Source organism: Melanotaenia boesemani, chromosome 22, assembly GCF_017639745.1.
Source record: "Melanotaenia boesemani isolate fMelBoe1 chromosome 22, fMelBoe1.pri, whole genome shotgun sequence".
Taxonomy (NCBI): Eukaryota; Metazoa; Chordata; class Actinopteri; order Atheriniformes; family Melanotaeniidae; genus Melanotaenia; species Melanotaenia boesemani.
In genome coordinates this window covers 4606792-4745116 of record NC_055703.1, presented here as the reverse complement: position 1 = coordinate 4745116, position 138325 = coordinate 4606792, and the positions used below count along the sequence as shown (strand labels likewise).

Sequence of the window (138325 nt, the reverse complement as noted above, 5' to 3'; positions counted from 1 at the left end):
TAATCTGCAGCCTCGGTGCTGAATTTAAGTAAATCCTTCACAGGAAATACTGTCTGGCCACATTCTTAGCTCCACAGATCTAAACAGACCAAGTAAAATGCATGCCCTTATGCTGAAAAAGAACTTTTTAAAATAGTCAGAGCTCTGCACTATTTTGGAGTCATTAACTCTTCTGCCCTCCTCAGGCATTTCTGTCCATTTTTCTCAACTTTTTCTGTTATTCAATGATTATTTCAGCTTTTTGAAATATCTTTTCTTGTTAGTTATCTATCCGTTTTCTGTACCACTTAGTCCATTTCAGGGTTATGGGGAAGCTGGAGCCTATCCCAGTGATTATCAGGTGAGAGGCAGGTCACCCGTCCATTACAGGTACAACATAGAGAGACAAAAAAACACTTACGCTCACTCCCAGGGATAATTTCAAATGACCAGTTAACCTAACATGCATGTCTTTTGACGGTGGGAGGAAAGAACCCTGTAAACACAGGGAGAACATCCAAACTCCGCACAGAAAGACCGCTGTTCGAACCCTCCCAGCATTGGGCTGCGGTGCTAACCACCACTCCGCCGTGCAGTCCCTCCGTTTTAGTCATATTTCTAAAATCAGGTTTCCTCTTCTCCCACATGTTTTTTATAATCTGTTGATGCGTTTTAGTGACCTTCATATCCAAAAACATCAATGCACATAAAACTGCTATAAATCATCAATTTTCTACTTTTTTTTCTCATGAACCAATGACTGACCTGGATTTTAATCCTTAAAATACCAGTTTGATAATTTGAATTATTAATTATTTATCAAACTGGGATCTGGTTCCAGAGAGAGGTGTTCGATAACTGGTGGTTCTGCTTCCAGAAGCCAAACTGGGAGCCGCTGTAGGTACCAGATGTGCTCGGGGTAGTCAGATCTGCTGGGGGCCCTGCAGCTGCCAAAAACATCACACTATATGGTTGGCTGAATGTCGGCGTCCCAGTATGTAATCGGCTGAATGTTGGCATGATTATGTAGAAGATTGCGGTTGGTCAAATTACAAAAGTAGTTATTGTGGGTTTTGTAGTTCTTCTGCGTAGCAAACGTGGACAACTTTTACAAAGAAATCCATCGTTACCTATTGAAAGGGACTTAACACAGCCTGACCTCACCTCTATGAGTTCAGGGAGCGGAAAGGTCTCCATTCTGAAGGCATAAAAAAATTACGCAATTAAAGGTCAGTAACAGTGTGACTCAACATCAATGTAAGCAGTTCCAATTCATTTTTGCAACATATGGATGCTGTTGTGTTTCTGGAACTCATTTATTCACAACATAACCAGTTATTATACACGCACTTTAAACAAATGTTGTTTTTCCTTCTGCATTAGATGAGCCGCTGTATTTCTGATACCAGGGCAAGCTTCACTTGGTGGTGTTTCAAGCACAGGTTTGCGATGTATTAAGGAGCTGCCCGACCCTCCCTGCTGAGAGGAGCAGACACTGCCATCCTCTGGGCTTTGACATTTGTACCAGCTCTATTGCTTCAGTGTTTCAGTGTTTTGATGTAAATAAAATTTGAACTGAGAAGAAGATGTGCACTTTATTTTATTTATTTTTTTATCATTGATTCATTAATTTGTTAATGCTTTCAACATTTTAAAAGAAAAATGTGAAATTTGCAACTATAGCTGAAATAGTTAACTTGTAATGAGGTAATTTATTGTATATATTGTGGGGTTTAATGTTAAATGTTTTGACTTTTGGGTGGGAGCTCACTGGGATTCATATGTGTATGAGTAGGAAGATGCATTTTTTAGTTCTTTAGTCAAATCTAATCAAAATATTAACATGCAATCTAATTTCTTGCCTGGTTTTTAATTATTTTTGGGTACTCGAGTCACACTTAAGTCGCATTTCCAGTGATTTTAGACTGGACTTGGACTTGCACTCAAAAGACTTGATACTCGACTAGAACTCGGGATTTGAGACTCATGAACAATCATTTTTTTTCATGATCTTCTTCTCTGTCCTAACACCTGACTGATGTCATTTCCTCCAACGTAACACTGACATCACGTCTCACTGACACGCCCACAGCGCACATGCAATCAACCAAAACACTGACAGCACCAGTGGACACTCCACTCAACTCAACTCGACTCAACTCAACTTGACTCGACTCAACTTTATTGACCGAGCACTTTAACACATCAGTTGAAACAAAATGCTGAACACAGCAAAAATCTGAGCAAAAAAATTTAAAGGTAAAATGAAAATGCAAAATAAAAACAGAAACAGTAGCAGTAAAACAATGAAACACTAAAACACACACACACACACACACAAAATAAAACAAGAAAAACAAGAAAAGAAGAAGGAACAAAAAAAAAAAAAAAACAATCTTATGCTAGATCGAAGGCCAGATCATAAAAATGGGTCTTCAGGAGGGTTTTAAAAATGAACAGTGATGGGGCGTCTCTAACCTGTAGCGACAAAGAGTTCCACAGTTTAGGACCAGCGACCGCAAAGGCTTTATACCCTCTGAGCTTCCTCCTAGACCTTGGTACCTCCAAAAGGAGCTGATCAGCTGATCTGAGGTGCCAGGCTGGTGAATATGGGAAAAGCAGCTCAGGGAGGTACAGAGGGGCCAGACCATTTAAAGCTTTCAAAACAAATAAAAGAATCTTAAAATGAACTCTGAAATACAGGCAGCCAATGAAGCGATGCTAAAATAGGCGTAATGTGGTCTCTCTTACGCACTCTAACCAGAAGATGAAGATTTTGGACAAGATGGAGACATGAGAGAGATGACGGCTGACTCCAAGATAAAGTGTGTTACAGCAATCCAGCCGAGAGGTGATAAAGGCAGGAATTACTGTCCTCAGTATTAAGATTTTCTTGATGCATTAGTGCAGGGGTCATTGTTGAGCCACTGTCCAGCAGATTTGACATTGGGAGATCATTTGTGGATTTTGCTACATCTTTACTGATCTGATGACTGATGATTGATCAAGACTAGATGATCTGAAACTGTAGTATCTCCGAGGAGAAAACTGAGCAGTTTCATCACTTGGTGAGGCTCATGGAGGAGGGAGGACAGCCTGCTCCAAACCTCAGCCCAGGATTACAGTTTGTGATGATTATAGTTTTCTCTGGAGTTACAGCTGGGCCACCTCGCCACACTGTGGCTGCAGGAGCATTGTTTAAAGTCCTTCATCACCTTCGGAGGGTGAAAACATGTGTGCAGTTTACACTGAGACACGTCGACACCTAAAAGAGATGGAAATCTGTTGACTTTTTCCTTTTGGTTCCACTCAGTCAACTGCTGCCTCTAAAAAGTCGGCTGAATTTGGAGCTGCCACAACATTTCCTGGCCTACAGAACGTTATTAAAAGGGTAGTTTTGAAAAAAATTAGTACAAAGACAGAAAAAAAGAACTTCATGCTTGCTTTGCCTTTTTATACCAGAGAAAAAAGCCATCGGACCACATCAGACAGGAGAACAATGCCCACAGCTTGTAATTATGTTTGAAATGTGGTAACAAGAATATTGAGATTTCCAATTACTTTCAAAGAAGACAAGAAAGAAAAGCCTTGAGGAAATATGAGTCTCTGCTTCACATGGTTCCACTTTACAGGCTTAAAGAGAAACAAACAAATTGCACCTCTTTTGGTTGGGCTGAGTATTTTTAACTGCTTTTGGCTGGCGAAGCCGCAGCACAATCAATTGCATGTTCGAGAACAGCACTGACTCGGCAGAAAAACGCCACGCCATATGTACAACAGACACACCCAACACACACACACAAACACACACAGCCATATCCAGTGGTTTTACATGAGAAAACCGAAGTTTGTGGCCTCACTTGACTTTTTCTGATAGTCAGAGAGCTGCTGACTGTTTACAGGCGGTCATACCGACTGACTGCTGCATGTATGACGCCGATCTCAGGACCAGACATGGTAACACAGACCAGCATCCATTAAGCTTTCTGTCCTCTGCACCCCCCAAGACTCTTTTGTTCCTCTTTTGTCTTCTCTGGGATATTTCTGTCCTTCTTTGTCCTTCCTGCAAATCTTTTTGTCCCCCTCTGTCCTCTCTGGGACTCTATTTGTCCTCCTCTCTCTTCTCTGGGACTCTTTTTGTCCTCCTCTGTCCTCCCTCAGAATCTTTTTGTCCTCCTCTGTCCTCCCTCAGAATCTTTTTGTCCTCCTCTGTACTCTCTTGGACTCTTTTTGTCTTCCTCTGTCCTCTCTGGGGTTATGTTTGTCTTCCTCTGTCCTCTCTGGAACTCTTTTTGTCCTCCTCTGTCCTCTCTGGGACTTTTTTTGTCCTCCTCTGTCCTCTCTGGGCTTATTTTTGTCCTCTGTCCTCTCTGGGACTCTTTTAGTTCTCCTTTGTTCTCTCTGGGACTCTTTTGTCCTCCTCTGTCTTCTCTAAGAATTTTTTGTCCTTCTCTGTCTTCTCTAGGACTCTTTTTATCCTCTTCTGTCCTCTCTGAGAATCTTTTAGTGTTCCTCTGTCCTCTCTGGGACTCTTTTTGTCCTCCTCTGTCCTCTTTGGAAGTCTGTTTGTCCTCTATCCTCTCTGAGAATCTTTTATTCCTCTTCTGTGTTCTCTGGAAGTCTTTTTGTCTTCCTCTGTCTTCTCTGGGACTCCTGTTCTGTCCCCTCTTGGACCCTTTTGAAGCTGAAACATTCAGTTGGTGTGAACTATCTGAACCGCTCCCACCTCTTCTGGGGGTGACGGGGTTCTCATGAAGAATATTTTGCTCTGTGAACTGGTAACATTCAGACTTTTTGAAGGTTGAGAACAAACCGCTGGTTGTTCTTCATTGTCCTTGTAAGTAAGGAAAAAGTACACGTGTGATTTCTGAGCTCTGTTACTGCTGTTTGACAGGAAACAGGAAACATTATTACAACCTGGAGGAAAAGACATTTAAACTTTCTCTGGATTCAACGTCTTGAAGTTTGATGGTATCATTGCCATAAATCATCAGTCCATATTTAATTTCATCCTCATGCTTTTCTTGGTAAAACTTGTGTGTTTGGTTCTGATGTGGCACAGCTGATGAAAAGTCTGCAGCAGCGCAGTGAAAGAGATCTGTATAAAAACAGCAGAAGGATGTGGGACTCCAGCAGTGTCTGTCCACTGCTAACATCCTTACATGCTCCATTTAGCCTTTTGACCTTGTTTCCTGCTTCTGAAAGAAGTTTCCTGTGTGTCATTGGTGGTACAGAGGTACCAACACAGAGATGCCCTGGCCATCGCCGTGCCTTATCTCCGTCCTCTGAGTCCAGCAGCCTTCAGTCTACTCTGAAGGTTCTTCATCCATTATAGTCTTTTCCTTTTCACAACATTTCCCCAAATTCCACATTGTTCATGTTAGCAGGAAGGACATATCAGGAAGTTAAAAACCAGGAGGTCATACAGGAGGACTAAACTCAGAAGACACACATGCTGCTGTGTTTGGGATCAACGGGCCTCATTTGTATGCCATGTTTTTCCAGCTTGTCTGTCTAGGTGCTCCCGATGATTGTCAGCTTTGTTTTGTTGCAGATGTTGCAGGTGGTGTTCTGTTTCCTTACAGGTGTAGCAGCTGGTTTCTTGTTTTTTCTGATATTTTCTTTCTGGTGTACCCTCATCTGATTTTTCTTTTATTCACTCTCTTATTTCATCTGTTTACTCTCCCCTTTTTTCCCTTCACACCTCTTGTCAGGTTCGGCATTAATATGTAAATTCAGCAATAGACAAATCTAATAATAAAGAATATTACTCACTCATCCAGGAGGGGCCTTATATACATTTAGCTCTTCTTGGCAAAGGAAATTTGTTTGGCACAACATTTTGTTGGACAGCACAAGGAAAAAAAAGAGAAGATAGATAGACAAGAAAAATGATTGATCAGCGTTCTAGTTGGAAAAACTGGAAGATTTAAGGATTATTAAGCATCTCAATGTTCAAAAGGCTTGAAACAACTGGTTAGAAATGCAGATATTTGATCTGATTTAATTGTTGTCTTCTTCTTCGTTAGTGCACAATGTTCGTGTCAAAGCGTTCTGATCATGTTCAATCTTTTCATCATGTAAACACAGCTGATCCCATCAGCCAGATACATCACGCAGATAGAAGGAATATCTGTTCGTGTAAACGGACCCAATGAGACCACCACCAGAAGAGAAAAATGATTTTACAAGAAATGATGATCAGAGTTAAACAAAAACAGGATATCTACTGATTACTTGGAATATTAAATGATTAAATTAAATTTCCATGTGAGAAACACCAAATAATTAACATAGAAAATTAATACGAGTCATTTTTACCTATGTTTTTCATTAGAAGGGTAGTGATACAGAAAGGAGTTTTATTTAAAATAAAGATGAGAAAAAATAAAATATTGATTATCAAAAACAAGTTAATTCAAGAATAACTGGAATATATATTGCAATATAGAACATAGAAACTCAGTCAGATCTTTAAGGGTTAAACCCTCTACCTCCCTAAATAACCTCCCTCTGTCAGGGGGATCCACTGTGCTTGTGGAAGAAGGCAATAAACATGAAGGAGACGTAAACTCTGAGCACCACAGACCGAGGGATGAAGCTGTGCTCTGTGGCAGAGGCGTGTCAGAGGAATGAGTTTGTAATCAGAGGAGGCATTTTGACTCAAGCTGTCAGCAGAGTGTTGGAGGATATCAAAGCCATGCAACACTAACATGTAGACATGAATTCTTCCTGGACTTAACGGCTGCAGGGTGTGGACGTGTAATCAGGGGTAATCTGCTGCTGGCTGAACCTGTGTCATTGACTTTCCTCTAGAAGATATTAGGTTGGTCAATAAGCCTTCAAGTCTGCTGATTTAAGACCAAACACACCCTCTGGTATGTTTAATAAAGTCCTTTCATCACATGTCTCTGTTTGAGCTGCAGGAAGTCCCTCAAGGAGCAATGAGCATGCTGGGATGGCAATGGAGATTTAAAGAGGGAGGGGGGTGCACCCCTGAAATGTCATTGGTCCCCCCAATTCTGAATGGTGAGGTCTATTAACGTGGGAACCAAGGTAATACTCATCTGTATTATTACTTATTGTAATTTCCAACTTGTTCTATAATCATGTTTTTTATTTTTATTGTTTTAAATACTTTTACTTCAGTTGTTTAAGTTGTCTTTTTTATGTTCTTTTTAAATAATAAAGTGCAGTTTAAATAAAATTGAGCTGAATATTGTATATAATATAAATCTGTGCTTTCTGAATTGAAGTCAGAAGGTAACAATAAATGTTCCAGACGTGTGTTTAACAGAGCTGACGTGATAAATGTGGATAAACCAGCGTGTGAAATCTGGGCGGACGCAGGAAGGTGGGGTTTGAGGGTTTGGTGGGTAACCCTCTGTTAACCTTAAAAACACATCCATGTTTGAGCCAGTGGAACAAAACCAGCAGCTACCAGCTGAACTTGTGTTTATTGGTTGTTTTTCTGTGTTTATTCTAAAAAAATCAGTCATTGTTAAAGTCTTTCTTTCCTCTGTGAAATAAAAGACTACAACTTTTTATTACCAATTACTTCTTTTTCAAGGTTTCAGGTTTATTCCTTGTATAATATTCCCTAAAATCTCTAAAGTGTTGTTGTTTTGACATTAGAAAGAGCTTGAAACTTTTATTTAAGGGTTTCCAGACACCGAAGAAATCCCTGAATTTTATACACGGATTCCCCTGAGGGGTGGACATGTCAATACTCTGGAGTCAATATTCAATATCAGCCAGTAAAATAATGAGATTCAATACTTTTTTAAAAATATCAGATGCCACTGCGCTGACACAAAACATGTCATTTGTTGTTTTTTTTTTTATAGAGTTTAATGCAATAAAATTACAAGTGAAAACCAGCCACGTGACATATGATCATAATAACCTGTCACAATGATGATGATGATGATGATGATGATGTTTTTAAATATTTTACTGTTTGTTGCAAGATCTTTAACATTATGTTAGATTTTTTTTTTATTATTATATTTTATATCCATCCATCCATTTTCTTTACCATTCAGTGTCGGGGGAGAATAATATAAAATAATTCTATCCCGCTCAACATAATTAAGGGTCACGAGGAAGCTGTAGCCTAACCCCACATTTAGCAGGCACACCTGGACAGGTCACCAGTACAGCGTCGGGCAGCACAGAGACAAACAAAGACAACCACACCGAGGGAGAATTTAAAGTGACCAAGTAACCTAACATGCATGTCTTTGGATGGTGGGAGAATGCGGGAGAACCCACGCTTTCATGGGGAGAATATGCTAACTCCACACATAATACACTGTTCCGACCTCCCCCCAGCCGAGACTCGAACCAGTGACCTTCTTGCTATGAGGCCGCAGTGCTAAATTGTATTCATGTTTTATATTGCCGTTGTAATAAAGATATTAATGTTCACTGTAAAAAGATGTGATTGTACGGTGCACAGCAACAGAATTTCTTCACAATTTTACCAAACCAATGTGAATTCAGTAAAGAATAAGGGGAAAAATAACTGCAGGTCTTTTTCTAGTTCTTCCTCCACTCTTCTGCAGCTCTTCCTTCAGCTCATCCTCCATCCATTCCTCCAGTTTTTTCCTCCATCTTTTCCTCTCTTTCTCCAGTTCTTCTTCCAGCTCTTCTCCATCTCCTCCTCCATCACTCCTTCCAGTCTTTTCTCCATCTCTTTCTCCAGCTCTTCATCCACTTCTTTGTGCAGCTCTTCCTCTACTTTTTCTTCCAGTTCTTCTTTTCCACAAGACTTGATTCAGAACATCTCCTCTTAATCTGAAATCTGTATAAGTTTCACACAGATTTCAGACACAGACAGAGTCATCCCAAGAGATGGAGGTCTCCGTGTCAACAGGAAACAGGAAGCAGTCAAATGATAAGTGTTTCACATCAGTAACACAAACAAACAGCTGTAAAATGGAGGGCAGGGGTGGTCAAACTCATCTCAGTCCAGTTTCCACATTTACCTCAATCTGGTCTCCAGTGGGTCAAACCAGTAAAATAAATAATAAAAACTTCACGTTTCCCTTTGTTTTATTACAAACTAGAACAAGTGCGTTATTGAGATGTTTACATTTAATTAACTATCCTTTTAGAAAATTTTATGAGCAACCTGAAATTGAAAAAGAAATATGAGAGACATTTAAACTATATAGTTCAATTAAACATTATCATTTAGTTATTTACATATTCTATTTTATCAATTTTATTATTTTATAGTAAAATCTATATACATGAATGAGATAGACAGACAGATAGATAGATAGATAGATAGATAGATAGATAGATAGATAGATAGATAGATAGATAGATAGATAGATAGATAGATAGATAGATAGATAGATAGATAGATAGATAAACACAATTAATTGTATCAAATAAATGTTATCTTTTAATACTTCAAATCTGAAAATTAAGTAATTTTATTATATAGATTTTATATTATTTTATTTTGCGCTCCAAAAAAGGTGGAATGTTTCTATCCCAGAGCGAGCACATTCTGTTAAAGTGATTTTGCTCAGTTTCTTTAGGTGTTTATACTCTGCATCTGTCCCTCTCAGCATCAAGTCAACTTAACATACCTGCATACCTGACAATGACTTTATGTCCACGTTAACAGAGGAAGTGTGTTGTTGTAACGTAATGCTTAAAAAATTAATTGAGAGCGGACAAAAAAGATTTGCTGTTATCAGAAACAGTATCAAGCATCTTGCTGCTTTACTGTTTTTGCTGCTTGTGTTTAGACTGTAAAGTGAGATTGATATGATTTATTGATTATTAAATAAACTCCAATTTTCATTCATTTTCATGACAGAAATATTAACTGCTACTGCTTATTATTAAGAGGAAGTTAGGTTAAGTGTGTAAAAAATACATGATGCTGGCTTCTCTTGAGGCTCTTATGGCTCAAAAAGGATAATTTAATCTTCTTTCTTTAGACTATTTTGTCTGTACTCTGCCTCAAAAGCATCATCTGACCACGTAATGTGTCATTCATCAACCCCAATGTACAGGCACCAAGTCGGGGGACAATGAGTATCACACCTGCTCGGCACCTCTCACCGGGAGCAACTACAAAATGGAAGAGGGTCCAGCCCCTCTCGAGGACGGTGGTTCCAGAGCTCACGCCATGCATTGAAGTGAGTCCAACTATATCTACCCCATGTGCAAAGGCCCGGCCACCAAGCTCTCGTCACCACCTCCAGGCCTGGCTCCCCAGGGGGGCCCCGGTGACCCACATTCGGGCAAGGGAAACCCTGGTCCTTGCTTTGTCATCATTATAGGGGCACTTCGTCTGGTCCCTCCCCTAGACATCTCTTTGCCGTGGGTGATCCTACCAGGGGCATAAGCCCCTGACAACATAGTCGCTAGGATCGTCAGGACCCACAAACTTCTCCACCACGATAAGGTGGCGACTCAGGAAGGAGAAAATGACGAAGTGATCTTGTTTTTCCGAACAGCAAACTCACAAGTTTCAGAGGACTCTGAGATTTCAGATTTAAAGATGTCTGCGCCCAGTACCACGTGTAGTTCATTATCATCCTTATTAAAATTCTTTAAAAAATATTTTGTGGCAGCTGATTTCATGGTGCACATTTGTACAATAATGGTTTGTGATTTTCTAGCTTTTATATGGCATGTGAAGATGCCAATAAATTGGCTGCTTTGGAGGTGCCCATTTTTTCCAAGTTGGTGCAACTTGGTTGTTTTATTGCTCTTAAAACATTTACAAAGACAATAAATACAGTTGTCTGTACAATAAAATAAAGGTTCAGAATACAGCAAATGAGCAACCTAAATGTTTAAATAGTAAAGGAAACTTATTGTACTTAAATGTATAACCACTTAGCGTAATATGAGAAAAGAAAGAAGTGAGCATGAAAAAGCAAAGGTAAAAAAAGACATACTAGGAAGGTTAAAGTCTATGTCAACATATTAAACATATTACACACAAACGCATTTTTAATTGCTTTTTGCTTTTGAGAATAATGTTTAGAGATGATGCAATGTTTGAATTTGCCAAAGAAAGCAATGAAGCCTGGTTTCACATATTTACTGGTTTACTGGTTGCTGGCTGGTGGTAGACAGCGTTTATACTTATTCTATGCAGGGATGGGTCTAGAAAAGTTCTTATGGGGGATCAGGCAGGAGCACTGACTAGAAAAAGGGGGTCACAAAGGAGACCTTTTTTTTTAGGTCTAGATTTTATGGAATATTGAACTGATATTGAACTGATTATTACAACAGAAAAAGTGAAGAAGAACTACTAATAAAAACAGCCAATGATCAGCTTTGTCAACAGGTGTTCACTTTGGATGATGCTGCTGTAGGACTTTTATCACTGCTGCACAAACATTCACACATCAATGATAAAAGGAAAAAGCTGTTTTTTATCCAGATTATCTGTTTTATTTGAGTTTCTTCATCAATGTTGGCTGTTTAACTTCAGTCATCTCATCTGGTGGTTTTATGACTGTTACGGCCGCCTGCTTGCCAGCTCAGCGACCAGCAGGACTGCAGCCTGGTGGCAGCTGACTGACAGGGAGTGCATCATGCCCCCCCTCCACCTGGATTGGCCGGCTTGTTACTGGAAGGTGGGCTGTTCGTCCATTGGAGCCCTATTTAACCTCATCGGCAGCATTATTCGGGGCAGCTGTGGACAGTGGTACACATGCCTGCCAGCCTGAGAGAATTACGGACTACTGTGTGGAATTAGCGAAGAATAATATTAAGGACTTTGAGTTGTGTGTGGTGTTCCCTACCCTGAGTGAGGTGAAGTTAATCTTGGTTTGTTTTGTATACTTAATTCCGCCTTTGTGCGTGTTTCCCGTTTTTGTGGACATTTTCTTTTGGTTATTATTATAGTGATTGAGATACCCTCTAACGGGACACTTTAAGTTGGTTATCCCGTTTTTGTGGACATTTTCTTTTGGTTATTATTGTAGTAATTGTGATACCCTTTAACGGGACACTTTAAGTTGGTTAATCATTTTGCTTTGTACTTATTTAGTGTGGCCGATGCCAGAGCGGTATCTGGAACCCATTTTGTTAAAATAAATTATATTTCCTTTAACTCTGGTATTCGGCTCTCTTTGTGTTCCATCCTCCTTACCCCTAGAGCACGAGGACGTAAGAATGACAATAGAGTAAAAACAAGCAAATTTCAGGCATAGTTGCAAATGGTCATTAATCATGATTAATTTGTAAGCTGTGATTAATCTGATTAAAAATTTTAATGTGCCGGGAGTATGGCGTGCTGGACCCCCTTGTGCAAGCTGTCCAGTCCTTGTACGGCCTGTGCCAGAGCTTGGTCTGCATTGTTTGCAGTAAACTAGATTTGGATCCAGGTTTCCCTTGCTTGGATGTGGGTCACCAGGGCCCCCCTCTGGAGCCAGAGACCTGGTTGGGCTTAGGGTGACATGGGCCCCTCCTGCAGGTGGGGTTGGGTGCAGTGTGAGCTGGGCGGCTGCCAGAGGCAGGGACCCTGGCGGTCTGTTTCTCAGCTGCAAAAGTTAGCTCTAGGGACGTGGAATGTCACCTCTCTGGCAGGGAAGGAGCCTGAGCTGGTGCGCAAGGTTGAGCAGTTCCAGCTAGATATAGTTAGACTCACCTCGATGCACGGCTTGGGCTCTGGAACCACTGTCCTTGAGAGGGGCTGGACCCTCTTCCATTCTGAAGTTGTACCCAGTGAGAGGCACCAAGTAGGTGTGACCATGATTATTGCCCCCTGACTTGGTGCCTGTATGTTGAGGTTTACCCTGGTGGACGAAAGGGTAGCCTCCCTCCGCCTTCAAGTGGGGGGATGGGTCCTGACTGTTGTTTGTGTTTATGCACCAAACAGCAGTTCAGAGTACCCACCCTTTTTTTGGTCCTCGGAGGGGGGTGTTGGAGAGCACTCCTTCCTGGGACTCCCTCCTTCTGCTGGGGAACTTCTATACTCACATAGGCAATGACAGCAGACCTGGAGGGGCGTGACTGGGAGGAACAGCCCCCCTGATCTGAATCCGAGTGGTCTTTTGTTGCTGGACTTCTGTGCTCGTCATGGACTGTCCATAACGAACACCTTGTTCAGACATAATCCACATGTGCACTTGGCACCAGGACACTCTAGGCCACATTTCGATGATCGACTTTGTAGTCGTATAGTCGGACTTGCGGCTGCATGTCTTGGACACTCTGGTAAAGAGAGGGGCAGAGCTGTCAACTGATCAGCACCTGGTGGTGAGTTGGCTCAGATGGTGGGGAAGGATGCCGGTCAGTCCTGGCAGACCCAAGCGTGTTGTGAGGATCTGCTGGGAATGTCTGGGAGAGTCCCCTGTCAGAAAGAGTTTCAACTCCCATCTCTGGCAGAGTTTCAACCATGTCCCAGGTGAGGCGGGGGACATTAAGTCCAAGTGGGCTGTGTTCCATGCCTGTATTGTCGAGGCAGCCAGCCGCAACTGTGGCCATAAGGTTGTGGTGGTAACCACGAACTCGTTGGTGGACACCAGCAGTAAGGGATGCAGTCAAGCTGAAGAACGAGTCCTATCAGGGATTTTTGGCCTGTTGGACTCCAGAGGCAGCTGATGGGTATCAGCAGGCTAAGTGGAGCGTAGCTTCAGTGGTTGATAAGGCAAAAACTCGGGCATGGGAGGAGTTTGGAGAGGCCATGGAGAATGACTTCCGGATGGCTTCGAGGAGATTCTGGTCTGTTACGGCCCCTGCTTGTCGTAGACAGCTGTGGCCATTTGTGTTTTGATTAGGGGCTGCAGAGCACTGCCCGGAGTGGTTAAGGCCAGCGTCTTTGTCCCTGCCCCTTTTTGACTGGCATTCCTCTGGACCAGTCAGGCTGCAGCTTACGGGGAAGCTCAGGCTGAAAAGGCTGCAGCCGAGGCAGGTCTGTAGGGGGAGAAGCCAGAATGGCTCCGGCCGCTCTCCCCCTCATGTTGTGCACCGGGTGTGTGTGTGTGTCGCGACTACCTCCCTTTCCACAATGGATGCTTTAAGTGTTTAGTTGTGTGATTAAGTTTACTTTGTGGTGATTGTTTTAGTGCTGGGCTAGGTTAGTGTTTTATTGTGTTGTGACGACGGTCACTTTAGTTTATGGGCCTGCTGCTTTTGTTTGGTTATAGTTTCCTCACCGAGTTGTGGTTGTGTCTTTGTGTGCACTCGGTGAGTGTTTGGTATAGGTTTTGGTTTATTTCTTTCTGCAGGTCCGCTAACCCCAGCTCATCTTCATATTGTTTCACAGGTTGTCCATCACTTTGCACGGGAAATGTAAATAAATGCGCTTTCATTTTAAAGTAACATCTGTCCATGTTGTGTGTTTTGTTACGCCCTTCCCTACCCCTTAAGTCGGGTCGTAACAAGTGGGGGACAACCTGTAAAACAATATGAACCATCCAACGCCTCAGGAGTGGAAAGCAGGGCTCCGTCAACACTGTGTACAGTGGGGATGGGGGGCTGCTGACCCCGACTCGGGACGTTGTGAGGCGGTGGATGGAATAATTCGAAGACCTTCTCAATCCCACCAACATGTCTTCCGATGAGAAAGCAGAGTCTGGGGTAGCTGGTGCTGGCTCTCCCATCTCTGGGGCTGAGGTGGTTAAAAAGCTCCTCTGTGGCAAGGCCCCGGGGGTGGATGAGGTCCGCCCAGAGTTCCTTAAGGCTCTAGATGCTGTAGGGCTGTCTTGGCTGACAGGCCTCTGCAGCTTCGTGTGGACATCAGGGACAGTTCCCCTGGACTGGCAGACCCCCCTCTTCAAAAAGGGGGACCGGAGGGTGTGGTCCAACAACAGGGGGATCACACTCCTCAGCCTCCCCGGTAAGGTCTATTCAGGGGTGCTGGAGAGGAGGGTCCGTCGGATAGTCGAACTTCGGATTGAGGAGGAGCAGTGGTTTTTGTCCTGGTCATGGAACAGTGGACCAGCTCTACACCCTCTTCAGGGTCTTTGAGGGGGCATTGGAGTTTGCCCAACTAATTTACATGTGATTTGTGGACTTGGAAAAGGTATTCGACCATGTCCCCCAGGGACTCCTGTGGGGGGTATTCCGGGAGTATGGAGTGCCGGACCCGCTTGTACAAGCTGTCTGGTCCCTGTACAACCAGTGTCAGAGCTTGGTCCGCATTGCTGGCAGTAAATCAGAATCATTTCCAGTGCAGGTTGGACTCCGCCAAGGCAGCCCTTTGTCACCGATTCTGTTCATAACTTTTATGGATAGAATTTCTAGGTGCAGCCGAGGTGTTGAGGGGATCCGGTTCGGTGGCCCCAGGATAGGGTCTCTGCTCTTTGCGGATGATGTGGTTCTGTTGGCTTCATCGCGTCGTGATCTTCAGCTCTCACTGGAGCGATTTGCAGCCGAGTGGGAAACGGCTGGGATGAGAATCAGCACTTCCAAGTCCGAGACCATGGTCCTCAGCTTGAAAAGGGTGGAGTGCTCTCTCCGGGTCTGCAGTAGGGTCCTGCCCCAAGTGGAGGAGTGCACATATCTCTGGGCCTTGTTCACTAGTGAGGGAAGGATGGAGCGGGAGATCGACGGGCGGATTGGTGCAGCATCTGCAGTGATGTGGACTCTGCTTCAGTCTGTCGTGGTGAAGAAGGAGGTGAGCCAAAAGGCAAAGCTCTCGATTTACCGGTCAATCTACGTTCCCACCCTCACCTATGGTCACAAGCTGTGGGTAGTGACCAAAAGAACAAGATCGCGAATACAAGCGGCCGAAATGAGTTTTCTCCGCAGGGTGACTGGGCTCTCCCTTAAAGGCTACAGAGTGTCCTCCGTAGTCTACACACTTCGAAGTCTGCTTAACGTTTGTGAAATGGGAAAGCCTACTTAGCCAACAAGAATTTCTTATAGCAACAACACAGGACGTTGAATCACTTAAACCTCTGAAATTACTCATAGGACACTTCAGTGGACACTGAACACGTAGCGGCAACACCGACAGTAAAAAAAAACAAAAAAAAAAACGGTTTGAGGCTCTATTGTTTTTCAGCCGGTACACACTTCATTAACCCCTTAAAAGTCCTTGAATATAAAATATTACCAAATTTTAATGTCACCGTTTAACAAACATGCTTTAAATGTACTTGGTTTTGTAACATATACTAAAGTGTAGTTTTAAAAAAGCGTACTTCTTTTTAAATAAAACTTTATTTAAACTTAATACGACTCTTCTGAGGTTGCTCATTTGCCACCATCTTGTGCGTAATGAATTCTGGGAGAAAAGAGGCCTCGAAGGATGCATCACCAGCAGCCTTGGTTTGAGGCTAAACGAAGTGCAGATTTGAAGGGTGGATTCGGAGGGTCCTTCAAATTCTGTGAATTGGGACAGTACTTCGTGCACTGCCATGATGTATGTGGCCGACGAATCCACACTTCGAAGTGTGCAGACCCTGAATTGGAACACACCTCAAATGTTATGGTTGTGTTTACCCACAATGCCCTGCGTTGTAGTCATCTTTTTGTATTTGGTCCACTTGAAGTGAACTGAGACCTACTTTTGCCGGACCAGAGTTCACTCCTTTGATCAACATCAGTGTTTGTTCATTCTCACTCCCCAAACGAAGCAGAAAGGACTGCTGTGTATGCACCCTTAGTGAACATGACAGCTACATGTAACATGTCACCAAGTCTGTTACAATGGGAACTATGTAACAGGTAAAAACAATACTAAACTAACTTATTGATTATGAGTAACATATGATTAGACCTTGTCTGTTCTGCTTGTTTATGGCTTAAACTCAAGTTTGACAAACCAACTTGTTTAGACATTAAACTGTTTTTATTATTATTATTATTATTTTTATTTTTATTATGTATTTGTATTCAAACAGACCGGTTCTGTTCTGGTTCTGTCACGTATTCCACTAGACAGAACTTCTGTTGTTTTTTTAAATTAACTTTATTGAGTTTGACGAACAGTTCAGTAGAAGCCGTGATGTAAAGTGTGAGATTACGTGACGCTGATGTTTGGCTGATGTAACAGACATGTTCTGTTAGGATCATTCACAGTGTGTGTTTTCATGCACACTGATCAGAATAACACACCCGTCTGGATCGGAATGAAACTTTGATCTCAGTGAGTGAGATCAGATCAGAGTCTCCCAATTGGAATGTTTACATTGGGATTTTAATACAAATACTGGTGTCCATGGATAATGTGGAACTTCCAGCAAGAACGTCACAGGTTCGAACCTCGGCTGCGGGGTTTGAACGACGGCCTTTCTGTGAAGTTTGCATGTTCTTCTCATGTACGCGTGGGTTCTCTTCGGGTTCTCTGGCTTCCTTCCACCATCCAAAGACATGCATGTTAGGTTAATTGGTCACTCTAAATTCTCCCTAGGAGTGAGTGTGTGTTTGTGGATGGTTGTTTGTCTCTCTGTGTTGGCCCTGCGATGGACTGGTGATCTGTCCAGGTGTACCTGCCTCTCACCTCCTAAATGCTGGGATAGACTCCAGCTTACCCGCGACCCTTAAAGGACGAAGCGGTACAGAGAATGGATGGATGTTTTTTGTCATTGTTAGTTTTTGTTGAGATAGCACATGGAGGACCAGGAGCACACACACATGTTCATCCATGTTAGTGTTCAGATGAGCCCAGGCATCTTTCTCATCTATCTTTACTCTCCAGTCAGCACTGAGACTGTGTAATCAGCACTGTACTGTATCATCTTCCAGCCTGAGAGCAGTAATTACCTTCTTACGTGGATCTCATCACAAACATGAAGCCCTCTTTTACTGCCTGCTGAGATCACACAGTAATTATCACATCGCCTCTTCTTCAGCTCCAAATGCCACTTAACTCATTCAGATAATTACTATCATCTTCTGCAGGCTTTGCACTGTGTTTACAGTGGCGTCTACTGAAACTGTCCTGAGCTTCTGTTCTTTATGGCTGGCCTGAGCTGATCTGGAGCAGCTGATATGAGAGATTCTGGACGTTCAGTTACCATCTCTGCTTCTAATCATTATATTTAGAGTCATGCAGCCTGGTATTTGTTTAGGTTTAATGTTAGCTACCTGCTCCAAGTCAAACATCCAACTGGTCATAGATAATATTCATTCAGAGAGCAGACTCAGGAGTGGTTCTCTGGCCAGGAGTCTAAATTCAATTACAGATGTTTCTGATGAAGAGATCCTTATTATGAAAAATACTTTAAGATGTTTATGATAATATGTTTTTGTCCCACAGATATAATGTGAGATTCATCCTCCCAGATGCCACACATCTGTCCATACAGGCCTAAATGAGCTATCATCAGGTTGGAACCTGAAGGGGTCAGGACAGTTTCTCTGCAAGTATGGTCTTTTACGTTGGCAGTAAGGCCCTACTCAACTTTATTTGTATAACTAAAGTCACAACAAAGTCACCTAAAAGGCAAGTCAAAAACTAAACCTCTTCATCACAAGGTCTATTTTTCTCCCTCCTGTCTGAAATGACACACCCAAAATAAATGAATTATATCTTCACAACTATAAGGACTGTATGAATAATCTTTGTCTCTACAGAAAGAATCAAAATCAACAAACATACTTTGTCAGAGTAAATGTACCTGAAACACAGAAGGAAATGTAAATGGTTATCTCCTCCTAAAAGAAAACCACATTACTTTCAATGAAAATCAGAGGATAGCAGCCCAGTTCATCTAGGAATGAGTAAAGTAAAATCTGACGAGGAACTGTGCTACAGTAGAAGGTAAAAAGTGGACCTGAGCAGGTTTCCAGGTGTTTTATCAAAGTGTTACGCCGGTAAAAATCTCAGGAAGCCTTCAGCCGATGATGATGATGGACACCTCTATCAATGGTCAGAGTCAGGTGGATCCAGGGATAGCCCCACATTCACCTTAGAAACACCACGAGGATCCAGAATCCTTCACTGTAAACCTCCTTCATCTCCATGGAAACCAGCAGAGTCTCTGCTGTCATGTGACTCCTTGTTTGTGTGGAAAAATTAGCAGAAGCTCTAAAGTGGACAGAGCTGTTCTCCTGGTTTTCTACATTCACATATAACTGCTTGGGGTTTGAACTGTGTTTGGTTTGGATGCTGATGCTTGGTAGAGTCTTTTAGCTGAGTTTCTCCCATCATGTTGCTATGCTACATGTTAGCATTGCTGCTTCCTCGTGTCTAAAGCATCTTCTGGAATGTAGGATCTAATGCTGGTCAAGGAGAGCTTCATCAGCTGAAGGCACCTCATTGAGATGCATTTGTATGGAACATGTTTGATGGTTTCATGCTGATGACTGAAAGTGAGGAGTGTGAGGAGTCCACCTCCTGCCTCCTTATGAGGATGTCTCCTCTGACGTGGAAATATTCATGAGTCATATTTCCATCCTGCTGCGGGTACTTTACAAGAGGTTTTTATGCTTCATATTTAAAGGTATGAACAAATACCAGTATGGTCATTTTGATTTAAGGACTTGTTGCATGAACCACACATATTTGTCTGGAGTAGCATCTTCTTGTTGGTTTCTTAGATAGGTTTAATTAACAGGAAAACCACAGTGAGGCCAAATGTTTCCAACCACCCCTGCTTCTCAGTCTGAACTCAGTGAGGTGTCTTTCTGCCTGAGAGGCTGACGCACTCAGGAAATCCATAAAATCCTCAGCCCAACAATAAAAGCTTTAATAATAATAAAGCAACATGTCGAAGGTTTATGACAAATTTAGCTGAAGCTGAAACTTGTCAGCAGTTTTTATTAATCATGTTTCTCTTTGTTTTTCTTTCTTTCCTTTGGTATTTTAACAGATTTAGTCATTTAAAGGAAGAATCCCCAGCAAACAGCAATCTGACAGAGAGAAGATGCTGTAAGGTTTATTTTATTTTATTTGCCTCACAAAAAAAATGGTAAAAACATAAAAAGAAAAAAAGATCGAAAAGCAGAGTCTTACAGTTCTTCTTAAAATCCCTTTTTATCCGTATTTGGGACAAATGTTCCATTACGTTCGATGTTGAAGAATACTGTTCACAAAAACCATCCAAAAAACTGGACTCAGAAACACAGAAAAAATGTTGGACCAGAAAAAAATCTTTTAACAGAAAGAACTGGCTGGGTCAGTTACCACCATCATCCAGGATGAGCCAATGGAGATTGCAGAGGAACACAAACACCTGGAAACTATCTTCAACAACCTACTGACCTACCTACCACTCTGAATACCTACTGTTTTCCTTTAACAGAGGAAATTTTTGAGAAGTGCCATCAGGGACAGTAGGAAACTGAAATCCTTTAGGGTGAACAAGGACAATTTCACCACATTCTATTGAGTTTTTATTTAAGTTTTTATTGTAATATGCTCGTCTTTCACCTGCTGGTACTTTTCTATCATACAGAACGGGAACCTTCTGCTCAATGTGGTGAAGGTCTGCTGGTAAGAACACTTCCAGGTTTCTGTGACCAGCACACAGTAAACCTGGCATGCAGGTTTACAGTCTGGTTTAAAGACCCCTCCCATGTCCTGTTTCCAAAGTTTCAGTGGCTCCCCTCAGGACGCAGACTCTGCTGTCCAGGCTGTAGGACACAGAGGGGGACGTCTACTTTTGACTCTCATGTCATTTAAATGCAACACTGTGAATGCTGTCTGCTGTCTGTGTTTGTTATCTGAATTATTTTTAATTTATTTATTAAGCTACTGTTCTGTCTGTTTGAATTGAATAGGACAAAAATATTCATCTCTTCCTGAATGGTGGCTACTGATGGAGGAAATGACCCTGACTTGGATGAAAAAAACCTCCATTTTCTGTGTGAGTTCAGTAAAATCTGTTTGGACTGATGAAAGAAGCTGAAACAGAAGCAGACAGATCATTTGGCTTTGTGACAGACTTTTTTTTTCTCCTTTTTTCTGAATGCTTACATGATGGAAAAGAACACATTTCTATTTGAACACATTAAATCAGGATATAGGGAAACCTTCCTCCTATTTAGAGTCTTAAACTAAATATTACTATTTTTACTACTTCGTTATATTTTGCAGGTTAGGACAGTCTGACTATCAAACTTACACACCTTTGGGTATTCATGTTTTCCTTGTCAAATTCCGATAAGACTGTTTTGAAGATGAAAACAGTTCACGTGCTCTTTTTGAAGATGATCACTGGATCTATGATTGATCCTGATTTGCAGGATGCTGTTGGATCATGAATCCAGTGCAATTTTCTGTTCCATACCGCTGATGTTGGAGAGATGTTGGAGTCTCAAATATGAGCAGATTAAAACTGCTTCTTATGGAATAAACTTTTCCTTGTTGTTCCTACTGCCTGGATTTATTTAATATATTTTCTGAGACACAGTTTAGGTTCAACATGAACAATAACCCAGGTTAAAGTTAGTCAGGATTTTCCAGCTGTTGAAGTCGCTCCTTCAGACAACACTGAAAGAAGAGATAAACCAGGACAGAAATCCAAGTTACAAATAAAATGATAAATATTGTTGTCTCATCTTCTCATGGACACATTTAGTTGCTTAAATTTTGTTGAATTTAAAATACACAGACAATCTGGGAATAACTGTAAAGAAGTGAAGCTTGTTATGTCGCTGGTTTTCCAGGAACGTTGGACTCTGGCTTCCTTCCACAGCAAGACGGAGCTGCTCCTCTGACCTCCTGTGTAACATTCCTGAAGGACATCCTGAGGATGAACAATGGCAGAGAACAAAGTTAATCAGCAGTTCCCAAGCTCCCCTCCATCCTCATGCTCCGCCCCGACAATAATACAAGGATGGACATGACACTGAGCTAACACTGCACTGTTTGAGACCCACCCCACAGGATCTGTTCAAACATGTTCAACAGATCTACAAATACCCTAAAGAAGGAAAAAGTCCACTGATACCTCTCTGTGGAAGATTACAGAGTACAGATGTTACAGATTAACATCAATATGAGCCGCAGTCTTTATAGAACTGGATTTGCTGTCAAAGACTAAACTCATTTTAAGCTTACTTATTTTATTTAAATGCAACATCATCAATAAAGAGCAAAGAACATCAGGAAAGATGAAAATGTGGAATAAGTTGTTTTAAAACTGTAAAAAAAGTCTTGGGGGGGGGGGGGGTACATGCAACATTTAACACTGATCTTTTGACATTTTGTCTACATAAAACATTTTTTGGCCAATAATTAAATAATGTGTAGGGCAGTGTTTATCCCTTCATAAAGCAATAACTGAATAAATATGTCTAAAAACACACAAACACGAATGTGGTGGAAAAGACTGGTTGGAGGTGGGCTTGACTGGTCGTGCCTGGACTAAGTGCCTGACTGGGCTTGTGCTAAGTTGTCTGGACTACAACCTGTTTTTATGGACTTGCACGGTTTGGATTAGTTTGTTGTGTCGGACTTATGATTTTGTTAGCATGTGCTGTGTTTCTTTAATAGGTTGTTTGGTTTTTAAGCCATGCAGGACCCCCGGCCTATGGTGACTGTAGGGGATTGATAGCAGCTCTTGTTGTGTCATGATTTTAAGTTTGTTAAATAAACATTTGAGTTTTTAGGCAATCTAAATCTGTTGTCCTGGTTCATTAGAACCCACGGTTCCTTTTCATATATTTACTGGGGTGAAATTCCCCAGTTGGCTTTGTCACCTAACCCACTTGCTTGCCACACAAAGAAAAGGACAAACCTGGCTTTGGGCAAAACCAATGTGCGCTTCCAGCTCCCTGCTTTGCACGTCATGCACTGAGCTTCCCATGCATCACCACCAAGATAAAAATTGGAATTGTTTTTTTTTTTTTTTTGAGTAGTTAGGCATTTTTAAAGAACGATTAATTGATTCATGTTCTAATAATCTATCTCCAAATGGAAATTGTAAAACATGAGACATAATTTTTATAAATTTATTTTCATAAACAGGTGTTTTTTTCTACATTATGTTAACATTGTGTTGGCCCTAAAGTCCTTTATGGTTCAGCAGGTAGATGAGAAAGTGGGTCAGGGAGACAGGATTGCTTTAAGGGCTGCCTGTTATGCTGTGTGAGCCAAACACCGCACCCACAGCAGCGTTCAGCAACAGCGAAACCAGTTATTTTCCTCATCTCTCCTTCTAGTCTTTTTGTTCCTGAAGCAACATTTCTGAGGGTTAAGTAACAGTTCTGGCCTGGTCTTTTGCCTCCACTATTGGTAAATACTCCACAAACAGCTTCTAAACTTTCCACTTCCACAGGAGGCAGAGGAGAGGTGATTACTTCCAAGTCAAACAGCAGCTAGCTTCAGGGTGTTTTACCCAGCAGTGGTGAAGCAGACACAGGACTCTGCTGGAACTAGCAGAGCTGTGTGGTGTTTATTGCTAAAGCTCGTAGCAAAAAATTCACAGCTAAACAGGAAGTTTCTCCCGCCCATGCACCGTGTGTTCCTGTCCTCTCCAGCTCTATAAGGGGCCACACTGTATCCGTGAACACCGTCTGCAAACTGAGTCATAAATCCTCCAAACATCGACTTTTAAAAATGCCGTCGACTTTGCGCTTTGACCAGTTGATTAGTCATGCATGTCCGTAGTTTCTTTCCCAAGTTGTCAAAGCCATCAGTCAAAAGCATGAACCTCGTCTTCATCTCTTCTTATCAAAGGCTGTTACATTGTCAAGAAGGAAGAAACTTTTTCTTGTTCTCGTAGATGAGAAGGGTGACAGTTTTCAGCTTGTTCTCAACACATCAGCTGAGCAGAACTTTTTTCTCATGAGGTTCCGAGAAGTATTGTGTGATTGGTCAGACATTTGAGATGGGCGTAGTTAACGTGGAAAGGTATGAAGCCAAAAGTTGTGGCTTCCACATTTTCCACCAGCTGATCGAGGTGATGAGACAGTACGTAAATGTAAACATGTGGGAAAGTGGATAAAATAAGCGAGAGTGGGGAGTGAAATGCAATTCAAATCCAATTTAAACATATTTGAGACTGAGATAGAACAATATCCCTGACAATTTTCTGGCTGGACGTATTTATTAGCTCTCAGAGAGAGGATGTGTTCAGGTAAAAGGATGTTTGGTCATCCTATGTTAGCATGTCTGTTAGTGTGGCCGTTAGCCTGGCTGTTAGCCTGACTATTAGCGTGTCAGCCTATTGTTCCAGGATTCATTTAATTGAGCAGCTTCAGTAGTTTGATATTAAAGCAGTTTAATAACAGCAAGATTAGCTCAGAGAAATTATTCGTGTCTCAGATGTTAACACTATGCAAACACTTCAAAAACATATTTTTGTTGCTCTCACAGAGAAAATCTGGATTTAATGGACTCTCCCTTTTATTTATTTGACTTCACACATCTGGTCAAACAGCCAGAAACAAAGATCAGAGGTTGTTTGTTGACAGATGGAGCCATCTGTGCTGCTTTCTTGTCTCCATGCTTTCAGCTGGCAGAGGGGCCTTAGATGGGATAAGAATAACAGAAAGGTGGATCCTTTAACTCTGAAATGAATAACACTGCAGTCACCGTGAGCATGGGCTTCACGCTGCTGAGCTGAGGAGGAGAAAAACAGCAGAGCTGCAGCTGAGCCTTTCTGAGATTTAACCAACAACAGCACTGTTAGAGATCATCTACCATCCAGAAACGCAGAAACAAAAATTATCAACTCACGTATGACAGGTACAGCAGGTCTGACACAAACAGGTTCAGGAGGTCTAACACATACAGGTGCGAAAGGTCTGAATGGTCTCTGAGGTCACTGAGTTTGCCGCTTCAGAGCAATATTTCTACAGAAAGAAAAATAAGGTTTCAGATCTGAGGAGTTTACACAGAACCAAGATTTCACTGTGACAATCTCTGACCCTCTCTATCATTTTGTCTGTTGTCATGAAGCTCCATCAGGCTGGAAAACTGCTCCTGGATCAGTGGGAGGAGTTCGGATATCATTCCTTGTTCGTAGAAGTGGTTCTGAGAAGAACTCCATACATTTATCTTTTCTTCCAAACAGCCAGAAGGAAGTAAATCTGAGAATGCGTCTTTACTTCAGAACGTTAGTCTGATCTTAATCTTCATTGTTGAACATTTTCATCATGAAGGTTTTAATGATCCAGGTCATGACTGGCCTCTTTAAAAGCAGCTGCTGCTGACAGGAAGATCTCAGGTTCAACATCATTTAAGTAGATATGACTTCAACATCAGGCCTAAGGAAGTTCTGTGGATTTAGACGGTTCTGACAGTTTACAGAACAACAGAACCTGAACAGAAGTTCAACCACTTCAGCAGTTGTTTATGGTATCAACAAAAAGAAGACTGAAGTTATTTCATTTGGTCCAATCTGTACCAATGTTGCCCTCTTTTCTCACTTTGGTTCCTTACATTAAAAGCATAGTTATCAATTTATGGGTTCATGTGGATTTTGATTTTAATTTCAGCAGTCTCATTAGTTCCGCTTCTTTCAGCTAAGACCCTATGCTAGCTTGGAAGAAATTAGAAAAGATAATTTCTGCCTTTGTCACAACCCGGTATTGATCTCAGGGAATTGGCTTGAATTCATTATGTCTGCAAAGTAGATTGAGATGACTTTGTTGTGAATTGGTGCTGTATAAACAAAACTGAACTGAACTGAACCTGCACGGATGACTGCAATGCTCTCTTTGTTGGAGTAGGCACCCTTCCATTTCTGGCCTACAGCTGCCCCAGAATCACAGTAGCTCTGTTTCTGGTCACAGTGGGTCCAAGCTAAGTTATTTAAGATCATTCCCTGCACCTTTACCAGTGCAATAGTGTTGGGTTGTGGTGGGTTTTATCTCCCTGTACTGTTCTCCACACGCCAACTCTAATATTCAAACTGACCAAAACATCCAAACAGTATTGTCTAAATGTAAACATAACACACAAGTAGAATATATATATATGTATATATATAGATATATATATATATCTATATATATCTATATAGATAGATAGATAGATAGATAGATAGATAGATAGATAGATAGATAGATAGATAGATAGATAGATAGAAAAGTTAACGAACATGCTGCTGTGGCTCTAAGCTTGTTGCTAATGTAGATGCTAACATCTACATGTAATGTAATTTTTTGGGGGTGTGAGACTGAGATCCTGATGGACCACGGTGAAAAACGTAAAAATGTTTAATTGGTGGGCATCGTGTGGGCATTACTTGTGTCAGAAAGGCAGAATAGTGGCATCAGGTGGCAGATGCTGTCATTGCATTGTCAGAAGGGAAGACACACCAGAGGCATCAGAACGTACAGATGGATATCTCAGTCCATAGAGCATCCGTCTGCCATGCTGGAGATCAAAGTCCAAATCCTAAATGAACAGTAACACCTTCTATTTCGGGTGTTAGGCAAGACACTACAGCCCACGGTAAATCAATTTGGAGAAAAGAGTCTGCTAAATTATGCCGGTAATGTAGTCTTTTGTTTAAATGTATAAAATAAAAATGTACAGATACATCTGAGGTTGGTAGCAGTTTATTTAGTGTTAAATAATATTTCTTTATAGTTCCTGGATTTTCCAGCTGGGTCAGCGGTGCTGCAGCTGTGGTTGGAGAGGGTGAGGCCAGAGACTCCACCCAGCAGCCGTGTCCTCAGAGGAAGTCCTGCAGGTGCAGAGGGACACGATCACAGCTATTCACCAGGTTGACAAGGAGTTGCGGGAAATGGAAACAGTCTTGATGGAAATTGGGACAATAATTACAAAAGCATTGTGTAAGAATAAATGAAGAAAGAAAGAAAATCCACCTTTTATGTTTTATAAGCATTACATCCCTTCTGGATGCCCCAGTCTGTCCCACTCTGCTGGATCTCAGAATAAATGACCAAAGCTTAGTTTTCACATTTTCTTTGACTGGCTGGTAAATGTTGGCAGCAGACTCTCTACCTCATCATTTCCTTGATTTTATTCAGTATTGTTGGTGTTGCAGTTTCCTGTTTTCCCAGATTCTGTGCATACGCAATGGTCAGAGTTTGCGTGGAGGTAGGAACATTCTCCCGCCATGTTTGTTTTTTATAAAAATCCCAAAAGTTGACTATATTTGGCATACGCCGGTTTTTGTTCCTACACCAGCTTTATAAATGAGGCCCCTGGTGTAACTTTAAGGTGGATGAAAGTGGATATGGTGGATCCAGCCATAGCGGTTTGCTGGTCTTATACCGGTCCTTTATTAAGTTTTGAATACCCAAAGGTTACAGCGCTCCTACAGTCGCAGCTGCGTTCACTCGTGCTGTTTGTCAATGTTTGATTGAGTGTGTGTGCATTGCAGTCGCGTCTGTTTGTATGACATTGCGTCTGTATATAGGAGATTGGACAGAGATAGGTCTCCTATAAGACCCAAAAAAATTGCTGAATATGTCGCTACCTCTGCTTTAACAAAGAGCCACTATAAGGGTCTAAATATAGCGACAGAGTCACTAAGTGGGCAGCAATGGGGTGCAAAGGCGGCAGGTCTACTTCCTGTATTTGCCCGGATTACCCATCAGAAGCAACAGAAGTGTGCTGTCTGTAGGAACATATGAATCACAGTTTCTTTGTTTTTTTGTTCGAAGTCAAAATAACATTCAATATATTGTACAACCACACACTGCTTTGCTCTCCCATGTTTCCTTGTTCACTTGATCAGCTGAGCTCCACAGAGTGACACTGTGCTGTGTTAAATGACGTTATCAGGCTGGAAATGTGTGATCATGTGATATCACGATATTACATTTTCTACCGGTGTCAAAAACTATACCGGTATTACCGCGAACAATATGATATTGCCCACCCCTAGTATTTATATTTATAAGAAACATGAAATAATAATTAATCACTACTGAAGAGTTTATATTCAAACATCATCCAGGTTTACCATGAGGAGGAAACAGTGTTAAAGGATTAATTATGCAGACATACTCTGATCAGGAACTGAATCCAGGCGACTGTCTATCAGAGCAGGGAACCTTTCTAGAACCAGAACTGGAAACACTGGTTTGTTAATCTAGTTTGCTTTATTGGACACGTGAACCAGAACCAGAATCACTGTAAACAGAAATAAACCATCAGAGAGGAAAGGGTTAAAATATGAATCTAAGCAACAATAAATCAGTAAAAATCATTGTGTTTCCATTCTAAATATTTTTCTATTTTGTCTTCACTCTTGAGATCAGGGACGAGTAGCAGAATTATTTTCAGCCTTTTTTAGTTTTAAATCTAACAGGAGTTTCCTGACACAACCAGAAGAGCGGACAACGTGGAAAACAGTGTTTGCTCCGCCTCTTGGAGTTTTTCCACCAGCTGACCTTCTGCTCTCTTTATGGAGACAAACTGGATCCCTGCCAGCTGGGAACACAGTATATTACAGTAACCCAGCAGCTCCCACGCAGTATGGATGAAACACTAGCTGTGAGAACTCCTCTCTCACCTGAGGAGACACTTCATAACAACCGTTATCTCAGTGGGATGCAGTTAAAGGGCCTCGGTTCTTAGGGATGACTCGGACGGGAAGCTGGCTGAGGTACTGCCTGTCTCAGTGTGCTTCTCGTATTGTGAGAAAATAAGCTGAAAGGAAGAACATTGACTCTCTTATCCTTCCTGCCTCCGTTCAGCTGCTTCCCACTATTGTTTGATAAAATACAGCAGATGAGTATCACACACACCCTCGGTTAATGTAGCCAATAGGCTGAAGAGAGAAATCTAAACTGTTATCCCACAGTGCCACCTATGCAGTGACTGGTGGTCATGTCTGACACATGGCAGGTATGTCATGTCTGACACATACAGGTATGGCGTGTCTGACACATGGGAGGCATGTCATGTCTCAAATGACGGATCTCAAACACACTGGTTTGTATGGCACATGCCCGTTTCTGTTTCTCAGCATGTGGTCAATATAAAGTTTACAGAAAGATTCATTATACATTATGACTTTTAACAATCTGTGTTATGTCCTGAATGTAAGCCTGTGACATAATTATTCTTGCTGATCGGACAATAATATCTGGAGAAAAGTAATAAAGTGAGGCAGAAAGTACTTCGCTGCATCTTGAGGGGGCACACTTGAGTAGGCGTGTGCTTGTAGCTATACCGAGATAAAGTTTTAGCTAAAGTCAGCAGATCACGTGGTACAGTGGTTTGTTTATTTTATGCTCTGCTTTGTCTGACTCCACAGATTGTGGATTATATATATGTAAACTAAAATGAAAAGAATGAAAATAAACATACAGGTGGAATAGGAGAGATCAAGAAAGACTTAACTCTCAGGTTGTCCATTATGTCTTTAGAGGCTGAGAGTCTTTTAAAACTACAATAAAATAAGGAGAAATTTTGCATCCCAGTAACAGATCTTTTAGTGGAGCTGGATGGGTGCATGGACTACATATACACAGACAAGTAAGGCCACAAATAAATGTCAGTTTTCTTTTAAAAATAGATTAGATTAAAACAATCTAAAATAAAGTATTTGAAAACAAAATTTTGACCTTTAATGAATTTTTCGAATTTTTCTTGTTATCCTCCTGACAAGCAACCTGTAATAAAATTGATTAAATCATATTGGACTCTTTGCCGGATCCAGGCCTTTGCCCTTCTGCCCTCCTGCCCTCCGGGGGTCCTGGGGAGGTGAGCGTGACCATTTATCAATGGTCAGCGCCCCACATTCACCTTAGAAACACCATGAGGGTCCAGAAAGAAGTGAAGCCCAAGACAAAGTTCAGACTGATAGGAAGAGTGAACCCTTCACTATAAAACCTCCTTTATCTCCATGGAAACCAGCAGGACCTTCATGATTCATGTCAAACAAAGGCAGAGTCATAGGAGAAACATTAGCAGAGTTTTTAGAGCTGGAATCAAACTTCTCACCACAAACAGCAAAAGTAAGACAGGGGTTTGAACTGTGTCTGATTTGGATGCCAGTGCTTCGTAGAGACTTTTAGCTGAGTTTTTCTCCGTCATGTTGCTATGCTACATGTTAGCATTGATGTTTCCTGGTGTCTGCAAACATCTTCTGTACTGCAGGATCTCATGCTGTCTCATGTACAAAGGGGTCTAGTCAAGAAGAGATGAATTCTTTATGTCAGTAGTCTTAATAAAGTCTCAGTAAAGTAAAGCTCACTGGATATTTTCTCTTTTTCCACAAAGTGTTGGAAACATTCCTCTGGGATTCTTAGCTGACAGGAGTTGCACCCAGTGTGGTCTTCTGCTGCTGTATGCCATCTGCTCGAATTTTGGTCCAGACCACTGCTGGATATTACTGGGTATTTTCTCTTCTTCAGACCATTCTCTGGAAACCCTAGAGATGATTATATGTATAAATCCCAGTAAATACTTAGACCAACAACCATGCCACGTTCAAAGTCACTTCAGCAAATCATCTTCACCATGTCTACATACCTAATGTATTGAGTTGCTTATATGTGATTAGCTATTAGACATTTGTATTAACAGGAAGTACAAATCCTTGCTGACACTGATAATAAAAACTACATAAAACTGAAAACTGTGGGCAACATGACACCAACCAGAACATGCTGAATGCTGCATTTCATTGTTCAGGAGCATTTAAAAAACAGTCTTGTTGTAGTGACTCTGAGACGGGCCTGCTCTCAGACTCTAATCAAACTGCCTTGGGCTGCTTTCTCAGCAGCCTGTTTCACACCTTTGTGGTGCAGGAGGCGTGTTTTGACTGAGTCCAGAAGAATGTGCTGATGGCCCACAGCTCCAAAGCTCCACCATAGTAACAGCCACATTCCTTGGATCTACTGACCAGTGGGCATGGAATGCAATTAGCACCTATTAGAGAGAGGCCGGAGGAGGCCTGTCAGGAATACCCAGCTGCCAGCTCACACTGACTGGGACTCCAACACACCCTGACTGGCAGTGACTGTTACCACTCCTTTGCTGACATTTCACATGCACTCACTGCTTTTCCTCTTTTGTAAAATCATTATTCTTTATTTCAGAGCCACAAATCTCCGCCGGCACGTTCAGATCATGAATGAGTTCTTATGTCACACATCGTTTCACTAAGACAAGCAGTTCTCACTCCAAACTCGTCCTTTACGCATACTTTTTACTTCCTTTATTCATTTATCAAGCTGCACAATTTTTCTTTGCTGGTCTTGTCTGTTACCATGGCAACTGAGACCATTGAGAACAAACTTCCTAAGTCCAAAAAGCTGCATTTGATGTGAGATATGAATTTATATTAATAACATAACAAAAAGGTTTCACTACTGAACTTTGTCAGATTTTCCCCATAATGACAACTAATGCAGCATCATCTTTTACCCCAACTAGTGAGTCAGCCTGATTTTGACTAATATCTTATCTCCTGTTTTTCTCTTTCTCTCTTTCTTTTCCTCTCCTCCTCCGATAATGTCCATGTTTTTCTTTGATGAATCAGTCAGGATGACATTCAAAACAGCCAGTGTGTTGATATCCACCCCCACATTGTGGGGCATGCTCCGGAAGTATGGAGTCCCAGACCCCCGTTGTACGAGCTGTTCCATCCCTGTACTCAGTTGACTCCACCAAGGCTGCCCTTTGTCTCCGATTCTGTTCATAACTTTTATAGATAGTTTCTAGGTGTAGCCGAGGTGTTGAGGGGATCCGGTTTGGTGGCCTCACGATTGGGTCTCTGCTCTTCGTGGATGATGTGGTTCTGCTGGCTTCATCGGGCTGCAATATTCAGCTCTTGCTGGAGCGATTTGCAGCCGAATTTGAAGCGGCTGGGATGAAAATCAGCACCTCCAAACAGTACATGTATCTCGGGGGTCTTGTTCATAAGTCAGGGAATGACTGCATCACTGCAGACGCCGGACCGGTCTGTCATGGTGAAGAAGGAGCTGAGCCAAAAGACAAAGCTCTTGATTTACGGGTCGATCTACTTTCCTACCCTCACCTATGGTCACAAGCTGTGGGTAGTGACTGAAAGAACAAGATCGCGAATACAAGGGGCCGAAATGAGTTTTCTCCACAGGGCCGCCAGGCTCGCCCTTGGAGATACGGTGAGAGGCTCGGTGATCCGGGAGGGGCTCAGAGTAGAGTCGTTGCTCTCCTCCGCATCGAGAGGAGCCAGATGAGGTGGCTCCTGGACACCTCCCTGGTGAGGTGTTCTGGGCATGTCCTGCTGGGAGGAGACCCTAGGGAAGACCCAGGACACGCTGGACGGACCACATCTCTTAGCTGGCCTGGGAACACCTCGGGATCCCTCCGGATCTGGTGAATGTGTCCAGGGAGAGGAAAGTCTGGGTTTCCCTGCTTAGGCAGCTGCCCCCGCGACCCGACTCTGAAATAGCAGCAGAAAATGGACGGATGGAAATGGAGTAATCAAGCATGAGTCCAAGTCTTTGACATCCTCTTTGATATGCTGGCATGTTTACATACACCATACATACAGCATATACGCATGAACCTCTATCTTATAGAGCTGAGAGCCTGTTATGTTATAAACACATTTGCTGTGTGTTACATAATGCACAAGTATTTACCTTGAATATAATCAGTCACCCACGTGTGCACCCACAACCCCTGAGAGAGCAGTGTTATCCACAATTGTGGCAACTCTCTGTTCAAACTGGGTGGGCCCGTCTTCTCTTGTCCCTTAGCCTGTTTTGGACACACTTTGACGGTGGGCAGCCATCCTCCAGGTCACATCCACTTAGATTTTGGACCACTTCCTTTTAACTTCTGCTTGTGTGTGCTTCTCTGACTCCATAGCATTGACAGCCTCACAAACACTCTCACTCCTCTTCCATTTGCTGCTGATGCTGGAGGACAGCATGCCAAAGAGAAGATTCATCTCCAATTTGCTTTCCATGAAATTCCTTTTTTTCCCGTCACACTCATTCTCTTGTAATTTTATGATCACGCAGAGAGGGGAATCTCAGGTGCATGCACATTTGAATATGACTGAATATGATTTAAATGGGGGCGTGGACAGTATATATATATATATATATATATATATATATATATATACCTCTACGGTGCACTCTGTGTCACGTCCAAGCTCCACAAATACATCAAGAAGACGGCCCCAAGAGATGAGGCACTGTATCAGCAACCACCCAAACAACACCGTTATCCGGTTTGCTGACGTGGTTGGGCTTATTTCTAGTGGTGATGAGACAGCATACAGAGATGAGGGCACCAGGCTGGTGAGGTGGTATGCTGATAACAACTTGGCCATCAACATCTTTAAGACCAAGGAGGTGATTGTTGACTTCAGCAGGATGAAGTCTGACCTGTAGCCCATCACCATCAGTGAGGAATGTGTAGAAAGGTGGCCAGCTTTAAATTCCTGGATGTACATATGGATGCAGTTGTAAAGAAGGCCCAGCAATGTTGCCATTTTCTAAGGATCCTCAGAAGGTTCAACCCGAGGTGGGAGCTGCTGACATTGTTCACCACTGCATTGAGAGTGTGCTAATTCCGCTTCAGTATGGGTCACAAGCTGCACCATTGCACATAAGAAGGCACAATAGAGGATCATTAACACCGCCCATAAGATCACTGGCTACCCTATTCTCTCCCTGAAAGACATCTTCAGAGCTTGTCTAAAGAGGACAATGGTTTGAAAACCACGGTTTTAGATGATAGTCACCTGACAAAGGTGTCCTCTCACACACCGGTCAACACCCTACCCATATAGCATTAAGCTCTCCAAAACACACTAATGCATGTGATGTGTTTGTTTTTTTGTTTTTTTCTTCACAGGTGACTGAATGACCCTTGCCATGAGATTAACCAATTTCTTTAACAACTCAAGCAGCATATCACATTCACTACTGTCTCTGCCTTTAAACATGACTGCAAAAGGACATCATATATGTTTTCATTCCTGCAGCATCTGATACTGTCCATGCATGAGTTTTTACTGGTGACCACCTGGATAGTTCAGCAGTAGCAAAAATCTGATTAGCAAGTTGATGAACATGCTTCTACTAGACAGAATACTTCGGCCAAACACAAACAAAGGAAAAGAGAAAACAGCTCCCTGACTTCAGGTACGGCACAACTAGATGTTCAAGAGTTTCAGAATGAGCACAAAAAATGGTTTACTGAGGGATTTCGACTAAGATGAATTTCGTTTTGGTTTATAACATGTGCAGTCCGTCATTGGAAGTCAGCTGTTTCTTAGCAGGCAACAAAAATAGCCAGCATTCTTTCAGATGGAACCTGAGCTAAAAAATACCATGCCTTCAAGTTCTTTCAAATCTGGAAATATCTTACTTTCACACATCATTTGCTGCTTTCTTCTTCATGTTTTTAAACTCCCTCAAATCCAAAGCTATGAAAGAAAGCAAACTTTCCTTGTTTTCCTCCCACATTGGGAGCAACAGTCAAAGAAACGTGTACATCACATCCTCATTCCATAAACCAGGGGTGTCATTTTCGTTCATGCTCCACATTCAGCTCAATCTGGTCTCCAGTGGGTCGGGCCAGAAAATTAACAGCATGATAACCTATGAATAATGAACGTACGTACATACATACGTACCTACATACCTACCTGCATATGTACCTACCTACCAGATTTGTTTACACAAATTAAAACCACTCCAAAGACCTTTTTTTCTCCTTAATCCACAATCTAAGGAAAGCTCTCTTACTTACAGCCAACTCTACTGATTGATGAGAGATGGTAAGCAAGGGACAGCAGCAGGTGGAAGCAGTTAAGCTGATGAGGGGTGTGAGTAGCAGAGCAGGTTGTCACGGGTGGCCAACAAACCGGACATTGTGATCATGGATAAGCAGCTAGGGAAAGCTGTTGTGATTGGTGTGGCCATCCCCAATGATGGAAATATCAGAAAGAAGGAACATGAGAAACTGGAGAAATACCAAGGATTAAGGAAGAACTGGAGAGAGCCTGGAAGGTAAAGGCAACAGTAGAACCAGTGGTCACTGGAAGCCTGGGGGCCGTGTCCCCCACACTGGAGAAGTGGCTCCAACACATCTGGAGAAACATCAGACATCTCCATCCGAAATAGTGCAGTTTTAGGAACAGCTAAGATACTGCGTAGGACCCTCAAGCTCCCAGGATGTTGTTGAAACAAGAAAGGGCCATTTTCAAGCTGCTCCTACAAAGTTGGGAGTACAGAATTGTCCAAAATCTATTGGTGTGCTGAAGCAGTTGCTTTCATTGGAACTAAGGAGCCAAGCCCAGCTCCTGAGAAAAAAACCCAAACTGTAATCCTCCCTCCACTGAACTTTATATATGCAAAATGCAGTCAGACAAGTATCGTTCTCCTGGCAAAATCCATACCCAGATTCTTCCATCAGATTGGCAGATGTTGCAGTGCGATTCATCACTCCAGAGAACGCGTCTCCAGTGGTGGCATCCTTTAAACAACTGCATCTGACACTCTGCATGGCTTGGATGCAGCTGCTCAGCTGTGGAAACCCAATCTATGAAGCTCTCTTCAAACTGTTCTTGTGCAAATCTAAAGGCCACATTAAGTTTGGAGGTCTTTAGCAATCAACTGCAGAAAGCTGCCAACCTTTGCGCACTATGCACCTCAGCATCTGTTGACCCCGCTCAGTCAATTTATGAAGCTTTGAGTTGCTGTTGTTCCTAATCGCTTTCACTGTGTTATTATACTCTAGATAGTTGACTGTGGAATATTTAGTAGTAAGGAAATTTCACAACTGGACTTGTTGCAGAGGTCACGTCCTATCACAGTACCATGCTGGAAGTCACTGAGCTCCTGAAAGCCACCCATTCCTTCACAAATGTTTGACAGTCTGCATGCCTCAGCGCTTGATTTTATCCACCTGGGCCTTGGAAGTGTTCCAATCACTTCCATGGCACAATTATTTGGATGGGTGAGTGAATACTTTTGGCTATATATATATATATCCATCCATCCATTATCTTGACCGCTTATTCCATTTCGGGTCGCGGGTGAGCTGGAGCCTATCCCAGCATTTTAACAGGTGAGAGGCAGGGTACACCCTGGACAGGTCACCAGTCTGTCGCAGGGCCAACATAGATAGAGACAAACAACCATGCACACACACACTCACTCCTAGGGAGAATTCAGAGTGTCCAATTAACCTAACATGCATGTCTTTGGACATATATATATATATATATGTAGGTATATGATTAGGTAAGTGTAATGTGAAAACAAACTCTGGAAAAATTAGATAGATAGATAGATAGATAGATAGATAGATAGATAGATAGATAGATAGATAGATAGATAGATAGATAGATAGATAGATAGATAGATAGATAGATAGATAGATAGATAGATAGATAGATAGATACTTTATTGATCCCGAGGGAAATTCAAGCATCCAGTAGCATATACATACATTAAAGGTTAGTACTTGACATTAGGGGTTAGTACTTAAGCATAACTAGACTAATTTAAAATTAAATAGAGGCAACGGTAGATAAAGGAGACAAAATGGTAAAAACTATTGTACACTCATTGTAATGTCTACTCAGCTAGATGTGCTGTGACGCAAAAACACACTCCGAGTTGAACCGAACAAGAGTCATTATTACGGTCTATGTACATATATACTGTACAGGTGATCAAGTATGTACATATATTGACAGTAGTAGTCAAACAAGGTGCATGAGTGAAAAAGTGCAGGATGTGCAAAAACTGCTGAAACAGTGTTTACAGAATGGGATAAGAGCAAATGTGCTTTCAAATGAGAAAAAGGCACATGTCCATAAAAACTATTCAGACTATGGTAGTGGTTGTGACCCCTGCGCCCTCAGCGAGATGTTGTACAGCCGGATGGCCCGGGGTACGAAAGAGTTTTTGAGTCTGTTGGTGGAGCAGGTCATGGACAGTAGTCTGGGGCTGAACACACTCCTCTGCCTGCTTAGAGGTCTGTGCAGAGGGTGAGAGGAGGAGTCCAGGATGGTCAGGATCTTGTCCAAGGTCCTCTTTTCTGCCACTGAGACCAAAGAGTCCAGCTCTGTGCCCACCACAGATCCTGCCCTTCGGATCACTCTGTCCAGCCATGCTGCGTCCCTTTTCTTTATGCTGCCTCCCCAACACACCACAGCATAGAAAAGGACACTGGCCACCACAGTCTGGTAGAACATCAGCAGCAGTTTCTTGCAGATGTTAAAGGACCTCAGCCTCCTTAGAAAGTACAGACGGCTCTGTCCTTTCCTGTGGATGGCGTTGATGGTCTCTGACCAGTCCACTCTGTTATCCAGCTGCAGTCCCAGGTACTTATATGAATTGACTGACTCCACCTCCACACCCTCTATGGAGACGGGACTCAGGTCTGATCTGTTCCTCCTGAAGTCCACCACCATCTCCTTGGTTTTGGAAGTGTTCAGCTTCAGGTGGTTCGCCCTGCACCAGCCAACAAAGTCTTCCACCAAACTCCTGTGCTCCTCCTCCTGTCCATCCTTAATACATCCAACTATGGCAGTGTCATCCGAGTACTTCTGCATGTGGCAGAGCTCAGACTCATACTGGAAGTCTGATGTGTAGATTGTGAACAGGACAGGGGAGAGCACAGTGCCCTGTGGTGCTCCGGTGCTGCTGACCACAGTTTCAGATGTGCAGCCACCCAGCCTAACGTACTGTGGTCTCTCTGAGAGGTAGTCCACAATCCAGGAGACCAGATGTGAGTCCGCGCCCATGTTATGCAGCTTGTCTCTCAGAAGAGTGGGTTGGATGGTGTTGAAGGCGCTGGAGAAGTCGAAGAACATGACCCTCACAGCTCCGCTGCCATTGTCCAAGTGAGTGTGTGCCCGGTGAAGGTACAGGATGGCGTCATCCACCCCCACCTTTGCCTGGTGAATGTTAAATGACAAATGGACTGTACTTATATTTGTTCAAGTGCATTAACACTACATGTCACATTCAGCTCAATCTGGTCTCCAGTGAGTTAGGCCAGAAAATTAACAGCATGATAACCTATAATAATAATGAATGAACATACACACACATACATACATACATACATACATACATACATACATACATACATACATACATATGTGGCTTGTGACCTTGTCAATCTTACCTTGTTTTGTCAAACTAAACTAAAATATTTTGGGAACACAACAAATATGAGAAACCATTATACATGTCGATGTTGTAGTCGCACGTGGAAAAAAGAAATATTGATCAATAATAGTTTCAAAATCACATCACAACCACCAGAATCTAATCTGAATCATAATCTGGTTGAGTCATGATTGAACTAAAGATTCCCGCCTCTAGTTAAACTTGTTTTCTTGGAGGTATCTCTACAACTCAAGTATTCATGAATGACTCTTTCCTTGTGGAGCATTTAAGATGACCCTGGCGGACTGTGTGCAGGCTTGTGGTGGGCTGCATTGCCTGGATATTTTAACCACACACCAAAATCCAGGAACTATGAATATGACTGGTCACCAGGCAGCTGTTGTGAGGGAGAGTTTGAGACTTGTGCATAAAAAAACAAAATTTGTCGATGATCTTCTGTTTTTAGCTTTGGGTGATGTTTAAGGTGATAATACAATTTTTATTCTGCACATAAGCCAGTAAACTTGGAGAAACACAGATGCTTTCATTTAAATGAGTATACCACATCATCATTCAAGTACTTCTGTACTACTGAAATGCAGCATTGCTCTCGGCAGCTTTCTCTAAATAATAAAAACATTACACCAGAGGCTAAGCAAGCATACATGTTTAAACATATTGCCTTTTCATAAACTAGAGTGCTGGGATTGAGAGGAGACCTTGGAGGGGTTTCTGGCTGCTTCTCTGTTCAGAGGAAGAGGCAAAATGAGCTTTTCATTCAAGCTTTGGCACAGTGTCCATCAAAGTGGGTCTTAAAAGAGGCAGTATGGAGACCAGGCTTCTCAGTGTGCTTTTCACGTTTTCCCAGGCACATCCTAAAAAAAAAAAAAAAGTCCCACAGTGCTTTTGTTGCTGATGGGTTGCACAACGTTAGCAGGAACAGTGTTTTTTCATGTATCTGCAGAGGAGAAGGAGTTATGTTAACTCCTAGATGGCTCTGGAGTGGCTCCTCACTCCTTGAGGAAAACAGATGAAACTGAGTTGGTGAACATAGAACCTAAAATAACCTGATCAACATCTCTTCAAAAACAGATTAATTCAACAGAACAAATCTGTATGTGGTGAAGTTTTTCTGAGTTTCTGTCTCCTGATTGGGAGATCTGATTTTTCTTATCACTGGATCCAGAGATGGAGACTTGAGTCACACAGTGAGTTCAGACTTGACTTGGACTTGCAGGTTGAGCCTCATGAAAAATCTCTTATATTTAATATTTTCTTCCTGATCTCTCCCCTGTCTGATCTGCTGTCTGCTGGATGTGGTTCATTTCCTCAGACCTAACTCTGATGTAAATTGCACAGACACAGCCTCAGTGAATGCACCTGTTGCTGCTTCACCTTTCATTCTAGCTTCTGGTATAAAAAAAATCATAAAGGGACAAATAAAAGATCAGCAAACTGCAACGTTGACTTTGGATCCACCTTCATCCACCTTTAAACACACCTGGAGAGATTAGGCAGTGTAATATGAAAGCTCATATTAGCATCTATGTTAGCAACAAGCTTAGAGCTACAGTGCCGTTGCTAACGTTAGCTTGTATGTACTAAAATAATGTTAACTCCATCAGAGTGGCTTCGCTGAATGTGTGCTGTTTCCACAAACTACTGGTTTACCATGATCCACCCAACTGGGACCAGTAAACCACCAGCTCAGTGGTTACTAGTGCTGTGGGGTTCACTTGCACCTATTGTTACTCAATCAAGCTAATTAATAACCTAAAATGTATTGTTGTATGTGGTCAAACTAATTTAATCCAACATATACACTTTCATAAACATCCAGGTCAGCTGGAGCTCGTCCTTTACAGCCCAAAACAGACAAACATACAGATACTTCTGTTTTTATCAAAACCACCAAACTGAAGCAGCTATAGTTGACCTAGAACAGTGTGAAGAAGAGGGACAGTGGAGCATCATTTTAAACCTTTTATACCACCAGTGTACACAGGATCACTTTTCATACCAAAACCACAGGAAGTTCCCCATCCCTTTAACGTAAAACTGTCCGAAGACGCTTCACCATACATCACTGACTGGATCAATGTAAAACCAAGACATCTAGACCAGCAGTCCACACTTTGCTGTGTACAATATGGAATCTTAATTAATCATTTTCAGACTATTTTCTTGCTTAACATCAACGTGAAAATTCAGAAGTCAAAGCCTAAATTCTGGTCGTACTTCATGATGAAAGGTGATGAAGACTGCAGTCATCATGAAGGTTGTATATGAACTGATGTATGAACAGTTTTTATTTGACTCTAACTGCATGCATTGATGAAACTGAAATATAGATTGTACTTGTATGTGATCAGGGTCATGACACAGTCAAATATGTTCACTTTTTGCCTTTAATCAAAGATCATAATATGGCTCATCTAAGTCAGGGGTTGAAAATGTTTCATTCTCAGGAGACGTTTTTAGAAAAAACTTCCAGTCTGACAAGTGAGCTACAGATGAAGTCCAGAATGTAGGACATCCAGATACAGGAATACAAACAGGAGCAAGCTTGTTCTTCCACCATCTCTAAATGAAGTCTAAAATCCCTTGATGTGATCAAACTGGAGAGCTTCAGATCCTTTTACTCCCAGCTGATGCAGCAGAGTCGAGCTTTCTGAAGGTAACAAAGGGCCGGGGGATGCAGTCAAGGCTGTGTGCCACAAGGGAAGAGAAACATGTTGGAAACAGACTAGAAGGATTTCTAAAGGAAGTTATATACTAGATTCTGTGTATGGATAGTGATGACCAGCGAGTCAACTGGTCCTGAACAGAGTATTTCCTCCTCACTCAGCTGTAACCACTGAACAGACTCTTTCACTGATAAAAAAATAAATAAAAAAACTCATCCAACAGAGGTGAGAATGGGAAAATACCAGGAAAATGCTCAGTATGCCAGATGGCCAGTCGGTCCCTGTTTCAGATTACACCACAGGACTCAAACTACATCACTGATGTTTAGCACCAGTTCACAACAAAGTCATCTCAGGACACTTTACAGGAGATTTTCTAAGTGAAAAACTTATTGTCGCTTCTGATGGTGGTCTTGTCTCTGTTCTGGTCCTGTTAGATCTCAGTGCTGTGTCTGATACCATCAAATTATTACCTATTATTATCTATTATTATCTTATTACCAGGCTAACATGAGAGGCGATTTCTTGGAAAGGACTTGTTGGTGATGAAGTTCAGGTGACTAAGCTTCATTTAGGACCAGACTGCGGGGGGACGTCCATGGAGCCTCCTCAGTCATGTAGATTCCTACATTGTTGTCATTGACTAAATGTGTTTGTTTATCCTCTTTTCCTGGCCAAGTGGTGCTTCTCCTCTGACTGACTGACTGACTGACTGACTGGCTGACTAACTGACTATGGAAGTGATGGGAACAACCTGGTCTTTCACAACCAGTTAAAAGTTTGTTTTCATCCCTGCTCTCACATGTGACAGCGGACTGTCTAATCTGTTTGTGCAGAAACAGAATTCACTTTTCCCAACCGGTAATTTCAGTTTTTCTTCATTTTAACCAACAATTATGTTTTTAGTGGAGTTTACACAAACTGAGTTTCAGGGAGGTTTTAGACGGGGAATAGCTCTGATTCTCCCTCATGTGTAATTGTGGAGGATTTACATGTTTCCTTCATAACAGTGAGGATATGAGGCCTGTTTATATACAAGCACTGTGTGTTTACTTGGCTCATTGGGTCTTAGAGAAGTCCTGTGTTTCCTACATACAATTCCCATGATGAGGAATTCCTGTCATCTCACAGCGTGGCACACTAACACTCACATAAGATGAGATAAGAGAGCAGTGAAGGACCATGTGGCAGCAGTTACGTCACAAGTTCAGTTGTTTGCATGAAGACTGCTCACCCTTGACTACTCTTTATTTTCCCTGCAACAGGAAGTGACTGCGTGCGTGACTCTGTGTGTGCCAGAGCTGTGCGTGTACTCCGGCTGTCATGGACCAGAGAGCAGAAACCACATGACAGTCATCTTCTGTGCTCTGAAGAAACAAGCACCCTCTGCTGATGGAAAATGGAATGACAGGAATGTTGGAGGATGTGAAGATGTTCAGTGAGTTTTTGTCCAGTACCAAACCGGTGGCAAACCAGTTTCAAACTGGTGTCAAACCTGAACATATGCTGTATGAGTTTTTTCTTCTTGGTTTATCAGAGGTCTTCAATAAGAATCTGGAAGAAAATATTCAAGAAGCTGTCGTTCAGCGTTCTGTGTCATCATGTTGATTTCTAAACCTAATGGTCCGGTCCTCTATTGTTGAAGTAATATCATGGAGTCACTGTAAGCTGATCGTAGACACAGGTTTTGACATAATAACTGTCCAGCTCAGACTGTCAGCCAGACAAAAACTCTCTTCCATTGCTTTACTTTCCCAACTGCTCTTCTACAACTAAAATAAAAAGCAACACATTTGGTGACAAACGGACGCTGTTTAACTTTTTTCTTCCTGATCTGTTGACATTTTTCACATATTTTCCCTTGTGGAAAGTAATATTGACAATCTTTATAATTAATGAATTAATACTGCAATTAATAGTAAAATCTAGTAAACAAAATCTAATTCTAGAACAGCAGGTTGTTGGACATGCAGGTTGATGGATGTGCAGACTGTTGGACGTGCAGACTGTTGGACGTGCAGGTTGTTGGACGTGCAAGTTGGTGGATGTGCAGGCTGTTGGACGTGCAGGCTGTTGGACATGCAGGTTGCTGGACGTGCAGGTTGGTGGACATGCAGACTGTTGGATGTGCAGACTGTTGGATATGCAGGTTGGACGTGCAGGATGTTGGACGTGCAGGTTGTTGAACGTGCAGGTTGTTGAACGTGCAGGTTGTTGAACGTGCAGGTTGTTGGACGTGCAGACTGTCGGATGAGCAGGATGTTGGACATGCAGGTTGTTGGACGTGCAGGTTGCTGGGCGTGCAGACTGTTGGACGTGCAGGCTGTTGGACATGCAGACTGTTGTATGCAAGTTGGACATGCAGACTGTTGAACGTGCAGGCTGTTGGTCGTGCAGGTTGTTGAACGTGCAGGTTGGTGGACATGCAAGCTGTTGGACGTGCAGGCTGTTGGACATGCAGATTGTTGGATGTGCAGGTTGTTGGACGTGCAGGTTGTTGGATGTGCAGACTGTTGGACGTGCAAGCTGTTGGACGTGCAGGCTGTTGGACATGCAGGTTGTTTGATGTGCAGGCTGTTGGACGTGCAGGCTGTTGGACGTGCAGGTTGTTGGAAGTGCAGGTGTCCTCTTTAAAGGACCTGATTGTGGGATGAGCGCCTAGTTTGACTTCTTAGCAGATCTGTATTCAGAGCCACAAGCCTTTAGCAGGAAACAGCCTCTGAATCTTGTCCTGAACCCCTGAGTCGGGCTAACAAGCGTGGAACATTTATTTAAGGAGATGTAAAAAGGAAAGAAAAGTGTTTTGATCTCTCAGTCACACAGAAAACAGTGTTGGACTGTTCTAACAGCTGAAGCTCTGCTGGCAGCAGTCCAGGCCCCCTTTTCATGCCAACTTTTCTCTCAGTGTCTCTCTGCCAACCATGACGCAAGCAGGCCCATCAGAACCAGACCTTGAAGTGGCCTTTAACAGGCCAAGCATGACTGGGCAGACCTGCAGTTTTTCTTCAGAACTTTAGGTCCAGGAGGTTGTTGGACTATCCTCGTCTGAAACTCTGCTTCAGGACTATTTTAATGCTGAGTGCCCAGAGGATGCAGGAGAACCAGATATCTGGCAGGTGCCATGGAAACTCACTTGACTTTCATCAAACAGGAAGTCCTCCCTGACCCACATCTCATCTCTTCATCATCGAAATGAAACTTTTATTTAGTTTGATTCACCCAAGATTTTGGACCATGTAAGTGGTTCTGGTCCATGGCAGTAGTTATCCAATATAGTTATCCAATTTGTTCATTAGTGTGATCACTGGCAAGCCAGGGCTCTGTAATGAGACAGAAGTAGCCTCACAATCCTTATCTGTGTCTTAGGTGTGAAAATGTGTGTAGAGTTTTGTAAATCACTGTAAGTAATGTTTTGGAAGAAGTGTGAAGCTGAGGTGGGGGGACGGGTCCTGACTGCTTATGCACCAAACAGCAGGTCAGAGTACCCACCCTTTTTGGAGTCCTTGGAGGGGGTGTTGGAGAGCACTCCTTCAGATGAGGTGTGGGCATCTGGTCAGGATCCCCATCGGAAAGAAGCCCTGGGGAAGACCCAGGACACGCTGGACGGACTTCATCTTGCAGCTGGCCTTGGAACGCCTCGGGATCCCCCTGGATGAGCTGGTGAATGTGGCTGGGGAGAGGGAAGTTTGGGTTTCCCTACTTAGGCAACTGCCCCCGCGACCCGACTCCGGATAAGTGGCAGAAAATGGATGGATGGATGGATGGATGGATGGATGGATGGGGAGGCTGAGTCTGTGCTTGTTGTTGTGCAACACCTGGAGAGATGTTTTGTTTCTTGAGTGTGAAAATTTGTTAATTGTGTGAACATTTTCATTTTAGCGTGTAGAGGGGCTTCCAAACTTTTTCAGACAGCATCCTGGGGGGTATGTTTAGTACCGCAGGGCTGACTAAATATTTTATGCAGTAAAATAATAAATGTTGTTAATATGTAAAAAATTAAAAAGTAAAGACAAACACACACTCTTATTGTCAAACATTTAAACAACAAACATTTATAAAGCTGCTATCACATCATTTAGAACCAGATAAATACAAATTAATTAAATTAATTCCATGGCCTCACCAAACTCCTCCTTGACCTGCCGGTACTTATCAGCTACCTCAGGAGTCCCACAGGCCTAAAAGGCCTGATAGAGAATGTACATTAACACACAGAATTGTGGGAGTAATTTCCCATTTTGGGTGTACCCATGGTCTGTTTACATCAGTTCAGCAGTGGGTCTCAACTTTTTAATCTCCATCTTTTTCAAATTTCTGATGAATATTTAAGTATTTAATCTTCTCAGTTTTTTCTTTGAGTTGGTTCCTCGGCTGCAGCAGCAGCTTTGTGATCAGCACACAAAAAGAAAATTAAACTGCAGATTTTCATCCTCTGTTTCCAGTGCAGTGCATTGAATATGTTGGATAAACACATCCAAGATCAACAGGTTGGCAACCACTGGCTTAGAACATCAAATTATTTAAAGCTAATTATCCTATAAACAGCTTCATAGTTGGAAAACAGTAAACATTAATCATTAATCACAGCAAAGGTTTTAAATATTGTAATGAATGGTAATGGTAAATGAATGGTAAAGCATGATTCTGTGTTGAACAGGGAGAAACGGGCTTCCGTGGGCCGTAGCCCCAAAAAAATTATCATAGTGATCTGATGCAAAAGCAAATTAGTCATTTTTCAGATTTAATTTTCTAATTATACAGCATGATTACATGATATTGCTGCTAATATTGATCTGGAACTGGAACTCTGCTCTGAGAACATTAAACCTCATTAATCAAATCAAATCAAATTTTATTTATAGAGCACTTTTCATGCATAAAGCAACACAAAGTGCTGTACATAATAAAAAGAAATTATGCATATTAAAAACAAAATTTCACACATCAAAGGATAGGAAAAAAGTCAATCATTATAAATACATTTGTCTATTGGGAAGATTTTTCTGACCATCATTTAGGCTACATTAGTGCATATGGCACAAATTTTTTGTTTTGTTTCATTATTAAACTTTTAATTTTACAAATAACCTTTCATACACAGTCTTGTAATGGGGCTGATTTTAGTGGTGAACAATAACTAACTTTACTATTCCTCTCATAAGTAAAACCTTCATCACACAATGCATAATTATATTTTGTAATAACTATTCAACTGAAGGACATTTTTTCCTAAAACACTGGGGTGAAAACAACAGTTATATTTGGTAATCAAACTGCCATTTAATGGGTTAAAATCTTTTCAATGTGCAGGGCAGGTTTGTTTGGGGCACCCAAATGGCAAGCAGTGGCTTTCCAAGTGAAGGTCTGTGTTGTCCACATTCTTTTTTTTTCACATTCATCAAGTTTTCCACTTTTATTGGAACAGCCAAGAACTGCACAACTCCTTCCAGATTTAATTCACATCATAAAGAAAACAGCAAAAATGCCACTGCAGCCACGGAGAAGGGTCTACTTCCCGTATTTACCTGGATTCATACATTACTGTGGGGACTACAGCTGGATCTGAAACTGAATCATTTCATCAGTAAAGGTGCTATTAAATGTAATGATGCTACACAAGATAAACCTTTCAGCTCCAGTTCCTGCAGCACTTCCCTGCAGTGTGTGTGGTGTTACCATGAATACTCTTTTATGTAACTTGTCTAAATGATGCAGAATCCCATGGGTGCCAAGTGTCTGTTCAGTGTTTCTAAAGCCCAATCTGAGGGGCCCCGAGCCTCATTTTCAGCCTGACTACCATTATGTTCTGGACACACATACACACAATTATGTGTCCATGATTTCGGAAAACATTACAATGATTTTCACTCATTTTCTGAATCTCATATTTCAGATTTACCATAACTTTTCGTTTCCCAGTCCTAACCTGAAACCAGCTTCTATCAGTCCTCTTCTCACTTCTGGAGAGCCTTTAAATTTATTGACTTTTTTTCAAAAATTCAGAAGAACACTCAGATTGTGACTGATTTCCACCAACAGGAGTAACATCTCCACCACTTCTCATTATGGTTCTTATTATTTCAGATATAACCTAAAGGCCGAAGCCACAGGACAACAGGAACACGCGTTTATTCAGGCAGCAGCAGACAAGAGAGGCCTGTTCAGGGTGCCTGCTACCAGGGCATCACCAAGGAGGTAGCACCCAAACAACCATGGACAAACGCTGCATTTTTTCAGCTACTAAAGATCTAGCTTAGCAACAGCTTTGTCTGTGGTGTTGGCAAAATTTAAAGAGCACAAACATTCAGAGTTTACACATACAAACACACTCTATCCAAACTCCTAATGACAGTTTTCATGTAGAAAACATCTGAGGACGGTTGTGTAACAGCCTCTGTGAGTCAATGAAATGCTTTATATCATGTAGTTCATGGTCCTATAAGAAATACTTTGGTCATTTCAGAATAACACTGTAAAGTCAGAAAAGGCGGAAGTTGACTACATCATCTTACCAGTGATGCTCTTGCTGTTTTAACTTATTTCAGCCTGTAATTTTAATTTATGCGGCAAACCTCCAGAAATGGTTCAAGCAGCTGAAATGTAGCTGAAAAATTAAAAACAGGTCAGAGTTGATAATAGCTATGCTGTGTTTACTCATTTCTTTGAGGCACTTCATAAAGATGCTGGTCTAATAATTATCTCCATAAAACACAGCTCAGTCACTGAGGAGATCTTCAGACAGGTGAAAATCCTGGAGACGCACAGATCATAAACAGCGCAGCTAGAAATTCTACTAAAGTAAGAGTAGTGTTACTTCAAAATGACATTACAGCATTTCTCATTTGCTTAAACACTAAACTACATTCTCTAAGCTAAATTCTCAGACACATCCATATCACCCTCCTGGGTCCTCCTCTTATCCGTACTCCTCCTTCCAGATTGCCTCTGTCTACTGTGAAATCTTCACCTACCAGTGCTTCCTGAACTGGCTTATATTGGTTCCCTAATCAAAAGCCAATGGTGAAATCAGTTTTGAATTGTGTTCAGCTGCTGACAATTGTGCTTGTGCTTTAATTTTGATCAAGGTGCGTTGCACATGTTTACCATTTTGCACCACAAGTGCATCACAATGCAAATGTGTTCATAAGCAATGTCTAACAAGATGAAACAGGCTTAAGGTTTTGACCAGTAGGCTTCTAAGAATTTAGCTTAGAGAATGGAGTTTAGTATTTTAGCGATCAAGAAATGCTGATAGTTAAATATTAATGTCACGTTTTCTAATGAGACTCTTACGTTACATACCTGGAGTTGATTGTAAGTTATCAAAATCATTCAGAATGACTGATAATTGGATAGTTAAATATAACGTTACTTGCGCTTATCAGGACAATGTGATCAGATAATAAAAATAATTCAGTGAGCAACAATCAGATCACCTACACAGTGTCCTGCAGCCTAAACTAGTTATAACTAAACCATGCTAAATATCTGACTAAGTACAAAATGAACAGTATTTGCAAAAGTTGAAACTATTTCTTTACCAACTTTTGATCACTGTATTTTACATACCAGTGTGGATTGTCAGTTATTAAAAACAGTTTCTGTTGGATGGATCATAGTTTACATTGATGCACTGATGTCTAACCAATATGAAAACAGAAAAACTTTGAGATTACCAGATACCAGATTACCAGATAAGATTTCCTTATCAATAACTTTAGACTACTGTCAAACATTCTCAGTCCAGATATCCATTCTGCTGTCCATGTTGGCCGATACGAGGTAACTGGGACTCCCCACCCCAGTAATGGTGGAGACTCAAGGTGGACACACAAAAACAGCCACCAGATTAGATTATAGTGGTCTGATTAAAATGAAACACACGAGGAGCCAATACAGCCATTTTAAAACTAGTCTAATGTGTTCCCGCCCTCTGGTCCTCGTCAGAACATGTGCTGCTGAGTTCTGGAGTAATTGCAGGTTAGAAATAGGCTTTTTGGGAAGACCAGAGAGCAGAGCTTTACAGTTGTTACGACCTCACCTGGCCAGGGCTGGTAGTCCTCCAGCAGCTCTCCTCAAATTCTCCACACGTGGTCCTGATCTGCTCATCATCATCAAGTCCAATCTGTCACACCTGTCCTCCAGTCCTTATAATCCCCTGTTCTGCCCTCAGTCCTCGTCGGACCTTGTCCTACGCACCATATGGATGCTCTCCCAGTCCCTTCCAGGCTCCCTGGTGACCCACATCTGCTCTGCCTTGGTCAGATCCAGTAAGATTCTTTATCTGTGTTCTTTCCAATAAAGGTCTGGTAACATGTTCCTGTCTCCGAGGGCTCCATGCGTTACAACAGTAATCTAATCTACTAGAAATAAAAGCATGCATCAGCACCTCAGTTCCGGTCAAGAGAGAGAAAAGAGTGGACTCTGGTGATTTTTGGGGTTGATAAAATCCTGTTTTTGTGACATTTCTAATGTGCGGAATAAAATCCAGCTCAGAGTCAAAAAGGACACCCAGATTTCTCACATACTGAGAATCTTTAAAGTCTTGTAATTTTGATAAAATGATCTTTGTCTTCAGGACCAATAATTAAAACTTCAGTTCTGTCCTGATTGAGCTGTAAGAAGTTCTCTGCCATCCATGACTTAATATCTAAAATACAGTTTAAAAGGGCATTAATTGGCTCCAGGTCATCAGGAGACCCGGCGATGTAAAGTTGCATATCATCAGCATAGCTGTGAAAATCAATGCCGTGTCTCCTGATGACATCCCTAAGAGGCAACATGTACAAATTAAAAAGAAGTAGGCCAAGAATTGATCCTTGGGGAAGCCCACACTGGAATTTATGGGTATTTGAGGAGCATGTATCCATACTTACATAAAACTGTTGATCTGTGAAATAGGAGTAAAACATTTAAGAACAGTACCTAAGAGGCCCACCAGACTTCTGAGTCTGTTTAAAAATAAAATCTGGTGATCTACTGCATCAAAGACGGCGCTAAGATCCAGTAGAACCAGAACTGAAAGTTTCTGTGTGTCAAAATTACACATGAGGTCATTAACAATCTTTAAAAGGGCCATCTCGGTACTGTGGTTTATCCTAACACCAGATTGATATTTTTACAAATTATTGTTTATGTCCAAGAAGTCAATTAACTGAATAAAAACAACTTTTTCAATCATTTTACTTAAAAATTGTAAGTTGGATACAGGTTGGTAATTTAAAACAGTGGGGTCTAAAATCCTCGTCTTTAGAAGGGGCCTCACCACTGCCGTTTTAAAGGCAGATGGGAAAACACCCATCTGGAGAGAGTAATTCACAATATTTAAAAGTTCATACTCAAAGAAAACATAAAATGTTTTATAATGGTGATGTGGGAATTAGATCTAAACGGAAGGTTGTTGGGTTTAGTTGGGAGAAAACTCGACCAAGCATTTTCGCATCGCCCAGGACAAAACTCTCCAGTGTTTCCTCAGGTAAAAGCAGAGGTTCAGATCTGTTAAAATCAAAAATATGTTGAAATAAAAGACTGGATCTGATAGTATCGATTTTATTTCTGAAGTGGTCTGCAAAGTCCACACATACAGCATCTGATGCTGTCATGGAGGACGTGTTAAAGACGAAATAAGTAACAATGATACCCAGTGTTTCAAATTAGAACCGCAGCTGAAAGAGAAAAACATGAAGAGTCTTTTTCCTCCCTTCCCCGCCTCCCCCTCGGAGAGTTTCGCACAGGTTGCCAGTTTGTGAGAGGAAGGCTCTTTTCAGTTAAAAAGAGACAATCAATGTTATTATCTAAAGTCAGATCATTAATAATAAAAGATTTGTGTGACAGTGATCTGACATTTAAAAGAGCCATGTTGAATGATGCAGGAAGGTCCGGTTTTGAGACTGTTAATGTGGGTATTGTACTTGGAGTTGTATTAATGGGAAGGAGACATCTGACAGTAGAACTGTATGGATATGAATAGGGATGGTTATAATGTCTGCTGGTGATGTGCACTGGTATGTAATGTGTAAGTGGGGAGGATCTGACTGGGAGAGCTGTGTTCTGGCTGGACCATCAATCACAGAGAGCTTTGCAGGAGTGGAGGGTGAGTTCAATGTTGAATGCAAGGAGATGAGAACCCGTATGATTTGGGTGCAAGCCATCTGGTTTGAAAAGGTGAGATCTTTTGTAAAAAGTGGTGAAGTTGTTAATGTATGAAATGTTGATGGAGTAACAGTAACCTTTTAACCAAATATGAAGCAGTCGGATGCAGCTGAACTTGATGTCGCCACAAGTGGGTGAAGGTAGGGGACCGGAAATAATAAAATGTTTATTTAACTGGTTGATAAAACATATCTTTAGTGTCTCTGACTGTTGGAACTTAAGATAATTTGTGCCTGCACATATTACAATAGTGGAAGCAGAGGGATAGTGATGAGAGAGTTGGTGTGCAGAGTTGCTGATGTCTGTGACTACTGCACCAGAGTGGCAAGATGTGCAGCACCTATTCACATGGACATGTCGGACAATAGAATCCCCAGAGATGAGCATGCGAGGGCCAGCTCCAGCCGCAGAGAGTCTCCAGGTAGAAGGGCCTGTGGCACCAGGGCACAGAGCGGTGGCCTCCGCGGTGGCAGCTGTGGAGACCATAAGGGTGCGAGTTGGGTCCCTTATGGTAGCTAACGCTAATTCATTCCACCACTAAAAGCGTTGGTCATGTGGCAAAAAAAAGTCAGGTGTTATTGAATGAATGGTGAAAAAAAAGTAAGGAGTCAAGTGTTGCATGATGTAGTGCAATAAAATGCAGTTTCTTCTTCACAAATAATGCTAGTAAAAGTAAAACGTGTGGTGCAGTTAAACTACTTGTATGAGTAGCCCTCATTTCTTTCCAAAAGTTATGTAATGGAGTAAATGTAACCGGTTCCTACACACCTCTGTAAACAAAACACCAGAACATCTCCATTATCTAAGATGACAGCATGACATCAGGAAGTTCAGACCACCAAACTCAGACCAGAGAAGAGGAGAGGGACATGAACCACAGAGGAAACTGCTAACTGTGTCTTGGAGATTAAAACTCTGCAGAGATGAATAAACTCAACATGTTGTCTTTTTATTCAGCCCGGACCTTGTCAGGGACCATTTCCAGTTTCGTGGAGGCTTGAGCAGGAGGAGAGGTTAGAGAGATAAAGGAAGAAGGTTTTACTTACAGCACTGGTAATCATGGTTACAGACAGAAGGTAAAACCACAGAACCCACAGAATGCATTCAATCAATTAACACATAAGAGGCTCAAACAATGAACCATTTCATGGGTTTATAATATACTTCAGCAACAAGATAAATGATACAGTAAGTTTAACTACAGTCTAACTGCTACAGGGAATATGGAAAACCTTCATGGTGCTGGCCATGACCAATGAGGAGACACATGATGCACATGATGTGTGTGTGGACTTTTCTTCGTCACATTGGGCTTCATTCATCAACCAATTTGTTCTTTACTCAGACTGAAGATTGTGCCACTCACTAAAATAACTGTATTCTGGATTTGCTCTTATGTGAGAACAAATTCTACAAAAACTGGGCCTCATTCACCAATGTCTTACAAATTTTGTAAATGTGTTCTTAAGTTTTTTATGGAAACCGTCTGTCAGACTTGTGACTTCTTTCTATCTTTCCTCTTGAATATCAATGTCTCAAAGTTGAAAGGAGATGCCAGCTAGCCCCAATTTGCTGGTAAACACCTAAAAATGTCCAGAAAAGGTCATGAGACTGGTTGACTGGCAGCTGACCTGTAGACAAGACAGGACAAGATTTATAACAAAGTACATCAACAAAGCTCAAACCCTGGGGCTCTTTGGCTAATCTGGACTTGGAAATCTTAGGGAAAAATGCTCCATATAAGCAGGGCTCTAAAGCAAACACCAACCCAACTCATGTGATGAAATTCATTTTGGTGGATAGAAATAAAACCTTCCAGCCACTTTGGTGGGTGATGAACCAATGATGCATCTTTGAAATACGAAGAGTCGACTCCTGTTAGAGAGAACCGAATCTTCAGCTGTTGCTGGGGGTGGGACTTTTGTATGGTGGACACACAAAATAACCAAACACATGCTAGGAAGACTTGGCTCATACCGAATAGAAGAAAAGGGAACCAACGCTCTGAAGACGGTGTAGTAGTACAGATCAGGTTCACAGAGAGCCACATTTAAATGCAAATAAATAAAGGAAAGTGAAGAAATGAGCGAAAACTGAAAAATAATCATCGTCTGGCTTCATTTCAATGAATGAGACTGAAAAGATGAGAACAGAATTTGTAAAATGATAATATGTCACTTTAAAGTGTCATAATGTTCAGAATTTGGTCATTATTTTATATATGTGCTGTGGCTTCTGACTTCAGTTCTTCATTTAAAGTTTTGAATAAAATGATAAAATTAACTCTTTTTTTTGTTGAAGAAATGCATTAAAATAGTTATTCTATACAACACCGAATAAACCTTTTCTTACCAACAGTTCATAACTGCTAAATTAGGCTAAAATAGAACCTCAGGAAGACTCTAAATGAAGAGTTGACTCTTCTGAAAGAGCTGAATCTATGACGAGTTGAGTTTCTCCAGGTCACCTGTCCATCACAAGACCAACACTGAGAGACAAACAACCACTCATGTTCACACCTAAGGAGAACTTAGAGAAATATAAAGAAACATACGTATCTGAATAAATACATTTAGTTTGTAGAAATTCTGATTGATCAGTAGTTTTAAGAATCTACCAACCACATTGGCTGCTGATCAGTGCACTCAGTGCAAGAGGTCCATTTAGAGGCCTGAATATATTAAACACAGAGAACCCCCTGAAAAGAGAGACATTTGGGATGCATATGAATATGTTTTTATAGAGTGATAAATATCTCTCCCTGTTTTTGATGAAACTGTAGCTGGAGAAAAGGAAAGGCTGAACTAGCTGCTGCATGAACTGTTTGAGTTGCTTGAACAATTTCCTTTGAGGCCACAACCTGCTTCCACCTGGACAGATTAATCCAGTATTTCCCAGCAGAAACACGCATGTTTCTGTCATTTTGAGGACAGAAAACATGTCAGGGCTTATTTTCTCCTCACTCTCCTCAGACTTTCTGTCTTATGTCAACATAAAGATTTTGAAAGCAATAAATTTGGTGAGTTGTGTGTGTGTGCGTGTGTGTGTGTGTGTGTGTGTGTGTGCGCGCGCGCATCTGTCGGGGGTTAAAGGAGATTTGTTTTTCTTTATTGAAGCTCTCTGGTGACTTGGCTGCCAGCAGAAACCAGGAAATGAAAGCATTGTTGTAGATACGATGTTTCTGAGAGGATCTCTGAGGGGTTCAGAGACTTTGTTGGGAATGTTTCGGAGTTTGAGGAATGATTTGTTTCTACTGTTGCTATGTCTTACTCCTGAACACCAGTGTTACTCTCCTGCAGAGCCATGTCACACCCCACAAACTTTCTGCTTCACTCTCACATCAAAGAATAGATGTTCTTCAGGTGCAAAGTTCCTCTGTCTGTACATTGGTTGAAGTGAGTCCTTGGGCAAGGCACCTCATCCCAAACTGTCTGATATGCTCATTGGTGTATGTATAAATAAAATTTTACTGGACCAGCTAAGCATTCTGGTTAATAAACTGCCTGTCCAAAAAAACGTTCCTCACTGTAATACATTGTTGGAGCTCCTTCAGCTTTAATTCCAGCAGCTTCTCTGTGGCAACGTCTCAATAAGCTTCTCCAATGTCACAACATTTATTTCCATCCAGAGTTGCATTAATTTTTCTCTAAGATCTTGCAGTGATGATGGGAGAGCCAGACCTCCAGCACATCCCAAAGATTCTCCTTGGAGTTCAGGTCTGGACTCTCGTGGCCAATCCATGCATAAAAATGATGTCTCCTGTTCCCTGAACCACTCTTTCACAAACTGAGCCCCATGAATCCTGGTATGAATGGCTGTGTCATCAGGGAAGATTGAATAACAGAAATAACTCATCAGACCACATGACCTTCTTCCATTGCTCCTGAGTCCAATCTTAATAGTCCCCTGCAAACTGAAACCCTTTTATCTGCTTAGCTTTCTTAATGATTAGTGGTTTTCTGGCTACACGGCTGTTATGTTCCAGTCTCTTGATTTCCCTTCACATTGTTTACATGAAAATGTTCCTACTTTCACTAGAAAACGTAGTCCTGAGCTCTAGTGTTTTTTTACCATCTGATTTCACCGAACTTTTAAGTGATCACTGATCACCATCACTCAGGATTAAACATCATCATCCATGCAGAAACTCTCCAATGGGAGACTCTGACCTGTTTACAGTCCAGGTTAAGTCTGAACGGCGTATGCTGTGTGGGATGTTTTGGGTAACTGGATGCAGTTGAGAGCTGTCAGCTCGGTTTCTTAGCAACAGGAAGGTTGCTGGTTCTAATCTAAAATGGTTCTTCCTGGATGGACTTTCCATGTTCTCCCTGTGCATGTGTGGTTATCTCCATGTTTTCTAACTTCTTGCCACCGTTCAGAAACATGATGTTAGGTTAGAACAGGAAATAACAGGGAGAAGATGGAGAGCGTTGCCAGATCCTGACAGGCAGCTCTCTTTGTGCCGGGCCTCTCATGGACTTCATGCACAGACTGAAAAGAAGTCATTAACAGCAGAATTTGGGTCAGTAATGTTTCAGCATTTTAACTCTGCAATCCGGTCGTTGTTCAGCTGTTCGAAAAATTTTAGATTTCTTTATTTACCTGTTAAATTCTTGCTTATTAAAAAGCAACACACCACTGATGCATGTTTTTTTTTTTTTTTATTTTGGCTGCATGAGATTTCCTCTGACCAGAAAGCTCCTGTGAATCTGTTTGGTTTTGTGAGAGGCTTAATTAACATTCCCTGAGTGTTTACAGTCAATTACTCAACACAGTGGCTTTCTGTGGGAGCAGCTCATTACTCCAACACTGTCACAAAGAGAACAAATCCTCCCCTTATGGGAAAGGAATCCCCCAGAAAACTTCTTTGCCCAAAATATTACTTTTTAAAGTCTTTAAAAGATGCACTTTTGCCATGTTCACTCATCTTTAACCCAAAGAAGAACTCAGTGACCCGGTTGAGTTTCCGTTTTTTAAGATTATTGCAGCTGAGGACGACGTGCATGGCAGACATGTGTCATGATGTCCTGTAATGTTTATCATGTAAAATCTGCAGAAAGCTGTGATCAGCCTTCCTCTGCTGCCTATTATTTGATTCACAGCAACACACCACACACACTCTGAACCCCACCCACCACGAAACCAGCCTGAAGTTCAGCCACTGCACAGTAAACCTGTAATTACTCCTCGCCTTCATGTATCCTTGTGTCTGTTTCTATTTTATCTTCTTTCCTGTCAGGTCTTCTTTCCAACCACAGGATATGTCACATATGCTGGGAGACACCACACCGTAAAATCTAACTAGTTGGATTTATTAGAAAAAAATTTCCAAACTTGTTGCCTCAAAGAAAGTTTTCATTAAGTCGAGTGAGTTTAATAAACAGGAATTATGTTTGTAGAAGTTAAATGAAGCTGATAAACATGTTTGCTATAAATTCATGAAGTTGTAGAAGAAACTATTAATTTCCCATAAATTAGAAAAGAAACTTTATTTCCAGGCTACATGATGATTCTAGCCCAGCTTCCTTAAGGAAGTGATGATGTGTAAGTAGTTGTTGCTTTGCAGCAGGAAGTTGGTGTGGACGTGGTTTTAGCTTAAATAAAGTCAGACCATCAACATTAATTATAAACCTTTCATCTTCATCACATTTTAGTTTAGATGATGGAAAATGGACATGGCATTTTAGTTTATTTCTGTTTCTTTTCTTCTTCTTCTTCTTACTGAATTCATTAGACGAGGCCTGTTGCAGCAGGGAAGAAACTGTTTTTATGGCATGAAGTTTTGGTCCTGATGGACTGCAGCCTCTTACCAGAGGGGAGCATCTCGAAGAGTTTGTGACCGGGGTTGGAGGGGTCAGCCATAATCTTTTCTGCACACCTCAGAAACCTGGTGGTGAACAACTCCTCGAGGGAAGGCAGATTGCAGCCAATCACCTTCTCTGCAGAGCGTACTGGGAAGTACTGGGTAATTTCTACTATTACTAAGCTCCCCAAGTAAAAGTGCGAAGTTGCATAACACGTTGCACACGTCTATGGAAAATACTATTGACAAATTAGCAGTTAGCACTCGCGAAAGGACTAACGGGGTTTAAACAGCTTTGTCCATCAACAAATGTTTACCTGAACAGTATTCTTTGTGTTCAATTACAAACTGACCAGTCAAATGTTTTATAGCCATAAAGGAGAACATGAAAAACATCTTCTTAACTTCCATATTCTGTCTGATCTGACTGCAGAGAGACTGAAGGGACAAAACACACTGCTTTACTGCAAAAAAAATTAATAACAATGATACATGATACATTACTTGATTTTCCAGCAATGGTAAATAAAGTTCAACAATGAAGTTGAAAATAACACTGTTGTTGTTTGTCAATATAAATACATTCAGATTTATTTCTGAAATTTCTGAAATAAATAAACAGGGAGTTCATAAATATCTGACTGCTTGTATTCATTAATGAAGAAAGTAGATAAAGAACATTGAGGATGCGACACACAGTGATGCATCCTGATGCATCCTGATGCATCCTGATGCGTCACTGAATCCAATCGTTGACAAGATAATCGTCATTGAATCGAGTCAAATCGTAAGACCAGTGAAGATGCACAGCCCTAACAATTGGAGAGTAAGTACTAAACGTGAATCTCATTGTTTAATGCCCTTAAACTATTTTGTCAATTGAAATTGACAAAGAAGGTTTTTTTTAAATGATTTGACACTATTTAATATGGTTGACCGGTAAGTCAAAAAAATATTACATCGAGTGAAACACTTTCACATTTTCACGATACAAATTTAAATCCAGTGAAATACTTCTAAAAGTTTACCAAAACACAATTACAGAGATACTGTAGGTGTTTCACCAAAATCTGGGATCCATTAGTATCTGTGACCACATGGGGGCGATAGTGTACATTTCTCTGCATGTACGACTTTGAAAACGAGCAAAGTCTTGAACACTTTGATTGAAAACTCATTTCTGATAGCTGTAAGAATATGTTACTTTACTGTAACTGCTTTATAACAAACTCAGACTTCAATAAAAGTGTTTTAAAGACTCGTCTTCCAAGACGTACTGAACGGTCACAGATTCTGATGGGTCACAGATTTTGGTGAAACACTAATCTTTGTAAACGTGTATCGGTAAATTTGTAAAAGAGTTTCACGTAAATGTAAAGTTGTTTTGTCGTTGGTAAAAGTGTTTTGGTAAATTTGTATCGCGAAAATTTAAACGTGTTTCATTTGATGCAGTATTGTTTTGCACTCATGGTGAGAAGTTTCAACACCCGCAAAAATAAATAAATAAATAAATAAATAAAACAACTTTTCGGTAGTTATGGCAGCCTCCTCCTCTTCCCTCTTCCCCCCGTTTTTTTTTTCGCATTTTTACTTTCAGATCTACCCACAGTGGCTTTTGAATACCTAAAAATCACTGGGACAACAGCATTTTAATAGAAACTGCATCATTTTTCATAGTTCTTTTATTTTCAGCACTCCGTGTGCATGGCCTACACACAGCTGAAGCCTGCATGCAGCACTCAGCTAAAGCTAAGCAGCTTGTGTGGTGTGAATGGTTTTTACATTACCTTGTCCCCTCCTCTTCACTTGCTGATGCAATCCATCAGCGCTGACTGCAGGGGCCTGAATGCCGGTATATCTGGGCAGGTGTTTGTCAGTCAGTGTGCATTTTCACTTCCTGGGTGGCTCTGTGGTAGATCGTTAGCTGGCGTGGTGGAGGTTGTAGCACCCGCCCTTTGAGACTTTTATGCAGAAGGATATTAAAGTATCACAGGCGGGGCCCTAGGTTTCCTGCTTACACCTAATAGGTAGCGTTCATACTATGCTTCTAAATTTGTTGGTGCCTCCACTTGTATATAGGTAATCCATAAATACAACAACATTAAATTATACAACACAGGAATAGAAACACTTATTTGATTGAACTTTTTTTTAACTTATCTTGCTTTTAATCATTTTAATGTAATTTATTATTTTATTGTGATTATGTGTTGATTATGTGTTGATGCCTTTTACTATTCTAAATATCTGTAATGTCTTTGTTTTATGTAAAGCACTTTGAATTGTCCTGTACATGAAATGTGCTATACAAATAAACTGCCTTGCCTTGCCTTGCCTTGAACTGGTGTTGGTCAAAGCTGGGTGGAATATGGGCCTTGACATGCTGTAACACCAGTCTCTCCATGCATTTCTTGATTACCGGTGTCAGTGCCACAGGCCGGTAATCATTCAGTCCTGTGATGGCAGAGGATTTGGGCACAGGGATTATGGTAGCAGTTTTCAAGCAGGTGGGGACTTTAGCTTGCTGCAGCAAACAATTAAGGATGTTGGTAAATACTGCAGCAAGCCGATGGGCAAATGATTTCAGCTCCTTCCCTGGTACTCCATCTGGTCCTGGTGCTTTGCTGATGTCACTGCTATGCAGGACTCAAAGTACCTGATGTTGTTGGACGGTAGGGGGCTGGTCATGCTCTGATAATGTCAGCTGCATGTCCTCCATCTGTCTGCTGTCCTCCTCAAAGTGGCACTGTTTGTAGTCTGTAATGTTCTGGATACCTCTCCACATGGAGCGGCTGTTGTTTTCCTTAAAATTGGCCACTATCTTCTTTCTCTACTTTGTTTTTGCAGCCTTGATCCCTCTGTTGAGGTCCACTCTGTAGATGTCCCTGTCTCCCAACCTCAGTGCTGAGTCCCTAGCCTGGAGTAATGCTCTGTTGAACCATGGTTTTTGGTTGGGAACTATTTTCAGCTGTTTTCTGGTTGTTACATTGTCCACACAGAAACTGACGCATGACAGCACAGATGATGTGTGGAGTGCAATGTCTGGGTCCTCAAACAGCCCCCATATGGTGTCCTCAAAACAGTCCTGCAAGGATAGAGTGGCCTCCTCAGTCCAGCACTGCACTGGCTTGTACAGTGGTTTACACCTGCAGATGAGGGGCTTATAGGCTGGTGTCAGGAACAGGGAAAGGTGATCTGAGTGTCCAAGGTGGGGGAGGAGTGGGCCTTGTAAGCTCCAGGAATGTTAGTGTGGACCTGGTCTAGTGTTCTGCCCGTCCTTGTTTAAATGTCCACCTTCTTGTAAATCTGAGGAACACAGTCTTTAAATTGGTATGATTAAAATCTCCAGCCACAATAAAGAAGCCCTCTGGGTGTTTGTTCTGCAGCTTGCTGATGCTATCATGCATCCGACTCATAGCTATGTTAGCATTAGCCTGCAGGTGGATTACACAGCAGCTACAAACACTTGAGTGATTTTCCTGGGATAAAAAAGTCTGCATTGTAGCAGCAATAATTCAAGGTCTGGACTGCAGTGTCTCTCAATAACAATAGTGTCCTCCTCTCGTCTGAGTTTGTGCGGTCTGCCCGGAATATTGTACGGCCGGCTCTCCACTGCCAAGTCCAGGATGTTCTCATTCAGCCAGGTCTCCATTATCACCATGATGCAGCTGTCTATCCGGTTGTTAACGTCTCGTAGTTTAATCTCGTCCATCTTGTTAACCAGGGAGTAGACGTTGGCGAGAAAGACATTTGGAAACCCTGGTTTGTCGCAGTTAGCCTAGCTCTGATAGTTCATTTGCCTCTCTTCTGCTGTCTTTCACAGCACCGCCGTTGCCTCCGCTCTGTCTATCGTATCCTCTCCAGGAATGAGTCTAAACCCTTCCGGGGTCCAGCCGGTCCAGTGTTGTTGTAAGGAAATAAGTTTGGTCCGGGTGTAAGTCCTTTTTACAGCACAACAACTGTAGAAACTGTGCAAGCTTTTGAAGAAAGACTATATGCTATTGTTTAGGGCAGTGGTTCCCAAACCTGGGGTCTGGGACCCCCTATGTGGTCCCCCAAAGAGCACAGGGGGTCCCTGAGGCTCTGAACATTAGAGCCATTGTGATTACTGTCTACAAATTGTCCTTATTTGAAGGAAAACAGTAAGGCTGCATGTTGTTCATTTCACTATAGGCTGATCAAAGGACAGGACTCAACCAGAACACATTAAATATGGTGAGAATCTCACTTTTGAAGCCTAAAATGAAGCATGGTTCCAGCACAGGGTGGAGCAGGGGGTCCATTGCATTTTAATATATGCATGAAGGGTGTCCTCGAGGAAGAAGGAGGTTGGGAACCGCTGATTTAGGGCATGCTGGGCAGTTGGAGAAAACTTTATAGCAATGCATTACCACATCCAAACAGTGTCTGAAACTGATGTTGACAGTGAACTCTAAACTTAGAGTTGTTAAGTTAATTCTTCCACTTCCCACTAGTAGAAGAATTGACTTAGAGCAACCATGACAACGCAGAAGATGCATGGAAGTATGAGGGTGGCAACGTATGACGTTTGAAACAGACATCGTTATTTAAGTACATAAGGGAGCATAAATGGGCCTTTAGCATTAGCTGCTAATGTGGGAACCCGCAATCTTAATGTTAGCTGTGGTCTTAGCATAAGTTCCTAATGCAGGAACCTGCAGTCTTAAGCTGGATTTACACAAGTGTGGTATCTTCGTGTGGTCAGTTACGGCGTAGCTGACACTGGTGAGTTTGTTATTGCACTCGAGTGTAGGGGTGTCATGTTGCAGTTTCTCCTCCTAATCTGATGGTGGCAGTAGGGGTGGTATCGGCCGGTAAACTCACCGGGGTAGAGTTCTTTTGATGGTTCAATTCAGTTCTGGTAGGTATTTTCTGTTTTAAAACAACAATGCAACAATGGCATCCAGTATGGTTCAGTTTCTTCATTGAACAATACTGGACGCATCACCTTGATCCATTGAGTGTTGTTTTTAAAAATGGTGGTTACTACACAAATTCATCGAGAAGATCCAGAAATCCAGAAACTCGTAATCCCAGATTGACCACTCATAAGGGAGTACGTCCTTGTAACCGTCTGCATAGCAGGGTTGCACGTCAGGTCTGGAAGAGGTGCACGTTGGGCCTCCGCGGAGCTACACAGTGCCTATGACAGGGACGCAGATGCAGATGACGTGCGAGTATAAATCCACCTTTAGTGTTAGCTGATAATAATGTGATACCTGGACTGCTGAGAGGTCCTCAGGTATCGGTCAGAGCTGTTCTCTCTCCTCACGCTGATTTCCTGTCAGATCTTCCTTTTGATTTTAAAATCTGTTCAACTTTAAATCCTTGGATGTCTCTGACCACCTCTGGCTCGTCAGAGTGAACGTTCCGTGTTCCGTGTTTCATACCGGGTTCTGGAAAACACTCCTCACTGGGAGAAGTTGTATAAATATGGTGGAAAACTGCTCTGGAAAAGACAGAAAACCTCTCATTAACATTTGATTTGATTAAATTAATCATTTAACATCGAAAGACCAACAGAAAAGAGAAGCTTTGGTTTGGTTCGACACAACAAACGTGCAGCATCTTCGACACCATCTGCTGGACTTCACAGAGAAAACAAAGAGCAACTGGTGACCCGCTCACACAGAACCAGTCCAAAGAACACCTGCTCATTCAAAGTGGATGGATCGATGTGTCTAAACTCTGGTTCTGGATCAGTAGAAACCTGCAGTCTGAGGCTTTAGGAGTGTATTTCAGCTCTCTGGGTGAACATTGCAGAACATCTGTTGCCAATTAACAGGGAGCTAAATCAGGAGCAATTACATTCACTTAAAATAGAAACACTAATATGAAACCAAATCTTGAAGGCTTTAACTGGTCTCCATGAAGTTTTTGCTTCATTTATTGATGCAGCTTCAGCCACATTACACGTGTGCTGTGAGTTTGGAATGTGACTGCCAGACCAGTAAATCCCAGTTTATGTGCCCCAGTCTTCCCATCATTATTGCACAAAATGGAACATTTGAGCAACAAAGATCCAGAAATTCTCTTCTGAGATGTTACCTCACAATCTCACAAAAATAAATCTTTTCTTCAGTTCATCTGTAACTGTTCAAAAAGAGCTTCACCCCAGAATCCCAAGATTCTTCTGGAGAAACTCCAGAAGAACCACAGTCAGACTGAAGGAACTCAACTCAGTGTTTATCAGGTTTACATAAGACTAATACTTTATTGCAGTTTTTCACAACTGCTTAAACACATTTCTGTAAACCTCAACCCATTTTCTCAAAACACAAATTCAAAAGTGCAAATTATATTTACAAAACCCCTGACTTTCCCTTCAAATTCAAACCATCACATCACAGTAATTATCTTGTCTTCAAAAACAAACTATATGTTAAAATGCACCATACAGCAGCCAAAAAATATAGCTATCATTGCATTTGTAGACACTGTATAAAGTTACTTAGGACAAAGTCTCCAGACCATGTAGTCACCAGGAAATATTTATTGTAAGTGCATTTAGCAAAAAAAAAAAAAAAAAAAAAAAAACATAGTCAATGAGAAAGGCTATGTACATTCAGCACTGCCATAACACAAATAAATCACATGACTGCACAAAGTCACTGAGATTCCTTCTCCAACATCAATCAGCTGGAATTAGCCTGGTTCTAACAGTCGCTAGAAAAATAGATAAAAAGTAGTTTAGTACACTAAGTGAAACAGAAAGACTGACCTCTGCAGTTGTGTGTTTACAGTACATTACAATATAGTTTACAGTGCTGTAGCAACTGTAATTACTAGCCTACAGTAACAGCAGGTCGACGAACAGGATTGTTATGAAAGTATCAGTGTGTGCAGATCACACTTCCTGGCACATGCTGTCAGATCTTTGAGTCCTGCAGAGTTGTGCTCAAAGGCAAGCTCAGTCTGTTTTGGTGGTTCACTAGTTGACAGAGACACTGTTGATTTATCAGCGATGACATTGTCTTCAATCTCTCTCAGCTGGTTCTTGTTGAGAGAAAAGCACAGTCCCTCACCTTATCGAAAAATTCTATAAAAGACTGCACTGATCATTGCAGTTCTCATTATAGAGCATATATAGCCTCTATATCTATCTGTCTATCTATCTATCTATCTATCTATCTATCTGGAGTATAATCTGTCATTAATGATGGTGAGACATGGAGGTGTCAACAGGCAAGATGGGAAAAGATTACTGGCTGATGAGCCGGTGATCAGCTGGTCGGCTTTTCTCTCTGTTTCTTTATCGTTCGGCTGAGGAGGAGGAAACTAGCAGTTCATGGTTCACACCAGTACATATTTACCCCAAAATATTGTTTTTGGACGCGCCAGCAAAAGTAGGCAACATTTATCAGTCTCAGATCAGACTCACTGTCACGTGACGCTGATGAATTAAACATGTTGATAACAGCAGCCTGTTTCGATATTGTTTGCCTTCATTTCATATACCTTTTCAGTATTAATGAGCTTTGCTAGTGACAGACCATTCACACGCCTATGAAGATAGATGGATTTATACATCAGATATGCAGGGGTGGGTCTAGAAAAGTTTTGATGGGGGGGCCAAGTGGGGGGACTGACCAGAAAAAGGGGGGCACAAATAAGATATTTGTTAAGGTCTTGATTTTATTATATATTGGGCTGATTACAACTAAAGTGATCATCTAATATAAGAAAAAAAGGGCACAATCAACAGGAGAGAGGCTGACACTGCTAATCCCGTCAAAATGTACATGGTCCTCAATGACCTTCTGCTGAATTTCACAGTTTAATGGTGTTGTTCTCACAGACCAGTACAACAATCAGGGTCTCTTGGTGTCGGGAGAACATACCTGTCCTCCCACCCCCATGTAGCAGTCTTTCAATTCTGCAAGTAGAGAACATGCAGTTACAGAAATGTATATGGAATACTAGGCCTACAAATTGACTAATCCTCCAATACAGTATAATACAGTACACTGGCACAGTGATGTACTGAAACATATATTTACTTACAGTATATTGTGGTACAGTATAAATTATAGTCATAGAGTAATTGCCGTCAACATTTACATACTATAATGTCAAGAAAGGTAATTATCTCTTTTCTTGTCTAAATCTTCGGATTATGGTGGACACAGTGATGTTTGGTTGTACCCTTTGTCCAGCCTCCTTCATGCTCATACCATGGACAAGAACATGGTCAATCACAGTAGCTCTGATTTCATCAGATAGTACTGTTCTTTGTCTTTGTCTGCTCAGCAGGCAGAGGGCGGGACTTTAGTTTGATGGACACACCATGCAGCCAATCACATGTTAGGAAGACTTGGCTCATACCATTGCATAACAGAAGGAAGGGGTAGTGGTAAAGACCAGGGGGGTATTCCACGAAGCTGGATTAAGAGAAAGCCGGACTTATCCATCTTCGGGGCTTATTTGAATGACCACTGACTGAGTAACCATGGTAACTTATGCACCAGAACTAGCCTGCTCGGGGGCAGGCTAACGTTCAAGCTTAGCTTAGCTGTGTCTCAAAGATCTGATACAGACTCCCAAAAGAAAGTTCCACCTGGTAGAACGCTCTGTTCCCACCACTCATTCTGGTATAAAAGTATGAAAAAGAAAACACTTATCATATCACTACCTTGACTGTCTTGAATAATCAATAAATCTATCAGTGCCAATGTAACTAAAAAAATGCAACTATACAAGTACTGAACATTAAATTAAATTTAAAAGAACATGGTATCCATTAAAACTAATTAATACCTTATTAACCCCCTCCACAATTTAATGAACACCTGACCTCCACTGCTTCTGGTTGGCTAACAGTAAAACTGGAATCAGCTGGGCCCCGTCCATGCAGGCCGAGGGTATTTAAAGAGCGAGATGGAGAAAGAGAAAGCTAATCTAAAGAGACAGACGGAGAAAGATATAGCTAGATAGATAGAGACAGGGTTTCTTTTTGGTTACCATGGCTTGGCCTTTTATTAATGTCCTTGCAGAGGGCGCACACTTAATTCAAAGGGCATTCAGGCCACCAGCCTCATGGGTTTTCAGGGGGAGGACCCCAACCAGTAGAAGAGGTCTCTGATGCTGTTTGGTATCTACAGTTCAACATATTTACAGCTCAACACGTTTAGAACAAACACATTTCTTTAAAGATACCTCCCACTCTGAAATATGTTCTTTACTTTATTTCCACCTGCTGCAGATACTCTTTGGCTGTTAAGATTGCTTCAGTTGAAATTTAACAATGAAGAATGATTGTAGGTCTCACACACGCGCGCACACATGCCAACAATAATTTTACAAAATATGATGATGCATATTGATTATTGGGTTATTAATAAACAGAGCAGGGCCAAAACATCTTATACAGACAACTCAGCTGCTTTATGTAAACAGATTTATAACACAAGAGGAGACCAGAAATAAACCAGGACAGTGAAATCAACATGTAACAACTGACAATGGTATGAAACTTGTATAACTTACGCATTTAGTCTGTCGGCAGCTGTTTACCCATGCCATTTCCCTCTCTTTATTAATCACGGCTGTATTACCTTTTCTGGTGACACTTTTAAAGTCCTTGTACATCTCTATCAGTGACGTGTGGTCAGGTGAGGCAGGTGAGGCAGTGCCTCAACTGTCATAATAATAATAATAAAAAAATACATAAAATAAATATTAATATTTTCCACTAATCTGTGTTAAAAATGCATTTGCAGTATGACTCTACACAAAAATCGCTGAATTTGAGGATTTCCCAATCAAATCCAGGGCAGAAATCCCAGGCGAGGCGGTGGCGAGCTGCTTCTCCTCTGACTGTGTGATCCAATACAAACTGGGTTGCATGACGCATGCCCGTTTCTGTTTCTTAGCATATCACCAATATGAACTTTACAGAAATATTTGTTATACACCATGACTCTCCACAGTCTGTAATGTCTTTAATGAATGTGTGAGAGAATTATTGCTGCTGATCACAAGTGCAGAGAAAAGTCAGCAGGTGAGACAGGCAGTGCTCTGCCTCACCTCAAGGGGGCATAGTTTCATGCTGTTGAATGAATAGTGAAATAAGATGCTCTTTTCAGTTCTTACAATAGTAAATCTGACTCCAGAGGGGTCAGTGTCTCACCAGCCATGAACCCCACCGCACGTCACTGATCTCCATCAGCATTCTTTGTTAAGCTGCTGAGAAAATGAAGCTCTCGGCTTGCTCTATCTTTCTGCCAGCTCCTCTTTTCCACCATCCACTCGTCAGGGCTTCCTACGTTCCTCGGGACCTCCCACATAGCCAGGCTATGTAAGCCTCGCTTGAATTAGCCTCAACTAGATGCAGCTGAAATGTGTTAGAGGAACAGCTTGAGCCTTAGTTCAAAGATGGTGTTAGTTCAAGCGAGGCTTTCCCGATACAGCCTGGCTTTCTTTAGCTACGTTGATGGCATCTGGCTGCATTTCAGTGACATTAGAGACCGAAAAGAATTTGTAAAATGATGATATGTCACTTTAAAGTGACATAATGTTCAGAATGCGTACAAATAAAACTTTTATAAAAAAAAAAACAAAATAAACACTGATTACCAACACACAAACAATTCAAAATCGCTAAATTAGGCTTGAAGGAAAAGCTCAGAGTGATACTAGGTAAAAAACCATTTAGGACCTGAAAGAGTCAACTCTACTAACAAGCTTTTAGGGAAAAGAGCAGACCTCATTCACTGTGATGAATGAAGCAAATCACTACATTTTGTATGTATCATTTGATGCATCATCCACCGGCTATGTGCTGACCTCATCATGGAGTCATTTACCAGCTGCTGCCTGAACAAAGTGCAGTGAGGAGAGAAAACTAAGGACATTTAAAGCTCCACTACAAAACTGTCAGATTTTCTCCCTATCGACAGTTAATCCAGCGTTCAACCATGACTCCAGAAATGAACGTAATAACTGTCACTGTGGCACCAAAACAAGTCCGGAACAGAGTTTTAAGGTCAGGAAGTTACATGACCAGAAACATTTTGGTTGGATGATGTAAATAATTAGGCTGGTTACTGACTGGTTCAGACATTAGTTTGTTCCTTACTGGAAAAGAGAACATTGAGAGAATGTTGGTGCTTGGAAGTTTAATGGAAAAACTGAATAAAATTATGAAACATGTATAAATAAATGAATAAATTATTAAAAGCATTCAGTGGAACTGATAATCTGGATTATTTTCCCAGAAAAAAACTGTCATGGAAATTCTGATACTGCACTGCATACGAGTAACTAAAAGTGAGTATACTTTCAACCTTAGTGTATCTACAGAAACACAAACATATTTTAGATATCAGAAATCATGGTGGGATCCTGCAGCTTCATGTTGCATCTTCATGCTCAGATGAAACAGAGGAATCTTTTTCTTTTGATGGAAGAACATCCGGAAACAAGAAAAGGAACAATGTTTTATTAGCACTTTGTTACACAAAGGTTACAAACACAAACCACTGAGATCATTTTTGATTTTCTCTTCACATTAAACAGCATACCGATCAAATTACACTCAATCAAACTGTGTTTAGAAGTGCAATAAATTTCTCTGCTTTGGCAGTCTGCAAGCGCGATACCAGCCTGGCCGACTGGAAAACATATTTCTTCATTAGGCTGACAGAGAAATGTGCTGAGGTCAGCTCTTTTATTTCTTCCCACTCTTTTTTTTTTTTTTTTTTTTGTCCTGTTAGACTTCAATATCCATCAGGTAATGAGAGAGAACAACACCTATAAAACCAATGTCCAAGTTCTCCATCCAATGGAAAATGTCTGTTCTTTCCAATCACTTCAGGTTCTGTTCCAGATGCACACGCAGTCAGGAAGGCAGCATGCACACACACACACACACACACACACACACACATACACACACAGACACACAGGTTTCTTTGGATCAACTTAAACATCCAACAGTTGCATCATTTGGAAGTTATTTATAATAAACAGAAGTCTCATCAGAAAATCAGCTAAATAAAAACACACTTCTTCTTCTCCTTCTTCTCATCATCATCAGCTTACGAAGAAGGAACATTTGAAAATTATCAGCTGGTCTCTGCTATTGATTTCTGACAAACACTTCATCTAATGACCTCCTCTTCTTCACCCTCCCTGTTCTCTGTGATCCAAGATCACACCATGGATCCAAAATCATTACTAATCTAATCATAATCCAAAGATTTTAATTCATTATATGTGATCAGATTCGAATAATTGAAGATTGTTTCTGCAGCTCCGCTCACCACAAGTCTCAAACTGTCATCACTTTCACTTTGTTTAGTTATGGATGAGTCTGCTGTAACACAGAACCTGACATCTTCAAGTTTATTTCCATAAAAGATGGGTTTTGCTCCAAAAATCCTTCCTCTGAGAAGACTTCTTTATCTCCATTCTCACCAGTACCTCCTTAAAAACAACCGCAGCTCCTTTGGTTCATTAAACACAAGATTCTGATGAGAATTATCAGAGATCATGTTTCTCCAATTTTATCTTCTTCTCACCAGCTTCCTAATAAGCTATAATATAAATTATTTTCCTCACACATAAAGCTCTTAGCGACCAAGCTCCAATGGATCTTAAAGAGCTCAGAGTTCCAGATTTTCCCATCAGGCCACGTCACTCTTAGACCACAAGTTTACTGATGGTTCGGAAGTTCTAAAAGTAGAATGGGAGGCAGAACCTTCCATTATCTGACCCCTTTCTGAGGAACCAGCCGTACCTCTTACTTCAGATTATCTCCAAACTTTCATTTTTGATAAATCCAAATAAAAGTTTAGATTATGCTGGTTGTTGACCCCTCTTTCCTGTCCTCTCCACATTAAGCTAGTCCAGGCAGATGGTTCTGGTTCTGATGGAGGTTTTCTTCCTGGTTCTGGTAGAGTTTAACAGGTATGGGTTGTGTTTGAAGCCCGTTTGGACAGCTGCTGTCTTATCATACATGGACAAAACAGAAACTACACAACCTGCATGTCACAACGAGGGTGGGAAGGCATGAGCAGAGAGTGTTCATAAAATATACGTCCATCATCCATGAGAGTGCATCCCAATCGGCTAGGTTCTGTCTGAGTGCATCACTATTTGTGGAAAACCAATGAATCCTTAAATTTCATTCCACAATTATGACTGTTAAGGGAGGTTGTCCTTTCTGGTTCTGGTTCTGATGGAGGTTTTCCTCTCCTCCGTTATTTTTATGAATTGGTTTAAATGAACAGTTATTATAAATTGGACTAATTATTTTTACTGGATTTTAATGAAGTGGACTTTGTAAAGTGACTTCAGATGACTTTGCTGACAATTGGTGCAATACAAATTAAGCTGAACAGACACAAGAGTAGCCAAAGCAGATGCCTGTAATAAAGCAAAGCAAGATCATTTGTAACAATTCACAGTGCTTTACATAAAACATTAAAAGCATTACAACAGAGAAAGCATTAAAAAGTACATTAAAAACAAAACTTTAGAAGAAAAAGATTAAATTAAATGTTAGAAAAAGAAGCTTAAGAGAATAAAATAAATTCAAATACAAGAAAAACAATTCCAGTGTGAGAAATTAACAGTTGTTATGACAAAATGCAGCAAATAGAAAAGTTTTTAACCTTGATGTAAAACTGCTGAGAGTTTCAGCAGACCTGCAGTTTTCTGGGAGTTTGTTCCACATGTGAGGAGCATAAAAGCTGAACGCTGCCTCTCCACGTTTAGTTCTGACTCTGGGAAAAGAAAGTAGATCTGACCCTGATGACCTGAGGGATCTGGTTGGTTCATAATGAACCAGAAGATCCTGAATTTATTTTGGTCCTAAACCATTTAGTGCTTTTTAAAATAACAGCAGGATTTTGAAGTAAATTCTTTGACAAACAGAAAGCTGGTGTAAAGATCTGAGGACTGAAGTTGTATGATCTGCTTTCTTGGTCATAGTAAGGACTTGAGCAGCAGCGTTCTGGACTAAACTGTGGGGAGATCTGTAAAGACAAGTAGTGTAGTCTACTAAAGATAAATGCATAAATACCACCGAGACATCAGTTCTTTAATCCTTGATATAGTCTTGAAGTGATAACAGGCCGACTTCACAACTGTCTTTATGTAAAGCTAAAATTCAGGTCTGAGATCATCACTACCCCAGATTTCTGGCTTTGTTGTTACTTTTTTTTAACTTAGCTGTTTGAAGGTGAGTACTGACTTTTAATCTTTCTTCCTTGGCCAAAAAACTATTATTTCAGTTTTGTCTCCATTTAACTGAAGGAAGTTCTGACACCTCTCATCTTTAATATGTACATTTGTGTTCCATCAGCATAGTTATGGTACCATATTTTGTCATTTTTCATAATTTGAGCGAGTGGCACCATGTAGATGTTGAACAGCAGCAGCCCCAAGATGGAGCCTTGGGGAACTCCACAGGTTATTTTTGGTTGCTCAGATTTATAGTTTCCTATAGACACAAAGAGGTCCTGTCATTTAGATAGGACTCAGACCAATTAATTGCGGTGCACAAAAGTTCTACCCAGTTTTTTAGACAGTGTCAAATGCAGCAATGAGATCCAGCAGTACCAGGACGGAAATGTTGGTGATCAAGCGGATGTCATTGAAGACCTTAACTAGAGCAGTCTCAGTGCTGTGGTGTGGCAGAAAACCTTTAGATTCAGGTTCTGAGCCTGTATGTGCCAGTTCTGAGCCCTTACATTCAGGTTCGGAGCGCGTACCTTCAGGTTCTGAGCTCATACCTTCTGGTTCCAAACATGTACCTTTAGGTTCTGAGTGCATACCTTCAGGTTCTGAGCCCGTACCTTTTGGTTCTGAGCCTGTACCTTCTGGTTCTTAGTCCATACCTTCAGGCTCTGAGCCCATACCTTGAGGGTCTGAGCTGACATGTTCACATTCTGACCCTGATCCCTGGTTCTGGTTCATCTTGGTTTTGGAGTTTGGCTGCTGCTCTGATGGGGCACATCTAGAGATTTTCTGGGGTTCCACCACTTTAAAACCAGCTATAAACACAAGTTTTATAGAATATTGTCCATTGTGTCCAAAGTTTAGTCCAAACAGTGAATAATCTGGGCTTGTTGTGAAACTTCAGTATGAGCATCACCTGGGTGGTTTAATGTGCTCTGATTCCTCCTCTTCTATAATCTCCCCTGTGCCCGTCTTTAAGAATGCACTAATTACAGCCATTTTAAAGGAGCTGGTGACATCTTTTGATGTCATATTATGCTCCAATCCAATTAGCCCAAAACTTGTCAACCTCACTCAGCAATGACGGGTACCAGCCTGAAACTTAGGACTGGACACCACCACCCCTTTTAAATTCACCCTCTCAGGTTCTATCTCCATACAAAGTGTATGTTTGCTGTGATTCCTTAGACCTGAGGATTTAAATGTCACATGAGCTAAATATTCATCAAAGGTTTTGCTTTTAATATTGATGGGAAAGTAAGAAAACTCACTCACAGCTGCTTATTTTAGGGAACAAAATGGAATAGAAAGTCCTCAATATACAGCATATAAAGAGAAATTACTGCAATGGTCATAACTCAACAAGAAAAATACAAACTTTGACTCCTGAACAGCAAACAGAAGTGGGAACAAAGATTGTTTGACACATCAGAAAACACATTTAACTGGTTTTAATGAGCAGCTGATCACAAACACACATTCAACAGTTTTCACACCACTTTCTCTTCACTCGTCAGGTTCACAGTGAGACAACACCACCATCTAGTGGCCAACAGGTGACATGACACCATGTACAACTCAAGACCTGACTGAAAAACCAGGATTCAGAAGGACCTGAAACCATACCTGATCCCAGATGTGACACCAAACCAGAAACCAGACCTGACACCGGACCTGAAACCATACCTGACGCAGGACCTAAAATTAGACCTAAAATCAGACCTAACACCACACCTGACACCAGATGTCACACCAGACTATAAACCAGACCTGACACCAAACATGACAGCAGACCTAAAACCAGAACTGGAACCACCTGACCTGTAATGTTCCAACTACAGGGACATAATGCTCTTCAGCCTCCCTGGTAAGGTCTATTCAGGGGTCCTGGAGAGGGGGGTCCATCGGGTAGTCAAACCTTGGACTGAACATTGTGGTTTTCTTCTGGAACAGTGGACCAGCTCTACACCCTCTGCAGGCTCTTGGAGGTTACATGGGAGTTCACCCAATAAGTCTACATGTGTTTTGTGGATTTAGGTTAGATTAGATTTGATTAGAAGCTTTATTGTTTTACAGCAAAACTTTGTTTAGCAGCAATCTCCAGCAGCAGCCATATATCAAATGTGCATATGTACATATATGCAAACAGCCACATGTATATTAATAAATAAGTACTCAAGCCACTGTACAAAAATAAAAGTAAATATGCAAGCTGAAAGGTGTGTAAGATTATTGAGAGTGCGAAGAATAGTCAGTACAGCGGTCTTTATTATTGCACAAGGTGGCTGGGTGATGGCAGGGGTCATGTTTTCTGTTAGTCTCTTCACAGTCAGGGGAAGAAGCTGTGTTTGAGTCTATTGGTCTGAGTTTTTGACTTAGAGACTTCACTACACTCACAGAGTCACTCCCAATAAAATCACACTCACATATGTGGAGAGGACTTTAATCGGAAGGGGAGGGTATTAATAAGATTGGCAGAAATGGGATGCCCTCTTCCCTCTACCGGGAAAGGAAAGCACTCGTCACCATGGCAACACAAAGATGCCCAAAATTTCTTTTTTCAATGAAACAGTCATTGTATAAATTGCAGAGCTACACCAGCTGCTGGTCTTTTTTCCACTGTCCCTAAAACATCATAAATTCAGCAACCATTATAATGACATGAGCTTCATTGTACTTTAAATACTTTTAAGTGATTCTTCTTTTAACCCCATTACCATTTGACGTTTCCAGTAAAACGAATGAATGAATGCTGCTAATTGTGCTTACATCAAATCAAACATCAGCAGAGAGTAAGACTTGCTAGTTTCGTTTTATCTTCCTAAACCTTTTGTGATTTTCTGTCAGCGTGACAACCATGTAGGAAACATGTGGAACTCATATTTGAGGGTTGTTTCTTTGGTTGTGTGTGTGGAGCATTGCATACTCGCTATGTGAGGGCTGAATAGTCCACTCACCCTCCACACCATATGGTTTGGGATGGACCTGAATATGGCAGAGCTACCACAAGAAGTCATAAATGGAGGGTTAGTTTTTGAGTGTGGGAGAGGGAAGTCTGGGCTTCTCTACTTAGGCTGCTGCTCTTTTCTTAGATTCAGTTACCTTTCCTGAGCTGCACGAGTTGTAGGCAACATTTGAGCCAATCTGTTGGTTTTTCTTAAGTAGGTAATTATTTTTATAATGGTTTTTTTATGGTTTTTAGCTTGCACAATTGGTCTATATGAACACAGTTATTATAACTAATGTGAATGGAGTAATGTGAATCAAATAACAGATCTGTATAATATTTAAACATTCAACAATTAATTGAACTGAACTGGACTGTGTCTCAAAAAGTGAGATGATGTGGTAAATTACTGCTGTATGTAATTGATGTGAGATAAACACCTAAACAGTATGAGGTAAACATGTAACTAATGTGAGGTGAGAATGTAATTAATGTGTGGTAAGCATGCAACTGATGTGATGTAAGCATGAAAATGATTTGAGGTAAACATGTAAACAGCATTAGGTAAACATGCAAATGATGTGAGGTAAACATGTAAAAGATGAGGTAAACATGTAAATGATGTGAGGTAAACATGTAAATGATGTGAGGTAAACATGAAAATGATGTGAGGTAAACATGTAAACAGCATTAGGTAAACATGTAAATGATGTGAGGTAAACATGTAAAAGATGAGGTAAACATGTAAATGATGTGAGGTAAACATGTAAACAGCATTAGGTAAACATGTAAATGATGTGAGGTAAACATGTAAACAGCATTAGGTAAACATGTAAATGATGTGAGGTAAACATGTAAATGATGTGAGGTAAACATGTAAACAGCATTAGGTAAACATGTAAATGATGTGAGGTAAACATGTAAAAGATGAGGTAAACATGTAAATGATGTGAGGTAAACATGAAAATGATGTGAGGTAAACATGTAAATGATGTGAGGTAAACATGTAAACAGCATTAGGTAAACATGTAAATGATGTGAGGTAAACATGTAAACAGCATTGGGTAAACATGAAAATGATGTGAGGTAAACATGTAAATGATGTGAGGTAAACATGTAAACATCATTAGGTAAACATGTAAATGATGTGAGGTAAACATGTAAAAGATGAGGTAAACATGTAAATGATGTGAGGTAAACATGAAAATGATGTGAGGTAAACATGTAAATGATGTGAGGTAAACATGTAAACAGCATTAGGTAAACATGTAAATGATGTGAGGTAAACATGAAAATGATGCGAGGTAAACATGTAAATGATGTGAGGTAAACATGTAAAAGATGAGGTAAACATGTAAATGATGTGAGGTAAACATGAAAATGATGTGAGGTAAACATGTAAATGATGTGAGGTAAACATGTAAACAGCACTAGGTAAACATGTAAATGATGTGAGGTAAACATGTAAATGATGTGAGGTAAACATGAAAAATTATGTGAGGTAAACATGTAAATGATGTGAGGTAAACATGTAAACAGCATTAGGTAAACATGTAAATGATGTGAGGTAAACATGTAAAAGATTAGGTAAACATGTAAATGATGTGAGGTAAACATGAAAATGATGTGAGGTAAACATGTAAATGATGTGAGGTAAACATGTAAACAGCATTAGGTAAATATGTAAATGATGTGAGGTAAACATGAAAATGATGTGAGGTAAACATGTAAATGATGTGAGGTAAGCATGAAAATGATGTGAGGTAAACATGTAAATGATGTGAGGTAAACATGTAAACAGCATTAGGTAAACATGTAAATGATGTGAGGTAAACATGTAAATGATTTGAGGTAAACATGTAAACAGCATTAGGTAAACATGTAAATGTGAGGTAAACATGTAACTGATATGAGATACACAGTAAGAGGTAAACATGTAAATATGTGAAGAAAACATTAAAACTTATTTTTTCTTCAGTTTTGGACAAAAGGCGGAGGAAACAATGACTGTGTTGCTTCTCTTTTCTGTTTCCATGGAACTCCACGTGAGAAAACTTACGTAAAATCCTTTTTCGACCAATCGGGTTCCGTGTTGCAGAACCGGAAGTTGTAGGTTATTGGTATTTTTCCTAAAAGTCGGCTTGGGTACCTTTTGCTCCCAAACAGTGCCGCATTAGTTATTGTGTTTATAGTGAAGCCTAATAAAATGAAGCAGAACTCGACCGTACCGGCTTTCCTGACCAAGCTGTGGACGCTGGTGGAGGATTCGGACACCAACGAGTTCATCTGCTGGAGCCAGGTATCAAAACACTGTTAGCATGCTAGGCACAAAGCTAACGCACAGCTAAGGACTTATTACCCAGCTGATCAATCACTTTAGATTGTCTCAGTACATGTCCTTCTCTGATTACAGCAGCAGGAGTCTGCTGTATATTTGAATCCACCTTTGTTAACACAACTCCACCCCTGAAATTCCACGTGTTTGGTTTAATTGCGGAGAGAAATTAGCGAACGTTTCTGACTTCTGTTGTGTGTCTGTGATGCTGCTCCTGTGAACATGCTGCTCAGCTAGCAGCCAGTCTGCGTCACCACAGGAGTGTTTGGTCTTTGTGATGGTTCGTCCTGGTCCAGCCCGGGCCAACCCAGCCGGTTCTGAGCTGAAATCAGTTCCAGGGTCGGAACAGAGTCAGAACACCTGACGCGTTTGTGGAAGTAATAGGTTTTTACTTAGTAATGATTACCAGGGATGTAAATATGAAACGGTTTTTTCATTTTTTTTTTTTAAAGACCATTATAATCTGGTTAAATCTGAATAGATGTGTTAGGAAGCAGTTTACACGAAATTTTCTGTAAATGTGCCGCCTTCATGCACACCTGGCTGCAGACTACCTGCTGTCTGTGGTGGTTGGATGGAGTCTGGAAGGCTTGTCATGATACAAAAATTTCAAACTTGATGTTGATACTCTATACTCTATACCATTTTACTATAGAGAGGGAAAAAATACAAAACTAGAAACACTTCAACCACTAGTTACTGTGCTTGTTTCCATAAGTGGCATTTTCCACACAATACTTGAAAACTCTAAATGTTTTTGTCTACAGTAATAGGCAATAATAAATGATAATACGCCAGGCCAGGATGAGTCAGTGTCAGGTATGAGTCTGGTCATGGAGCAGAGGTGAACATCTGCTATGACTGCAGATGGAAGCTGGGGCTGCTGTTGTGGGAGGACGGACAGGGGAGGAGTCTGCGTTAGCACCCGCTGCTCACTGAAAAGAGTAAAGGACAAGTAATTTTACATCCAAAGGTCTCCAGTAACACCAGAAGAAGTCATTGTATTTGTCATTAAATGCTTTGTATACATGTATATTTTTCAGAGTCGCAAGAAGGATCTGAAAACTAGCTAAAATCACTAAGCAGCTCACACTGCAGCTCAATTTATTTATTTTTTTAACCATATGTGACTCATGTCGGATTTTTTTAAATGACCGTGAACGGCACAAATCAAAGTTTTTAAAATCCAATCCAATATGTGGTCCTAAATTGGATACATATCCGATCTGTGTCGAAGTAACCTAAGTCTGAATGATAATGCCACGTTTCATCCAACTTCGATGTGACTGAAGTGAGACAAATTTCCCAATTCTATGTTGGTGGAAGGGGAAAGTGGCAGTAATGAAACATGGCAATATCATAATTTTGTTGGTTTCGACTGCTGAAGTACTTCCAAATTTATATACAAACTGTTTCGTCAAGTGATAATGTGAATGACCACATACACAAAAAAAGGATCTCGGTTAAAAAATAAAATAAAATCAGATTTGAGCATTAGATTTAAGATTCAAAGTGTTTGTCATTTGCCCAGTAAGGAAACAAGTTTTCCTACACAATGAAATTCTTACTTTGCCGTCCACACTGAATGTCATAAAAGATTATAAAATAGTTGAAAACAACTTTAAAAACTAGATAGAAAATTAAAAAAAAGAAACTTTAAGTAAATAATCTATGTACATAGATGTGCAGTGTGCTTCATAAACTGTTGTGCCACATTCAACAATGAATGGTTAGCTGTGCAAAGAAAAACTGTCATGAGGTAGACTGTACGATGCATGTGTAATATCTATTATAAGTAATAAGACACATTAAACAGTAAACAGTATTACAGTTACTGTGGTTGACAATATAAAGTCGGTGTGCAGGGTTCGGGCCGTTGTTACAGTCTCCTATCAGCTGTTAAGGAGTCTGATGGCCGAGGGAAAGAAAGAGTTTCTGAGTCTGGTTGTCCTGCATTTCAGACTCCTGTCTCTCCTGCCTGAGGGGAGGAGAGTGAACAGTCCATGTTGGGGGTGGGTGGGGTCATTGATGATGGACTCTGTGCTGGTAGATGCTCTGCAGAGAGGGCAGCGGAATCCTGGTGATCTTGAACCAGTCTTCACCGCTCTCTGCAGGCGTTTGTGGTCCGTGACGGTAGAGCTTCCGTACCACACGGTGATGCAGCTGGTCTGGATGGACTCAACGATACAGTGGTGTCTTCAAACTTCAGGATGGTGTTGTCCTGTCAGATGTGTTGAAGCAGGAAACATTGAAAACCTTTAGGACAGCGGTCCTCGAGGACCGACTTTGGACACCCCTGGCCTAAGTTAACAGCACTGTAGAACACAAAATGTTGGATGACTCCATCCTCCTCCTTTGTTTCTCAGTCATGTTTTGGTTCTACTTAAAGGAAGGTGCTGCACTGTGATGGCGTCATGCTATGACGTAGTTGAGACATCTATCGCTGTCTGACTGATACTCCACCTCTCAGGTCAAGTTTCGGCTGGTTGTGGGAACACAGTGAGATTACGGTTTACAAACCACATCCACACCTGTCCCGACCCGACCCACACCTGTTGGTGAAAATGAGGCTAATGGATCCAGTAGCTGCTGTACGGGGTGGGGCTATCCTCTGCCTTTTGAAAATGGGTAGATGCGGCTGGTCCTTTCCGTACACCATCACATGTCAAGGTGGCATTCAAGTCTCGATACCCATGCTAATTAATATCTAACTAGATGCTAAATTTTAGTAAAACATACTAAAATTTAACATCTACTAATATATTGGTATCTAAGAATAATTTTTTTTTTCTAACAACACTAGTCTGGACAGTGATGGTTCTGATGGATTTGGACCTTCATACAGCTGCCATGGGTAGACTGCAACAGATGATCCTGTGAAGAGCTCTTGTAACTGTGGCGTTGTTTTCTGTTTTCTAGGAGGGCAACAGCTTCCTGGTTCTGGATGAACAGCGCTTTGCTAAGGAGATCCTACCGAAGTACTTCAAACACAACAACATGGCCAGTTTCATCAGGCAGCTCAACATGTGTAAGATTAATATGTACTTGGAATGGTATCAAACCAACACCAGTATCGGGTATCGGTTTGATACCATGTGTGTGTTCTAGTATTCGTATTCATAAAAGTGCTCTGATACTACAAAACCAATACCAATGTGAAAAAGCTATTCCTGGCAAACTTAACACGATAAAGAGATTGATCTGTGGAATTAAAATAAATTAGCCCTGCTTTCCGAGCTCAAGACGTTTTTTCCAAGAACTTAACGACAAATTGGACAGAGTCCAAACAACTGTCGCTAGCCACCACAACAGACCGTCGTCACTAGAAGAAAATGCTGTTTACCAGCAGCTGGAGGAGGTAGAAACTTTATGCACTCAGCTTCAAACTGGTAACAGGAAGCTAAAGGCTAAGCTAAATGACCTGGATGGGAGAATCAGATGCTGGGAACAGCAGGTCTGGAAGGCTTGGAGAAGAGGTACGTCGCTTAACCAGGGTCATATATCCAGGGTTTATGAAGACTACTCCTGGAGGTGCTCGGCCAGAGGAGGGAATGTAAGAAACTGATGTCCTTCTTTAATAAATTTGGATTGAAGCCATCCTTGTTTTGGGCATGTAGGAGTTACAGGCATGTTCACAGCGGTGAACAGAATCCACCAAAAACAACTTTATCCTCCTTATTTATGAAGATTCTGACTTTTTTCCACCAGTACATTTACAGGATCGGCAGTATAAATCATATATATATCACAATTTGCTACTCAGTCATCGCATCTGGTCCAGTACTCGTACTCGAACTCTTCAGTACTCGTATCAATACTCATTATTGGCGAGTACTAAAATTTAAGTACTTGTACTCGGTTTGTAAAAATGTTGTATCAGTGCATCCCTAGTCTGTACCTGTCACAGCATCCATCCCAAAATGTGTCCAGCTGTGTGTAGAGGCGTGTTCAGAGGTGTGAGGTTTTAGATTTATGTGTGTGTGTGTGTGTGTGTGTGCAGATGGGTTCCGTAAGGTGATGCACATCGACACGGGCGTCGTGAAACAGGAAAGAGATGGTCCGGTTGAGTTCCAGCATCCTTACTTCAAACATGGACAGGACGACCTGCTGGAAAACATCAAGAGGAAGGTGAAGTCATCAGTCATGCACCAGTTATGTGTTGAACCTGCCTGAAACCTAACCATCGTTTGTAGTACCTGTCCAAACCTGGATGGTTCTGTGTACGTCTTGTCCAAAGGCAGATTGTTCTGTGTAGAATCCGTCCAAACCCCATATTGTTCTAGGGCTGGACAATAATTTGATTACAATATATATTGATTGATAGACGTGTGGTGTGATAGTAAGTTAGCACTTACAGCAGATGTATCTGAATCTAATGATAATCACAGCACTGAGAGTTCATCTGGATGTCCTCCATTTGGTGTCTGAACCCAAGTTTGTTCCCTTGGTTTTTACTGGCTGATGTCAAAGTCCAGATATGCCCCTGACCTGCTTTATGGTCCGTTAGTTTTCAGAAAAAGTGAGTTTGTAATTTCTGTGTCCCAGGTTTCTAACAATCGGCCTGAAGACAACAAGATCCGACAGGAAGACCTGAGCAAGATCTTGGCCAGCGTTCAGAGTGTTCACAGCAAACAGGAGAACATTGACGCCAGGCTGGCCACACTGAAAAGGTGAGTCTTCTCTGGTTATCGTGGACTTTCCCATCAGAACAAATGGAGGCGGAGCCTGGACTCGGTTCTTAGCTCCATCCTGCTGACCTTGTAAATGTGTCTGAATCTGTTCTGTTCAGGCAGAATGAAGCTCTGTGGAGGGAGATCTCAGATCTGAGACAGAAACATGCTCACCAGCAGCAGCTTATTAAAAAGGTGAGTCATCACACCATCAGAACCAGTAGCATCCAGGTCATCTTCAGATTCCTCTGAGAGGAAACACAGAACACTTCCTGTGAATCGGATTAACTGAAATCAGTAATCTGGTTGATCACCAGGGTTGGGAAATGAATGCTGCAACATTTCCATCATCTCTTCAGACAGAAACCTTCTGGACCTTCTTCAGAATTTAATCTGATTTTCATGGTCCTTTTTTTTCCATCCACATCATCTGAATGAGAATCAGAGATGATGATGATGAGGATCCTGACTGACGATGTCCAGGTCGTCTCTGAATCTGGGTTTTAAAGATTATGCTCTTCCTGATGTCTGACTTTGAGGGGAACTGGGATTATAAGGGGATCTTCTGGTAATCTTTAATCTTTCTAACAGATTATCTGGTCTTTTTCCACAGTTGATCCATTTCATCATCACATTGGTGCAGAGCAATCGCATCCTGAACCTGAAACGCAAAAGGTGAGTTAAGACTCTGTGATTCGGTTTGGTTCATAACGAGACCTGGATCCTAACGAGATCCTGATAGTAACATGGTAAATGGTCCGTATTTATATACCTGGAATGGTACCCAAAAGCGCTTTACATTATACATCACATTCACCCATTCACACACACATTCACACACTGATAGTGGAAGCTGCCATGCAAGGCGCTCAACCACGACCCATTAGGAGCAATTATGGGTTCGGTGTCTTGCTCAAGGACACCTCGACATGAACTCGACTTGGCCGAGGATCGAACCATTACAAGACGACGCTCTACCTTGCTGAGCCATGCCGCCCCAAGCCAGGCCATAACGGGAGCCGGACCGTAACAAGAACCGAACCGCAACGAGAGCCGGACCGTAACGAGATCCGGACCGCAACGAGAGCCGGACCGCAACGAGAGCCGGACCGCAACGAGAGCCGGACCGCAACGAGAGCCGGACCGTAACGAGAGCCGGACCGCAACGAGATCCGGACCGCAACGAGAGCCGGACCATAATGAGAGCCGGACCATAATGAGAGCTGGACCATAATGAGAGCCAGATCGTAACGTAATTTATCAGTTGAGTTTTTGATAGGATTAAAATTCATTAGATTATTAGACTTAATTGTGATTTTGTAGTAAACAGAACGTAATGTTTGCACCGGCTTCAGTTTACAGTAAACAGACACGAAGGAGCAAGAATACATTAAAGTACAGGAGATGAAAAGGTGCAGAGATTTGAATATTTGTATTTTATATACAACACTACTAAAATAAATAAAAATTAAGTAGTAATAATAAATAGTAAATAAGAAAGAATATAAAATGCAGCAGGTAGAACTAACAGTGAGAGCTGTTCGTGATTTAAAGTTTTTTTTACAGTCTGATGGCCTGGAGGACAAAGCTGTTGCAGAACCTAGTGTTCCTGCACTGAATGCTGCAGAACCTCTTTCCAGTGGGCAGCAGGGTAAACAGTCTGTGGAGGGGATGTGAGGAGTCACTGCAGATCTTCCTAGCCCGAGGCACGCAGGGTTTTTAAGCACAGTCCTGGATGGAAGGGATAAGAGTCCTGATGATCCTCCCTGCTGTCCTCACCACTCGCCTCACATCCTTCCAGCCAGAGGCTCTGCAGCCACCACACCACACACACATGCAACTGGTGAGGAGGATCTCTTTGGTGCTCCTGTAGAATGTGGTGAGGATGAGCGGTGTCAGGTGGCCTCTTCTCATCCTTCCGAGGATGTACATCCGCTGCTGTGTTCACAGACCTGCTGCCTATTTTATCAAGCTTGCGTAGGAACAAAACCCGGCGTACACCAGTCATAGTCAACTTTTGGGATTTATGAAAACCAAACTTGGCGGGAGAATGTTCCTACCTCCACGGCAACTCTGACCCTTCCGTACTCAAAATCTGGAAAATCTGGAAAATCAGGAAACGGCGACACCAACGGTGCAGAATAAAATCACGGAAATTAAATGAAATGTACACAATCCACTTTTACAATTCACACCACATGTTAGATATTAAAGCTGTTTGCAGAAATGAGTAAAGACGCACCTTCCAGGAGAATTAATATGGAAAAAAAACAGGATTTTCAAGAAAAAGGGAAATGATATTAATGAGAACCTCAACTACTAAAATATGCTCTATCGTTGTGAAACAAAACTTAGATGTTATAAAATACATTCAGCTAAATAAGGTGGACAGTCTGCTGCCAGCATGAACCAGTCAGTAAAAGAAAATGTAGCTTCGGTCATTCATTCTAAGACCCAGCAGAGCGGGACACAGACTGGAGGCTGGACGTCTAGAAGTGATGCTACGCTTATGAAACAAGCAAGAAGTGGATTTCCTTCTATTTATTTATTCTTACACAATGCTTTTTTTGTCCTAGGCTATGACGTGCTCAAATTACAATCAGTGGATGTGGTCTATTTTTGATATTGTAGTCTGAGAATTTTGACCAAAACATCCAAAACAGCTGTTCCGCCATTTTAAAATGTGAAACACCTTTAACAGAGATGTATGTCCATGTGTCTTCTGGACAGGTCAATCCTGATGAACGGAAACGGGAAGAAACCCAAATACATCCATGAGATTTATGATGACCAAGCGTGTGTTGAACAGGTGAGTATGTAGCGTCTGTGAGCAGGTCAGTCTAACTCCTGGAGTTCTGCTCCTGATGTTTCCGAACAACCTGCAGATGTTCAGTTTGGTTTCCACAGATCTGAGGTTGATTCTGATCCTGTCTGAACCGCTCCACTTTCAGTGTTTGCTTGTTCTGGTTAAATTGAAAAGTTTCTTGGAGAGGTGGACCTGACGTTGGACATTTATTAACTAGACTGTTGTGTTTAGACATCTGGGGGCAGTCTGAACGGCGTGAAGAGCTCTGACATTTCCGACGATGTCGTCATCTGTGATGTGACTGAGAGCGACGCAGACGCCGCGGCTGAGATCACAGAGGAGTCGCAGAGAGTCTTCGAGCACGGGTGAGACGCATTGCTGCTTTCATCGCCTGCAGGAAGCTGCAGCTGATTTACTCATCGACACGTTTGGTGCATTCTCTTTCTGTCTGCTTTAATATCGTCCCTCAGTGACGTGGAAATTGTGGAGGTGGAGCTGGACAGCTGTGGCATGCTGTCAGCTGAGACGGAGGTCCACTCCACGTGCATGGATGACGTCAGACAGACGGAAGCTGATGTGGCGGCGGGCGACAGCAGACAGACGGAGACCGATGTGGCGGCGGGCGACAGCAGACAGACAGAGACCGATGTGGCGGCGGGCGACAGCAGACAGACGGAGACCGATGTGGCGGCGGGCGACGGCCACAGAAGCAGCAGCGACCCGACCAGCAGCGCCTTGCAGCTCAACAAACCCTCGGCTCTGAGTCTGGAGGACCCCGTCAAGATGATGGACTCCATACTGAACGAGAACGGAGCGATTTCACAGAACATCAGTCTGCTGGGAAAGTAAGCGCTCACCTTCATCACGACGGTCTTCCTCAGACACACAGCAGCAGATGCAGAGGCCGCTCACAGTGGGAACGGAAAAGACCCACATCAACATCGTGGTCATTGGCCATGTCGACTCAGGAAAGTCCTGAGTATCGAAACTGGTCTCACAGTTCGATTATGATTACAGTTAGGATTCAATTCAACGATGCATCACGAATCATCACTACATCCTTTTTCTTTAGTACTGCCTTTTTTTAATCAATAATTATGATAATAATTATGAACTCCTTTTTATTTATAATCATTTCAAAAATTAGTCTGAATGTCCTGAAAATAACCAACATCATATACAGGTGAAACTTTTTTGTTCCACTGCTGGAAAATACTTTTAATCGATCATGTTTTGTCTGTACATCGATGCAGAATCATCCGCATGACGATGCATCGTAGAAACTCTTAAATTCAGCACCTCTATTACAGAGTCAGGAGGTCGATAGATGGTCAAGAGTTTCCTCATTTCTTCTTTTTGATCAAACCCACTGGTTTGTTTTTAAGCAGCTGTTTATTCTCACTAACCTGTTGGAGTTTAACTTACTGAGAGAACAACCTCTGAAAAGAATTACAAATAAACATTATTGATAATCATCATGTTCTTAATTACACGTCCATGTCGGTGGCTGCAGCAGGTCATGTGGTGTCAGTGATGCCCTGACAGTAAACAAACAATAATGAGAATGATGATGATGATTAGGGCTGGGTATTATATCGAGACTTTTTCACAGAATGAGGGAAAGAAGTATCTTTTTTTTTTTTGTTATGGTCATTGGAAAAAATGTTTTTTATTATTTTTGTTTTAAAAGCATTCAATTTAATATAGAGCTACTTAAATGTCACTGTTTTAATGCACAAGTGCTGCTGACCCTTCATTAAAGTGCATTTAGCCCTCAAGACGGAAAATTACAAAAAAAACATAGAAATCGAGATTTATATCGTATATCGTGATTTAAGTAAAAATATCAGGATATGAAATTTGCTTCATATTGCCCAGCTCTAATGATGATGATGATAGAGGAGTATAAATATTTTGTCCATTAATTAATGAAAGACAGTTTGAAAGTTTACTCAGCTAAGAGGAGCAGGAATAGGACCGGATGATTCCAGAGTGATGGAACATGTGGGAAGTAATTCAGTTGGGAAAATGTTGGTGGATTCATAAAGTCACATTGTTGATGGGAATTCTATCTGCTGGAGGAATTGTGCTTCTCTGGGATCATCCAAACAAGGAATTCCTTCAGTTAACTCCCCTCACACACGTCCGAGTGGTTTACTTGGATTAGGTTTTCCATCTTGACTTCCTGATCCGCTGCAGGAAGCTGTTTCCTGTCCACTTCCAGCTTGATCTGATGTAGCAGATTACACCAGCAGGAGGCTCTGGTTCAGAGGTCGGACTACTAAATGATGGTGATGATGTGTGTGTTGCCAGGTTGGAGCTCATGGACTATCTGGACAGTATTGACTGCAGTCTGGAGGACTTCCAGGCCATGCTGTATGAGAAACACTTCGGCATCGACTTTGATGCCCTTGAGGTAAAATATCTGACACTTAATCCTTTGATCAGTTCACAACCGCCCAGACTCTGGTCTTTTTTTTCAGGAGTAGGTTTATTAAGGTCCTGGCCTTGACGTGAGTGTATTCTGTGTGTTTCCAGGAGAATGTGTCTTCCAAAGACAGCAGCAGTCAGGCCAACAGAGGCAGGATGGAGGAAAATAAGACAGGTGAGGAAAGATGCTGACAGAATCATTTATCATCTCTACGTCATCTTTTCTGACATTGGCTGTTAAATTCATGGAAAATATCAGATATTTAAGAATTATTAGTCTGTAAATGGAAGTTTCTGATCTGGTTCTTGTAAGTGTCTGTTTCCATGGCTGTTAAATCCACAATGATCCATATGATGCCCTGGAGGTAAAATCTCTGACACTTAATCATTAGATCTGATCACAACCGCCCAGACTCTGGTCTTATTATTTATCACATTTTCATCATAAAAAGATCACTGTCATTATTCCTGTTAAACTTTCCACCAATCAGAGAGCTTAGATTGACGGTAACGTCCAATCAGGAGCAGCCAAAGATCAACCAGTGAGCAGAAAGTTCTATGTGTGTGTGTGAAAAGAAGAAAAATAATGCTCCTCTATGGCTGGAATAAAGCCAAGAAGACGTTTCTGATGCACGGTGGCGCCACAAAGCAGCTGAGCTGGAGTTGGTTTAGTGAGGATAGCAGGTAAATAGTAGCAGGAATAACTGGAAATGAGGAAAAAGTGGAAACATGGAAATAGTTTCTGTTGTGTGTTTGTTTCAATAACAATATTTTTTCTCCTGAAAGCCAAGACTTGAGAGAATGATGAGATGAGAAAAGGTTTGGTCACTGTTGATCTGCTGCTGTGTCCGAATGTGCTCCCTACTCCCTACATAGTGCCCTATATAGGGGTCACGCCATTTTGTCCAAATGTACAGAGAGAAAAAAAGTAGGGCACTCAAAATTACTCACAATGCATCTAGAAAAGAAGTGAGCATCGATGGTCACTAGACGGGTCAATATAGACCACAATGCATTGCGGGCAGAAGCTCAACATGGTGCAAGGAGGTGGAAAAATTGAGCTGCGCGAAATGACCTATAAGTAAACAAACAAAGAATAAAATACAACATTAAGGAATAAAAATAAAAATATTTACACAAAACTTTGGATTGGATTTGTAATGACGTCTTGACGCGGGTTGTGGTTGCCGTGGTGGTGGCGGCAGTCACGTTGTTTGCAGCGAGGAAAAAATAGGCAGCTTCGTATCCGAATCGCCAAGAGAATGAAGTGTGCTATGTAGTGCAGCCCTATGTAGTGAACGAGGGGTTAGGGGGTAGAGTGGACGTTTAGTCACAGTATGTGTGTTATTTCTACGAAGTTCTTCTTCTGGTCAGTGTTTATGCTGCTATATCTATTCATACATTCATTTTACATCATTTTAGCCTCACAATCTGACAGCTGAGACTGGGATTAAAAGCTCCAGTTTCTACAGACTGGTTTATACCGGGATTAAAAGCTCCCATTTCTACAGACTGGTTTATACTGGGATTAAAAGCTCCAGTTTCTACAGACTGGTTTATACCGGGATTAAAAGCTCCCATTTCTACAGACTGGTTTATACTGGGATTAAAAGCTCCAGTTTCTACAGACTGGTTTATACTGGGATTAAAAGCTCCCATTTCTACAGACTGGTTTATACTGGGATTAAAAGCTCCAGTTTCTACAGACTGGTTTATATTGGGATTATAAGCTCCCATTTCTACAGACTGGTTTATACTGGGATTAAAAGCTCCAGTTTCTACAGACTGGTTTATACTGGGATTAAAAGCTCCAGTTTCTACAGACTGGTTTATACCGGGATTAAAAGCTCCCATTTCTACAGACTGGTTTATACTGGGATTAAAAGCTCCAGTTTCTACAGACTGGTTTATACCGGGATTAAAAGCTCCCATTTCTACAGACTGGTTTATACTGGGATTAAAAGCTCCCGTTTCTACAGACTGGTTTATACCGGGATTAAAAGCTCCCATTTCTACAGACTGGTTTATACTGGGATTAAAAGCTCCAGTTTCTACAGACTGGTTTATACTGGGATTAAAAGCTCCCATTTCTACAGACTGGTTTATACTGGGATTAAAAGCTCCAGTTTCTACAGACTGGTTTATATTGGGATTATAAGCTCCCATTTCTACAGACTGGTTTATACTGGGATTAAAAGCTCCAGTTTCTACAGACTGGTTTATACTGGGATTAAAAGCTCCAGTTTCTACAGACTGGTTTATACTGGGATTAAAAGCTCCAGTTTCTACAGACTGGTTTATACTGGGATTAAAAGCTCCAGTTTCTACAGACTGGTTTATACTGGGATTAAAAGCGCCAGTTTCTACAGACTGGTTTATACTGGGATTAAAAGCTCCAGTTTCTACAGACTGGTTTATACTGGGATTAAAAGCTCCCGTTTCTACAGACTGGTTTATACTGGGATTAAAAGCTCCCGTTTCTACAGACTGGTTTATACTGGGATTAAAAGCTCCAGTTTCTACAGACTGGTTTATACTGGGATTAAAAGCTCCAGTTTCTACAGACTGGTTTATACTGGGATTAAAAGCTCCCATTTCTACAGACTGGTTTATACTGGGATTAAAAGCTCCAGTTTCTACAGACTGGTTTATACTGGGATTAAAAGCTCCAGTTTCTACAGACTGGTTTATACTGGGATTAAAAGCTCCAGTTTCTACAGACTGGTTTATACTGGGATTAAAAGCTCCACTTTCTACAGACTGGTTTATACTGGGATTAAAAGCTCCAGTTTCTACAGACTGGTTTATACTGGGATTAAAAGCACCAGTTTCTACAGACTGGTTTATACTGGGATTAAAAGCTCCAGTTTCTACAGACTGGTTTATACTGGGATTAAAAGCTCCCGTTTCTACAGACTGGTTTATACTGGGATTAAAAGCTCCAGTTTCTACAGACTGGTTTATACTGGGATTAAAAGCTCCCGTTTCTATAGACTGGTTTATACTGGGATTAAAAGCTCCAGTTTCTACAGACTGGTTTATATTGGGATTAAAAGCTCCCATTTCTACAGACTGGTTTATACTGGGATTAAAAGCTCCCATTTCTACAGACTGGTTTATACTGGGATTAAAAGCTCCCATTTCTACAGACTGGTTTATACTGGGATTAAAAGCACCAGTTTCTACAGACTGGTTTATACTGGGATTAAAAGCTCCCGTTTCTACAGACTGGTTTATACTGGGATTAAAAGCTCCAGTTTCTACAGACTGGTTTATACTGGGATTAAAAGCTCCACTTTCTACAGACTGGTTTATACTGGGATTAAAAGCACCAGTTTCTACAGACTGGTTTATACTGGGATTAAAAGCTCCAGTTTCTACAGACTGGTTTATACTGGGATTAAAAGCTCCCGTTTCTACAGACTGGTTTATACTGGGATTAAAAGCTCCAGTTTCTACAGACTGGTTTATACTGGGATTAAAAGCTCCCGTTTCTACAGACTGGTTTATACTGGGATTAAAAGCTCCCGTTTCTACAGACTGGTTTATACTGGGATTAAAAGCTCCAGTTTCTACAGACTGGTTTATATTGGGATTAAAAGCTCCCATTTCTACAGACTGGTTTATACTGGGATTAAAAGCGCCAGTTTCTACAGACTGGTTTATACTGGGATTAAAAGCTCCAGTTTCTACAGACTGGTTTATACTGGGATTAAAAGCTCCCGTTTCTACAGACTGGTTTATACTGGGATTAAAAGCTCCAGTTTCTACAGACTGGTTTATACTGGGATTAAAAGCTCCAGTTTCTACAGACTGGTTTATACTGGGATTAAAAGCTCCACTTTCTACAGACTGGTTTATACTGGGATTAAAAGCTCCAGTTTCTACAGACTGGTTTATACTGGGATTAAAAGCACCAGTTTCTACAGACTGGTTTATACTGGGATTAAAAGCTCCAGTTTCTACAGACTGGTTTATACTGGGATTAAAAGCTCCCGTTTCTACAGACTAGTTTATACTGGGATTAAAAGCTCCCGTTTCTACAGACTGGTTTATACTGGGATTAAAAGCTCCAGTTTCTACAGACTGGTTTATATTGGGATTATAAGCTCCCATTTCTACAGACTGGTTTATACTGGGATTAAAAGCTCCCATTTCTACAGACTGGTTTATACTGGGATTAAAAGCTCCCATTTCTACAGACTGGTTTATACTGGGATTAAAAGCACCAGTTTCTACAGACTGGTTTATACTTGGATTAAAAGCTCCCGTTTCTACAGACTGGTTTATACTGGGATTAAAAGCTCCAGTTTCTACAGACTGGTTAAGACAACCAAGCACACGCCTATAAAGATAGATGGATTTATACATCAGAAATGCAGGGGCGGGTCTAGAAAAGTGTTGATGGGGGGCCAAGTGGGGGGACTGACCAGAAAAAGTCGGGCAGAAATGAGATATAATTTATAAGGTCTTGATTTTATTAAATATTGAACTGATTATTACAACTAAAGTGACCATCTAATGTAAAAATGCGAAGAAAAACCCAACTAAGTATTGTCTCTTTTTGTAGATACAATCCTGTAAAACAGGCAGATTTCAGGAATGGTCATTATGATTAACTCATTTGTGAGCCGTGATTAATCTGATTAAAATTTTTAATCATTTGACAGCTGTAATAAAAATGATCCTAAAACGAACTGGAAGCCGGTGCAGTGATACTAGGATACTAGTACAGAGAAAGACCTGCCAGATGACTGGGACTTTATCCAGACTCAGAAACTTATTCATGTGTTTGTGTTCAGATAAACAGCTGATCCAGTACACCTGCTGCCCCCTGTTGGCCTTCCTCGATGGCTGCGCCCCTCCTTTGGAGCTGGATCTGGGCCCTGCTGGCACCACAAGCACAGACTCTTCCTGTCCGCCTCCCTCCTCCAGTGTGGAGGTGGAGCCGCTCTCAGACCTGTTGGACTCCAGCTTGGAGTCGAAGCAACCAGTTCGCAGTTCCCTGATTCGCCTGGAGCCTCTAACAGAGGCTGAGGCCAGCGAGGAGACCCTCTTCTACCTGTGTGAACTGAGTCCTGCTGGAGCCGAGTCCGACTCCACCCAGCTGAGCTGAGTGTGACAGACCACGCCCCCACCCCACCTGTACAGGTGTTTCTGTGAACTGCTCAGCTCCCCTCACGGTTTATATCCAGTTTGCAGAATGAGCTCCATTTTCACCACCTTCAGTACCCGTTCAGAACACATCCGGACTGTTGACTGCAGGTGTGTTCTTTGTTGTCACAGAACACGGATCTGAAACGGGTCCAGGATCAGAACTTTCCTTCAGGAGATTGAAAAACGTCCCGCAGGAACCAACAGTGGCTGACGAGAACCGGAGAGGGACCCAGAACTTAAACATTTTCACCATCATAAATGACTGCATCACACCTCACACCCATAATAATCTATTTATTATGAGTTTTGTTTATATTTTGTTCTGTATCTTTCCACGGAGCTCTGACTCTTCATACACCAACATTCCCTCAGACCTGCAGAGTGCACGTCATCTTACTGTTTAGATTAAAACTAGTCCTTCAGTCCTGGTTTCTTAGTGTTCAGATAAAACCAGAATCATCTGTAAACCGTTGGATTAAAGTCAAATTCTAATCTGGTTCTGCTTCCTGTTTGCGTGTGTCAGATGTTTTGACCTGGTTCAGAAATGAAGATGGTGGAAGAAGAAGAAGAACTTTCAGGGAGAGAACCTGGCACTGAAGTTTAGTCCCAGGAATGAGTAAAGTAATCTCTAATGCATGCAGCGTATGGCATCGCCGCCTCCTGCTGTCTGCTAACATCTTCTGTACTCATGCTGCTAACTTTCTTTAATTTCTTTAATTGCTGTTGCCAGATCAGCTTTGCAGGTTGGATCCTCGTCATTGACCATTTTCTTAAATTTCCACCACAGATTTTTAATTGGATTAAGGTCTGGACTATTTTTAGGCCATGACGTTGACTTTATGTCTTTCTTCAAAGAAAGTTTTCAGCTTTGCTCTACAGCAAGATGGACTATCCTAAAAAAGATTGTCATCATTTCCAAACATCTTCTCAATTGATGGAATAAAAAGTGTCCAAAACATCAACATAAACTTGTGTATTTATTAAAGATATGACAGCCATCTCCCCAGTGCCTTTACCTGACACACAGCCCTGGATCATCATTTTCTTCTGCTCGTCTTCTATAGAAATCTTATTGGAAAGGCACAAGTTCCAGCATCTGAATGCAGATGGTTCATCACTGAATATGACTTTCATCCAATTCATACAGTCCATTGCTTTTCATTAGCTTGTTGTAACCTTCATCACGTTAATGATGGCTTTCCTTTAGCTTTCCTGAATAGAAATGACTCCAGTTTGTCTGTGCATTTTGTTTGCAAGACCTATTGCTCTGTCTTGATCTAAGAAAGGAATTGTTATTCAAGCCAGAAAATTGCCTTTTTTTTTTTTAAATGACTTTAGTTTTGTGGCATGTCTGTTTTTTTTTCTACAAAATTAAACTAAATAAACATCCTCCAAGACTGGTGGTTCCATCATATTTGCCAGAAATTGTTGAAGAAAGCTATAGCAGCTCTGGAGGTCTCTTCTACTTTGACTCAAAGTACAGACGATCCTGTTCACTCCTCCCACCACCTGCTTACAGAATTATTTACATTTACTCTGTCAGACTGCGCTCATCTCCTCAGAGTAGATTCAGACTTCATACTGAACATGTGATCCTGCAGTACAAAGACGAGACACAACATCCACACAGCTTCTTTTTCTCCTTTTATTATTTATTATGACTTACAACATACTTTTAGATCAAAAGAAAAATACTTCGATAAAAGTTTGTGAGGAAATTCAAACTCATGCTAAATTCTACCAAATAACTTAAAAGTTTTCACTAATCACAGACAACATGCTTTAAGTTGAAGCTGCACAAAAAAAAGCTAACTGGCAACACTGCTAGGTGAACCGCTCACTGATTGGCTCAGGGAGTCTGAACCGCTCACTGATTGGCTTGGAGACCTGCTGTCACTCACAGCATCTTCAAATTAATACTACAGTACAGACAGCGCAAAGTTTAAGCCATCATCATCTTCAGAAAGCTTCAAATTCTAAAATTAACACAGAGGTGAGGGAAACATGCTCTTTTAAAGAACAAGACGCAAGGACATATTTACATCTGCATGAGGAACCACGACAACAGAGGAGTCAGAGTCGAGGAAGACTGTCAGCATCTTCATCGCTCCGCCCTCGTCACACTGTACACAGTTATCTAACTACTGAACTACTAAATGAAGCAGGAGTCTGATGAGGAGCGTTTTAGTCAAAGTCTCTGTTGACCAGGACCAGCGGGGCCACCAGGGTCCACACATATAGCCCGATACAGATCCAGCTGGACGAGATCTTCACCCACACAGACGGCCACTTACTGGTCATGGTCTCGTAGGTGGAGTCAGGGCTGCAGAGACACATGAAACATCACTGAAACATGATTGTTGGATATGTCAGTGATTCTCATCCCTATTAAGCCACATGATAAGATTTTCTGGGTGAGAGGGACCGATGCCCCGTTGTACCGGTCAGTGGACTGGGACCAAAGCCTACCTGTACCTGTCGGTGGTGTGAGACTGAGGTCTACCTGTACCGGTCGGTGGTCTGGGACCAAAGCCTACCTGTACCGGTCGGTGGTCTAAGACCAAAGCCTACCTGTACCAGTCGGTGGTCTGAGACCAAAGCCTACCTGTACCGGTCGGCGGTCTGACTGAGGCTTACCTGTACCAGTTGGTGAGCGTCATCATGATGTAGAGCGATGCCAGGAACAGCATGAAGTGGAAGAAGGAGTAGGAATACGTGACGCCGTCCTTCTCGTTGTCCACGGCTCTGTTGACAGCACTGTCCTCCTCGAAGTTGTCCGGGTGGGGTCCGTCCTCGATTAGAGCTGACTCATCTGAGGTCAGGGTCAACTTGTTGACCTGAGTGTTAGACGAGTTGCGGATGCTGACAGAGAAACAGACGACAAAGTTTTTTTTTTCTTCTGTGAGCTGCAGCAATCTGAAACACGAACTGAAGGACTGAAGGAGCTGCTCACCTGGAGTACAGGACACACATCAGGAAGAGAATCAGTCCCACAATGCCTTGGGCATCCCACCACTGAACCACTTGTCCCTGGCCAGCGGGGCTGGTGCTGTTCAGCCCGATGATACCCAGGAGACTCGGGTTACACTTCCTGTCTATAAAACAGAGGTCGGTTTGATCAATATTTTCACAATGTGGAGAATTATAACCAGTAACCATTTTATAGAGGAAGATTTAAGAATGAAGAGAAAGGGAATATATTTCTGACACAGATCAGGCGGAGACAGACCGGAAAGATGTTTTATTTCTCACGTCTCTCTAATGTGACCACAGTTACTGTAACAGTGTTGAGGCCCATTTATGCTCCCTTACGTGCGTAAATATCGACGTCTGTTTTAAACATGTCATACGTCACCGTCTTCATACTTCCATGCATGTTTTATGTTGCCATGGTTATTAAATCAATTCCTCCACCAGTGGGCGTGCTAGGTTCAGAGTTTTCTTCCGCGAGCCAATGTCAGGTTCAGCCACCGTTTGGCAGCGGTGATGCATCGCTATAAAGTTGTTCCCAACCGCCCAACACGCCCTGAGACACATACAGTCTTTCTTTAAAAGCTCATGCAATTTCTGCTATTCTTGTCCTCGTTTTCATTCTTCTTCTGCTTTTTTGTTCCCTTCCTGATTCTCTTCTTCTCTAGTTTGTTTCTTTTGCTGGTCACATGTCAGCTAGTCCAACAGACCAAAACTGTCCGTCTGCGTATTCCTCGTCTGCGTCGAGAATAAATGGGCCTTTAGAGAGAGGAACACAATCATCCTGCATGACCTTCCAGGCTGAGCACTGTCTGTGGTTTTACTCACCGGGCTCATTGGTCATTGCAGACCAGGTCAGGTACATGGTGTACAGGGTCACCAGGGAGGACTGCAGCAAGCCCGACCTGGGCTGGGACTCCTTCAGACAGAGGACAAACGTCAGCAGCTGAACACATCTGAACTACTGATGTCAACCATTACATGATTTAAGAATTTATCGCTGTATTAAACGGCACAATTAATTCATAATAAATATCCTGACTTTCCTGACTTTCCATGTGGGTCCATGATTGAACCATGTGATCAGATCAGAAGAGAAAAACAATGGTAAACAACAAGCATGTTTCTGCTTTGTTTTCCTTCCGTGTTTTCATGGGAAAGAGGAAGAGATATTCCCTCCAAACTAGCGATTAATTCATCCTGGTGGGATCTCTTAGGTTCTAGAAAACACGAGGCAGGTGTGATGGTGGAGGACGTCTCAGCAGGACATAAAACAGGAAATCCATCCACCATGTTTCACCTCCTGCAGGATAAGCAGCAGCTTAGTAGCACAAATGTTCAGTAACTGGTCAAATGATGCTGATGTTTATCTAACATATCACTGGCATCAAATGTTCTGTTATTTTTTATAATTCTGTGTAGCCCTGGTTGGATTTATGAGCTCGACACATATGAGGCGACCAACGACAGCGACAGGTATAACTCATCACCACCCTGGTGAAACCCAACACACGGGACGCCACAAACAGCAGCGACGGCGGCTGTGCCGCGCATCACGCTCTCCGATCACTTTTCTCCAAAAAATTCGATTGGTTATGATATTGGAAGGAATTTTGACATTTTTAAAGCAGTCTGTGACAGACAAGACATGAAGGATGAAGAGACAGGAGATTCTGCTGGAATTGACAGAAATCTTGCTGTTGACTCTACTGAACCAAAGAGAAAGACAACCCTGGGTTCATCCTTTGTTACAAACTAGGAAACAGCATGATGAATATCATCATCTGATGGCGGACCTCAAGGCCGATCCAGATAAATCCAGGACCTATTCGGACAAATTCACCCGGCTGCCTTTTTTTTACTTCTCTATAATCTCTGCATGAAGTATGAGAAAGTCTGGGAAAGTCAGACACAGCTAGAATGATCTGTTCCTCCATGTTAAAAAGCAACGAAGCCTCTCGCTGGTTGGCTGTAGTGCTGTGCCATAGCGACAAGTTTTCTTGTGTCGCGTCACAAGCCCTGTGTGCATGTCTATGAGAACGAGCGCAACATTTCACATGAATGAATGTGGCCTCTCGCCTGGCTGGAGGAGGGCAGCGATTTTCACCTCATCGTGCAAGTTCCACAGGAAATGATGGAGAAGGAGCGACGTCGCATTCGTGTGTCGAGCCCATTACAGCAACATGACCAGTTTATTTACTGCAGGTTAAATTATACGGATGACGGATAGTTTGTCTGCTCAAAGACAACCGACCGGGCATGGGGTCGATGTCTTTTACTGGTCAGTGTTTGATGGAAGAAAGCGTATTTAATTCTAGATATGTGGTCTTTATTTCCACTGTTCCAGTAATATTTATGTGTCAAACTGCAGCTGGAAGTCAAAGCTAGCTGGATGTTTTCCTGCTTTCTAAGAAATGTTCAAAAGCATTTTTATAATGTAGCTTCCAGAAAGAAGCCTCCCAAGTCCAGGTAGAGGTCCTGGAGCCTTTTCATTTTTTCCTCTGAGAGAAATCCAGAGTTAAAACATAGGATTTATTTATTCTGCACACAGCAGAGGAGATTTAGATGGAATTTTTTATTATTTTATGTTGGCATCAAAAGACAGAAATAAATAAAACTTTAAGACCTAGAAGTCTATAAATGTGCTATTACACATTATAGTGATGGGAAATGAATTAATGCAGAATAACCTGATTATTTCTCTGATAATAATCATAATAACCTATATAATGGTGACATCTATTGACTGAATTATAAACTGACTGTAAGGACGTCGTTTGCAGAACTTTCCTCACAGGGTCCTGCAGAGACCAGAATCCTGTGTGGAGAAGAGGAGAACTGCGAACCTGAATCTGTGGCAGGATGGACATGACGGAGGCGGCGATGCAGAGGAGCATGTTGATGCTGATGAAGACCTTGTTCTCAGTGCAGCCATCAGAGTGGGTGTAGTAGACGTAGAACATGACCAGACACACCAGAGACAGCAGGTAGTTCATGGCGGTGACCGACAGCAGAGCTGTGGACAAACAACGAACCGTCGTCACCATGGAGACCTGCCAGCATCTCAGGAAGCTGCTGCAACGTTCCCCTGACCATCACCATACCTGCATACCAGCAGCGAGAGTTTCCCTCCTCCATCTTCTCCACCCAGGACTCGTTCCAGGAATGAGCAAAGTCGATCAGTAAGACCAGCTGGATGAGGATGAAGCAGAACGCTCCGGCCATCCCGACGTAGAACCAGACTGTGGATCAGAGACAGCTGAGGACCAGAGAACAGAGCTACACAGCAACACCTCACAAGCTGGTCTATGTAAAAGCTTAACGTTGATCATCAAATCTGTCAATGTACAGGATACACGACAGTCTCCGTGTCTGGATTTTAGTTACCCTTGGCGAAAGGTCCCTCTGAGATGAAAAATGATCCAACAGTAATACCGACAGCTGCAGCAAACTTGAAGAACCAAAACCTTGAAAAGAAAACAGGAACATTTTTACCAAAAGGTTGGGTTCTTCCTCCAGTCACTGCTGAAATGACAAAAAGAAGTTACAATTTAATGAGATTAATCTCAATCCATTGTTAGATTTTCATGATTAACACCTCTATCGACCAATCAGGAGAATCAAGGGCTAGCGTCCAGATTCAGCATAGCACCACCAATGAGGATCCAGAAGAAGCGAAGCCAAAGATAGTACAGTATATTACAAAAGAAGGACTCAAACATTTCCAGCTAACATAGAGGAGGAAGACTTTAGCAGGGTTTTTTGTCCCTGGAAATTTGACCACAAAACAGCAAATGTAAGACAGACAATGATTTTCTAAAGGTTTTTGTAGTTTTAATTGTTTTGTTTTGGTGGCAATACTCATTAGAAGCTTTAAGCTGAATTTCCTCCGGTCATGTTCGTATTCGACATATCTGGTCCCTGAAGAAGGCAGTGACGATTTGCTCGGTCATATCTAATGTTCTATTGGCTGGAGGATGTTTGACAGACAGCTCAATCAGCAACCCAAAAGAGAGGAAAAATATTTAAGAGCAGAAGTTGTGAGAGTAGAGAATGTGTGAGGGAAAGAGACCAAGCTGGACGTAGGGGATTTGAACCTGCAAACTTAAACTTGAAAAGAGGAGTTTTGAAAGGAAGACGATATATTTGAGAGCAAGAAGAGACTTTTTGAGTGTAAGAGCAGGGTTTTGACAGAGAGACACTCTCATATCCAACCAGCACATAGCAGAGTGTTAGAGGCTGTTCAGGCTGAGGGAGGTGGTTGGCTGGAGGCTGGTGGTCTTTGAGTGGTGGGTGTTGGCATTCAGGCCAGGTGAACAGCATCCAGGTGAACAGTGGCTAAAGCTAGCGCTTGGGAACGGCTGTGAACACTAGGCAGAGCTGAGAGGGTCAGTGGTAGACTGGAATGGACAGCTGCCGTCACCTTGCTCCCTCAGCCCAGCGCAGGAGGATGGCGATTAGCGGGCATTCACTCGTTGAATAGCACAGACTGGCTGCCGCCCCTTGGTCTTCTTGTGGCGTCTTATTTCATTCTGAAAAGCTGTACCACCCTGCAACAGTTTGGAGCAGTGGCTCGTGTGCACGCTGCAGCTGGGGTGCACTGCCTGGAGAATCTGAAGTTTGAGGCTGCTGGATGAATATAGATGCATGTAGTTCCTACCAACGCCTGCTGTGTTCAGCCTAATGTGATGTTTAAGGTTTAACTCAGAAAACATGGAAACCAGGATTGAGATGAAGTCTAATCCTGACATTTGTCATGAGAGCGTGCGGAAGACACGTGGAAGAGACTCACCCGTTGTGCAGCGCTGCTCGGGGGTCCTGGCTGCTCTTTACTTTGACCATGAGCAGAGAGAAGAGCAGGAAGAACATGGCCATCCCAAAACAGACGCGGTACACAGCCTTGTATCCGACCAGAACGTCACAGTTCACATGACCCTCCACACCGGGAATAGAAGAGCCGATTCCCCCCTCACAAAAACCTGGAATCTGAACAAGTAAAACAGAAAGTAGGAAACAGCAGCATCATGGTTCACAACTTCATGTCAGTGAATTCAAAATGACACATTTTTACTAAAATCTTCCTGCTCTTTTGAAACATCTACACCATCTTCTCAGTTTATTGATCAGATTATTTCAGTACAGAGTCCCAACACCACCTTCACATCACTGGACAGCACCAACACGCAGATGTCCTCCAAGATGTTTCCCTTCAACTGTCCAACAAGATGTTGCTGTAGCAACAGTCCTCTTTTCCTCCTCTTCCAAAAACACATCAACAGCACCGTTTCCACCAAGGAGTCCAGCTCAGAGCAGTCTGGCTCGGTCTGTGTTGTGTTTCCATAGCAACCATACCCTTATGTGGTAGACGGGGTATCAGCCACATAGCGATAGATGTATCAGTTGTCTAACAGTGCGATGTCATAGCAGCACAACGCCTTCACTGAATTAAAGGGAGGATCGGTGGATTGCAGTGTGTCAAGCTCCACTCGGATTAGTAGGATTGGGACCCCAAAGAATGGGTCCCAAAAAGTAAAATGGCTGGGATCATATTTTCTGGATAACCTTCCCAGTTTTTCCCGTGGAAAGCTGTCCTGTCCCGTACCGACCCAAGCTGTCCTCTACTGGCCCGTCCCACACAGACCAGTCCCCTACCATACTGTACAAACCATACCGCTCGGAGCTGTTCTGTTCTGACCCATCCCATACCGTAGCGACCCAGACCCTCTTTTAGAAGAGATGATTTTCTACCCAATCTCTCCAAGTCTTCCCTCAGCTACACTTCCACCGGTCCAACATTTTCAAGCTGCTCCACCAGAGAAAATACACAACCATATGTCCGTCTACATGACAGTTATAATCAGATATCTGGGAGTAATCAGACTACATTAACAATCAGATCTGATATGTTTACTTCCACATCTGAAAAAAAACATGTTCTACATTGTCCAGTCTATTATCAGTTTCTTTCAGAGTATGTATGTAGTGATGTAACTTCTTATTTTCTTTGTTGAACGTGGTGTCTGGATACTGAACTTGTCAGATTTTCTTCCTAATGATGGTTAATCCAGCATCGTCTCCATCCTGTGTCTTCTTTGAGATCTCTCCAGTCAGTTGTCTTTCTCGCTTTCTTTTCCTCTCTTCCTCCGATAATGTCCTCATGCTTTTCTTTGATGAATCAGTTACGGTGATATTCAAAACAGCCGGTGTGCTGATATCCAGCTACTAGTGTGTGATGTGATGCCGTAAAGTGAAACTCTGCTGGTTGGTGGTTTCTGATCCTCGGGACACTTCAAGACAACGATGGTTTCAGGAATTAACATATTATACATCACTGTCGCAGAAATTCAGTTTTAATATTGGAAAATTACATAGCGTATCTTTAAGGAAAAAAAAGAAAGAACAAAAAAAATCCCTCTAAATCAGGAATTTTAGGTCATAACACAAAAAAAAACACTGCAACATCCTGGAGGGACACCTTCGACCAACTCGATAAAATCGTCTTTACTCAATTCATCCAGAAACTTCACAAGTTGGACTGTTTTCTGTGCTCTGTGTTTTACTTATGGAAAATTCGTCGGTGATGAGGTTTGAAGATGTCTGATGATGAATCATGATTTAGGCAAACGTGTGATATTCCCTCTGTGATGCTGCCATGTGTCGGCTTCCAGTTACAGAACTCTTGGTGATTCGGCGGCTGATTTAAAGGTTGTTGAGATTTAAATCCTCTTCATTAAGACCATATGTTTGTATTTCATACGTATGAAACTCAGACCGATGAGTCAAAACTGACTAATTATGGTGTAGGAATCATAGTTTTTGCCTGTATCCTATACTGCATTATATATAGTTTCTGTCAGTCCTTTAGGTGTTTGTGTGTGCGGTTGATGTTAATGCTTCTCAATAACGTTCCAAGAAACTGGATTAAATAAATAAATGTAGCAATCAGTAAATAAGGTCTACTCACCTTCTTGAGCTGTTCCTCCATCCCCGGCATCAGCATGATGCAGGCCACCCCAACCCCCAGCAGCAGGAAGCAGGCGTAGATGAGGCGGGTCACCGTGGAGTTGTTCCCACTAGGACAGCAGCGACACAGCAGGCAGGGGGCGCTGCCGCACAGACACGGGATCTGGAACACACACCTGGATCAGAACCAGAGTCCTCCAGCATGTTTACACACCTGAACCAGAACCACAAGGTCCTGCAGCCAGTTCACATATATGTGTCTGTGGACATTTGCGGGTTTACTAATGTTTCATTTGACGCCGTGTGGCTGAAATATGAGATGTGTTTACGGACAGCAACAACTCACGTCACCCCGCGATGACATCATGACTGTTTATAAACCGCACGAGCCGCGTTAAAAACACAAGATGCGGGATTCTGGTCGACGTGGTCTGTGTGGACTGTCTGTCTATAATCTGTTTCCAGACTGTCTTCATTCTGTCTCCAGACTGTCTTCATTCTGTCTTCAGACTGTCTTCATTGCGGTGTTCGTTTTGAAACTGCGCAGTCATGGCAGCCTCACAAAGAACATCCCTATATAACAAAAACAACAACAGAAACGGCGCGCGCCCCGCTCAGCAAGACTCTACCTACCCAACTGGCCATGGAGCACAGTCCCAAAACGGCTCCCATGATGGATGTTCGTTCTTCTCTACTCCGACCTGATTGCTGATGTTTTCCTAGAAGATGGATGATGTCCTCCCTCCTCCTCCTTCTTCTTCTTCTTCTTCTTCTTCTTCTTCTAACGCTACACTCAGCAGAGCATCTGCTGCCCCCTACAGGACAAATTCACATTGGTTCCAGTCAGGTTGGAAAATGAAGAATTAACATGATGTTGAGCTGCTCAGTTTGAGCACGATTGGTAACCGGATCACAACTGATAAATTATCAGTATTTATCTTTTTGTGATTATTTTTATTTAAAAAATTATTAGGATAATACCTATAAAAACAAAATACTTTATTAATTTAAAAAACCACAAAAATGAAAACATTCAACACCCCCCCCCCATAATAATAATAATAATAGTAATAATATGTCTCAATTAACTAATTAAGTGTCATCATCAGTATTTCCCGTTATTTCCAATCTTCTCTTTTCTTCCACTGTTTATTTCTCCAAGCATATTTAAGTTTGTCTCATTTTTACATTTTTATATGCATTTCTATTGGTCAATCAACTCTGAGCATGTCACAGGCAATAAGCACAGGGAGGACTGTGGCTGCCTGGCTCTGCTGCTCATGGCCTCAGTAGAAAGATGGAGGTGTTATGTGTTAAAAGGAGGGTCGAAACCCCAGCAGTAACAACTGACTCTCAACAAGAGAATATACAGAAGCTTTGACACAAAATCTTCATCACACCTTTCAGTAGCCTGCACACACGGCCAGCTAAAGAGGAAGGAACCGTGGGAACGGCCCCAAACATTGGCTGAAGGTTTCTTGACCGTTAGCTGAAGGTTCCCCAAACATGAGTTGAAGATTCGCTGAACGTTGGCTGAAGGTCCACGAACATCGGCTTAAATATCCCTGCAACACTCATGTCACTTAAAAAATGAGATACTGGACATTTTCAGGTGTTGCAAAGTACAACCAGCTGTTCTATACTTTACACTTATGGGGAGACTGGTATTCACCAATCAAAGAGGAAAGATAAGAACAATTTCATTGTGTATGAACACATTCATGTTTCTGAAAGAGGGTTTTTTATGAAAAACTTATTAAATACATTAAAAAATAATTTAAGAAGATTCATAAGAAGATAGTGGGGAAGAAGGCCCAAAGTTATCAGTCTGTGTATGAAAGGTATATTAATACAGTGGCATGAAACATATCTGCTCTGTACTCTCATGTAGAAATATCTGATATTGTTGTCACTCATTTTTGTTTCTCTTCTTCGTTCTCAGCAGGAGTCCCTGGCTTGCTGACCCCTCTTTCCTGTCCTTTCCACCCCAACTGGTCCAGGAAGACATCCTTCTTGGTTATGGTTCTAAAGGAGGTTTGAGAAGATTTGATGCAATCTGTTGGTTTAATGAGCATTATAACAAATATGATTCATTTTTTTAAAAACATAAATTACAATTAATTGAATTGTAATAAAAATCTTCTCAGTTTTTCTTTTGAAAGAGAAGACTCTTGTTGTGACATGATGCTGTACTAGTATAGCTGAATTAAATGGAACTGAATTGGTAACATTTCAGGATGTGTTGCAGGTGGATCATTATGTCAAATGAAGCAGTCACAGAATATCTCAGGTTAACTTCAACCAACCTCCCCTTTCCTTCACCCTGCCACAGAAATGTCCTCAGCATGATATCTGTGTGGATAAATGCAGGAATCTGTAGAATGATCTGTCCAGACTGCAGTAAAACTTATGTTTATGTGTTATCTGACCTCAGAGTAAAGATGAAATAGTTTTGGATCAGTTGTGTTTAGTCAGAGGTTTTGTACTGCAGGTTATATTTTGTATTTTGATTTTGCTGTTTTGAGAAAAGGAGAAGAAATTTCAGAAAAACACAGTCAGAATGAAACATGAGAAAGAAAGACTACGTCCGAAAGCAGAAGAAGGTGGGAGTTAATATATTTTTACCAGAGTAGAGGTACAGAAGTCCCAACACATGAGAAATGAACTAAATCTGAGCACATCAGTCAGATGATTAGAAATTAAATGAATCCACTTCTGAGCATATTAAACATTGCTGATTATCAAAAGGAGCATTTCTTTCCACGATGTTTATCTCCTAAAGTCTCTGATCAGCTTCAGTTCAGCCTCAACAATCACTGCATTTGACTAAACCTGAAAGGACAACACAGCCAGATTTATTTCCTGACAGAAATCTGGCTGTCCTGGCTAACTGATCTTCCTTGAGCTCCATCCCAGATCTTCTTATGGTCCTCGGACAGGAAGCTCATCCTCTGGCTCAAGTCCCAGGCTGGTGAAGGTGACGGAGGGCTCCAGGTCTACAGGACTCAGGGGGCACGGCTCGGTGCCAGGCTGAACTCCTGTGTGTCCAAACTGCTTGTAGACTCGTGGGTCCTGGACCACGTAGGTGGATGAGGAGGAGTACACGAGCAGCCCCAAGATGATGATGAAGAAGGACAGCAGATAGAGTCCAGAGAACTACAACACAGAGATGGTCAGAGTTAAAGATTTTCTACATGAGATGTTTTTTCTGAATCAAGGAAAGTTCAGGGAATCCATCCATCCATCCATCCATCCATCCATCCATCCATCCATCCATCCATTATGGGGGCAGCAGCCTAACCAGGAAAGCCCAGACTTCCCTCTCTCCAGCCACTTCTTCCAGCTCCCCAGGGAGGTGTCCAGAAGGCATTCTAACCAGATGCCCGAGCCTCTTCATCTGGCTCTTCTGGATGTGGAGGAGAAGCAGTTCTCCTCCTGGATGACCAAGGAGAGTCCAGACACCATGAGGAGGAAACTAATTTTAGCCACTTCTATTCGCGCTCTCGTTCTTCCGGTCACTACCCACAGCTGGTGACCTTAGGTGAGGGTAGGAACGTAGATCGACCGGTAAATCCAGAGCTTTTCCATTCAGCTCAGCTCATTCTTCACCATGACAGACTGATACAGAATCTGCATCCACCTGCTGATCACCAGTTTCATCCTTCACTCACTCCTGAAAACACTCCTACATACTTGAACTCCTCCACTTGGGGCAGGATCTCATTCCCAACCTGGAGGGAACACTCCACCCTTTTTTGGTTGAGGGCCGGGGTGAAATATCCTCTGTTAAATCTCCAGATAGAACAGAAGATTTAACATGCTGCAGCTGAACTGTGACCCAGGAAGGAGGTAAGATGGTGGTGATGATTGGGGCGGCTGTGTCTCAGGTAGAGCAGGTCATCCAATGACCGGTTGGTGATGGATGACCTGATGAATGATGGAGTCAATGTAAAGCACTTTGGGTGCCTTGAAAAACACTATATAAATCTAATCCATTACCATTATTGTGATGATGGTGATGAAAGACAGCCAACAGAGCACTACAATCAAATGTGATCAGAAACATGGAAACTCTTGGATGCAGTTGATTAGCAACATGTTTCACCATCACATCAGTATGTTTAGCATCATGTCCCACTTTCAGCAGCTTTTCATACGCTGCTCAACAGCTGCAGAACAAGACCAGGGGCCTTATTTATCAAGCTTGCAGAGGAACAAAAACCGGCATACGCCAATCACAGTCAACTTTTGCGATTTATAAAAACCAAACTTACCGGGAAAATGTTCCTACCTCCATGGCAACTCTGACCGGGGTCTACACACAAAATCTGGGAAAACGGGAAACGGCAAAACGTCTCCAGTGTGAGACATTTGTGCACAATCCACTATTACTTTTCACACCACATGTTAAAGCTGTTTGCAAAAATGATTAAAGACGCACATTCCATATTAACTCTCCTAAGAGCGCACGCTCGAGGGAAAAAATGGGATGTTCTGTCATTGTGAAACAAAACTTCCATGTTATAAAATCCATGCAGCTAAATAAGGAGCCAGTCTGCTGCCAGCATGTAGCCGTCAGTGTGGAAAGTAGCTTTGGTCCTTCATTCAGGCAGAGCGGGACCAGACTGGAGGCTGGAGGTCTAGAAGCAACACTAATGAAACACACAAGAGGAGGATTTCCTTTTATTTATTTATTCTTACACAATGCTTTTTTTAAAATTGTTGTCCCAATTTCTATCCAGACGCCCACCCAGCTGAAACATCCAGCAACTAGAAAGAAATATTATTTAACACTAAATAAACTGCTACCAATCTCAGATGTATCTGTACATATTTATTTCATAAATGAAAGCAAATCACAGTTATAATTACCGTAATTTAGCAGACGCTTTTCACCTGTCTGAGAATAGAACTTCGGCCTCCCGCATGGGCGATGGATGCTCTACCGACTGAGATATCCAGCCATGTGTTCTGATTCCTCTGGAATGTGTTCTGACACTGTGTTGACAGGATCAGCCACCTGCTGCCCTCCTCTGCCTTTCTGACACAAGTAATGCCCACGCTGTGCCCACCAGTTAAACATTTTTATATTTGTCAACGTGGTCCATCAGGATCTCTGTCTCTCACCCTGAAAAAAATCCACTTCTTAACTCTTTTTCCCTCCTGAGCCATCATGTAAACGATGTGATGAATATATATCATAGGCATCCACCCGATCATTTATAGCCACCGTGCGGGCGTGGGAAGGCGTTCCCTCACGTGCGCCCGCTTTAGAGTTGATTCTGATTTATGAACGGAAACAGGTGTAGGGTGCGATAAGTCTAAAAGTAGAAGTGTGCAGCATTTGCTTTGTGCGCAGCAGACGCCACCTGTAGTTTGCTTCGCTACGCACAGTTTTATAAATAAGGCCCCAGGACTTTTTTTGTTTCTAAACTAATGCTCCTACAAATTTCTCCAGTTTTATTCTCCAACGCTTATAAATGCCAAAGCATTAGTAAAGTTTGATCAGGTATTAATTAGCTGAATACAGAATAAGACAGGATAAATTCACGAGCTGAAACATGTTCTATAACTTCTTATCTGCTGTTTACCTTGTAGTTAAAGAGGAGGAGTCCACAGAAGAGGCTGTACAGGTTGGCTGTGAGCAGAGAGAGGCTGACTGAGGTAGCGCTTGTCCTCTTCATCACCATGGGCATGAAGCTGTACAGGCCGAACATGAAGGCACTGAAGCCAACGTAAAGAAGACCTGCAGATAAACACATTATTTACACTGTTTCTCAGTGGAAAGTCACACACACCCTCTTTGTTTGTGATGTTTGTGGATTATTCAGGAGGAAGAACATGAAACTCCCATAGATATGTTAGGTCATGTAGAAGTTTATCAGTCCCAACAGAGACATGGTTCATGTTTCACAGTGAACGAATAATTATTAGTTATCAGTCGCAGTAAAAAGTCAGAAGAAACTACTAATGAAACCAAAGAATAAGAGCTTCCATGTTGTTCACATGAACTTCACATCCTCATTCACAGAGCCATGGATGGATGGATGGATGGATGGATGGATGGATGGATGGATGGATGGATGGATGGATGGATGGATGGATGGATGGATGGATGGATGGATGGATGTGTCTGTGTTTGTCTGTCACCTATTTGCCAATCCCAGGGCAGTCTGAGCAGTTCTTTATGTTCCATGATGGCCCTGCAAGACAGAATAGAATAGAATAGAATAGAATAGAATATAATAGAATAGAATAGAATAGAAACATATATATATATATATATATATATATACATAGGTAATAAATGAACAATAATCTTAATGTCCATCTGTGGGCAGGAATGAGCTGAAGAAGACTGTCTGAACTCAGCGTGTTGTGTAGAGGCTGATCACGGTTGCTATTTTTTTATTATAAGAAAAAAATCTCCGGAAAACTGCAATTGCCTTTTTTATTAAATGTTCCTAGAAACTGTCTAAAACTCCATCCTACAAATCACATTCATCATGTTCTTCAGTACAAAACAATCTATATTTATTAAATACAAGGATTACAGTCATAGCAGGTTAGTCATTAATCAGAAGATAAAAAATCCCAGATTTTCTAAATCACCTGTTCATCCCATTCATCCCATTCATGGTCATTTACATTCAGAAACATCCTCAGTTAACCAGATATGGAGCCAAAAACGTCTCTGCAGAACTCACTTCTAAATCACTGCTGTTCCTCCTGGGAGTGATGGAGAGGAGGAAAGAAGGAATTTCTGCTAAGATTTTAGCCGAAACATCTCTGTTTAGCTCATTCATAGTTCATCCATAGTTCAGTTTAATGTTTATTTAAAAAAATGATGTGAAGCTCACTCATGAAGTTTAAGAGCAGAAAATAAATATTCAACAATCTTCCGGAACACAACACAGTGACAAATGAATAAATTAATGAACGAACGAACAAACAAACAAACAAACAAACAAACAAACAAACAAACAAACAAACAAACAAACAAACAAACAAACAAACAGACAAACAAACACTGCAGAGAGAAAAAAAAAACCTAAATGGATTGATAAGAAATCTGGCAGTTTTTTTTTTTTTTTTTTGCTTATCACTTTTTATAATAGAGACTGTAAAATGCCTGATATTTAACTATAAGAAAAAAAAGAAAAAAGTTTCACAGCTTTCGGATGAGTCGTATCTGCAGCTGAAGGGCACAACCACCAGAAACCACCAGAACCCACCCCAATCCAACAGAATCCTACAGAACCACCAGAATTTCCTCCTCTGGATGTTAACTCTGGAAGCTTAACCGGGTTGGGTTTAAAAGTTCTAGAGAGATGAAGCAGACCTGAACGCATCATGCCCAGCATAATTCCCAACATCATTCCAAGCTTTTTGCAGCATCATGCCCAAAATAATTTGGGTATCATTTAATCATCTTTCCAGAATTGTTTCCAGCATCTTCCCACCATCATTCCTAACATCATTCCCAAAACCATTGCCAGTATCATTCTTGTCTCTTTCCACCATCGTTCCCAGCATAATTCTCTGCATCACTATCAAAGAGCAACTCCGCTGTGCGGACACTGAGTTGTAAGCCGTTAGCATGCAACCCTATTACCTGCCATAGGAATTCTCACATGCTATTGCAATAACAGCATACATCCCTCGTCTGCCAACGCTGACGCAGCTTGATCACTCACAGGCTCTTCTTCTGATTTCTGGGGACTTCAATCATGCCTCCCCATCTTCCACTCTCCCCACCTTCACTCAATATGTTACATGCTGTACCAGAAACAGTAAAACACTGGACACCAAGTCCAAGAAAGCTAACTCCCCCCCTTGTAAATTCAGACCACATCCTGGTTCATCGGCTGCCTGTGTACAAACATCTGGTAAACAGGCAACCAGCTGTGACTCACACAGTGAAAAGGTGGACTGATGAAGCTGAAGAAGCTCTGAAGGACTGCTTTGACCAGACTTTCCCCATGGGGAAGACACTGACAGGTACCCCTGCCTTGTACCTGTACAGAAGACGCCACACCCCAAGGACTTCAGCAAATCAGCAAGGACCCGGGACTGTAGGTCAGACACCTTCATCTGCAGTATGGGGGCCCCACAGGGAAAAGTCCTGGCTCCGTTCCTCTTCATTCTCTACACTGCAGATTTTTCACACAACATCTCCGTCTGTCACCTGCAGCAGTTCTCTGATGACTCTGCTATCATCAGCCTCATCACAGATGGGGTACAGAGAACTCGTGCAGGATTTTTGTAAACTGGTGCCTGTGGAACCACCTTCACATCAACAGGGAGAAAACCAAAGAACTGGTGGTGAATTTCCACAGGCAGCCCAACTCCCCCTCAAAACCAGTGAACGTCCAGGGAATGGACATACAGTAGAGAGGGTGACATCTTACAAGTACCCTGGCTGAACACTACTGCACTTTGCAAAAGAGGACAGAGTAGACTTTACCTACTGAGGAGACTGAGGTCTTTTGGAGTGCAGGAGGTGCTCCCAAAGACACAGTGGTGGCATCAGCCATTTTTTATGGAGCTGTCTGCTGTGGAGAGGAAGAAACTGCACAAACTGATCTATAAGGCCAGCTCTGTACTGGGATGCCCCTTGGACCCAGTAGAGGTGTTGGCAGAAAAGCAGACGATGCATAAGCTGTCATCCATGGTGGAGAACAGCTCCCACCCCCTCCAGAACACTTTGACAGCACTGCAGAGCTCCTTCAGTGACAGACTTCTTTACCCCAAATGTGTAAAGGAGCACTATCTCGGATCTTTCCTTCCTGCAGCAGTTAGACTGGAAAGCAGCACTGCTTCCAGTAGACCAAAAACACAAATACACATTAAAAAGATAGCACAAATTATTATTGTACATATTGTAAAAAATGAACAAATTTCTAATTTTTTTATTTCCTAATTCTTCTCTTTTGCTGCTCATCCTTCTGTTCATCATTCCCAATAACATTGACAGTAACATTCCAACCAGGGTTAAACATCATGAAGTGGAAACATGGTTTTCCTGACTGGAACTCACAGCTGAATGCCGCTGAAGAAAGATCCAAAGAGTCCAATCATGCCGAGGAACTCCACTCGGTTAAAGTTCTTGACGATGAACTCCTCACAGACGTTGGAGATGCCATGCAATGCTGCTCCACCAAGGACCAGAAGATCTCCAAACAACATCTGACCTCCTGGACCAGAACCAGAGAAATCCTGTCACCAGTGTCATTCTGGGAACAGACCACATTACAACAACAGAATCTACACACACACACACACACACACACACACACATATATATATATCAAAGTGTTTACTTGCCCAGGCCTTGCTGCCGACCCAGTAGGACATCAGCTCCCACCATACAGCCGGTACCGAGGAGACACAACCCCACCCCAGCAAAGTGGACAGTCTTGTACCTCACCAAGAGGAAAAGCCAGGACAGAACCAAGACCACTGGGACAACAAAACAGTCCAACAGCTGAGAGGAGGACGGAGACAGAGAAAGTCATCATCATCATCATCAACATTCACTTCATCCCAGCCTCAGTTATCTCTTTTAATTGGTTTTAATTAACTTGTTTTCTTTTCAGAGCTGTACACTTCAAAATCTAACTTGTTGGATTTACTACAGTTAATAGAAGTAAACAGTATTATATGAGACCCCATCACCATTTTCCGTGAACAAATCTTAATGAACTCATTTTACTTATTACTTACTCATTTACATTCATTAATTCGACATTTTGTCCTCAGACTTTTATCTGACTTATTTAAAATTATTATTATATAATTAGACTAAAATTACATTTAATTAGCTAAATAGATTATATTAAAACCAGCATTACATTTCACAGTGTAGTTTCTGATCATTTATTTATTACTTTTACACAGAGTGCTGCCAGCTGTCTAAAAGCCCATTTATGCTCGACGCAGACAGTTTCATTTGTCTCCTGCATCAATTATGAGCGTAATTTGGTGCGTTTTCAGGGAGCTTAGCTATCCGTCACTTCACACAGAAGACAAAGCAATAGCACCAGAAACCGTGGGGGCGGTGCTGAGCAGAATAGCTGGCAGCCAGCGAGAGAAACAAACCATGGAAGAAGAAGAGGAACAGGAAGGGAACAAAAAAAAAAGCAGAATGAAGACGAGCACAACTGTAAAGATTGTGCAAGCTTTTAAAGAAAGACTACATGTGATTGTTTAGGGCATGTTGGGCTGTTGGAAACAACTTTATAGCGACTCATTACTTCTGCCAAACGGTGTCTGATACTGACGTTGGATGGCAGGAGTGAACTCTGAACTTAGCACTGCCCACTAGTGGAGGAATAGACTTAGTAACCATGGCAATGTAAAAGATGCATGGAAGTGTAAGGACCGCGACGTATGACAGCGTTTGAAATGGACATCCCTATTTACATATGTAAGGGAGCATAAATGGGCCTTAACAGACCATTAAACTGATCTGGTCTCTGTGTATCTGCTGCTGCAGTGAGGACGTTCTCTACTAACAAATAAATCAGGCTAAAGTAAAACCAGACAATTAAAATTAATATAAACCAGTCAGTCAGACCAAAACAGACAAAACGGAAATTCTTTGGCACTAGTTGGATGTGGGATCAGCTGGATGTGGGACCAGGTGGACATTGACGTCTATACGGACCTGGATGGTGGACAAGGAGGTGTACTGGTACGCCTTAAGGACCAGGTAGTTGGCTTCGATGTCTATCACACCCAGAATCATGTACTTCCACCAGCGCTGCCTCAGAATGGCCAACATGTTCCCTTCACCTGGTGAACACAGAGACAGAGACGGTGTCAAAGTTCCTATAGACAATGAACTACACGTCCTCTGGATGCATGAAGACCTGGCTGATCTGTGGTTAATCTGTGATCTCCATCAGGCCAAATGTCGCTAAACTTTATGAGAAGAAACGCTGTCAGGTGTCTGGGCAGAAGTAAAATGCTACCTTTGAGCTCAGGATTTTTTTTTTTTTTCACTGCAGGATTTTTTCCAACTTATCCATTTTTATTCAGTGTCAAAGCAAAGAAAAATCACCTGCACTAAATGTTCAGCATAATAATGCATAGACTGCTGTTTGCACTGGATTTAGTTAAACATGTGGGAACTGTTACTGATAAAACAAATGTTTGGATATACTGAAGTTTTTAATATACTTTAGTACTTTAATATTAACATGGTCCTCCTATGAGATTACGATATCATCAGTGGCCCTTGAGCAATTTGACTTTGAGAGGCCAGGTCTAGGAGAACGAGGTGTAGCATTCCCATGCTAACATGCAGAGAAAAACAGAGACAGCTTAAAAATGGCTGTTATACCTTCAGTGTTTTCCATTATGGATAATAATATAATCCACTACAGATACACGTTACAGGTATTGCATTAACTAATATTTATTTTTCATTGCTAAATATATTCTATAAATATATTCAGCGATATGTTTACAGTCTCGCTTCTCTTGAAAATGTAAAACAGTAGAAAATGTCTCTTTGCTGCTTCCAAAAATGAAGCTTTGATTAAATACATAGTACAGTAATCGAAACAAATTATTGGCTAATACTGATAAAAAATTCCAAGGAAAAGGGATGTTTTGGTGCTTTCTTCCGCCAGAACCCATTCAAATCAACTGCCAGCACTGAGCTGTTTCGCACATTTGAAGGCTACATGAACCACATGACCTTGTGTCGGCAAGTTCAAGGAGTGTCGTAACTCTCTAAATAAATGTTGCTGATTCAGACCAACAAAGTCCTGATGTCCCACTTTCACATACATGAAACTGATGGGAAACTCAGCATCAGTCAGTATCCAGCAGTTTCAGGGGCCAATCTGCATCTGGCAGTGGTGTTTCATGGACCAATCAGCAGTAACAGTGTTTCAGGGTGGCATGTGACTAAATCAAAAAGCAACTGATAGAACAATGTGGATTGTTGTCATTGGCTGGATGATGATGATGGTGGATGGAGGCTGCAGAAATATAGTTTCTCTTTAAAAGAAGAGTAAAAATGAATAGCAATCCATGCTGATCCAATGTACCTTGCCTGACTGCTAAGGTGGTGGTGTAGACTAGGAACAGCAGGATGTAGTTGAGAAAGCTCTGGAACACCGGCGTTTGAGCATGGAAGTCATCAGCCAGGTACTTGCTGGTCAGAGCGATGGCACAGACCAATAAGGACAGGACCTGACCCAGGGCCAGGTTCACCAGGATGTCCCTGCAAAGGGCAGAACAGTTTTAATGCTGGAACATGATCTAATGTTACTTTGAATAACACAATGTGCAGTGAGTAAAACCTCAGAACTTCATAATAGACAAACACAGCAACTTCAACTCAGACCTCATGAACGCTGATGACGGATTTTACACATTTTACATTTATGCCAACAGCCAAGCTAAAAATCAAGCTAACGGCCAGGCTAACAGTCAGGCTAACAGCCAGGCTAACAGCCATGCTAACAGCCGGGATAACAGTTGGGATAATAGTAAAACTAAGCCATGATAATAGCCAGACTGACAATTATGCTAACAGTCAAGCTAGCAGCCATGCTAACAGTCAGGCTAAAGGCCCATTTATGCTCTATGCAAAAGACGGATAGACATTGTTCATCTTATAGATCAACAATTTTATTCTAAGTATTGATACATTCTCTTCAAGTACCCATAAAATTTAATGTGGGGTTCCAATACTTTTTAATCTGTACATGCTGCCACTTGTGAATGTCATCAGGAGGTACGCCATTGGTTTTCACAGCTATGCTGATGATACGCAGCTTTACATCACTGTGTCTCCTGATAACCTAGAGCCAGTTAACGTCCTTTTAAAATGTGTTTTAGATATTAAGTCATGTGGCAAAGAATTTCTTACAGCTCATCAAGGATAAAACTAAGATTTTAATTAGCAGTCCTGAAGAAAAGAGAGAGATCATTTTACCAAAATTACTCCATTTTAATCCTTTTCAGTGTGTGATAAATCAGGGTGTCCTGTTTAACTAGATTTTATTCCACACATTAGAAATGTCACAAAGACAGGATTTTATCATCCTAAAAACATCACCAGAGTCCACTCATTTCTCTCTCTTGTCAAAATACTGACGCATGCTTTTATTTCTAGCAGATTAGATTATTGTATTTCCCTGCTCTCTGGTCTTCCTAAAAATATTTCTAACCTACAATTACTTCTGAATTCAGCAGTGCTGGAAAGTAGCGCTGTTACTTTTGTCAGTAACTAATACACTAATGTATTAATTTTTTAATCAAAGTAACTCAGTTATCATTACCATATGGTGCGGTTGTCTGTTACTAGCTAAATTAATACATTTTGGCCAGCAACTGTGAGCTTCTTCCTGTTTACAGCAGCTATGCAACACAACATGGGCTCATGGGCAACTCCACTTAACCAAGAGACAGTGGCAGTGAAATATGTAAATAAAAATGTATAATGAGTAGGAGTAAAATAGTGCATTGGAGGGCTCAACATGCAGCATAGATTTAAGTCTGAGCAGCTGTTATCTTTTTATTTTTTTTTTTTTTTTAAATAATCTGCAATCCTGACTTAAATAAACTAGTGTTAAAAAATTACTTTGTGTTTGAGTTTGTTTTGTATTTATAACACCTTGAGTTATAAAGCTATTAACGGGAGAATTTTTAAGGATGTTCTTTTACAAAAGTAACTAAAAAGCTACTTTTAGCAGTAACATATTTTGTGTAAATAATCAACAAAGTAACTGAGTTACTGAGAACGCCCCACAGCTCAAGTCCAACAAGTCCAACAGCACCACTGGCTGGCGACAGGATGAATGCCGCCTGAACCAGTCAGGACCAGCAGACCAGTCAGCCAGCAGACCGTGTGAAGCTGCGTGGACTTTCTGTGTTTCCCTAGTTATGTGTGCATGATTGAGAATATGTAAGTGCTTTCATCTTCTTAGTTATGGATAGTTTGATCATTATTCCAGTTTGTGTTGTTACATGGTGCATCTGTGCTGTTATATTTAAGTAGCAGTTTGCACATAAGTTTGAGATATTACTGGTGAACCTTGAAATCATATGCTCATATGGCAGCTTGTTTAGGAATGTTTATTGATTTAAACTGCTGAATAATATGCTGAGTGTTTTGTAATACGTTTTGTTACCTTTCTTTACTTTCAGACCATACATACATACATATGCTGTAAAATGATACTTAAGTCCAACAACCTTTATTAAAGAAGATAAACAGATCTCTCTCTCTCAGTCCCATTCTCTGAGGCTTTTCCGTAAACAAATGAACTAGTAACTGTAACTAGTTACTTTTTTTTTTTTTAACTAGCACAATGCTGGAATTCAGTGGCTCCAGTTCTGACAAGGACCAGAGGGTGGGAACACATTACACCAGTTTTAAAATCATTGCCTTGATGTGCCTTGATGAATCAATCCCGCATGTTTCAGGATGGATTTCAAGATTCCTGTAGTGGTTTACAAATGTCTAAATGGTATTGGGCCTTCTTATTTATCATCTGATTTTAATTTAGGAGCCCTCGTGGACCCTGAGCTTCTCTGGCACTGGCCTGTTAGTTGTTCCTAAAGTCAGGATTAAAACTTACGGTGAGGCCTTGTTCCACCACTATGGTCCTCATCTCTGGACCAGCCTGCCAGAGAAGCTTAGGGCTGCAGACGCTTTTTTTTTAGCTTAATTTTTTAGCTAAATCTTTATTGTAGTTTTTTATTTGCACTGTTGTCTTTTATTTATTTTCCATTTATGTAGTCATTTTATAACATTTTTGTGCTTTTGTCTTTAATTTAGTCCTGTTTTAGTAATTTATTTGAATGGTTTCAACTTCTACTCTTATCTGTTATAGGTTTATTTGATTTTTGTTTCAACATTTTAACATTTTTTAACTCTGTTATTTTTCTCATGGGGACCCACCACCCTACTCGCTCTGCAGGGTTGCTGTTGCAGCGATCTCCCTGTCTGGATGGCTATGGTGGGAACCCAGGCCTGCCCTGTTCGGGGTGGTTCCTGTTGGTTATTTTTTCAGCAGCATCCGTCCGTCTGTCCATCCGTCCGTCCGTCTGTCCGTCCGTCCGTCCGTCCGTCCATCTGTCCGTCCGTCTGTCAGCAACATAACTCAAAAAATTATGGTCGATTTTGATGATATTTTCAGGACATATCCAAAATGGAATAAGGAACAACTGATTAGATTTTGGGGGTGATCCAGGTCACCGTCTGAATCCAAGAATTTTTTTTAACATTAGAATGGCTAACATTCCTTCCAACAGGACCTTCATCAGCTTTTGTGGATGATGATGATGGTAGAAGCTGTTCTGACTAAACAGACCCAGTAAACCCAGTAAAACTGATCCATACACGGAAATTAGGGGTGAACACCCTATCTGTTTACAAAATTTTGATGAAGTGATGAAAACAAGCCAATAAAACAGCTGTTTAACATTACCTGGTTAACTGGTTGTGTTAACTGGTTAACTGGTTATGTTTACAAGTTAAAACAGCAGATCTTAAATTTAGCTCTTTAATGTCTTTCTGAACTAAATCATCTTATTGAAAGTGAAAACATTTTCTAACCATTCATCAACATTAACAGTGACTCAGCAGATTTTAGTTTTTTTTTTTTTTATCAGCAGTTGTTATTGGTTGTGGGCTAATAGTCAGAAAATATTCTGACCAAATGTGTTGGAGGCAGCTTCTGTGTTTATGGAGAATATACAGAAATAAACACTTCATTTAGGCTACACTTACGTCCTCATGTAAATACTGATGCAGCTGTTTGTCTCTTTACCAGAGTCCAATAATTCTGGACCTGACTGCATCACCATGATAAAAAAAATCTCCATTCAATCTTTAGTTAAACCTGACTGAGATAACAAGAAAAGAGCAGCAGCAGAGAAAGAAACACTGTTTCTCCACTTTAACTGGAAACAGTTTTCATCTGATCCATCATTTCTCATGTCTGTTCTTCGTTTTATTTCTTTATAAAACACAAAGTAGGATGAAGCTGCTCTAACATCCATCAATGTGATGGTGTATAGAGTTTTATTTGATTAACAAAGGACACTTTTTGGAAGTATTTAACATGTCTAATCCCACCAATTCCTGCTAACTGCATACTTTTAGTGGCTTTTAGTGTCATGGTCGATTTTCACATTTAAAAGAGCTCGAAGATTAGTGATGTACATGATCATATCTGGGCCAAAATGCCAGGGACCCGTCCAGCATGGTGGCAGCTGAGATTGCTGATGGCATATATTATTGCTCCTTGATCCTCTAAAGTTCTTTTAATTCTATATTGAATAAATAATTTGATCTTCTCTTTCCAGTTTACTGATGAATAAACTTAACATAATTAGTCTGACAACATAATAATTACAACACATTTTGTTAACTGCTTCGTTCTACTGAGTTCGGTGAACCCCACTGACCTAGTAACCATTGAGCAAAAGAAACATCCTTTCATGTAATTAAATTCAACTTTCCTACTAAAATAATATTCTAACTTTATCTGAACAAAAATAATCTGAGAGGACAATGAGAAACGGGCAGTAAGTCAGGCTGGTGTCAGCTGGTGCGGCCTCGTGCCACCAGTACAGAGAAAACCTGGTGAAACGAAGTGTTCAGGTGTTTTATGGTCAGGACCGCAGCCTCCCTGCAGGACGACCAACACTGCCTCACCCGGAGCCTCCCCACCACCAGCTGTTGCTCATCCCTGTGGGACCAGCGGACTGACTACGTGACTGCCGAACCGAACAGCGTGCAGTGCATGCACGCGCAGCCTACATCGTACCTGCTGAACACCTTCCTGATCCGCTGGGAAAGGTTCGGAGCCGGAGTCCCCGTCCCCCTGGCGGCCCCCTCCCCAGAGGAGACCACGGAGATCATTGTTCTGCAGAGAGCGCGGCGATCAGCACATCCTGCTGCGCGAGGCTCGGTCCTGGGGAAGTTCGGTCCGGAGGAGGCTCTGTCCAGAGCAGGTTCTGTCTGGAGGACGCTCGGTCCGGAAGAGGTTCGGTCCAGATACGGCTCTGTGCAGAAGAGGCTCGGTCCGGAGGAGTCACACGGTATTCCGGCCCGCTTCACAGGGAACTGGAAGCAGCTGGAACACCACTGTGGATCATGTCTGCTGCTAAAGAGAACCAGGATCCAGAAGTCCTGGATTAAAGCTGACCAGCAGGTGGCGTCCTTTCCTACTGACAAAAGCAGTTCTGCAGGAGACGTGAATTCGCCTGGAATGGATCACCTGGAGGAGCTTCATTTCTGAGGAGGAACTAGATGAAGAACCAGGAATATTTAGAAATGAGCAGGTCATGGATCGTATTTGGGTTTTTGGACTCAAAATTCATTAAGATGTGATGTTCATGTTGATTTCTTGCCAAAGACTGAACTTCCTACACAGACTGGGAGATAGTGTGTGTTTATAATGTGTGTTTTACTGGGTTTTATATCTGTGGAATAGTTTATTCAACTTATGACTCCAATAGTTGTCGTTGTTGTGACCTCTTTTTATTTTTCAGTTCTGATTATTGACGTTGCGGTCATCTATGTGGCTTACGATAAAGTTTATTCTGAATTCAGATTATCCAGCATGAAGTGAAATAAAAACTAAAAACACAATGTTGAACATAATGTTTTACATCCTGTTTAAAGATAAAAAATAATAATGTATCTTCTGTAAATGAAAGGAGCTTCTTCATGATTTAAAAGCCTTTAACCCAGAACCAGAACCCCTCACTGTTGTGGAATATAAAGATCAGCTGAAAATCAGAATGTTCTCTCAGAGAGGTGGGACCTGAACCATTCCAGGGCAACCCAATGCTCCAGATGTGTTATTAAAATGTTCTGATCTACTGTGTCAAAAGCAGCTGTTTAATCTAATAAACTAAGATCACATAATCATCAGAATCTGTAGCTCAAAGAACATCATTAAAACCCCTCAGTAGAGCAGACTTAGTGCTATGAAGAGACTTAAAAACCAGACTTAAAACCTCAAAAACATTATTTACTTCTAGAAACTCATTTAATTGTGTATAAACAATTCGTGTTTTTTTTCTTCTTTTTTTTTAATAAAAGGAAACTATGAAATTGGTCTAAAATTACACAGACCGGTGGGACCCAGGCTTGGTTTTTTGAGTGATAGATGGACTATTGCGTGCTTATAGTCTTTAGGAACCCCACAGGAGGACAGGCTGCTGTCAACAACAGCAAGAACAGATGGTCCTAAAGTGGAAATAAGTTACTTAAATAATGGCGGTGGGACAGCATCTGTGGGGGAACCTGAGGGCTTCACCAACAATCTTAAATAAAAAAAAAAAAAAAACAAAGTTACTGGTTCGAACTGGCAAAAAGCAGCCAGGGGAGGTGATGTCTAAGGGGTCTGGAGCACCTTGATGGACAGAGTGACCCTTGGATATACTTTTTCCTGCTGTGCTTTGAGAAAAAGCAAGAGAAAAAGGCAATTCATACAAAAACTTAAGGAGTTTCATCTCAGATAGCAGACACATTTGAGCCAAATCCGGGTTACTTTTGGCGCTTCTGGCTCAGTTATGGCACTGGAAAGTATGTTGTGGACCCCATGTGGTCCAGATATCATTAGCCGGCCTAGATTTAGGATACAGAAAGTGTGTTGTGGGTCACATGTGGACCAGATTTGAGGAACCAATCTGGAAGTGCATGTTGTTTTGAGGAGCTGTTGGAGGTATTGTCACTGGATAAAGCTATTTAACCATTGCAATGACACATCTTCATAAGGTTTACTAGTTATTTGGAAATTAATTACTAATTAATTATTTATTAACCACCACACCGCAGCCTCACAGCAAGAAGGTCGCTGGCTCGAGCCTCGGCTGGGGGGAGGTTCGAACCTGGGGTTGGTGGCCTTTCTGTGTGGAGTTTGCATGTGTGTGCGTGGGTTCTCTCTGGGTTCTCCGGCTTCCTCGGGCTGTCCAAAGACATGCATGTTAGGTTAATTGGTCACTCTAAATTCTCCCTAGGAGTGAGTGTGAATGGTTGTTTGTCTCTTTGTGTTGGCCTTGCGATGGACTGGTGACCTGTCCAGGTGTACCTGCCTCTCACCTGTTAAAATGCTGGGATAGGCTCCAGCTTACCCGTGACCCGTAATGGACCAAGTGGTACAGAGAATGAATGAATAATTATTTATTTATTTAAAGTAATCAAAAATAAGGACACAAAATAAGAAATTTTTGGCCTTGACTGACAGGGTGGATGTTATATGAGTGTGGCTGCTGAAATCCAGCCACATAACCACCTGATGTGGCCCACAAATGGACCAAAATGTTCTTTTGTGACATAAGAACATTTCACCCACCAAACACGTTGTTTTGATGGCTAAATTGGACGTGGGCACATGCAGGCTCCAGGCTCTCAGCTAGATAAAGTTTGTTTTGATGTTTTTGTTTGTGTTTTCACCTGCATTTTTAAAACTGGAAGCCTTTATCCAGTACGGAAGGAGATTCTCACCTCGAGATGTCAGATCATATTTCTGTGGAGTTGATCCCTGACTACAGATACAAGATCAAACCCACCACCAGAACCATTCAGGTTTTGTAGTGAGGAGGCTTCCTCAGCTTTACAGGACTGCTTTGAGCACACAGGCTGGGGAGTGTTCAAAAAACACACACCAGCTGTGCTGTCCTATGTTCACTTCTGTTCAGATGCTGTCAGACGTCATGGGTGGACAGCACAGTTCGGTCCCTGCTAAAAACCCGGGATGTAGCCTACAGAGCAGGAGAAAACTAGCTTATAGCTGGGCCCACAAAGACATGAAAAGGAGCACTTCAATGACAACACACACACAACATGTGGAAAAGCATCGAGGCCGTCACAGAGTACAAGCGCAGAGGCCAGCAGGTCAGCCACAAGCCCACTCCGCCTGACACCTTGAACAGCTTCTTCAAAGCTTCGACACTGCAGGCAGCAGGACTGTTCACCCTCCACAGCCAAAGGCAGCATCAGCCTCTAAAGGCCTTTTTTGCTCCCTTCTATGCGTGTTTTGTGTTGCCATGGTTGTTAAGTCTATTCCTCCACTAGCGGGCAGTGCTAACTTAAGTTCAGAATTCACTCCCGCGAGCCGACTTCAGTTTTAGGCAGCGGTAATGCATCGCTATAAAGTTTTATCCAACATGCCCTAAACATTCGCATATAGTCTTTCTTCACAAGCTTGCACAATTTCTACAGTTGTGCTCGTCTTCTTTTTTCTGCTTTTTTTTCCCTTCCTAATTCTCTTCTTCTTCTCTTTGTTTCTTTCGCTTGTTAGATTTCTGGTGGTATTGCTCAGTCTTCTGTGTCAAGTGACAGATAGCTGAACTCGCTGAAAACGGACCAAATTTTGCACATAGCCGATGCAGAAGAAGGACGAAACCGTCTGTCCCTCTACCCTGAGGAGGATCAACAACAACAAGGCTGTGGTTCCAGATAAGGTGTCAGGTTGGACACTAAAATCATGTGTAGAAGTTTTTCTGTACATCTTCAACCTGTATATGAACCTTTCCACGGTTACTGTCTGCCTGAAGTCCTCCATCATTGTGCCCGTGCCCCAAAAAACAACCATTACCTACCTTAATAATTACCGCCCCATGAAATGTTTTGGGCGGATCCTCCTAAAGCACATTGTGGTGGGAAAGACTTCCAGCGTTTACTTTCCCTCCAGTTTGCACCCAGAAGGTGCGACCCATCAAGGGGTAATTGTAGAGCTGATACGGAAAGTAGCCAATCAGAGAGCGAGCTGGCTGGGGAAAAAGGAAGTAAATAAAGTCCGTGTTCACACCGTTTCCAGTCTGTTATTTTTTTCAGTTCAGGCTTTTTCTGTTAACAAAAGTCCCAAGACCACCATCATTCCCTCATCCTATATATCCTCTTCCATGCTGTGTGTTGTGTTTTCTGATTGTTACCTTGTTTCTTCTTCTTCGTTTTTTGTTGGTTGCTGCTATGGTTCTTCTACGTTTTGACGTTTGTCCGGCTCGGAGGACTAGATTGTAGATGAGTTGCGGAACAGCATCGTCATGTGTGTGTTGTTCTGTGATTACATTTTCGGAGCAGACCACACACAGTACGATCAAAACTGATTTTTGTATCTTCACGTGTGAGGTCTCGACCAGATAAAAAAATCTCATAAGATTAAAAAAATCGTTGTGTGTACCAGGCCTTAAGAAGAAAAAATTCAGGATGCTGGATAAAGTTTACTCACAAAAGCACACTGTAGCTCCCAGATTGGACCCTTAAAGAGTCCATCTTTACAGGTTAAGGTTATTGTAAGCACTCTCCTCATTCTCCTTCTCTCTGCCTCGTTACAGTCAGTGACATAGTTATTACACTGTGTGGATGGCTGTTTGTCCCCTTCATATTGTATTATTCCTGAAACAGATTGTTCATCCACACCCTCTTCCATAGCTTCACAGAAGTTGTGTAGGACAAAGCATGCATAACAGTGGGTAGATCATGTAAATTTATGTCCATGGGTGTTCAAAGGGCTGCAAATCTAGCCTTAAGGCGACCAAAAGTGCACTCTATGACCATGCCTGCCCTGCATAAACTTAGGCTGAAGTATTGCTCCTGAGGCGTGGAACCACCATTAGCATACTCCTTTATTAGGTAAGGCAGCAGCATGTATGCAGGGTCACCTAGCAGGAGCACCATGAGTACTCCCGGGCCACTCAGACATTCAGAAATCTATATCTGTAATCATAGACTGCCTGGACATTAAGAGAAAATTGACCCTTTCTGTAGTTCATGGCGTTTGCGTGTAGCTGTTTTTGATGTAGGTGCACCAAAACATTGTGGTACGCCATGGGCCCTTTAGAAACCCATAACTAAGTCCTCCACCTCAGGCTCAGTGGTCGGTAGCTAGATGTACTTTGGATGAAGGTGGGTAGCAATCACTTTGCACGTTTCTCTAACAATGCGAGACACAGCCTGTCGTGACAAACCAAACCACAGAGCCAAAATTTTACCGCAATTCAGCACCTCGGGGATGGTCCCTGAGTCTTTCTCTGGTGGTTTTAGTCCAAACCGCCGAAACGCAGTAAAACCGCAAAAGTATTTTAGCAATCCACCCTTGCATCCCCATGAACCCAGGGGTTGGGGGAGTGGTAGCCTAGTGGTTACAGAGGTGGACTTGGGTCTGACGAACCTGCGTTCAAGTCATAAAACAATATTTTCATACTAAAGAAAAACTGACTTCTGACGTAAACAGAGAGAAATAACACATATTTTTTGGTTTTCATACAGGGTGTCAAATCTTTTGAATTGCTTAAAATTTTAATTGAGATTTTAATAATTTCTTGAGAGAAAAAAAATCCAATAGCTTCTAAAATAAGTGACCCAGTCACTTCAAACCAAAGCTGAATTGAAGTAGATGACGATCCAAACAAGACACAACTCTTCTTGACTTTCTTAAAGCTGAGTCACAGTCAAGTGATTGACTACTTTGTGGAATTAAAAAAATTGGCAGTTCACTTTAAATTTTTTAAAAAATGAAACAAACTGTTCAGAATGAGTTGAACTATCACCCTGAAAACCAGGTAATAACCATTACTGTGGAATGTGTATGAAGAGTTCTGACCTGCCATCGTTTGTTATGGCGTTCATGCTTTTGCTGCCATGTTGAAAGTGTTCATGTTTGTTAAAAGAAATATGTTCTTACACTCATATCTCAATAAGTATTTTTCGTAGGAATGTGGCACTGGCACAGGGCAGTGTGTGTGTGTGTATGGGAGAAGGGGGGTATGTGATAGGGGGCCTGTGCCCCAGTAGAGATTTATGCCTAGCAACGCCCCTGTCGCCATCCTATCACCAGGCGCAGAGACTGTAGAAATGAACTGGGGGAGAATTTACAGACTCACTTACTTACACTCACTTACGCATACACACATGCACACAAGCACACATGCACACACAATCACTGACACACACCCCCTTCATGATTCACTGCCTTCGTTGGACAATTCCCCCCTCCTTCTACTCCCAGGCGCCAGGCTGGATGGATGCACTCCTCAGCTGCCTTCACACTGACTGTGGACGTAGCCACAACCCCGCCTACCATGAATATGTGCTTTTGTGTGCTGAGGTGTTTTTTTGTTGTTGTTGTTGTTTTGTATTTGTACACTGCACCTCTATTTTTCCCCTCACCATTCACTCTCCCTCATGTTATCTTTTCCATCTGCGAAAATGGCGCGCTGCTCGGCGGCTGCTGCTTCAGTCTGCCTGATCCTGTTCATGTTTATATGTTGTTGTCTTCTCTTGGATGGGTTTATACCGGAAAAAAATTGTTGCACCTGTTGCAATAACAATAAAGTTTCATTCATTATGCATGTGTGCTTGTTATATTTCTATACCTGCTGGATTCATATGGTGGCTTTTTATTGTCTTTTCCAGTTATTGACTGATCATTGTCGTAGTTTAGTTTAAATGGATCATTTCTAAACCTGCTGGACAATGAACGCAGTGACCACATCAGTTTTTCATTTGATCATTTTTTTTATTTTAATTCCCCCAAAAAAGACAAAGCTGTTTCTTTGAACTGAAGATAAACTGATCTGATCAATAACTCTGATTCAGCAGCCAGATCAAGTCCTTCGGACTTCCAGGATGGGGCGGTGCCATGCTCCGTCTGTGGTACGACGGCAAAAACTCGGATCGGATCCTTGACTCTAATAAATCAGATTTTCTTCATTTTTACATCTTGGATGTTTCGCTGTCTGAATGTCAGTGAAACTTTGGTTTAGGGTTGTAAAATAACTTGAACAAGATGTTGGCATGATCATCAGATGATTTCTAGACTTCCTGGAAGCAGAAATGTCTTTTCTCGAGGACGACGGGAGGAAACGGTGCATGTCTTTATTTCACACCTAGCAGTAAACGGAAAAATGAAACACCACAAGAACACGAGTGGCAGCTGGAGGAAACAGGGACAAACATCACATATTTACACATCATTAAAACTCGTCCCGAAGCTACACTCGTCGTCTGTTCCCAGGACGTCTCATGAGGACGGACACATTGCTTCTTTGTTCTGCTGAGAGTGAACAAAAAGACAGACGTTCCTCTCAACTGTTTTTTTCTGGGTTCCACAAGTACTGCATTGTGGCTGCGGGCACTGAGCCGCCATCATTCCTACGTCTCTGAGCTGTCCAAGTGTTGTCCAGGAGACAGAGTTGGGGAGGGGTAGCTCTGAGGGACACAGTGAGACAACATCTGTCCAGGCTCTCCGGACTGAATGCCGCCTGTCTTTCCCCCGAGGCTGGTGACCCGAGCTGGACGTCACTGTCCGAGGCGCTGCTGACAGGCGCTGTATCGCTGCAGGGCACTCAGCAGGTCCTCGTAGGAGACGTCTCTGTGGGACGGTAGGGTGCTGAAGACATACAGAAAGACAGGACATTTCAACATATAGAGAGACAACACTGCCCCCTGCTGTCCATGGTTCAGGTTACAGTTCAGCTCCACCTGATCAGGATGACGAACCCTCTGCAGTGTTGGCATCGAACCCGTGTGCTTGTTTAACAGTGGGCTTTACCTCCCTGTTCTAAGATGAATCAGAGGTGGATCAACCTGGACCTCCATTCCTCCTCTGAACCAGGACACGGAGAACAACAAAGCAGAACCGACTGACCAACCATGATCAAAACCATCAAAACCATTTTGATTTATTCTTATAGTCCAATTAAAATCAAGGAAGAAAATTTAAGAAGCAGAAAATTTCTGCTTTTAAGCTGCACGACAAACTGTTAAATAAATAAATAAGACACGCATTTCTGGATTACAAAAACTGACCAAGGTCCAGTTCAAGAAGACCAGTTCCAGACTGGAACTGGAACAGACCCACAGCTGTTAACATCTTCATGGGAGGAGAATTAAATAAATCCTGTTAGAGTATCATGATGAAATAACTTAGATATCTGTCGGCCAGATGAGGACAGTTCCACCTCTGGAATAAAGACTTTTTCTCCAGGGTGAAGCCTGGCTCAACATACCCACCCCTCCCTCCCCACTTTTGAAAACCTCTCCAGGGAAGCGTCCAGGGGCCATCCTAACCAGATGCCCGAGACGCATCATCTGGCTCCTCTGGATGTGGAGGAGCAGCACTTCTACTCTGATCCCCTCCTGGATGACCAAACGTCTCACCCTATCTCTCACAGAGGGTCCAGACACCATGAGGAGGAAACTCATTTCAGTCGCTTGTACTCATGATCTCGTGTTTTTATGGTCACTACCCACAGCTGGTGACCATATGTGAGGGTAGAAGCGTTGATCGGTTGGTAAATTGATCAGTTATCTTTAACAAAACAAAACATTCAACAAAATGTTCACCGGGTTCCTTCTGTAGGATATTCCTCATCATCTGGATTAAACTGGATTTTCCAACTAACAAAGAGCCTGAATAAAGTCAGAGGACAGCAGCTTACATAAACTCCGTGAGTCTGATGTGCCACGGCAGGAAACCCAAGGTGCTGTTGACCGGACCGAACTTCACCACCAGCTCTGGGTCTGGAATATTCTTTGACTCTGGAAGATGGAAGAAGACAGTCAGCAGGTCATCATCCGTCCACATGGTGTCCAGAGGAAACCAGAACTGGAATGATAGTTAAAAGAGCTGGTACCTCTGAGGAGGATGTCCAGCATGGACACACTGATGTCTCTGGAGCTCCTCTGCTTGCTCTCCACAGAGTGGCAGAGCTTTCTGGCTGCCTGGACAATGCTCTGCTTCCCGTCCTCTGGGGACAGCACCTTCACTGTAGACCTGCTGGACACAACTAACACACATGCACACACAGTCATGTAACACTAGCCAAGACTGGACATTTTGTACCATCATCCCAGAGAAGCTGCTGAGAGGATGGACCAACCACAGCTCTGATGACCTCCTCCAGGTGATATCATAGTTTTTCTGCTAACAGCTGGAGGTGATGATGCGTGGGTTTCCTTCTTTTGATGTCAAAGAAATCGCAAACTACAGAGTTCTGAAACCTGGTGGAGTTACAGCTCAAACTTTGACCAGGATCAGTCAGAGACAGCATTGCTCACTGAGGATGACTGGTTTTAGTTTTCATCCTTTTCACATTTCTGTTTTCTTGTAGTTCCATCAGACGACTTAGAATCGGGACGAAGACAACGTGGAATCAGAAGACCAACCAAAGACTGGACCCAGATCGACCAACCCACCAGAATTGTGCAATCCCGATGCATCTGCAGCTGTTGACCACTATCGGGTTTCTGGCAACTGGCGTCTCCTGCAGGAATTAGCCGACAGGTAAGCTGATATGTGTTTGATATGATTACCATCCATCCTTAGGTCTGGGATATCTTTGCCATCCCTGAGCCCAATAATACCAGCGTTTAGGATGGTGCTATTAAAAAGACAAAACCATACATTAAGGTTCCTTAACTGTGGGACAACAGGCCAACATCAAAAAGGCAATTTGCAGCAATGTCCGGTTTCCCAAAAGTAATCGGCACGACCGACTGCCGAGTGCTATAAGGGCTCCGAGTGAGAAAGAATTTATGTGAACCTTAAAAAAGTTATTTGTGATTAAAACATGGTTGTTACAGATGTAGTGGCCCAATGGCCTGGGTCAACATTCATCCTGACACACAGCAGTGTAGGGGATAGACTGCAGCAGGCGCTGTGCATGATGGCTGGCTACACATTGTACTAACATTTAAAACCTGATTTATAGTAATTATTTTGGTATAACATGCAGGTGACATGCAGCCTTTTATTTATGTGTGTTTCCAGTACTGTGACCCACAAATAAAATATGTTTGTGCAAGCCTCCACCTCACCAGCAAGCACCACGACTTCAGTCTCTATGAAATTGTGTTTTCTTGTCTTCTCGATTGCCATGATTAAGCCTAAAAAGCCACAGATCAGCTGGCTTACTTATAAACATAAGGTAGTTTGCATGACCATTTATAGGAGAATGTGGGTGTGTAGGGGCGGGATATGAGCCTATTTCACCAGCGTAATCTTTCAGGAAGAGTGTGATTTATAAAGGGGAAATTGCTTCTACCTGTGTGTACACCTGGTTTTATAAATCTGAACATTTTTTTTTTGGCGCAAACCTTGGCTTTTGGGCGCATGTACACTTTTCGTAAGGATCCTATGCACAGTTTTATAAATGAGGCCTTAGGTCTTACTGTAGTGCTGCTGATCCTCTCTGCCGTTGCTCAGTAACTCTACGTTGTATTTGGACCCGTCTGGACCAAACAGGTTCTGCTGTTGTCTCAGTATCTCCTCCTGGAGACGGGAGCTGTTCTTCTGAAACATACCTGGGGGGGGGGGGAGAAGAAGAAATTCAAACACACCAAGTGGAGGACAGATGAGTTTGATGTGCAGGCAGAACCTGTCAGAACCTTCAGAACCAGCGCACATAGAAAATATCTGAGTTTCTCATCAGATATCACAATGAAAATTGCAGTTTCACACCTTCAGGGTCTCCATTAGCAGACTGAACCTCTGCAGAGTTTTCACCTGAAACTGCATGTTGGTACCGGTTCTGCGGACTGAAGCGAAAACACTTTCATCCTTAGCTGGACAGCGTTAGTGGAGATGTTTACAAGACAAACTGCAAAATGTGTCGACACGAGTTTCCAGTGGCGCACGGTGGGCTGCCTGACATCAAACATGCATGAGGAGAGCAACACTGGAGGCACGTAAGAACACAAGACTAGAGCGTCAGTGTCCCAGTTCTTCATCCCCCATCATATCCTGAGACTGATCCTGTGTGGGACATCATGTCATGATTGATCCATGTCTAGAATTTAGGAGGATGAGTTTTTAAAGTGTGTATATATGGTATTTTGTTATATATTTTCCTTCTGTATGTTAAACAGGGATGCATGTTATTACAGCTTTATGGAGCTGTCATTTATATGCAATAATGTTGCACAATAGTGTCCTAGAGTGTTTTGAATAAGTTAACATACAATATACTATGACTTAGGGTGTCACATCTACCCAAAAACTTTGATCGTGGCATGAAGAGGTAGGGCCCCCAAAACTTGGTATAAAAGTACCAAACTGGTTTTAGCTTTGAACTGGGATCAGAAACATTTCTGTCTTGAAACCGGGTCACACTGAGGTTCAATCTGGACCCAAATCAGAACCATCAGAATGTCAACAGAACCAATGTTAAGTTTTCTGTTTCTAGGGAACACACGGGTCTGTAACGTGGAGAGTAACGTGACCCGAACCGTGGTAAAACATGATGAAAGAACCGGGTCAGAACTGTTTGTGTTAAGCTAGTGGAGCGCCTTACCGTAGTGGTCGTACACACTGACATAGGACACCCCAAGGGCCATACACCACACCATCAGGTTCGCTATGTCCGTATAACTTGGATCCTCCTCCGCCACCAACAGGCTGATGTGGACCGGCAGCTTCTCCAGAGACTTCCCGTCAGACAGCCACCGTGAGCGGCGACCGTCATTGCGCTTCAACGGGTTCTCATCAGCGTCCATGGGGGGATTTAACTTCTTCTGGTAGTCCGGGAACCCCGACACGGCGACCGGCAGCAGCAGCAGGGCCACTGCCCGCTCCCACACCCGGCCCCTCCAGCTCCGGAGACGGACCCGGAGCCAAGAGACCACCGCTCTCTTAACGCGGACCAAAGCCAGCAGGAGCCGCCATAACAAGCCGTATAGCAGCGCCATCAACACCGCTGCTTCTTCCCGGTGAAGTCGTGTCTAATGTGGGCAAAACAGTCGGAGCAGGAGCGGTTACACCGATCTACATCAGCTCCGCCGGCAGGTGTCTATGCCCGCCGCCATTGTCTGACAACCCCTGACCTGTAAACGTAGTGCCGACGTCAGCGCGCACTCTGATACACGGAGCCCGCCGATTGGCCAAAATAATGGTGACGCAGCACTCCTGTAACCCCTCCTTAAATATGCGAGATCATGTGACGGTGGCTGCAGAACGTTTCCGGTAACAAATCATCACAAACTGTGTCAGCATTGGCTGACAACATTTATCCTCTTAGAAAAGTCTGTTCCTGTGTTCTGCTGCAGTTCCTTTCTTCCTGCAGATGATGGAACTGCAGATACGTCCTTAACTGGAAATGCTTATTTATACATAAAAGCCCCAGTACAGTCCGCCATGAAGTTTTCAGGGGAAACTGACCTATAATTTTACTTTTAATTTCATTTAATTTTAATTTTACTTTATTTTATTTTAATTGAATGAATGTGTATTAAAATACCCTTTGCCTTACAGGTTATTATCTTGTCATCATTTTTTCTTAACTCATTAGCGGCCGTTGGTCCTCCTGTAGTTTCTATCATCAAACTGATCAACATGTGGTGTTGTTCACTGTGTTAATGATCATTTTGTACATTCTGGGTCTGCTGCTGGTTCATTCTCTACTCCTGATTCTTTGGATTCTGATTTTTTTGTTAATTCTAAGAAAAAAATTAAAGACAGTGTGGTTTTAGATCTATCTCTAGAGATGAGGTTGGAAGGCCATTGGTCCTGAGAATTTGGATCCTTGATCTGATATCTGATTGTAATTCCTATATTTCAAATCTCAACCTCCATACAAACTCTGTCTCTGAAATCTGGAAAGAGGTCTACATTCTTCCTTTGTTGAAGAGCGGGGAACCCTCAGATTTGAACAATTTCCATCCAAATTTTCCATCCTCAAGTAAATTCTCAGCTTGGGGACTTTTTTAGTAGTTAATAATTTACTGAGTGATTCAGGTCTGTCCACTGCACTATAAGAGCAGCTGCACCTGTCCTGAATGACGTCAACGCTGTGGACAGGAGGTAGGACTGTGTAGACCTGTCCCAGGTCTTTGGTTCTGTTGATCGTATTCTGCTGTTAGCTGGTGTGAAAGCTGGGGGTTTGGATGATGGTGGACTGGACTGGTTCAGGAACCACATGCAGACAGAATTCACAGTGTTTAGGTTGATGGAGTGAAATGAAACACTATGAATATTTCTGAGTCCCATGTGAAGGACCAAACTGGTGAAGGACAAGGACACAGTTGGTTTTAAAAAGGAACAGGTTTATTTACCCCCCAAAAAAGTACTCACAAAACAATTTTGGGCCCTTAAAAGAGGTCAAATAAACAAAACTAAACTAAAGTATAACAATAACTCAGAAAACTTTAAACTAACTGTTTGACATGTAACTCAAAAGAAACCAAACTGACCTAACAAACATGAAACAAAGGGGCACTTAAATACTGGCTGATCAGACCAGCCTAACACACGAGGGGTTAACAAATACTAACAAATACATTAAACAATGGGACAAAACTTAAACAGTTAGTTCACTTATTACTTAACAAAAGAACGTACTAAAATGAAACAAGAAATCAAACTAATCTAAATCCAAACAAATCCAAATATTTAAAGATATGGAGGCAACTGATCTCCCCTCTGGAAGGAGCTGGCTTGGTCTAGGCCCATGACACTTCCTGCTCCTTGGCTTCTACCAGATGAGCTCACTTCTGCCCCCAAGCGTTCATAAGGCTCCCCCAGCACCATTAAAAGAAAAGAATATATGTTAAATACACAGAACTTAAACAGAATTGAAAATACAATAATGCTCTAATGTGCACGCTAACAAAAGAGAACTAAAGCATTTCAACCTGATTTAAACCAAATATATAAACAAAATAGTGTTAACTCTAACTAACCGAAATGTGTTGGTATAGGGGGGGTTACCGTCTTTAAATGTGTGGCTGTAGGTACGGCCATCACATCCCACTTGTTTTGGCCCTTTTTTGATTTTCCACTTTTATTAATAATATTGGGCTTGACATACACACAGTTAAAGTGCACACGTTACCACATCAGCTGCAGGTTTCTTTGTGTATCCGGAACCTGCTTGTCAATGAAAGAAAACCAAATTCATGGTCTTTTCTATCCTGTTACCTTGATTGACTGAATTATTCAGAAGTTTATTTTGAATTATACTTATGTAAACTTTATAGAAAATACAAGTTGATAAGATAAGACAAGACAAGACATCATTTATTGTCCCCTGGAGGAAATTTGTTTTGGGTAAAAGTGCAAGGGGGCTGCACCATCATCCAGATCCACAGGTTGCCAAAACCAGATAAAACCTGGCCAGTCAGATGTTGAGAACTGACTTTAACTTAGTATTCTAAACATCTGCCTCCTTTCTTTCACCAGAAAAGATGAAAGGAATGCCACCACTTTTTGTTATTTTACCCGGAAAGTCAAGAGTCACATTTTTTGGCATGATGTCCGCTCTTAGTGTTATTTATTACAGGGAGACAAATTCATCTATAGTAAAAGTTTAGTAAAAGTTTTAAAACTCTATTAAAATGTGAGATAAACATAATGAAATGAGGATGATGTTTATTCAATGCTGGTTAAAATGATACAACTCTGGTTTCACTAAGACATTCAGAGACTAAACAACCATAAAGACATTTATGTAACAATAGGTTTGTTGTTCAGTGGAGCAACAGCTCTACCCACAGGTGAAGTTCAAACCCACTTTCATCCGACATTTTTGTCCACACTCAAGATTCAAAATCTTTATTGTCATTATGAACGCACAATGACATTCTGATACTCCTTACTATGGTATCAGAAAGTACTCAAATGTATGTACTTGTACTTAGTTTGGAAAAATGTGGTATCGGTGTATCCCTATTTATAAGAACCATCAGGAACCTTCTGGAAGAATTAAGTGTAACGTAATGTTATGTAATGTAAGAAAGTGGACTATTATCAGGGCTCCCCTTTAAAGTAGCAGCTGAATGTCTTTAGAGGGACTCCATGCTTTTCAGGGGAGCCGAGCTCCCCTTAGCTCCCCTGTAATTTGACCCCTCCACCCACATACTTTTCCTAATATTTCAAATTAAGACATTTAAGTTACAATCTGTTCTTTACCTTATTTCCCCTTTTTAAAAAATCGATTAATTAAGCTAATACCAAAGTTTCTCTTTGTTTTGTGATCCTAATAGTGTCATTTTATGTTTGGCCAAAGGGGAAGACCAGAGGTGTGTACTGATCCAGGAGGGTGATTCACAAACCGTCCGTCGCTCCATCCCATCGAATGACAACCCCGCCTAAGCCTCGAGGACCAACGGTCACCTGACCCAAGGACGGCCAGATGAGTCAGGTGACCCAAAGAAGCTGGGGATCAGTTGGTTGATGTCGGTAAAATCCAAGGTGAACCTGATGTAAGAGAATTCCATTGCCACTCCCATCCTAAATTTACAATAATGATAAATTCCTAACAAGTTCCCAAATTACCTTCACTGTTTATTGATCCATCCGTCTCTCAGTTTAAATTCATCATTTTTATCAATTTAATTCCAGTTAGCAAACTACTTCCAAATTGCACAATTTCTGCTGATTCAATGCTTTATTCTACATTTTCCTATTTTCATAGCCTAATTCGTGATAATCTGCATATTTTCGTCGTGTATGTTAATAAATAATAAACCCTGGATTTTTGTACAAGGTGGATGTGATTCTTTTACTCCTCAAAGTAAAAACAAGCAACGAACACACAGCCTTCTGATAGACTGATAGCCTAAGCTTTAATATCTAGTAATAAGGGTGAATGTGTTCCTTTTTAGCCAAGAGGTGTTACCCTCAAGCATTAACACAACAACAATGACAAAATATAACATATAACAACATTAGTCCCTCAGTGGGGAAATTGCTGTAATGTTTTTTTTAACCATGGTTTTAGCATATTTAAGGTTTTTATCATGTTTTTCCTCAATATTAATGTATGAGATGTTTGGTGGTAAAGAATTTTCCCCTTTGGGGGATGAATAAAGCTTCTCTTATCTTATATAAATTTGTACATCAACATGTATGTAAACATGTGAAGACGGTTTCATGTGTTCACTGTAAAGTGTGGCAGCAGCAGTGTCATGGCTCTCGGGCTGGGGTTGACATTTCCCAGCCGTCCCTGAAGTTTCCCATTGCAGCCCTCTTCCTGACATCTCCCTGTTGGCTCCCATCTCCTCTGCTGGTACGTGGTCACCCTACCCTGCACATTCCCTCCAGATCACACTGGTTCTCACCCTGGTTCTCCCACCTTCACAGGCTAGCGGACTGAGTAACCAGATTCTGCACCCCTGGAAATATTCTCATCTCTGTAATAAATCTTATTCATCCAATCCTCAGCTCTGACTTTTATTGTGGGTCCAGTTTGCTGATTCCTGACAAGCAGGGAGGAAAGGCCGGCAGTGTTTCTCCTTCACACAGTGAGGATGGATCAGTCTGTCCCCGAAGCTGTTGTCCAGAGGAGACAGGGCGTCATGCAGGGAGTGGGGATAAGAACCAGAGTGATCTGAAGGGAATGTTCAAGGTATGATGACCACGTACCAGCAGAGGAGATGGAAGCCAACAGTGAGATCTCGGAGAGAGAGGGGAACTCAGAGTAGCTACTCAGCAATGGGGCTGTTGGAACTGCTGAACCAGAAACGGTGTTAGTATAACCAAAAGGTTAAAAAGTGCTGGGTGCCTTCAGGGATGGCTGGGAAATATCAACCCCAGTCGAAGTACCATGACACGCTTCGATTTCCATCACTCTAAATCTAACTGAGAAGATCAACTCTTGTTTCACTTTGGAACAAAAACACTGATTTTCACAGAATCCGTACGTTAGCTCTAGGGCTGGGTATCGTCACGGATTTCCTGAATTTATTAGATTCACAACAGCTTCAATTAGATTTTGATTAAATCCTGTTTGATATTGATTCATTTACAGCTAACTATGTAACACCACCTATTTATCCTAAATATTAAAGACGTTTTCAGATAACTACCTTTTTATAAATAAAACACTGAGTATATTACCTCACAATCAAAATCAGTGATCTGGGAGTAATCAGATTACTGTAATCTGATCTGACACATCTACATGCATTTCTAAAGTACCAGAACAATCCAGTGATTTCCTGCCAGAAACACTATGATGGAAACACTCTGGACTTTTTAAATGTCCTGATGAAGTGCTTCATTCAGTTGAGTTGCTCTAAATATTAAAGTTCAGAGCTTAGAGAACGTGTTGATAATAAAACCTACAAAGAATACTGCATCCATTTAAGGCCGTAATGCGACATTATTACTTGTTATATTATTACGTCAAATCTTAAACTGGCACCTCAGTCTGACCAGTGATGACATCTGAAACATTCATGACCTTGTCTCTAAATAATTGTGTCAAATTCTTACTAACAGGAGCATGATTTTAACAAGAGGAAAATGCCACGTGGCCACCAGGTGAGAACAGAAAAATATCACCTCCATTGGTCAACTGACGGCAGGGTTAGAGCCACTTCCTGTTAGATGGCAAAGGATTTAAACATCGCTGGAAACCAATTTTAATCAAGATGCTGCAAGAAGTCAGGCACATTTTCAACCATAAGTTCATGAAGGATGATATTAAACAAGTTTAAAGTAAATACTGTTATATGATTTTAACTAGAACAAAATACCTGAATTAAAGTTGCTTGCATCTAATCCTCTAATCTTTTGGCTCCCGAACAGCTCTTCATTTAGCATATTTTGTAGCCCCATAATTTCTCTTAACTTCTCCAACATTAGTGGTTTGAAGAGACATTAATGGTTTGAAAAGGGTTTTGAAAACCCTTTTGTGTTCAGCATTGTTACGAGAAGCCTTATAATTGCTTCCTTTTGTGCATTTGTTCTGATACAAAACCACTTACTTTTGTTTAATATTTCAACGAAACTCTTTTAGTGCACAAATGATAAAAAAACAGCAAAAAAATCCACAAAGAACGAAAACCAAACTTCAGAAAGCAGCATTAATGTCCTCAGTGCAGGTTGGTATTCTGTTGGTCCTTTACAAGTTGCTGTTGTAATGTGCACATGATGTACAGGAGTTTTTATTTGGTCCAGAACACCAACCTACCACCAATTACAGACACAAACAATGAAGTGAAAACAAATGTGGAAAACATTAGAATTCAGTCACATTGAGTCACAAACAGCAATAATAATGTCTAATAATAATAATAATGTATTACCTGACCACACAAAAAAGTATTTTTTTTATTCATGAAGGGGGATATAATCTGCAAGGAAAATTTAATCTAACAATTTTGTGAAACTTGTGCCTTTTGGTGTAAAATTATGAAATAATCTTCAGGAAGAGCTCAATGTCCAAACATCATCCAGTTTGAGAAAAAAATGTTATAAAAAAAGTATAAAAACAGAGAGCATATGTAAACCAGACAATTAACTAATAGTAACTGTTATTTTTCAGCTATTCTGTTTATTCGGTTTTAGCTTTCACCCTGGAGACGCAGAGAGGTCTTACTGTCGGTGGGGTTTTTTATTTTAGTGTTTACCTGTCGTGTTCAGCAACATGACAGCAGAATGATGGTCTGGCAGCTTATTGTGCTGGACAGGAGGAGGCTTTCGGATATGGGACTCCTCTTGAATCTTAAATGTTATTCTTTATTATTATTTTATTTTAGCTTTATATATATATATATATATATATATATATATATATATATATATATATAATTTCTTGGCAATTTTACTCATAACTGCCGGACCGGTGTTACAACAGAAGGAAGAAGGTGGAGACAGAAGTGAGAAGGGAAGAGATAAGATAGATAAAGGGAGAGTTGTGGGTGGTGTTACTGCTCATGAAGAAGCTAACGCTCTATAAGTCTTGAGAGCTGAAGACAGGAGGGATAAGGAGCTAATGACTAGATATTCTCTGGGGGCATTTGCTATGGGATCAGGGACAAAGCTTCTCTGGCTAAGTTTACTATCACTGTAAGCTGATATCTTAAGGCCAGAGTGCAAGTCTGGATTCCAGAAAATAACATCAGAGCTTTAGTAAAAACTTGGTTAGCAGGCTGCAATTAGCATAGCTGGTGAAATCAAAATAAGCTTCCTATGCTAAACTTCAAACTGAGACTATCAACGTCATCTATCAAACTCATGGGTTCAAATGAGTAAGGTTTGAAATTAGGTATTGGTTCAACAAACAAGTAGATAAGCAAATGTTTATGTACATGATTTTTATTTATTAACTGTGACTCACAGAACCTCTCAGTCTTGGTGCTACTGGATCTTAGTGCAGCCTTTGACACAGTAGACCACACAATTCTTTTAAACAGACTGAAACACCCGGTGGGCCTCTCTGGTGCTGTTCACAACTGGTTCACTTCCTATCTCACAGACAGAACTTATATGGTAAGTTGGATACGTGCTCCTCTAAGATCCATAAAATGAAATGTGGTGTGCCCCAAGGGTCAGTTTTAGGCCCTGTACTTTTTAATTTGTATATGCTACCTCTTGGCCGTGTCATCAGGAGGCATGGAGTAAACTTCCACAGTTATGCTGATGATACTCAGCTGTACATCTCCATGTCTCCTGATGACACGAGACCAATGGATGCCCTTTTCAACTGTATTTTAGATATCAAATCCTGGATGGCAGAAAACTTTTTACAGCTTAACCAGGACAAGACTGACGTTTTAGTCATTGGTCCTGAGGCTCAGAGAGAGAAACTCTTAGCTAAATTACAGGCATCCGCATTAAACCCATCATCACAAGTAAAAAACCTGGGCTTTATTTTTGACTCTGAGCTTGGTTTTATTCCACATATTAAACATGTTACTAAAATAGGATTTTATCACCTAAAAAACATAGCCAGAGTCCGTCCCATTCTCTCTCGGGCCAACACGGAGATGCTGATGCATGCTTTTATCACCAGTCGTATTGACTACTGTAATGCCCTGCTCTCTGGTCTTCCCAAAAAGAGTATTGCACCTCTACAACTCCTACAGAACTCAGCTGCTCGTGTGCTGACGAAGACCAGAGGGCGGGCCCACATTACACCGGTTTTAGAATCACTGCATTGGCTCCCCGTGTGTTTCAGGATCAATTTTAAGGTTCTCTTATTGGTTTTTAAATGTCTTAATGGTCTTGGGCCTTCTTATCTTTCAGATTTGCTTTTACCTTATGAACCCTCGGCCCCTGAGGTCTTCCGGTACTGGCCTCCTGACTGTACCTAAAGTCAGGACACATACTCACGGAGAGGCAGCTTTCCAGTGGTATGGTCCTCGTCTGTGGAACAGCCTGCCGGAGGAGCTCAGGGCTGCAGAGAATGTTAATGTTTTTAAGAGCAGGCTCAAGACCCACCTTTTTAATTTAGCTTTTACTTAATATTTATTCATTTTATTTTTATTTATTTTATTCCCCTAGCCTATTTATTTTTCTATGTTAACCCATTTTTATTTATTCTATGCTTTTATTCTATTTATAATATTTTTAGGTTATTTCTCCAGTGTTTCCTCGGAGGGGGCTCTCTGCACCGGG

The 138325-nt window shown here is 41.7% G+C and overlaps 4 protein-coding genes across 6 annotated transcripts; 1 reads left to right on the top strand and 3 right to left on the bottom strand.

Moving 5' to 3' along the window:
- The first annotated feature begins 75742 nt into the window (after nt 1–75742).
- On the top strand, nt 75743–92435 carry hsf2 (heat shock transcription factor 2). 3 transcript variants are annotated; one of them, XM_041974997.1, is made up of 13 exons: nt 75743–75965; nt 78921–79029; nt 80002–80129; nt 80547–80671; nt 80791–80866; nt 81285–81346; nt 83402–83480; nt 83709–83842; nt 83948–84047; nt 84120–84322; nt 85791–85893; nt 86016–86082; nt 90710–92435. In XM_041974997.1, the coding sequence occupies exons 1-13, from the start codon at nt 75873–75875 to the stop codon at nt 91021–91023; spliced, it is 1593 nt and encodes a 530-aa protein (XP_041830931.1). In that variant the 5' UTR covers nt 75743–75872; the 3' UTR covers nt 91024–92435. The 3 variants fall into 3 exon arrangements, with proteins under 3 accessions (XP_041830931.1, XP_041830930.1, XP_041830933.1); XM_041974996.1 differs by having other exon boundaries at nt 75745–75965; nt 83948–84322; XM_041974999.1 differs by lacking the exons at nt 75743–75965; nt 78921–79029 and adding an exon at nt 79049–79554 and having other exon boundaries at nt 83948–84322.
- A 260-nt stretch (nt 92436–92695) lies between these two features.
- Nucleotides 92696–101783, bottom strand: serinc1 (serine incorporator 1). The gene is made up of 10 exons (XM_041975000.1): nt 101631–101783; nt 100999–101160; nt 98827–99020; nt 97422–97501; nt 97139–97276; nt 96881–97050; nt 94863–94953; nt 94018–94159; nt 93702–93926; nt 92696–93387 (listed from the first exon to the last, which is right to left on the bottom strand). The coding sequence occupies exons 1-10, from the start codon at nt 101667–101669 to the stop codon at nt 93249–93251; spliced, it is 1380 nt and encodes a 459-aa protein (XP_041830934.1). The 5' UTR covers nt 101670–101783; the 3' UTR covers nt 92696–93248.
- A 1265-nt stretch (nt 101784–103048) lies between these two features.
- Nucleotides 103049–118140, bottom strand: slc35f1 (solute carrier family 35 member F1). The gene is made up of 8 exons (XM_041975001.1): nt 117797–118140; nt 113060–113235; nt 111667–111794; nt 110325–110484; nt 110038–110194; nt 107148–107200; nt 106589–106743; nt 103049–104153 (listed from the first exon to the last, which is right to left on the bottom strand). The coding sequence occupies exons 1-8, from the start codon at nt 117889–117891 to the stop codon at nt 103920–103922; spliced, it is 1158 nt and encodes a 385-aa protein (XP_041830935.1). The 5' UTR covers nt 117892–118140; the 3' UTR covers nt 103049–103919.
- A 6703-nt stretch (nt 118141–124843) lies between these two features.
- nus1 (NUS1 dehydrodolichyl diphosphate synthase subunit) lies at nt 124844–129976 on the bottom strand. Its single transcript, XM_041975002.1, has 5 exons — nt 129279–129976; nt 128158–128289; nt 126621–126773; nt 126426–126525; nt 124844–125374 (listed from the first exon to the last, which is right to left on the bottom strand). Exons 1-5 carry the CDS (start codon nt 129670–129672, stop codon nt 125284–125286), a joined length of 870 nt encoding a protein of 289 aa, XP_041830936.1. The 5' UTR covers nt 129673–129976; the 3' UTR covers nt 124844–125283.
- Between the last annotated feature and the right edge of the window lie 8349 nt (nt 129977–138325).

Excerpts from the sequence above, each read along its gene's own strand:
- slc35f1 (XM_041975001.1), bottom strand. The coding sequence starts at position 117,891 with ATGATCTCCGTGGTCTCCTCTGGGGAGGGGGCCGCCAGGGGGACGGGG. Across the intron at positions 113,236-117,796 it reads ATCAGGAAGGTGTTCAGCAG|GGACATCCTGGTGAACCTGG; the intron begins GTACGATGTAGG and ends TGCCCTTTGCAG. Across the intron at positions 111,795-113,059 it reads CACCTTAGCAGTCAGGCAAG|GTGAAGGGAACATGTTGGCC; the intron begins GTACATTGGATC and ends TGTGTTCACCAG.
- serinc1 (XM_041975000.1), bottom strand. The coding sequence starts at position 101,669 with ATGGGAGCCGTTTTGGGACTGTGCTCCATGGCCAGTTGG. Across the intron at positions 101,161-101,630 it reads TGTGCTCCATGGCCAGTTGG|ATCCCGTGTCTGTGCGGCAG; the intron begins GTAGGTAGAGTC and ends TGTGTGTTCCAG. Across the intron at positions 94,954-96,880 it reads CCATCCTGCCACAGATTCAG|GAGTCCCAGCCCAGGTCGGG; the intron begins GTTCGCAGTTCT and ends CTCTGTCTGAAG.
- nus1 (XM_041975002.1), bottom strand. The coding sequence starts at position 129,672 with ATGGCGCTGCTATACGGCTTGTTATGGCGGCTCCTGCTGGCTTTGGTC. Across the intron at positions 126,774-128,157 it reads AGAGGATCAGCAGCACTACA|TTGTGTCCAGCAGGTCTACA; the intron begins GTAAGACCTAAG and ends CATGTGTGTTAG. Across the intron at positions 126,526-126,620 it reads GCTGGACATCCTCCTCAGAG|AGTCAAAGAATATTCCAGAC; the intron begins GTACCAGCTCTT and ends TCCATCTTCCAG.
- hsf2 (XM_041974996.1), top strand. The coding sequence starts at position 75,873 with ATGAAGCAGAACTCGACCGTACCGGCTTTCCTGACCAAGCTGTGGACG. Across the intron at positions 80,672-80,790 it reads AGGCTGGCCACACTGAAAAG|GCAGAATGAAGCTCTGTGGA; the intron begins GTGAGTCTTCTC and ends TGTTCTGTTCAG. Across the intron at positions 80,867-81,284 it reads AGCAGCAGCTTATTAAAAAG|TTGATCCATTTCATCATCAC; the intron begins GTGAGTCATCAC and ends CTTTTTCCACAG.